Raw genomic sequence first — 132,292 nt, forward strand, 5'->3', positions numbered from 1 at the left:
TGTACTTTACATTTGACTCATTTAATCCTCATAATCCCCCCATTTTATGGATAAGGAAATCGATGCATGGTGTGACCTATCCAAGGAGACTCGGGTAGCAGTAGGAAGAGGACAGCTGAGGCAGACAGGTTGCAGAAGCAAAGTTGTGTCTGCATTATTCCATGGTCCCATGGAAACTATTGCAAACATGGTAGAGAATCAAAGGGAAATAGCAGCTCAGGAATGAATTCAATACCAGGTTCTGCATAAATTATGCGACTTAAGTGCTAGTCTTGGTTGAGGTTAATCATCACTTAGAGGAAGAAAGTAACTTGTTCAGGGTCTTAAAGTTAGGTTAACCTGGAATTTTAACTCAAGTCTGTCTGGATGGCTCTTATGCCCACACTCTCTACTCCCAGCCCAAGTGAAAAAGCTTTAAAATGTTGCATATGGTTTTGACTGTGTCACCACAAGCCAAGCAGTTAAATTCAAGGGTTGGAGATCCTGGAATGAAACCAGTAGGCAGAAAGAATGTGTCTCCTAACTTTCACAGGGAACTCTCTAAGTGGAGGCCTGTGATAAGAGAGAAAATGATTTATCCCAGATGCATCTATTAGCAGAATTATGAGACAACATTGTTCAATAAAATCCAAATAGACAATACAGTTGGTAAAGTGACACTTGTTTAACATTATTAAAAAGGGAGAAAACCATGTTTCTATAGATGTGAACTAACCCTGAAAAACATTTTTCTTTCTATAACTATTTTGTCCAGCTGGAGGGAAAAGAAATAAAAGAAAACATGAAAGCCAATAGAAGAATAATATGAGCATGAAAACCCATCATTAATCTTCTATTCAAACAGCAGTCACAGCTGTAGAATAAGTGAAAGGCTTTTTTTCTTTTTTCCTGAGACGGAGTCTTGCTTTGTCACCCAGACTAGAGTGCAGTGGCGGGATCTTGGCTCACTGCAACCTCTGCCTCCCGGATTCAAGCGATTTTCCTGCCTCAGCCTCCCGAGTATCTGGGGATACAAGCACCTGCCACCACACCCAGCTAATTTTTGTATTTTTAGTAGAGATGGGGTTTCACCATGTTAATAGCAATTCTTGGACCGGGCGCGGTGGCTCACATCTGTAATCCCAACACTTTGGCAGGCCACGGCAGGTGGATCACGAGGTCAAGAGATCAAGACCATCTGGGCCAGTATGGTGAAACCCCATCTCTACTAAAAAAAAATACAAAAATTAGCCGGATGTGGTGGCACGTGCCTGTAGTCCCAGCTACTCGGGAGGCTGAGGCAGGGGAATTGCTCGAACCTGGGAGGTAAAGGATGCAGTGAGCCAAGATCGTGCTACTGCACTCCAGTGTGGCAACAGGGCAAGAATCTGTCTAAAAAAATAAATAAATAAAAAGAAAACAATAGCAATTCTTTTCAGAGACAAAACTAAGTATATGACAATATACTCAGAAGTTAACAAGTGGTCAAATTACATCTCTGATTCAGCAAATGACCCCAGAACCACCACTTTAATGGTGTCTTAGTTTAAAAATCAAACATAACTCTTCACATATTTTGTAAAAAAGAAAGTTTAAAATGATAATTTTAGCAAAGTATCCTGTGTGTAGACATGAGTCATCTACTCTCTTAATAACTTTCATGGTATTAACTGCATGATTTTCCCTGCCTAGATTTGGTGCAGGCATATGAAGATGGAGTCAGAGCAAGGAGGGAGAAGGTGACACGAGAAGGAAAATTGGGTAGGGGATTGTGGGGAGGGCGACTGAGGCCAAGGAAAAAGAGGAAGAGCCCTGGAAGGAGGGTGGGTCCTGCTTAATTCAAATTCTCCTCTTCACCAGTAACTTTAAAATAGTTGACCACTAAGATAGCTCAAGTATGAAATAAGTCTATGCCTGAAGTGATCTTCATCTCTCAAGCTATCATCATAAATATTTATTGAATAACTTCTGTATCCTAGCCCCTGTGTGTCCTTCACTGCTTTTAAGCAATTGGGAAATCCCTTTTGGAGACCAAGTGCTTAAGAGAGATGTGATCTGAATGTTTCACTAGGTAGTTGTTTAGAGACAATGCATAAAATAGTAAGTGCCATATGGAATGATAAAAATAAATTTATTTAGAGAAAATATACCATATTTCTTTGCTAGACAAAGGTAAACGACTAACACAGCAGAGTTCAATTGTTAAAATGAGTGACCACAGATACAGGTCACTTCCACACATCCTGTGTGTACAACCAACCATTAGCACAAGTGACGAGGCAGACAAATGATTCCATTTCTTATTCATCCCACTGGCTATACCAACAGTTGCTTCATATCATGCTGAAGAAAAACCCACAGGAAAACAGGCCAAGAAATGTCCACTGCATGAGCATGAGGTCTTTTTGTTGATTTAAGGGTGATCTTTTTTTTTTTTTATTTTTTTGAGACAGGGTCTGTCTGTTACCCAGGCTGGAGTGTAATAGCACGATCACGGCTCATGGCATCCTCTGCCTCCAGGGCTCAGGTGATCCTCCCACTTCAGTTTCCCAAGTAGCTGGGACTACAGATGCCTGCCATCATACCCAGCTAATTTTTATATTTTTTGTAGAGATGAGTTTTTGCCATGTTGCGCAGGCTGGTCTCAAGTTCCTGAGCTCAAGTGGTCTGCCTGCCTAGGCCTCCCAAAGTGCTGGGATTACAGGTGTGAGTCACTGTGCCAGTCCAAGGGTGATCTTTAAATAGCTTAGTAGTTCGCCAGCTTGGACTCTCTAGATTGGTACTGCAACCAACTTCATTTCTATACAGACCATGAATTAACGAATGTCTTCAAACCAAGAATCACCTTTAAAACAAACCCTTATTTGACAATAAACACACATATTTAAATACATGGCTTTAAAGACTATTTTGCACACTCTGAAATGCGATCTTTTTCCATTCTGAGATCATGTCATAAATTAACAGACTAATAGACAATTTTATTATCACTGTTCAATTGCACTAATGCCCAGCAGTAGCCTGTGGTCTATTCTTTATCATTCAAGTTTATAAAAAGTAAAGCTGGAATTTCAGTCATGGTCAGCTGGCTAACCGTTAGTCCTCTTTCCCACTCCACAAGTAAATAAGAGAGTCATTTTGGAACTGCTGGTCCAAGTCATTTGGGGTTCCTCTGTCCAGCTGCTGGATAAGGATGCCTGAACTTTAATCATCTTTAGCAGAAGAACTTTAGTTAATAGGTATCAAGTGATCATCACTTCTTTTCCTATAACAGAAAGGGAAAGAAGAAAAGAGAAAAGACACAATAATTTAAAATCTTTGAGGAGCAGTAGGAATACTCTATATTCCAGGACCACATAGATTATGGACATGTTGAGTGAAACATGTAAGAGGAAGAAAAATTAAGACAGGCAAGGTGTTCTGATTATTTACCAACGTTCGGAATAAATAAGTAAACAAATAAAGAAGGGCAATGCCCACTGCTTGAGGTTTCAGCAGATGCTTTTGGAAACACTGTGAGGAGTCACCTGTCTCTTAAGAACTTCCATACCCCCAGGGAGGGGAACATCGCACACTGGGACTTGTTGGGGGGTGGGGGGAAAGGGGAGGGAGAGCATTAGGACAAATACCTAATGTATGCAGAGCTGAAAACCTAGATGATGGGTTGATAGGTGCAGCAAACCACCATGGCGCATGTATACCTATGTAACCTGCACATTCAGCACATGTATCCCAGAACGTTAAGTAAAATTTTAAAAAAGAAAAATATATGTCACATTTATGTTTTACTCAATAAATATATTAGTTTGCTTCTGGGAAGAAGAAAAAAAAAGAACCTCTGTGTCCCTTCGCTAACAAGGCCTTATCAATTACTAGAACAGTCAATTTCCCTCCTTCACTGCAATAGAGGAAGGTAAAGGTTAACTCTGTGTCTCTTCACCCAAGCATCTCTCTCCAAAGAACCACATCACTTTAGAACTGGAAGAGGTTTCAGAGGTCATCTGATCCATCCAAGAGGTTTAGGAGAGGTCACAGGACACACTTGGTTAATGGCAGTGTCCAAAAAGAAAACCCAGGTGTTCTGATGCTCAAGCTAGAGGCTCTGTCAAAAACTCAAAGGAGAATCAAATGTGTGCTGGTTGTTGGACTGCTTTGTTGAAGAGTGACCACAGCCATGCTCTGCAGGAAGCAGCATTGGGATAGCAGGTGTCACCTGTCATGGTCACCAGACAGAAACCAATCTTTGCAGAGCTGAATCTTTATGTTCATCTTTAGCCTCCATTCACAGCCTTCCTCAATTTTAGTCCATTCTCCTGTTCCTAGCTTTTATTTTATTTTTTAAGAGTCAGGGTCTCACTACATTGCCCATGCTGGTCTCAAAATCCTGGGTTCAAGCGATCCTTCTGCCTTGGCCTCCCAAAGTGCCGGCATTACAGCCATGAGCCACCGTAACCAGCTCCATTCCTAGCTTTTAAACACACCAAGGTACACTTAATTTTAGATGGAGTCAAAGCCATCACTTGTTCTTAAGGCCCCATTACAATCCATTTCCTTCCATCAGGGCCTAGGCCCTTCATTCACTCTGCAGGCTCCATACGAGCACCCTGGGATCTAGGCTTTGGTCTGATGATTCCACTGAAATTGCCATAGCTGACTTCACTCGGGACCATCGTTTGGCCAAACATAGTTACAGCTACCTGTCTTTATTTTTTGATATCCTCTTTTTCAAAACTTTCATCATCCTAGTTCTTTAGTTGATCTCCTTGGTGGATTCTCTTGTTCCCTCGAATTCTTTCACTCTTCATGAGGGGCAGACCCTCCGTCTCACCATGCATCTTCTCAACAACCCTCAGCATACCTTAGGGCAAACAGTCTGCTGCTGTTGCTCCTTGCGTCTCACCACTCACACCCAATCTTACCCAAACATCTTGGGGTCCACGCCTTAAATCTTTCACTTGTTCCATAGGGCTGCATGACAAAACATTTAACAACCTCCCAGGACTCTGTGTGGCACAAACCAAGGTCCAAACACCAAAGACCTATCATTTACTTTTTAGAATTCATGACTACATTTTCCAATGAAGTTTTTCCCCCTTATAGTAAAAAAGAGATTTTGAGAGACTTTCCTTATACATGGTGCCTCTTAGGAGGCAGCTGCCTATTAAGAAAATTAATTTCCTTTATCCCAGCTTTCAAAGCGACAATTTAATGCTCCGAGAAAAAAAGGTGTGATTCTGAAAACAACTCTTCTCAGATCTCATTTTCTATTTACCAGACATTCTCTGGATCTGCTCAATCATATCATTGTAAGTCCCAAGATACTGTATGAATTGATTAACAGAAAAATGCATCCTGTGGTTTTAAATAGCAATTATGTTCTCCTAGCTTCCTTCAGGAATTTGGGTTAGAGAGTCCTTCCAAAAAGAAAAAAACATGTGTAGAGTATACTTTTAGTTACAAACTGGCACCCCTGACTTCAGATGAAAGCAAACACAGGCACATTAAAAAAAATTTGTCTTCACATGACCCCATTCTAGTCCACAAATCACTATGTAATATGCTTTGTCCACTGAAGTCTAGACCGTTTCCCTACATGTCCTGACGAACAGCAGGCAAAGCACAGCGGGGCAAGGAAGAGCTACTGGTGTTTTACTGCTAAGCAAGCACTTGGACAGCCTCCTCGCAAAGAGGTTTCCTGCTCTGATCAAGAAAGGTTGCTTGTACCACATACTGTGAAAAGGGAAAACGACTCTGACATTCCCAGAGTTCCACCTCTAAAAATAAGAGCTTTGACCTCTTACTTGGTCCACTTAAGAGTTCAGCCTCTTCACTTTAAGGACATAATTTATGCCTTCTTTTAAGAGTTTCATAGTATTCCTAAGATATTCTAATCACGTCATGTAGCTTTCTACATAACCCTGTTTTAGAAGAAATAATTCATTTCTAAAGCCAATTTCAGTGGGAGGAAAGAAAAGAAAGGTGAATTATTTCCCACGATAAGCTGATCTCTGAATGTAATGGTAATCTTGGAGGGGCTCTTCCTTAAGGCAACAGAGCAACCCATCTCAGGAACATGGCGAATAAACAAGATACTGACCTCCTCCGACAGCAGATGCAGGACAGGAAGGCTGAGGACTCTTTCTGATACTCTTCTTTGCTACTGCATTCCTTCAGGAATTCCTGCAAATCCGTTTCAGGAAACCCATTCTGTTGGAATTTCTTTAGAAAGTATACAATGTTGTTACCTTATTTATAAAGCATGAGAAATTGCTCTTTTGTCAACAAACCAAGTCCACCTTTGCTAAAATAAAACTCTCCCACATTGCTAGCTCAGATCCAAGAACTGATGTTAACAATGATGAATCAATCTGTCAGTCCCAGAACACCAAGCGAGGGCCACTGTGGGAACAGAGAACAATCCAAAGAAAAACTTCAGAAAGAAAGCAGAGGAGAGCCAGGAAGAGGTTTGTCAAAAAAAAAAAAAATGGTAATGAAGGAAATAATCAAAAGTCAAATGTTTAGTCTGGGTACGATGGCTCATGCCTGTAATCCCAGCACTTTGGGAGACCAAGGAGGATCACTTGAGACCAGGAGTTTGAGACCAGCCTGGGCAAGATGGTGAGACCCCATCTCCACAAAAAATACAAAAATTATCTGGCCATGGTGGTGTGCACCTGTAGTCCCAGCTACTCTGGAGGCTGAGGCAGGAGGATCGAGTGAGCCCAGGACTTGGAGGCTATAATGAGGTAGGATCATACCACTGTCCTCTAGCCTGGGCAACAGAGCAAGACCCTCTCTCTTAAAAAAAAAAAAGTCTAAATCTTTAATGCTAACAGTAAGACTAGATAAGACCTCCCACTCCACACACACATTGGCAATGTAGACTCTGCTTGGGAAGTAATCATTATTTCCTCTACTTTTATGGAAGTTGGTCACCTAGTGGAACAGAAGACAGATTTTTTCCAAGCAGACACAAAGACTCCCTCCCTTCATGCTTAATGAGACAACTCACTTTAACACTGAGGCTTGGCCCCCACCATGCAGGGACACTGCCACATCAAAGACATGAACCTCTGTGGCAGGAGTGTGCACCTCTTCCTTCTCCATGCAAGCCCTGATGTGAGAGCCAACTACCATTCCCACCTGAACACTTACTTATCTCCCCACACGCTCAAAAGGTAATGGACTGGCTTTCTTCTGCGTTATTCTGAGAAAGCGGTTAAGCAGAAAACAGCCCTGACAAAGGCACTGGCATGGCACCCCTGGCTTTTCAGTCACTGACCCTGAAGCAGGATTTTCTAAGCATGACCATCTGCTGTGAAGAAGGAAGTGAACTTCCTTCAAGTCACAAATCAGTTAAATGGGCCCAGTTTGAAAGGATACAGAATCCATCAGGTAGCTTAAGAAAGTAGGAAGCTGAACAGTCACAAAAGCCTTAGTTTTCATAATTTAAAGGAAGCCTGCACCATGCCAGTAGCTGTATTATCCAGTGTGACTTGTAGCAATATCTGAGAGTTGTCAGGATGCCGGTCACCTCTCATCCCTGAAACTTATCACTCAATCCTAAATTCCAGGCAGCCACACTGGCAGGTGTAATCCGTCAGGGCTAAGACCAGCAGCCCGACTACCTGACTTACCCCATTCAACCCATCCTGACCCCATTTCCCTTTCCTTTCCCACCACCCCTCCAAACCGATCCACCCTGCTGTGGGTAACAGGGACAATGTCCTAAAACTCATCTCCAGTGTCTAAAAAGTTTGTCCACAAAACCTCAAAATCTGAACTGCAATATTTTAAGTTTTTAAAATGTGGTATTTTCCTATAATCTATACAGAATTTGCAGTGATTTTTTGGCTGCAAATATTGATAATTACTTACCTTAATGGTGTCATAAGAATCTGTAATAAGTGCAATAAAAAGGCTGAGAATCATATATATGAAAAGGCTGATGAAGGAATATAAATACAGACGACTGAACAGCCACACCAAGATGCTCTTCTGCTGGATTTGGGCAAAGGTTGCAAACATGTCATCACCGTTGACCAGAGAAAACAGACACTCAGCAACTGTGTTCAGATTTTCAAACTGTAGGGGGGGATAAAAATTAGTTTCTGAAATAGAGTATTCTAAAAAGCAGAGGGTATCTAGTTAGCTTGTTTTGTTAACATTGTTTTTGTCATTAGTAATAGTGGTAACTTACTTATATTAAGATGCTAGAACACCATGAGAAGTAGGAAAACATTATTCAAAAACCCCCTCTGGGCCAGGTACAGTGGTTCATGCTTATAATCCCAGCACTTTGGGAGGCCAAGGTTGGAGGATCACTTGAGCCCAGGAGTTTGCGACCAATCTGGGAAAGATTACAAGACCCCATCTCTACAAAAAATACAGAAATTATCTGGGCATGGTGGTGCGCCTGTAGTCCCAGCTATTCAGGAGGCTGGGGTGGGAGAATCTCTTGAGTCCAGGAGGTTCAGGGTGCAGTGAGCCAAGGTTCTGCCACTGCACTGCAGCCTGGGGGACAGAGCAAGACCATGTCTCTTTAAAACACACACACACACACCCCTCCATACTCTCAAAGTTAATCTCTTAACAATTCCCACAGTTTCTCCCTATGTAGTTTTTACATATCTAAAACCAGGATCTAACAAGTTTAGATCCTGGTTTTTCTCCTGATTAACATAAGCATCTTCTTATGTTTTCTACACTTTGAGAACATTTGTAGGTTTTGTTTGTTTGTTTGTTTGTGACAGAGTCTTACTCTGCCACCCAGGCTGGAAGGCAGTTGCAATCCCAGTTCACTGCAACCTCTGCCTCCAGTGTTCAAGCAATTCTCATGCCTCAGCCTCCCAAATAGATGGGATTACAGGTGCCTGCCACCAAGCCTGGCTAATTTTTTTATTTTTTGTAGAGATGGTGTTTCACCATGTTGGCCAGGCTGGTCTTGAACTCCTCAGGTGATCCGCCCACCTCAGCCTCCCAAAGTGCTTGGATTACAGGCATGAGCCACTGTGCCCAGCTGGCATTTGTTATATAACAGACCATTCCTTGAAAATGCCAACAAAACAAAACTTTCTACCACCCTAACCAGAAAAAATGAGCTTTTTTTCTAAATTGCCCTATTTCTGTCAGTGATTCCAATCTCCTGCCAAAGAAACATTTACTCTGAAATAATTAAGTCCTTAAAACTCTGTGTTGAACTGATTACTCTTCCCCATTTTCAGTCTTCTAAGGCCTGTCTGTTCCTATCACGTTTGTCCGATTCATCCTTTCTACTCTACTGTGATGTCAACACGAATTTCTGAATTATTACAGAAACTTCCAAGGAAGTCTCTTTTACTCCAATCTCTTCACCCTCCCCAGTCAAAGCTGCAATAAAACCTATACTTTAAGAAGAAGGCTTTCAGGTCATTTCTCCCTTGTGAGATTATACAAAGTTTGAATGCAAAATAAAAATCTAAACCAAGAAGGTTGTGATAAGTTCCTCCTTGTGGTCTCATTACATCTCCTCCTTGACAGTATTAACATGCTGTGCTTATCTTCTCCTCCAACACCAGGCCCATCCCTACATTTTTCCCTCATGGAATTTATTCTCCTCACCTGCTATATTCTTCTTTCTCTTCTCTGCGTCCAATTAAACCAACGTTCAAGGGTTATTTCAGAGTGTACTTCAAGACCGAGTGCCCTGGCAGCTCTAGTCCTTTCTCTGCACTCCATATCGGTAAGAATCACAGAATGAACTATGGTCTTCTAATTGTTTTTACACACACGCTCCAACTAGATACAAACACCATGCCTTACTTTCCAGCCACATGGCTGGACCAGGCAAGGTAAAGTTGGTGGCCAAGGGGGAAGGTCTACAAATGCACCCCAAACAAGGATCCCACCCATGGCTTTGCTGCATCAGCAAAAACTCTGATGAACTAAAGTCCTTCTCCAAAAAGACCTAGAAGAAATATCCAAATGAACAGATCACTTAACAATATGTAGATTATTTAACAGTAAAACAGGCGGTTGCCAGAGTAAATATTTTCTAAACCCAACACTAGCCTTAAAACATTGAAGTTAAAGCTGAAAACACTTACATTAAAGTTGGTTTCTATAGATGTCAATTACAACTCTGACAGCACCATTAATAATTCATATTTCTCAGTTTCTTTTGGAATCCAGTGAATTCCTTTCTCTAGTTTCAAGAACCTCTAAGTCCAAGCACAACTGTCCACACTTCAGGTTTCAACTGCAAATAGCTAGTTGATCAGTACATGTCACATTCGTTTCTTAATTTTCTGTTTAGTCACTTATCAGGCTACATACAATATCTGTCTCAACATTAACATTATTTTACCACCCCCTCCTCTTGTGAACATGAGAATTATTTTAACACACCAAAGAGTTAAAACAGAGACCCAGTCAATTTTAGGTGTTTGGTAACACCCTGCCATTTTGTACAAGAAGTGGCTGTGAACCAGAGTCTGTTTCAGTGGCCAAATTCATAGTAAAAGTGAGCTTAAAAATACTCAAGGTCCTAATGTGCTTCCAGTCTAGAAGGACCACATTTGTAGGGCATTCCTTTGGATCTTGAGCAATCATAAGCCCCTGGAAAGCAGGTACTACTCTCTCTCTGCTTCTTGTTCATTCAACAAACTTTCTGGGCACCTACCATGGTCTACGTGCTGTGCTGGACACTGGGAATGTAAAGAGGAACAAACCATAGTTCCTTCCCTCCAAGAACTTGGTCTGTAAAAACCTAGCAATGTTGGGTGCACAGTAGACATTTAATACATATTAAATAGGTATTTCCATAAAGAGTCCCCATAGGTTCTCTGGCCCCACAGTGAGAACCCAACCATTCATTTCACAAATGATAAGTTTGCAGTTGGGCCAGAAACCTTTCATTTCAATGAAACCATAACCTGCAATGGCTTATGTCAGAGAACAACATAAATATTGCTTTAAGAGCTGGTGCCAAGAATCTCATGCAAACTTTAGGCAAAATGTTTTAGCTGAGAGTACGTGGCTAAAACCAGAGGCCTTGGGAGGAGGAAAATGTAATGCAGAGTCTGCTGAACTTTGACCCATGGCATCAGCGAAGTCCAATAACTTTTCAAGCCTTGGTCTTCTCATTTGTAAAACGGGGACATCATAAGGCTATGATTTATTCCTCACAGAAAAAAAAAAAAAAAGTCCTCTGGAAATGTAAAAGCCACATTAGAGTAATGTTTAATAATTCAAGATGAGGTTTGGAAGAACATCAACAGTCTCTCGCCCTCTGTGCCCAGGCATTTTGAAAGGGCATTGCGCCAAAGTCCATTAGTGCCGGGAACACACATCAGCAGGATCCTTTTTGCATCTTGACTCCCTTTCCATTGAGCCCCTGAAATCAGATGCCTAACAGGAAGACAGGAAGCTGAAGTGTTATGGGACCCCAGTTATCAGTCAAATGGTTTTCCTGATGTCTCCTTTTCAGTTGTTTTGTTTTAAAGAAAGAATTAGCTTTCACAATCAAGGTTGCTGTGATTCTAAAAATCCTACAAAAATGCCCGCTTTGAATGCTTAGCTTTTCAAGGCTTCGGGTAACCTGAAAGTCCTCTGATTCAGATACTGGCAGAACCTGAACTTGCTGACAGCTTGGATTAATTTAGGGGAAAGGATGCAAGGGACAATAAAATATTCTAACTTCAGATTCAAAGAGGTAGCAATATGGGGAAGAAAAGGACAAAATTCCAAAACCAGACTGATGTTCTCTTCCCCAACTGACTTGTACAATTCAGTGAATTAACTCAGCTGTGCATTTCCCCAATATATCAGCCTGGTGAGAGATGCCATAACCTGCGAGCAACCCTATAGACATCCCTTATCCCTCCCCTCCTCCAGGGGTATAAAGGGAAAGCTGATATTAAGTGAAAGACATAAGTCTAGAGCTGCAGTGTCCATAATGGTAGTCACCAGGAATGTGTGAATAGCCAGCATCCAACAGGTAGCTAGTCCAAATTGAGATGTGCTGTGTGGACAAAATATCCACCACATCAAAAAGACTAGTATGAAGGAATGTAAAATATTTCAATATTTTATACTGAATACATGCTGAAATAATATTTTGGGTATATTAGGCTTAAAATAATAATTAAAATTAATTTCATCTGGTTTGTATTTCTTAATGTGGCTACTAGAAAATTTTACAGTATAGGCAACGTTCTCAATTGTAGCCCAAATTGTATTTTTCTTGGACAGTGCTGGCTCAGAGCATCCCAGTTTCACCTGGATCCTTTGAAAGGACAAATTGAACATATGGAAATGCAGTCAGGCTCACAAAACAAATAATCTCATTTTCCATGAGGTGACCTTGACACCATTGAGAGAATGAGACCAATTACATGGCTGTCCTCTCACGGTTGATCTCCAAGTACAAGACTGTTTCTTGTCAGACTATATGCTCTCTTGCAATGACCTGTTTTAGATAACACCAAGAAAAGCCCTACAGGGTATGGGTCAAAGCACAGGTACCGGAGTCAGGCTGACCTGGGTTTGAATCCTATCTCTGCCACTTTCTAGCTGGGTAATCTCAGGAATATTATTTAATATATGAAGGTGCCTATTCTCTGTAAAAGGACAATTGGATTTCTTCACAGAGAAGGGGAGGGAAGGGTTAACACAGCAAGGGAGATAAAGAATCTTGGGCACCATGCCTAGCAGACAGCAGTTGAGAATGGTAGCCATCTAGTAAAATTCAAGCAACCTTATCTGAGCACCTTCCAGAATAATGATGAGGTAGGGGAGACGGGGTGGGGTGCAAAAGAGATGGGACCACTTGTCCAGTGACCTTGGGGTCAGTGAATTAAAGCTGAATCCTCAGGCACAGTATTTATTCCACACAGTGCAACACTGCCCTCTAGTGACAGAGATGTGGAAAAGCTTTCAGAGCATAAAGCAAGGAAGAAAAATACATTTTTCCAGGCTCTAAGACAGTAAGTTCTCCAAATCAGAGAGATCATAACAAAGAATAATTTTTTCTTATGAGTCACCTTTAAAGCAGTGACAGAAAATTTGAAAAGCAATATTATCAAGATTTACTACCAACCCAGAGGTTGTCACTTTGTTAATTATATATTATCTCAAATAGGAAAAATAGTAATTCTCTCTAGACATATTAAATGTGACACCTAAAAAGGAGAAAGTCTGAGTGTGCCAGGTTACTCGGTGTTATTCTGGTAGGACAGCACAGAGGTTTAAGATTCATGTATAACAGTTTGTAAACCAGATTTGATCACATTTTTTGGTTAATGCAACTAACAAGGTCAAAACTTAAGGCTGAACTGGTATACAAACTTGGAAGGAATGCTTACCATTTTTAACCTCTTTTCTCCTTGCAGAGCACCTAAGTGAGGCTAACAGTACCCTGGGTTGTTGTGGGGAGTAAATAAGAAAGAGCACCGAAATACCCAGCAGAGTGTCTAACACACAAGCAGTAAGTGTTAGCTGCTGCTATTTTTGTTGTTTCTGTTGTTTCAACTGCCACAGGCCCAATGGAGGAAAAGCCATAAGATAAAATAACTCCTTTTACTTTTCTGGGTTAAAAACAAGGCTTACCTAGTTTCATTTCCTGATGCATCTACTAATCAAATGCATGATTTTATAACAAAAACATTCTAGCACAACTTTGATGTCCCTGAGATCATAATGCTAACTGAAGTTTGGTAATAGTTTAGAGTTCAGATACTGATCTTTAATAAGGCACAAAGATGATGCTATAATCAAAACCATCTGCAGAGACAAGACGTGTCACCATTTCTATCATAAACCTATTATGGTCGTTTTAGGCAGTCTCTGCCCATCTTCATTCTTCTCAATTAACTTGGACGAAAAACATAATACTTTCAATTGGAAATTTTTTATAATAATTTTCCTAATTTTCATTTTTAATATAGTGATCTCATGTCCAAACATTTCCCATTTGATGATCACCGGGTAACCATGTGACCCCTTAAACCAGTCCCAGACAAGTATAATACATGCTTTCTAGTCTTGTACAGTTCTTGTTTCAATATCCTGTAGTCACTTCTATATCCTGAAAAGGAAAAAAGGAAAAAGAAAATGGATACAAAGATACATGCTTACTGATGTCAAGGGTACGTGCTAGAGAAGACCAGGAAGCAAGTAAATGCTAGAAACCCATGTTCACAGGTCCCACGTGCCCCATGTGCAGAAGGAGGAATGTGTGCTACACACCTTGTCATGGTATGGTCCTAAGACAATCCAGCCACAGAATGTGTAACCCAGATAAATCATACCAGCACAAGCACAAAACCGAAGAACTTTTGGCAGTGAGGCCTGCATTGTTAAAATCAGCACCTGAAAAAAAGAATGAACAGAATGGGTGAAATGAAAATGTAGCTATTAGAACCCAAAGAATAAATGAGTCTCAACTGCAGTGGCACTACCCAGTGCCACATTCTTACATTATACGCCTGGAAATAACCCAGGTATCTGATGACTCCAACCCAAACCAAGAGTGTAGAGGTCCCAAGCAAAATGCTGCACAGATCATAGTTTGTGAGATTCTAAGGAATGAAAAAAGAGAGAGAGAGAAATGAGTAAAATATTTGACTCCACTTAGCTTATTAACCTTACATTAAACCAATTAATAAAAAAAGAACTATCTGCCTTCCTATAGGTGATAGTGAGAGGTTTTTTTAAAGAAAAAAAGAAAACAGATATAATTCCAAATGTGTTTCTCGTTTTCTTTTAGTATTTCAACTGGTTGAACTAATTTTTTTTCCAAATAATACACTCAAATAGAAATTACATTTAGGTTGAACTCAATTTTTTTCCAAATAATACTCTCAAATAGAAATTGCATTTATCACTGACCTAGGCATTCGAGGATATAAATTAATGGTGTTTGTTAAGTACCAAACAATACAATTCAGCCGCTTTTGAAAGAAAACTCCCACATGATTTGCTAACACAGCTCCAGCTCTCAGGAAATTCTAGGGCTCGTTGAAAAGACAAACACACAAACATGATTCTCATACAATATGCTAAATGCAGTGAAAGACACAATGCCTAGCTCATCACAGAGGGACACCACAGACACGACCCCAGAGCAAAGACGGGCCTGCAGGACAGGCTGGGAGGAAGCGCCACAGATAAGTGGACAAAGGCTGAACAAAGGTACAAAGCTGACAAGACATCCTAGAGGGGCAGAGTCAGAGCAGGGGCAGGAGCAAGAGGCAGAGCTGGATGATGATGACCCCAGAGGCCATGCTGCCAAGGGAAGCTGCTTCATCCCAAAGTAGGCCCCAAGAGGTAGAAAGGATGGTAACAGCCGGATAGACACTTTCAGAAAAGTCCCTCTGACAGCTGTGTGAATGGATCTCAGAGGTATGAAGCAGAAGATGGGAAAGCTGGTGAGGAGACTGCTGTCACAGTTGACCAGAGAAGAAAAAGCCTGAAGAAAGCCAGAGGGAGCCAGGATAGGGGAGGAGTAGGCGTGTCAGGGTTAGGAGGTATGGCTGGTGGGACCTCTGACCAACAGCAGAGAGTGGACAGGAGAACAGTGTGGTGAAGGAGGAGTTGAGGCTTAGGTAGGAGATCAAATCAACTAAGTTATACAAAGGGTCAGGCTTTAGCAGGCAGTCTGACATTCCTGCCCTCACCCCATCTGTCAGAGCACCCAATGGTCACAGATCCTCCCCACAAGCTCTTGACATGCAGGTTCAGGGAAAGGACTGGTTTATGGATAAGCTGCTCCTTTTGCAACTTAAAAAGAAAAATGAGGCCCAAATAATCAATCTTCTCAAGCTTTGTCATTATTCTGGAGCTGTTGCCAAGTTTCGTTCCATGGAACATCGGCTTCCTTACTTTTCCTTCACGAGGTACCAAGTCAGGGGAGGCCTCACTTGTGCCATTGTGAGAAAAGGGAAGACATGAGAATCAAAGTTGTCTCCAAAGGATCATATGTCTTAAGATGCTTGTGGCCGTCCAGGAGAAGATGAAGAACAGAGACTTTAAATGGGCTTCCCTCACCTTTGCTTTGATTTCCATTTTTAATATGGAGCCAATGATTGTCATTAGGTCGCTGATAATCACCAGGACATACCAGCCATTGATGAACTTCCACTGGTCAGTGTCACACACAGGCCGCTTGTACTTCTCCAGGAAGAAATTTAGAAATCTCTAAGGCAAACATTTAAAGAAGTGTTTCTTATAAACCACACTGCCTTCTGGAAGGAGAAGGCAAGTGCAAAACAGTGCTCTCACCTGTAAAAGGACATGTCATTGCCTTTCCAACTTGCCAGATCCACCTCGAAAGTGGAGGTTATAGCACACACTTTCCCCCGTAATCTGAGTAAGCATTCAATTGTCTGTGAAGTTACCTCAAATATGAAATACGTACACGGTAACTCCAGCAGGCTCTTGTCATAGCTAACATACAGTATGTTCCAAATACTTTTCATATTACCAACACATCCATTCCGATGACAACCCAATGAACCAGGTACTAGCAGGTCTATCACCCAGAGAAGGGAACTGAGGCACTGAGAGGCTAAGCCAGGATCCGTGTCCAGGCAGGCCGGCTCCAGAGTGCGTGCTCAAATATGAGCCCCATCACCTTGGCAGGGACAGGACCTTAACTTTGCATTCATAATATCAAGGAGATCGGGGAGCATGCAAGAGAGGTGGATATTTACAAAGGACATTGACAAAGGCCAGGATTAGGCAAAATCAAATGCAGACTACATCCCTGCTCCACAAATGGTACTCTGTGGACTTCCGATTTCCCCGACCCCAGTGTGCATTTGTACACATGCCACAGTCAGAATAAGATATGTGGGGAGCAGAAGTATATATTCATAAGAGCCCTGAGGGTAAAAAGGCAAAATGAAACTCAAGGGAGAATTTTAAAACTATTTGAAAAACAGAATAAAGTATTTTATGCTTCATTATAATCCATTTACCATGCCTCCCTGTCAAAATGAACTCTGATTTGAAGACAAAAGATGAAACCCACACATGCTATTACTCTGTTCTTCAGATCACTCCTGAATTGAAGAGGGCCTCGTTATTCTGGAAACATTCAAAAGCCTGAGAGTTCACCACTGTGCGTCTGTACATATCAGCTCAGTTTTAAGCAGGATAATTATCTGATGCCACCTGACATACTCAGAGCCTTTACTCACTTCCTACACCTCAGGCTGATGAATGCCTCACAGGGGGCAACTACTCAGAGGAATCTAATTTAGTCAAAAGTCTCCAGAAAAGGCAGGTGGCACAACATTGGTGGTCCACTGCTTGAGCAAACTGAGGGTGCAGGCCAAGAGGGCAGGAAGAGAATGTGAACACGCTCTTACCTTCCATAACCTTAGAGCAAGAACAATGGATCTTGTACACAGAATAAGAGATGCCAAGCAAATCACAATGACAAACGCATCAAACACCAGGACATACTGAGTGTTTTTCTGAGCTGAGGAATAAAAACAGAATTCAAATGTTAAACACACCTTACCAGAGAATAATTTCCAAACAAAATGGCAGTGTGAAAAGAAGTTCAAACAATAAATGTTTTGTCTATTGTTAAAACAAAATGGTAAATATCAGAAACAAATCACACTGTATTCATTCAGAAGTACATATATAAGGCAAAACATTCCCTGATATAAAGCTATACATTTAAAAACATGTGAGCTGGGCCAGGCGCGGTGGCTCACGCCTGTAATCCCAGCACTTTGGGAGGCCGAGGTGGGTGGATCATGAGGTCAGGAGATCGAGACCATCCTGGCTAACACAGTGAAACCTCGTCTCTACTAAAAATACAAAAAAAATTAGCCGGGCATGGTGGTGGGTGCCTGTAGTCCCAGCTACTCAAGAGGCCAAGGCAGGAGAATGGCGTGAACCTGGGAGTCAGAGTTTGCAGTGAGCTGAGATCGTACCACCGCACTCCAGCCCGGGTGACAGAGCGAGACTCCGTCTCAAAAAAAAAAAAAAAAAAAAAAGTGAGCTGCTAATAAATGCACTCAAATTGATATGTAAATATTTACTGTAGAATAGAATTCAACGGAAAGTGATCCATTTGGGCTCCATTCAAAAAAAGGCAAAACTGCTGACATACTCTGAGTTCTTTCACATAAAAGCAGAGACATCCAGTTCACCATTAATAAGAGATCAAACAAATTAAACCACCACCACTGAGAATCCCCACTTCTGCTTCTCAACCTCACTGTGCACTTTCCCAGGACATAGTGCCAATCTTATAAGCCTTCTCCATATGGAGAGAAAATTGCTTCTTGGAACAGAAGCAAGGAGGGGAGTGGATTTTTGGTTTGGAGCACACAGCAGCAAGAAGAATGTACGGGAAGGAGATGAATCTAACCTTAGTTTCTCTCACACTTCACAGTAGTGTCTCCGATCCCAGCCCGGCTCTCTCCTGCCTGCCCCCCGCCTTCTCCACCCTGCAGTCACACTGGTCTTCCTTCTCTCCTGCTCTCGCCTCAGGGACTTTGCACATGCTGATCCATCTGCCTGGAACAGCACTTCTCCACACACACAGCTCAGCTTATTTATTTTCAGCCTCAAGTTCCAAATGAAAAATCTCCCATCTCAGAAAATAATTCCTTAAATTCTCATCTCTATTAGCCCCCTCCTATATACTTTCATGGTTTTTGGTTACTATACATACCCAGAGCTCCTTTACTTTCCTCTGCACAACAAACACTGACCTTTCATTACATCTGCAAAGGCAGCACAGCACAGAGCACAGAGACAGTGTAGAATGGGCAAGAACATCATGAAAATTGGGAAAGAAAACGTGAAAATTATGCAAGTTCATATACAAAGAACCCATGAAACAGCCAAGGAAAATAACAATAGCAAACACTCACAGCGGTTACTTATTTTATGATTCAGTGTCCATCTTCCCCATCAAGTGACAGGCTCTGTAAAGCAGGGCCCACAGGTAGTTGCTATGGTTTGAATTATCTGTCTCCTCCAAAACTCGTGTTGAAATTTAATCCCCAATATGACAGGATTGAGAGGGTGGGCCTTTAAGAGGTGATTGGGTCATGAGGTCTCTGCCCTCATAAATGGATTAATCCACTCATAGATTAATGGGTTATCAAGGGAATGGCTCTGGTGGCTTCATAAGAAGAGGAAGAGAGACTTGAGCTAGTATGCTCCCCCTCCTCACCATGTGATGCCCTGCACTGCCTTGGGACTCCACTGAGACTCCCAACCAGCAAGAAGGTCCTCACCAGAAGTGGTCCTCCGACTTTAGACTTCTCAGGTTCCAGAACTGAAAGAATGCATTTCTTTTCTTTATAAATTAGCCAGTTTCAGGCATTCTGTTATAAGTAACAGAAAACAGACTAAGACAGTAGTGTTGAATACAGCACCTGTGGCTAGTATAATGCTTCAGTATACTTACAAATAAATGAAGAGAATCGAGCAGAACATAAGACCACTAAATAATCTAAGTTAGAACTTATGATGGTCTGAGTTAAGTTGGGGCAGAGCAAAAGAGGGCACAGAATCGTAAGAGATGGACAGAGTCATGGCCTGGTCTCTAACTGAAGTTGGGGAATAAGGAAGAAGGACAACCAAGAATGATTCCTGGTTCCCTGTCTTGGGTAAACCAAGGTTACTCTGGATATTCATGACAAGAGAGGACTATTCAGTGGCAGTTAAAGCCATGGGAGTGATGGCCCCTCAGAGAGACCACTGGGAAGGACAGCAGTCAGGGATGGGGAGCGACGTTTGAGAATTAGAAAAGGAGATGAGCTCAGGAATGGGATGGAGCAGAAAGGCCAGAGGAGAAGCAAATAAAACCAGGGACAGGTGACCTTCAGAGGAGAGACTGCGGTCAGAGTCCTCCACAGAAACCTCTGCAGAGACAGCGTTGAAGAGAAATGCCAGACTGTCTATGGACTTAACAATGCAAAGATGTGAGTGATACTGGCATGAGTGTCTGAGGGCAAAGCAGCTCCTACAGTGGGTGGTGAGCAGACAGCCAGCGTGGTAAATGCAACTCTCTGAGCAAATGATTTCATCTTACTAAGCTTCAGATGTGCCACCTACAAAATGGGGAGGGCAAGTGTACCCATTCCTGAGGCTGTCATGAGAACCAGGTAGAACTGTCTATGTGAAGTGCTTGTTAGAATAGTGCCCAGTGCCTAGCACTTACATTTACCTTTAGCCATTTACAGTCAAGAAAGTTATCTTGAGGTATCATCTAATGGGTAGGTAAGAAAACAACTTAGCTCTAGCATAATGCAAGATTTTTTTCCCCTTGGATCCATGGAATGGAGCAGAGGAAACATAGGCAGCTCTTGGGAAGATAAAACTGAAAATCTTATGAAATGCAAGGACAGCATCTAGTACTTTCCTTTCTGACATATAACTAGAACACAAATCTCCAAGGCAGCTTGTATTGGACCTTGTTTACAGATGGGAAAACAAGCAGGCTTAGAAACAGAAACCAGTCCTCCTAACAGAATCCAGTATAGGATTCTGTTTTTCTTTGAATTACTGAGAAGACTGGTTTGGTATGCTAAAAATATGTATTTTATGAACATCTTGGCCGGGCGTGGTGGCTCACGCCTGTAATCCCAGCGCTTTGGGAGGCCGAGGTGGGCGGGTCACAAGGTCAGGAGTTCGAGACCAGCCTGGCCAATATGATAAAACTCCATCTCTACTAAAAATACAAAAAATAGTCAGGTGTGGTGGTGTGTGCTTGTAGTCCCAGCTACTTGGGAGGCTGAGGCAGAAGAATCGCTTGAACCCAGGAGGTGGAGGTTGCAGTGAGACGAGATTGTGCCACTGCACTCCAGCCTGGGTGACAGAGCAAGACTCCATCTCAAAAAAAACCACAATCTGTATCACCCATCATTGGGGAATCCCGCCAAAGAGGAATCCCGCTAATTCCTCCCCAAGCTCCTCGTCTCCAAATTCCTGTGTTTATGAAACCAAGTTAAATGAAGACATGGCACATTTAGAAAGGGGACTTGGGAGTCACAAAAGGCAGCACGAGGTTTGTATGTGAAAAAGGACATTCACCTGCATTTGCTTCAATATGGGTAATGACAAAGGAGAGAGGAGCCTGGGGGTTAGCGTGTGGGTGTGAATGAGCCTCTGAACTTTTAGAAATAGTGTAAGTGTCCCACCAGATGTCGCCCTTGTCCTTGTCCACTTCCCCCAAAGCCAAGGCAATCTCAATCCACCAGACAGCTTCATATAGGGGAAAAAGTCCATTTCCTAAGATGGTTTCCAAACATAATTTTTTCAAGGCTTTCACATCACATCATCTTATTTTAAATTCACATTCTCCTAATGATAGAACCTGGTTTCTTAAGACACAGCTCTAGAAGAATATGTAAATCTTAAAGAGCTTTTACCCAATCGTCTAGGAGGCTTGTGTTTCTCCCCATTGGCCACAGGAGGGGGCTAGAGATACTCTCTTCTGAGCACAATCTAGGAAAACCCCTAATGTTGCAAGGAGGGCTGTAGGCAGAAGTGAAAAACTCACTGTTCTGGAAATGCATTTGACTGCCTAGTTTGGAAATTTCCATCATTTTGATCTTTATAATGATGTTCCAAATCATATATTTGACAAAGGTTAGTTTCTTTTCACAGAAAACTGCAACCTATGCTTGGACCTAATTAGAAAATATGCCCTTGATCTCTGCGTGTCTGTAAGAGAGTGGTGTATGCTGGGGAATAGTAACCACTTTTTAACAGAAACCAAAACTATAATCGGAGGCTTAAGTCAGTCGGTGAAATTATTGAAACCAAAACTTCAAATCATCAGGACATATCATACATCTGAAAAGCAGCAGGCGACAGATCAAATATAATTTAAAACAACTCTAAAACAGGAGCCACAGGTATTTTACATTTTCTTTCATTCTGATAACCTGGTCAAAAGGAAAGTCATTTAAACAAAATTTGCAAAATAAAAAGTACTGAGCATCCATCATTAACATCATCCCAATTCTTTACTGAGCAAACTGAACAGGTTCCATAGGTAGCCCATTATATTTTATTTTATTTTAATTTTTTAAATTTATTTTACTTATTTTTGAGACAAAGTCTCACTCTGTTGCCCAGGCTGGAGTGCAGTGGTGTGATCTTGGCTCACTGCAGCCTCTGCCTCTCAGGTTCAAACAATTCTCCTGCCTTAGCCTCCCAAGTAGCTAGGATTACAGGTGCGTGTGCCACCATGCCCGGCTAATTTCTGTAATTTTAGTAGAGACAGGGTTTTGTCATGTTGACCAGGCTGATCTTGAACTCCTGACATCAAGTGATCCATCTGCCTAGGCCTCCCAAAGTGCTGGGATTACAGGTGTGAGCCCCCATGCTCAGCAGTAGCCCATTTAAAACATGTGGATTAAGTGATGTTTTCCCAGCGATGACTGAGTAAATGACTCAGCATTTGCAGCGGTTGCTCTCTGGGCTCTGGAGGACCTGATCCTTCCCCACTGTCCAAGGCTCAGATCAAAGCATATCTTCTCCAAGAATCATTTCTTTTCCCACTCTGCCCCACTCAAACTTAACCTTTGTTTTTTTTCTCCTCATGCTTTTTGTATGTATACCCTTATTTCTCCCCATAACACATCACAGATTTTATTAGCATGTCAGTCTTCCTCACTCAGACATTTTCTTCCTTTTCCCATAATGCCTAGCAATTAATATGTGCCAACTCTTGTGTTCAGTACTTTGCTTTATATACTAATTCATTTAATATTCAATATCCTGAAAGGTAAGTTTAGGCTGAGTATGCCCTATCCAGAATGATTTGGGACCAAAAATATCTCAGATTTCTTTTGATTTTGGAATACTTGCCTCATACTTACAGGTTGAGCATCCCAAATCCAAAAATTCAGAATCCAAAATGCTCCAATAAGCATTTCCTTTGAGCTTTGGTCATGTCAGTGCTCAAATGTCTCAAATTTCAGAGGATTGTGATTTCAGATTTTTCCGATTTGGGATGCTCAACCTATACTATTACTCTCATTTTACACAGAAAGATACTGAGACAGACAGGTTAAGTAATCTGTCCAAGATCACAGGCACAGTAAATAGAACTGGAACTGAAACCCAGGCAATCTGGCTCCAGAGCTAAGCTCCTAACCACTCAGTCATGCTACCTCTTCTAAGAGGTGTATAGTAAACATTTGCTGAATTAAACAAAAACACAAGGCTTTGGGATATTTTTTACAGAATCTAATGCTCAAGACGTGGTTTTCTTCCTATTACCATGCAAACAAACCATTTAAATACCCAAGCCCCAAAATAAAGTGTTAAAAATCATCTATAATCCCCATGGGCAAGTATATAGCATACTTACTAGATCCAAATATGTTCAAGTCTTTACATTCTTCAATTTTGGCATCACTGTCAAAATAGATTTTGATTTTGCCACTGTGAGCTTTATTGTCAAAGATAATCTGGAGACACAAATGTATAGAGAGATTACAACATAGAAGAAAGTATAACATGTTAGATCAACTCTGCTTAAAAAAAAAAATCACTGGCATCCAAATAGTGTGCTGATCCAAGGAGAATTACACAGGCCAGCAAAATGGCTGACTAGAATTACTTGACATTCATTTCCTGCACCCCACCCCCATCACACACACACACACACACACACACACACACAGGGACCAAGATAATGAATAAACAACTATATTTTGACTGAAATCACTGAAGAAGTACACTGGAGAGCACCAGGGTAGCAGCAAAATCCTGTGGAGCATGAAAGCCCAGGACAGCAGCACAGGAAGGGGAGCAAGGCACCTGGCCTCTGCCACACTGTCTCCCCAGCCAGGATCAGCTTAGAGCCAGGGGGATCTCTTTGGACAGGAAAACGTTAGGCTAGAGACTCCAGTGGTCCTCATTACGGCCACAGAATGCCAGCAGTCATTGCTGCAGGAGAGCCCTCCAGTCCTCACAGGCTTTGAATCCGGTTTGGAGAGGTGCTGGGAGTTCATGCAGCCATGTTTCCCCAGAGTGGAAGCACACATTGTGCGCACTCTTCACTTCTGTGACCTAAGCTGCTATGGCATGACGCCATTTAGAGACCAGATCGCGAACAGAGTGTGTTCTGCCCTGGGGGCCAGTACTCATTGTCTCTCTCCATTCCTGAAGTCCTGCCATTATTCCACCATGTTTACACAGGTGCCTGCAACACCATGACCCTGGCTGCCCAGAGCCTAGACCTGATGGAACATCTGAGACCCTGACATCTGAATCCATGCAGCACCCATTCCTGCCCCTGACCCTGGGAACAGGCAGAACTGCACAGTAGGAAGCTACCAAACAGCTGGCTGGTGTGCTGTGCTTGTGCACACTTGGGCCACACAGTTGGCTATCTCTCCACACCCCACACAGGCCTGACAGCCAGTTCAGCAGTGACCTCACATCTCTAAAGAGCCTGCCTCACAGCCTACTGGCCCACCACAACCATGCACACCTGACCTGACAGCCAGCTGGGCAGCAATTGCCCCTACCCAGTTGAAGAGCCTGCCACACAGCCTGCTGCTTATTATGTATGCACATGTCCAGCCCAACAACCAATCTGGCATCCCTGCCTCCAGCAAAACTGTGCCATTGCTGTTAAAAACTCCCTCAGCCTAGGCCACTGAGCCAATCACAGACATCACTGACAAGGAGCACAACTGAACAAACTGCATGGACACCACACTACTGAGTATGCCCAGAACCAAAGCCAATGCACTATAGTCAACCAACACTCTAGGGCCCATCTACAGGAAAAAGTCTATCCCTAGGAAAGCTATTCCATAAAATTGGAAAAAGCAACTATTTCACTAGATGCACAGATAACAATGTAGGGACACAAGAAACATGAAAAGGCAAGAAAACAGGACACCCAAAGGAATATAATAATTCTCAAGTAGCAGGACCCAAAGAAAATGCCTGAAAAATTCAAAATAATGATCTTAAGAAAGCTGAGTGAGATATAAGAGAATACAAGCAATTCAATAAAACCAGGAAAATAATTTATGATTTGATTGAGAAATTCAACAGAGAGACATAGCATAAAAAAGAACCAAACAGAAATCTTGGAGCTGAATAACTCAATGAGTGAAATAAAAAAATTACAATTGAGAACTTCAACAACAGACTACATCGAGCAAAGAAAAATGAATTTCTGACCGGGTACAGTGGCCAAGCCTGTAATCCCAGCACTTTGGAAGGCCAAGGCAGGTGGATCATTTGAGGTCAGGAGTTTGAGACCAGCCTGGCCAACATGGTGAAACAGCACCTCTAATAGAAAATACAAAATTAGCTGGGTGCGGTTCCAGGTGCCTGTAATCCCAGCTAGTGGGGAGGCTGAGGCATGAGAATCACTTGAATCTAGGAGGCAGAGGTTGCAGTGAGCTGAGATCACACCACTGCACTTCAGCCTGGGCAATAGATTGAGACTCTGTCTCAAAACAAATAAATAAATAAAATAAAAATAATTTCTGAAATTGACGATGGGTCTTTTCAAATAACCCAGCTGAAAACTTCTCAAGTCTTGGGAGAGATATGAACATCCAGATCTAGGAAGCTCAAAGATCCCCAATTAGATTCACCCCAAAAAGATTCTCTCCAAGGCCCATTATAATCAATCTGTCAAAAGTCAAAGACAGAGACAATTCTAAAAGCTGCAAGTAGGCTGGGCGCAGTGGCTCATGCCTGTAATTCCAGCACTTTGGGAGGCCGAGGCAGGAAGATCACAAGGTCAGGAGATGGAGGCCATCCTGGCCAACATGGTGAAACCTCATCTCTACTAAAAATACAAAAAAATTAGCCGGGCATGGTGGCGGGTGCCTGTAGTCCCAGCTACTCGGGAGGCTGAGGCAGGAGAATGGCATGAACCTAGGAGGCAGAGTTTGCAGTGAGCAGAGATGGTGCCACTGTACTCCAGCCTGGACAGCAGATGGAGACTCTGTCTCAAAAAAAAAAAAAAAAAAAAAAACCGCTACAAGAGAAAAACATCAGGCCAGGAGAGAATGAGATGATATATTCAAAGGGTTTAAAGAAAAAAAAAAAAAACAAAAAAAAAACCTGTCGTCAAGAATACTATATCCAGCAAAGCCATCCTTCAGAAATGAAGAAGAAATAAAGCCCTCCCCAGACAAGCAAAAGCTGAGGGAATTTTCACCACTAGACCAGCCTTTCAAGAAATGCTTGAAGGAGCACTAAAACTGGAAACAAACAATAATTGTGATCATGAAAACATGTGAAAGCATAAAACTCAACAGTACAGGTAAGTTTATAATCAAATTCAGAATACCCCAGTATTGGAATGGTGCTATATAAATCTCTCAGTCCTCTAGTATGAAGGTTTTAAGTCAAAATTGTAAAAAACAAACACAAGTACAATTAGAGGCTAAGGAACTCACAATAAAGACATAAATTAAGGCAACAAAGAGAATTATACCAATGAAAATGTTCACATCACAGGATTTCTTCACAACTTTCTGTTATTAATGAAACAAATATGATTAAAAGGGCTAATATGTGAAGTTTTACTAAATACAGGATATCAGATATCTGGTTCAGAGAAATCCTAGAGCAAAACAGACAAACAGTCCTAGGAATAAAAACCAAAATTAACTAATCTTTGAAAGAACACAATGATCTCATTTATTATTCTGAATTGAATTTAAAAACATTTCCTTCAATTTAGTTCTTTGGGTATGAAATTTAGTTTTTGTTAGGCTAGAAATTATTTTTCTATTTGTTTCAAGAGCTACATATAATGGTTTCAGAAAGAACAAAGATTGCTCCAAGACTGCAGGCTGAACTTAAGATGTCCAAATGCCCTCAATCTTCTACCTTATGAAATTTAAATCAATCATTTAAATCATTTACAGTTTATAAGTGATATGTGCCAAGTACTTATTAGGGTGAACACATTAAGAAAACCAAAAAGTTCACTGGCAGAGCTTGGAGAGCGGATATGTAGATGATCAAATCCACATGCACCTGCCTGTCTCTGAACACAAGCCAAGTCTACCCAAGAAGATCACACACTCAAACCAGAGGTTTGAGAATTAAACCATACCATCTTCATTTCTATACCTGTAAGTTATAACTAAACCTTCACTAGCACTGGCACTCAAGGTCTCTGTTTCCTCCAGGAGGGCCCCTAAAATGCTTTTCTCAAAGCAGATAGAAGTCCAAAGAACAAAATAAAAATGAAAAGCCAATATTTTTAAACCCACACTTCTGACCATATCATGACAAAGTCATCAATGACCTCATCCTTGCAGACCAAACTCCATGCTCCTCTCCTGCCTTTCCCTCATCCCTGCAGATGCTCCCAGTGCTCCTCTGGCCCACCCACCCCAGAGAGCTTGCAGCTGGAGACATTCTTCCTTATCACATATCATAATCAGTAGTTACTTTTATTTCATTTACTTGTTTTTCTGTTTCCCCCACTAGGCTGTAAGCTTTCCTGAGGGCCACTGTGCCTCTAGGGCATAGCAAAATGCCTGGTGCATAGTAAGGACTCATTAAGTATTTATTGATAGTTGAATGAAACACTCTTCTGAATTGCTAAAGGACAGTATATACAACTTTCAGCTAGGCATTCAGTTTAGTCCCTTAAGGAACAGGAAAGGGAGGGAGGGAGAAAAAGAAGGAAGGAGAGAAGGACAAAGAAAGAAAGTCTATGAAAATGAGAAGGCAGCTTACTTCCCCATAAAAGTGCACCATCTCTTCTACTGTACATACATGCCCCCTCCCAAAATAAAAAGAGAAACAACTGCTACTTTGCAGACTGGTCTTCCCATCAGTGGAGCAGTTTATGCCTCGAGGTTTGAAAACATTTGCTACAACACTTGCAAAGACCTTCCTCTAAAGCTGGGAAGAGTACTATAGACATTTAAAACACCTTCATAAACAATTTTTTTTTTTTTTTTTTTTTGAGACAGAATCTTGCTCTGTTGCCCAGGCTGGAATGCAGTGGCACGATCTTGGCTCACTGCAAGTTCCGCCTCACGGGATAACGCCATTCTCCCACCTCAGCCTCCCTAGTAGCTGGGACTACAGGCGCCCACCACCACGCCCAGCTAATTTTTTTGTATTTTTAGTAGAGATGGGATTTCACCGTGTTAGCCAGGCTGGTCTCCATCTCCTGACCTCGTGATCCACCTCTCGGCCTCCCAAAGTGCTGGGATTACAGGCATGAGCCACTGCACCCGGCATAAACAATTTAAAAAATGTATTAGGAGAGTAGAAAGTCAAAGCCAATTGTTTAAGCTCTTCTTTTCAATGTAGAAACTTAGTTTTTAAAAGTTGAAAAGGGCTTGCTTCATCTTCAGAAGTAATGGTCTCTGGATCAACAATACCATAATGAGGCTGGGCATGATGGCTCATGCCTGTAATCCCAGCATTTTGGGAGGCCTAGGTGGGCAGATCACTTGAGGCCAGAAGTTCGAGACCAGCCTGGCCAATGTGGCAAAACTCTGTCCTGTCTTTACTATTAATACACATACAAAAACGTTAGCCAGGTGTGGTGGCACATGCCTGTAATCCCACCTACTCGGGAGGCTGAGGCATGAAAACTGTTTGAATCTGGAAGCCAGAGATTGTAGTGAGCTGAGATCTCGCCACTGCACTCCAGCCTGTGTGACAGAGCGAGACTATGTCTCCGGAAACAAACAAAAAAAGTACCATATTGTATCGCTACATCTGTTTTAAACACGACTGCATTTAACACATCTGTAGGCTGCTGCGTTTTATACCCTGCATCAACAAAAAGTGTAGGGAAAAATAAAAGGAAGTGGATAGTAAAACAAAGATACTTGCCGTATTCTGAAAGACATAACAGTCTGGTAACTCACGGGAATGAATTGTTTGTAGGTCAATGCCTTTAAGATGAAAGGAGATTTCAACCTGTAAGAGCCTGAATAAAATATATTGAAAGGTATAAATTGTCATAATCTTACTATACTATTATCCTTCTCCCACCCTCATCTCTTGGGGAATAACGCTTTAAAATGTATTTACCGATAAAATTCCAGTCTGAAGAATGATGAGTTCTTCCAGTCCGGAGGGTCCTTGGAAAGGTCCTGAAGGTCTAAGTGAACACAATCTAGGGCAATGAAAGAACAAGAAATGGTTGTTTCAGGCAGGAATTGGGTGCTAAAACTAGTGGGCAAAAGTGTGACAAGAAGCAGATTACTTAGGGAGTTTCAAAGTATCTCCCTAGAAAATACTTACCAATTATTCAGGAAAAATGATAGTAACCTCACAGTGGAGAACCTGGCAGGCACCACAACTTTGATCACCAAGTGATCAAAGTTACATCACAATAATGAGATAAACAGACATGTACCTCCTGATACAATGAACTGAGAAGCATGACATCACTTGTGTGGTGTTCCTGCCAAAAAATGTATAACCCCAATCTAGTCATGAAGAAACAGAAAAACCCAATGTGAGAGACATTCTACTCTTTAAATGTATCAATATCATAAAAGTTAAACAAACAAAATCCAAGAAACTTTAGACTAAAAAGACTTGACATGACAACTAAATGCCAGATGTTATCCTGAATAGGATCCTGGAGTTGAGCGCAGTTTTCATTTCATGATAAAGAACATTAGGAAAATTTATGAAATGTGAATAGGGTTTATAGATTATAGTATTGTACTAATGTTAACTCATTATTTTGAGGACTGTATAGTGGTTGTGCAGGAGAATGTTCTCTTTTTGGGGAAATGCACACTGAAGTATTTAGGGGCAAAGGAACAGCATGTCTGCACCTCCAGGAGAAATGTTTATGCATAGAAAGAATGATCAAGCAAATGTGATAAAACGTTAGTACCGGCCAGGTGCTGTGGCTCACGCCTATAATCCCAGCTCTTTGGGAGGCCAGGGTGGGCAAATCATGAGGTTAGGAGTTCGAGACTAGTCTGACCAACATGGTGAAACCCTGTCTCTCTAAACATACAGAAATTAGCTGGGCATGGTGGTGGGCGCCTGTAATCCCAGCTACTCAAGAGGCTGAGGCAGGAGAATTGCTTGAACCTGGGAGGCGGAGGTTACAGTGAGCCGAGATCACACCACTGCACTCCAGCCTGGGTGACAAGAGCAAAACTCCATCTCCAAAAAAAAAAAAAAAAAAAGTTAGTATTGGGGAAATCTGGATGAAGGGTACACAGGAAATTTTTGTGCTATTTTGTAACTTTTCTGGTAAGTCTGGCACTTTTTCAAAGTAAAAAAAATAAAGAGAAAGAAAAAGAACACAGGTTGTATTCAAGCAAAAACAAATTATGAGCTGTAAATGATAGAAGAATGATTCCAAGAACCTCACATAAAAATTAGTCTCATTATTGTGTAGGCTAACACCCTTGTTTTACAAAGCAGGAAACAAGGAGCTCTAAAGACAAGTACCTTTCAAGGCCACAGAAACCTAGTGACAGAATTGGTATGAAACCAGCATGGGTGACCCTCGCCCAGGCTGTTGCTGCCCCTTCCATGCTGACTTTGAAATGGAAAAGTCAGGGCCTTGTGCAGTCGGGGCCTTGTGCAGTGCCTGGCACCTAGTAGGTGTCCATGAATCTTGGAAAACTCACTGGCTGATTCTTTAAAAGCATTATTCCACAACTGCAACTCTTCATTTGCCTATTTATCCTTCCAACTAGAGTATAAGGTCTTTGAGATCAAGAGCACAACTTTGTTGCACCTTGCTAAACGCCCACTGCCTAGCATCTAGCTGGCACTCAAAATATGTCCTGATACACGGGATACACTTATGTTTACTGAAAATTAGATGTCCTGAGCCAAAAACAGGGCCCAGAGCTGAACAGACAACTCAATAGAGATAATATTTTTAAAAGACATTTGCAGACAGTATGTCTCCCTGTGTTTGGCAGATGGAGTATTAGTGTCAGAAAACAATTCAATGTTGGTTTTCCTGATTAGACCTTAATGAGTACAGTGAGGGCAGTTGGTCAAAAGAAACTTGTTTTTAGGGAGGAAAAGACTGATGATAGAAATAGCAAAAACATATTAGGCACTTAACTCCATACCAGACACTGTGTTGGACTTCATATATTATCTCAATTAATGCATCATCCCATTTAATCTTCAAAGCAATCTTGTGTGATAGGCACTATTACTGTCATTTCACAAATGAACAAACCAAGGTCCAGAGAGGCCAAGAAACTTCCTCAAGGTCATACAGGTAGCTACTCGCTATCCAAAAGTTAAATCTACTTGTGCTTGGTTCTAGAGCCTGAGCTCTACCAGTGCACTGAGGAGGTTGACCTCTGAGCACATATTTTAGAAGAATATCAAAGACCCAGGCTCCGTACTCAACTCATTCGTTTATTCGGTAAATATTTGCTGAAAGCCAGGCACTGTGCTAGGCACTGAAGCTAAGGCAATGAACAAGACAGACACGGTCACCATCTTCATGGAGCTCACATTCTAGTGGGGGAAAAAACAATAAGCAAAAATATATACAAGATAATTTCACAGTGTGAGAAGTACTTTGAAGATAAAGTGAACAAGAATAACTAAAAGGGTGATATGGATTGGCTGTGTCCCCAACCAAATCTCGTCTTGAGTTGTAGTTTCCATAATCCCCACATGTCGTGGGAGGGACCCAGTAGGAGGTAATTGAATCATGGGGGCAGTTACCCCCATGCTGCTATTCTTGTGATAATGGGTGAGTTCTCATGAGATCTGATGGTTTTATAAGACGCTTTCCTCACTTTGCTCTGCACTTCTCCCTCCTGCCACCATGTGAAGAAGGATGTGTTTGCTTCCCCTTCCACCATGATTGTAAGTTTCCTGAGGCCTCCCCAGCCCTGCAGAACTGTGAGTCAATTAAACCTCTTTCCTTTATAAATTACCCAGTCTAAGCTATGCATAGATCCAAATAGGAGAAAACAAAAAAAATCAAGCACTAAGGCCTCCAAGCAAGAAAGAGCCTGGCTTGCTCAACAAACAGAAAGGATGCTACAACAGAAATGTGAGGACAGGGGTCTGGAGAGGCAGGCAGGAGGTTAGTTTCTACAAGGACTTGTGGATTTTATTCTAAATGGGATGGGAAGCCACCAGTGATTTTTAAGCCTGGAAGAGGTATGACCTGATTTACCACTGCAGTTTCTGCAGGGCAGGGAAGAGGCTGGTGGAGGCAAGACCAGAAGCAGGGAGACCATCTAAGCAAGTAGTGGCTTGGATGACAATGGTGGCAGTGAAAATGGGGCAACTGACAACTTCAAGTACAAGGCTTGAATAACCAAGGTTATTACAGTATGATATGAAAATGTTGGTATCATTTTCAAAATCGGGAAGTCTAAGAAAGAAACAGCTTGGGCCACAGGGTAGGTAGGGAGATAGGGGAGGCTAAAAGTGTTCTGTTTTAGACACAGCAGTTTTGAAATTCCTATTAGGCAACACAGCGGAGTTGTCAGATAGTCAGTTGGATATATGAGGAGCGTGGAGCTCAGGGAAGTTTGGATTTGAGATGCAAATTTGGGTACACCTTTCTAGAGAAAGGGCACAACTCCCCAGAAACTGAAAGGAGTGTGTCCCGCTGCTCTGGTGAGGGTTTTAACTGTGGCCTCACCTCTGTACTCCTTTGTAACACAAGGGTGAAAAGAAGTGGAAGGAAGTTATGCAAGAAGCTTTGAAGACATGATGGCAAGAAGATGAGGGTGTTCTTTCTATCTGGCACACTTCTCCAGTAAGCATCAGCTGGACACAGGGATGGAAGAGGCTGGGGACTAATGGTGATTGAGTGGATCCAGTTGAGAAGGGAGGAGAGGCAAGCATTCTGACGGCTTTTGTAATGTGATATTGATGCACAAAGATTTCGAAGTAGGATCCAGAAGGCACTGAAGGCAGGAGGTGGTGATGGACAGTGAAGAACTGGATGAAGTCAGTAAAAAAGATGTCTATGTGAAGTCAAAGATCTTTAGTTGGAGATCACTGAACCAGTGCTTCAAACATTTAACGTGTGTGAACCACTTGGGGAGCTTGCTGCTAAGAAGCACTTTTGGATTCAGAGGCTCTAGGGCATGGCCTGAGATTCTGCATTTCTCATAAACTCCCAGCTGATGCCCATGTTGCTGGGTTTTCAGTAGGAAAGACCTACTGTCACTAAATCATTACATGACTTAGTTGCTTACCTTGACTGAGCATCAGTTTCCTCAACTGTAAAGGTCAAAATGATGATATGTAAGGTCCTCCTACCTCTAACATTCTTATTCTAAGGTGAAGTTAAAAAAAAAAAAAAAGTTAAACTGATCTGAGTAAACAACTATATTCTGAAAGAAGAAACATGTTCAAGCTCTCTGTGCCACACACTGTCCTAGGCCTTTTTCTCCTGTATTTCATTTATTCTAACATGCAACTTTTTTTACTTTTAAGCATCTCTAAAGCAGATGAGTCTTTCAAAAAAATGGTATCTTAGATTCACAGAAATTGAACAGAATTCTGTTAGTTAATTTTACACTATTTGTAAAATTTGCCTTATAAAAGTCTGTTTGGTTGTTCAAATTTTGTGTGATTTTGTAATTATAGGGTTACACTTTGTTTAAATATTCATTCAGAACTCTCTGAAGTCTGGCTGACTTTCCACTTATAGCCATTGCTGCCGAGGCCGCCAAGCACGTGGTAGCAACAAAACTGAGTTTGTTCGTTTTGTGTTGTTTTTTCAAGATAGCAAAAGCCCTAAGTAAAACATCAAACTTCAGGCAGAATAAACTGATATCTACAGTAACAGCCTCATAACTCAAATGAATATGAATCTCACAGAATACTCCAGCCAAAGAAATCATCCTTTCAGGGGGAGGGTAAATTCCTGCTGTTCCTAAAACAGCAGGAAAAATGATGAAATGGTCATAATGTCTCATGCTAAGAACATGTGGAAAAGAATATAAGACACTCAAAAATTGTATTACAGAAAATGAAACACTATATTAAAATGTTAGTTACTCAAATGTTATTTTTTTTTTTCGAGAAGGAATTTAGCTCTTGTTGCCCAGGCTGGAGTGCGATGGATGGTGCAATCTTGGCTCACTGCAGCCTCTGCCTCCTGGGTTCAAGCAATTCTCCTGCCTCAGCCTCCCAAGTAGCTGGGATTACAGGCATGTGCCACCACGCCTGGATAATTTTGTAATTTTAGTAGAGATGGGGTTTCTCCATGTTGGTCAGGCTGGTCTCGAACTCCCGACCTCAGGTAATCCGCCCGCCTTGGCCTCCCAAAGTGCTGGGATTAAGGGCGTGAGCCACTGCGCCCAGCCAAACATTTTTTTGACAGGATTCATAACAGTCCTCCCAATGAGGCTGACCTGGAAAGCTGTAGTTCTCGAGGCAGAACCAGGAGGGATATACCCATTAGCATAAATTAAGGGAAACACTAATCTTGATCTACACAATCAGCTGTGAAGCTAAATATAAGCCCGCCAGGAACGCTGGGCGTGTAGGCAAATATCTGTGTTTAGAACACTGAAGGATGATTCCCATAATAGTAAAGATAGTGCAAAATTCATAAGTAGTTAATCTGGAACAGCTTCTGCTAATTCACCTACATCAACTACAGTGCCAAATGAATGAAGTCAAACTCAATCTTATTTGTATCTGCAGGCTTCCTTCAACATATACAAGGAAAGAAGGCCTAAAATCTAGTATCACATATTTGAAGAATCTTCATTATACCTTTTGGGTATGTCAGAAGATTCTCTTTGACAAGTTATATTTAATAAGTCAAAGAATACAATTAACATATTTAAGCAATTTCTGTTAAAATAAACTCATTAATAACCAACCTCTGTCCATTTAGTTAAACATAGTCCATATTCTGAGCGCAATGAAATGAACAAGGGAAAGACTGCCCAATGGGCAGGAAATAAATCCTGCTTTCCAGCATTGCCAGTGCTATCTAGCCACTGGTATGACTTTGGTCACATTTCTTTAATCAATTTTCCAAGAAAAATCAATTGAGAAAAACAGTATATGAATCACTGGAAAACCACTGTATGGTACATCCAATTAGAGTCACATATTTTTAAAAGGACAAGGGACAGATGGCTTACTTGAAACAGAGGGTGACAGGACAAGTCCTCCTGTCACAGTTACTGGAATCACCTACAGGGAAGAGCATAGCTGACCAACCAGGTAAAAGATTAAAACAGGATTAGCCCCTGCAGGTGGACTATCAAATAGATCTCAAGTTAGCAGAAGCTTCCAGGGAGATAAGACAAGTGACAAGTGACATTTCAATGTTGCCAGCTACAGAACCAGGTAACTCTCCTCTAGATGGTCTCTGAAAGCACCGTGGGAGCCAGATACCACATGTGCTGGCTTATGGGCTGGTTCTTTCAGAGTCAAGAGCACATGACACATTTACTCACGAAGAGATTCTGAGTGGGCAGCCTATAGAAAAATTAAAACCTCTGTCTCATAGGGTATTCTCCTGTTGTGTCATCAAGGCACCTTAAGATCAGATTATAGGAAGTACGATCAAATGAACTCATCAATGTGAAACTCTAATTTTAATAAAAGTATTCTAAATTTAAACTGCTGTTAGAATCCCTACTCCTGAACTGTTAGTACTTGAGGAGCCACAACTGATTAATCTTTGCAACCCCAGCACATAAAACTGAGTGCTCTGGACATGATGACTACACACCAGAGGTTTGTTGAGTGAATAACAAAACAATAAAATAATAAAACAATATTAAAAAAACCCAAAAAGTCTTAAGCCAAACACCTCGCATTTACATACAGTATGCTCTTAAATGCTTAACAAAATAGCACAAAACAATTCGACTTGATTAGCCATTAACTTGTTGCCAAGGGATCTCCTAAGAGAGAAAATGAGTTATTAATCACAATTCACCTTTGATGAGCATTTCTGTATTTTACAAATAATAAAAACAAGTATACAAAGCATCTTTACATATATTATTTCATTTAACACATACAGACCATTTTTTCAAAAAGCCTAATCATCCCCTCCTAGGGGAAAAAACCCCAAAAACAGGACCTGTGAATATACCCCAAAACCAACTATCTTTTGAGTTGCTCCAAATAGATCCACAAATGCTGTCCCTGTCCCATGGCCACAACCCCACAGTTTCCTGAGCCAAAGCCCCTCTGCAGGCCAATGTTGGGGTGTCAGCCCCTGACAGGTTAGCTGTCACTAAAGCAATGTTGTTCCATCTGGGTTGCTAGCACATGAGGGCATTTTTGCTCTTACCACAAGACGATAAAGGCACATCATGAAATTATCACTGCATTACCGAGCTCAATGTCGTTGTCAATATTCAGTGTCTCATTAGAAGGAAACATGGTCCCTTTCTTGTAATGCTGCTTACAGACTTTTAAGCCAATTCTATTGTCTTCATTTTCTCCATAACCAAGGGTCCCCAGGGTAATGTCCTTTAGCTGATGATACTATTAAAAAATAGTCAAATAAAAACCACATATGACCTTTTAAAACTTTGATCAGAGGTTATAGCATATAGAATGTACTTTTAGTTACTTTGTATTATTTACATCATGTCCCTCAATAGAACTTCCCGATTTAAAATACTACAAAGAAATCTCAGGTTGTTCAGCAAGCCACTGCCTCACAGAACTCGAAACTAAACATGGTGATGGACGGCTCCCACCTCACTCAACCAAAGCCAAGGTCCTGCCTTATCTCTAGGACCTCATCTCCTACTCCAGTTCCTTGGCTCCCCCGCCCCGCCGCAAAGCTGCACTGGCCTCCAGGCACTTCCTGGAGCTCACACGCCTATTTTTGCCTCTGGCCTTTGCTGTTCCCTCTGCCTGGAGACCCATGTACATAGCCGCTGGGTTTACTCACTCCTTCAGCTCTCAATTCCACACCTCAATGAGGCCTTCCATCCCTAAGCCAAGGAAAATTGCAAACATACATCAAAACATCACATTGTACCCCATAACTATATACTGGGTACAATTATGCCCTGTCAAATAAAAATAAAATAAATGCAGTAAAAAATAAAGAAAGAAAGAAAATCACAAACATCTATCACCACACCCAGGCACTTCACATCTCCTTCCCTGCTTTACTCCTTAGCAGTTATTACTTTCTAACATCTACTGAGGACATGAGCCATCCACACTCCACAGCTTACATCAATGACTAACATGAACCAACATTAGCTTACCTGAGCTTACGTTAACATGGCTTTACTGTTGGCTATCTGCACTAATAGGGCTTTACTAGCTCTGTCTTCATTAATATGATTTTACTATTACTAAAAATTTTTGCCCTGGACCATAAAAGTCCCTGTATTATTTCAGGAACATCCAAAAAAACTCATTGAAATAGATATCAATTGGAAGATTTTGTCTGAAAACAACTCCAAGATTGTTTGAAACTGCCTCCCCAATCCTCACCTTGCCATGTTCATCAGTCCTAAATTATTATATCATCATCCTTACCTAATTCTAATCAAGCTCCCCTCACATTAAAGAACTCCCTCCTTACCAAAGGCAATATGGCATCTGATCAATATAGCATCTCCCTTACCACTCTAAGTAATAAGCTCAGCTTTGCTCATCAACATGTTTTTTGTGTGGTGTTCTCAGGGAGCCAGCATTTGATACTATACATTTCACTTCTTTTTGTCTAACTCTTCCTTCTAGAATCAAGCTCTATAAAGGAAGGTGTTTTGTCTGTGTTATTCACTGCTGCATCCTCAATGTCTGGAATAACACCTGCTACGTATTAGATACTTCAATATTTTTTGAATGAACGGAAAAGAACAGGAACAGTTTCTCTTTCCTAAATTATTTCTTCAAGTCTACAAATCTGCTTTCTCAGACCTGTCTACATACAACTATTTTATGTTCCATATTCTTAAGATTCAGCTAGGGTTATTAATGCTAAAACATCACAATTAAGGCCACAGAATCCCTGATTATTTGTTTGTTTATTTATTTATTTTATTATTTATTTAGGTATTTATTTCTGTAGAGATGGGGTTTCACAATGTTGCCCAGACTGGTCTCAAACTCCTGGACTCAAAGGATCAACCCACTTTAGCCTCCCAGAGTGCTGGGATTACAGGCATGAGTCACCATGCCAGGCTGGAATCTTTGATTTTATACTAAGCTTTCATCAAGCCTTCTGAGATTAAAAATCTACTCTTGCTATTTGATCTGGGGTAATTTTCCAAAAGCAGTAGGTATGAAGTGATAAATTAAAAAGATAAATCTTTTTTTAAAAGTCAAAATAGGAAACTCTTTTGTGTAGAAATGTAGCTTCAGAGGCCTGTAATCCCAGCACTTTGGGAAGCCAAGGTGGGTGGATCACGAGGTCAGGAGATCAAGACCATCCTGGCTAACACAGTGAAACCCCGTCTCTACTAAATATACAAAAAATTAGCTGGGCGTGGTGGCGGGCGCCTGTAGTCCCAGCTACTTGGGAGGCTGAGGCAGGAGAATGACGTGAACCCTGGAGGCGGAGCTTGCAGTGCACTCCAGCCTCGGCAACAGAGGGAGACTCTGTCTCAAAAAAAAAAAAAAAAGAAATGTAGCTTCAGAAATAGCAATAAACATTTTTTGGCAGACTGCAAAACTTACATTAGAATATTTTAACATATGTATAATTTTTGTTTGTTTGCTAAGACAAGGCCACGTATCAATACATTGTTAAAGTATAGGTCATTCACAACAAAACACTTGCCTGATTAATAGCAAAAAAGATGCTCTCATAGGCATCCTCCTGAGTATATACACTGCAGCTGTAGTCATCTTCATCTGTACCAGAATATCCTTTCAAAAACAAGTGCTTAAAAGCAACAGTGTTATCTTCTTTGAAAGCAACCACCAGCTGGTTACTTAAACCAAAACGAACAAGCTAAAAAATAAAATAAAATAGAAATACATGAAATATACCATTTATCAGGGGAGGCAAATGTCTTCTCACTATCATCAACAATTACCTATAAACATCAGAAAAGAATATCAATTTTTTTGGTTTATACTAATAGCATCAATGTCAAAACACAAGTCCCACAGAAGAATAACCTCATCAAGCTACACCAGCAATTCAAAGTAGCATAAAATTAGAAGAGATTACTGCTCCCAATGACTAGTGACCCTACTGGCCTTTAATTAAGAAAGAAAGAATCCAAATCAGCTAAGTCTCAATCCATTTTTCTCATACTTCAATTTCAAGTTAATTGTTTTCAAAATCGATTACTTAGTAAAGCAGTAACTCATCGTATTGATTTGAGATTTAGAAATTGGCTGGGTGCGGTGGCTCAAGCCTGTAATCCCAGCACTTTGGGAGGCCGAGGCAGGCGGATCACGAGGTCAGGAGATTGACACCATCCTGGCTAACACGGTGAAACCCTGTCTCTACTAAAAAATACAAAAAACTAGCTGGGCGAGGTGGCGGGCACCTGTAGTCCCAGCTACTCAGGAGGCTGAGCCAGGAGAATGGCTTAAACTCGGGAGGTGGAGCTTGCAGTGAGCTGAGATCCGGCCACTGCACTCCAGCTGGGGCGACAGAGTGAGACTCCGTCTCAAAAAAAAAAAAAAAAGATTTAGAAATTGTAGTATTTTTTAAAATCACAGCTATGTTTTACATATGTCTTTTAAAAGTGTTTTTTGAAAAGTAGCCTACATAAATACTTACTTCAGCTAGGAGGTAATAGTTGTCAAAAGAATTCAATTAATTCAGCTCTGTAAGAATTCTTGTATAAAATTTACACCTGAGAGTTTCCCTCACCAAATTCTACAGTATCAAAGCACATGAAAGAATAACAGAGCATGCTTTACTTGTATGATGTCAAACCCATTCACTGTCACCAAGCATCCACCTACTCCTGAAAAGTGCCCACTTATTCTCCCTTTCATTGTCATTGTATTCTGGCAGAATCTAGGCACCCAAGGGTTCTCTTCACCAGAAGTGAAAGTTTTCTTCTTGGAACCCAAAAATGGAGGAAATTAACACCAAAAGTTTACAAAAAACCTAGGAAACTACACACACAGCTACACAAATACCCCATCATGCACGCACTCCCACATGCACAAGTGTACATTCACACTCTCTCACATGCATGCACTCTTATTCGTGTCTTCTCTGTCTCTCTTACATACACACACAGGCAGTGCTGGTAGTCAAATCTCTATAAGCCCTGTCCCACACACCTCTCCCCACCTCCCTAAGTGATCTCTTCAGCTGCCTTATAAAACAATGAGACTAGAAGGTTTGCCCCAAGTCCTCACTCAACTAAGCCACCAAATTTTGGGACTGTTTTCTTCATATGTAAAATTAGCAAGTGTAACTAGATGACACTGACAGTTCTGTTATTTGTTGTCATTCCATGGTTCAATATGATACATCTAAACAATAATATACAAGACACAATTCTGAACAATTCAGATAAAACTAATGTTAATTTAGCAGGGTGAGGTGGTCTGTGGCTGTAGTCCCAGCTGCTTGGGAGGCCGAGGTGGGAGGATCACTTAAGCCCAGGAGTTCAAGGCTAGCCTTGGCAATATAGCAAGACCTGTCTCTAAAAAAATAAAATAAAATAGCTAATATTAATTTGCATATGCAAACAACATATAGGCATAAGGTTTTTTTCATGGTTTACATTTTTTAGCTTTTATATTTTGTCGTTTTAAAAAATACTAAACAATTAGGAAAAATAGTCACCATTTTCAGCAATTATTATATGCCAGGTACTGTGCTAACTGCTTTACATGCAGTGTCTCCTTTACTCCAAGTGGTCTATGAAAATGTTACTACTGTTATTCCATTTTACGTATGTGGAACCTGAGATTTAGCTTCATTAAATTGCCTAAGTCACCTAACCAGAATGGAAGCCAAGTCTAATTCCAACGTCATCTGTGTTATGCTACAAAAACAACTTCCTTCTGCTGAAAAAGTTTTTTGGGATGCTTCTTCTAACGAATTTAAGTGCTAGCTTTTCAAAATTAGGAAAGGCAACTATCACTTGAGAACGTACACAGATGCTACTGTTCAGCATTTGAGACTCACCATGTCACATTCCTCAAATGCCATGTCAAAGGATTGTACAACTGCTAAAACTCAGCTATTCTAAGGAAAACATCAGATAAGAAGTCCCACATCATCCAACTTGTGCTGAAAATTAAGCAACAGAAGGTTATAAGTTCTTCTAAGCATGTGATTTCTGTCAATGGTGCCTGTAGGAGAAGCCAGAAAAGGTCATGTTGCTCTTGAAAGGTAAAATGTAAACCAGGGAAACAACACACACGATTGCTTCAAAGTTTTATTAAAACTACTGACACATATGAAAAAACTGGTATACACACCACACATGAATGAAGTTCTTCAATCAAAGTTTGCTGAGTGCTTACTCTGAGCCAAGCTGGGATACAATGTGGAAAAGAACAACACTGCATGGTACTGAATAACAACTCTTATCTGTTGAGAACCAGGCATTGTGCTAAAATTTATTATTTGTCATTTAATTCTCAGTACCCTATGAGGGAGCTATTACACTGTGCTCTGCAAGGACAGGAATGTTTTTCCTTTTCCCCTACTATCATATACTCAGGAAATGAAATAATGCCCATCACAACGTCAAACACTGAATCAGCTGATGAATATAATCCCATTTGATACATCTGAAGTCAAGTAATTTATCCAGGTTGGAATATCCAGAAAATGTTAGAGTAAGGATCTGGACCCAGGTCTGTTTAATTCTAGAGTCTGTTTGTTCTCTCAACCTCTTGGCCCCACAACCTCTTAAACTGAAATGCTGCCAATTTAACTCTAGAGGCAGGGATATTAGACCCATTCCTCCCACAATAGTAAAGCTAAAGAAACAAACAAACAAAATAGATGTGAACTAGGGAATGAACAAATTGACCATGAAAGTGGTATATAGTTTGCTGATATCTGAAGCCACAACCTTAAACTCAAAGCTCATCAAAACTCAGCTTTGGGGATGAGAGGACTCTGTTGTAATCTCTGCTTGGAACCTCCCCTATCTGGCATCAGGAGCAAGAAATTTCCTCCATTCTATTCATAGAACAAGCCAAGATCAAAATGCATGGCCCAGCACTGGGGAAGGTTGGGATTTTCAAGTCATCTCTTAAAGGAGACAAATCCTGGGAAGGAAACTGCGAAGTCCCTTTCTTGTTATGACAGAACCAAACACTCACTGCAGAGTAAGAGTAAGGAAGATGGTATTGTCCAAATGACTGGGTTTTTTTTTTAAAGGCGTTGACAGCAAAATGCATCCTAGTCCCACTAATTAGACATTAAGATTTGCTGAGAGTATGATACAAGACAGAAAAATAATTACTTATAAGTGTAGTCTGGCAAAGATTGTAAATTTAAGACCTCATTATGAAATCAATGTAGGATAAAATATTCTGTACCAGGTAAAAACAAGATGCTGCTCTAATTATGTACAAAAGATATGGGAGAGAAAGAGTAGAACTAGCAAAAGAATGTAGACACCTCTCTCAAGATTATAAATTACTGCAGAATTCAGAGTAAGAATTAAAAAAATTGTTTTCTTTCTCATCAGCCCTCATACCCATCCCATTAGACTTGAGGATGGAGCACAAAAAAAAAAAAAAAAAAAAAAACACAGAAAAAGAGAGGGAGGGAAAAGTGAGATATTATGCAAGGAATGGTAAACAAGAAATCTGCTCCAATTAGATATCACCCAAATAGCAAAATTTGTTAGAATGATCCTATATGGAAACAAAAGTTTAATCCTTCCCAATTTTATTAGGGGAAACAGGGTATGCCTATATGAAAAGTAAACTATAGTTCCCAGAAATATTTTGTTATTTAAAGTAAAATTAGTAGGCTGGGCACAGTGGCTCATGCCTGTAATCCCAGCCCGTTGGTAGGCCAAGGCGAGAGGACTATTTGAAACCACAAGTTCAAATATAGTCTGGGTAACAAAGCAAGACCCCATCTCTACAAAAATAAAATAAAAAGCCAGGTGCAGTGGCATGTGCCTTTAGTCAGCTGTTTAAAAGGCTGAGGTGGGAAGATCTCTTGAGCTCAGGAGTTCGAGGTTGCAGTGAGCTATGATTGTGCCACTGCACTCCAGCCTGGGTGACACAGAGAGACTCCACCTTGAAAAAATAATAAAAAATAAAACCAGTCATGTAGACAGGAAGAAGTACTAAAGAAAACCACGTGCTGGATGGTCAGGCAAGGCCCAGTGGGGGAGATGGGACTTCAAATAGTACCTGAAAGGTGAGGGAGAAAAAGAATCACCCTGGACTTGGAGGAACAAACAGGATGTGGAAGAGAATCATTGGGTTGGCCTGTCTGACTGGGATTTGGGTAGGAAACAGCAGATGAAAACTTGTTGGAAAGACAAGTTGAAGGAGACTGGAACTCTTTGAATTCCAGGCTAGAGAGGTGAAATTTTCTTCTTGGGAAGTAGGGGTTTTTTTTTGTTTGTTTTCTGTTTTGTTTGTTTTTTTGAGTCGAGTCTCGCTCTGTCGCCCAGACTGGAGTGCAGTGGTGCGATCTCAGCTCACTGCAAGCTCCGCCTCCCAGGTTCATGCCATTCTCCTGCCTCAGCCTCCCCAGTAGCTGGGATTACAGGCGCCCGCCACCACGCCCAGCTAATTTTTTGTATTTTTAGTAGAAACAGGGTTTCACCGTGTTACCCAGGATGGTGTCAATCTCCTGACCTCGTGATCCGCCTGCCTCGGCCTCCCAAAATGCTGGGATTACAGGAAGTAGGGTTTTGAACAGGAGAGTGACACAATAAAGTTTCTGAACAGGAGAGTGACAAAATAAAGGCTATTCTATGAAAAATTAAGATAATATTAGCATCGAATGTATATGGATAAGAAAGGTAGGCATAAGACAAAGCTAGAAGCAGCTTAATTAACTGATCTATATTCCTACACTGCAAATTCTGAAGACAGGACCTATATCTAGAATAGATATATTATTGGTTGCCAAGACCAAAACTTCAAAACCAAGAATGAGAATGAAAATAAGCTAACAATAAGCATACACATTTAACAACGTCTTTGCATCTCAACCTTGTCGTTTCTTTGGAAGTAACTTGCTTTCCCTAAACTTGAGCTGGTACATATGGCATATCATACACTGAAAAGCCTCTTTATGAACACAGAATAAAGAAGCGACTCTAGTTATGGCAGGGACCTTCTCCCATTTCTAAAACTACATAAAGGTATTTTTAAGTATTTATTTTTATGTACCAGAAATAACATCTTTACACACCTCTACACTGATAACAGAATGATTATTTGCCAATAGAGCCACATATCCCTAATCAGTTTAAAAGGGCACGTGTTTCAAATATAGTTAACTACGGCAATGATTCCCAGCCTTGTTGGCACCAGGGACTGGTTTTGCGGAAGACAATTTTTCCAGGGACTGGAGCGGGTGGGTGGGGGTGGGGGTGGGTGGGTAATGGTTTCAGGATGATTCAAGTGCATTACACTAGTTGTGCATTTTATTTCTATTATTACTACATTGTAATATATAATGAAACAATTATGCAACTCACCATAATGTAGAATCAGTGGGGGCCCTGAGCTTGTTTTCCTGCAAGTAGAAGGTCCCATCTAGGGGTGGTGGGAAACCGTGACAGATCATGAGGCATTTGATTCTCATAAGGAGCCTGCAACCTAGATCCTTTGAATGTGCAGTTAACAATTGGGTTTGCGCTCCTATGAGAATCTAATGCCACCACTGATCTGACAGGCGGCAGAACTCAGGCAGTACTGCAAGCCATGGGGAGCAGCTATAAAAACAGATAAAGCTTTGCTCCCTTGACTACCACTCACCTCCTGCTGTGCAGCCTGGTTCCTAACAGGTCCATGGCCCAGGGATTGGGGACCCTTGACCTATAGAGAAGCCTCCCCAATACTGGTTCAGCAATACAGGCCCCAAAACTAGAGGAAAACTCTGATGGCTGTTTTGATACCGGTAATAAAGAGCTCAACAATATGAACTTGAACAAAAGGTCTAAATGCAGCTTTTGTATAATCCTGATAGTGCCTGGGATCAGTGTTTACTTAGATGGAGCACATTGATATGATACAAGGAAAACTTAGGATTCTGTAAGTCTGAAGACAAAAAAATGCAGATTTTGAAAGTATATTTGAATAAGCTGTGTTTAATAAAGAGAGTTCCAGAACACAAATGTGTGTCACTCAGACATAGAAACCCCTCACCACAGATCGACATTTATTCAGCATTTACAGAACCTGTACAGAGAGGACCTCAGGATCTCTTACTAAGATTGTCTTCTAAACAGAACTTCAAGCTACCCTCTGCTCTCCAGAGTCAACATAATTTTAGTTTTAGGAACTTGAATGTGGGCTTTTCAGAACAAAAGTCAAGTACAGAACACATGAAAAGAGTTTTGTCTTGGGGTAAGGGAAAAATCAAATGAAATAATAATATAAGTTACCTGTGTGGTGACCATGACTATCTTCAAAATCTGCAAACCCAGTTTCCACGGAATCTGGCATCTGGCTCGGTATTTTTCACAAGGGCTCATGAAGTAAAACTTCAGGTCTTCCCTTAGACATTCTTCTTTCATCTCAGAATCATGACGTGCCATTGCATTTCTGCCACAGAAGATTAATTTTAAATACCCAGGAAAGCCTCTCCTTCAGCTCCTTTTGAAGTAACTTGCTTTCCCTAAACTTGAGCTGGTACACATGGCATGTCATACAGTGAAAAGCCTCTTTATGAACACAGAATAACAAAGAACTCTAGCTATGGCAGGGACTGTCTCCCATTTCTAAAACTACATGAAAAATTATTCCAGACCCTCTACCTCCTACTTTTCCACACAGCCACCAATCTTGTTCAAAATGGCCAATCTCAGCCAGGCATGGCGGCTCACACCTGTAATCCCAGCACTTTAGGAGACTGAGGCGGGCAGATCATTTGAGGTCAGGAGTTTGAGACCAGCCTAACCAACATGGTGAAACCTCATCTCTACTAAAAATACAAAAATTAGCTGGGTGTGGTGGCGGGCCCCTGTAATCTCAGTTACTAGGGAGGTGGAGACAGAAGAATTGCTTGAACTTAGGAGGTGGAGGTTGCAGTGAGCCAAGATCACGCCACTGTACTCCAGCCTGGGTGACAGAGTGAGACTCTCTCTCAAAAAATTAAAAATTAAAAACAAAATTAAAAAAACAGCCAATCTCAAGAATTATAAAAATTGGATTTTACTTGCAAGACTCATCAATTCCTACTTCTTAACATAGAGCGTTCACCTGTCACTAGAGAAAGTATGTGTGTTTATGTTTGTGTGAGTGTGTATGTACGAATTGTATGTGAGTGGGTATATGAACAAAAACCCGACAGGACATTTTCATGATACTCCAGGTATGACATTACAGAAATTTAGTATAAACGAATGGAATTAGATTGTTATGGAAGAAGAGAATCTTTGTTCTGTAACTCTGTACTGAGAGAAGGACTATGACCCTTTTTTTGGATAAAGTATCAGTGATTCCAGAATATAAATAGCTTCACAAAGATAAATAGCATCTCTCAATTTAAGCCTACTCAGATATTTGTCACTTTACATTAATAAAAATTTGCTTTTACTATTTCAAGGACTCTGGACTCAGGAATGGGCACATGACTCAGGGTAGGCCAAAAAGAACCAATGAGAGATGGTTCACAGGACTGTTATTGCAGTCCCCAAAGTGGGGTGCAGAAAACAATCCATTGGGAGTATAAAAAATATTAGTATTTTTATTTTATTATTTACATTAAAAACTAAAAATTGAACTCCATAATTAGTATAACATAGAATATACATACAACACAGCAATATAACTTACAGCATATGTATACCATAACAAAGAATATACATTATATAACACACAAACGTAGTATCTAGTAGCATATCATATATAAAGAAATATATACATGTTGGGACTATTCTGCTCAACTTTTACTGTTAGGTACATAATCAACGAAGTTTGGAGATCATTGACTTCAAGCACAGACTGTGAGTCCGGAGTTCCTAAAATCTATCTCACCACCAAAGGAGAGCTTACCAGAGACTGCAGCTAACACAGAAGATCAGGCAGACAGACACTATGCCTAATAACAATACTTGAATTCCTGGATCTAGCTGTTCCTGAAGTAATCCATCCCAAGTCTTTCCATCTGAGTCAACAAATACCCTTTATAGCTTAAGCCAGTTTGAGTTTGACTTCTTGCCTTAGGAAGTATATTGATGGTAAGTGTAAAGAATAAATTCTAGTAAGTTATGCTAATTATTAGAGTTACTCATTTCTTGGAAAGGTTTTATAATTGTGGGTCATTTTTAAGGATCTTTTTACTGGAAATATATAAGTGACATATTTTTATACTGACTGATGATCTATGTTATCTGCCTTGACTGACAAATCTAAAAGAATCCTAAAAGGGGATGCCCATTTTAAGGCTTATTGTCAGTTGTTAATAATTTACTATTTCTAAATAGATTTTTAAATACCTTGTTTCTAGGATTAGAGGGCTAAGTTATTCAGAACTATCCTGCTGGAAAGCAAGGAAAAGAGGAAAGAAAGAGAGAAAGCAAGGAAAGAAGGAGAGAGGAAGTGAAGGGAAGGAAGGAGGGAAGGAAGGAGAGGAGAGAGGGAGGGAGGGAGGGAGGAAGGGAAGTAAGGAGAAAAAGGAGAGAGGGAGGGAGGAGAGAGAAAGTAGCGGGGGGGGAAGGAAGAAGGGAGAGAGGGGGGGGGGGAAAGAAGGAGGGAGGGAGGGAAGGAAGGAAAAAGAGAGAGGGAGGGAGGAGAGAGAAAGTAAGGGGGGGAGGAGAGAGAAAGTAAGGGAGGGAGGAGAGAGAAAGTAGGTGATGGAGGGAAGGAAGAAGGGAGAGAAGGAGAGAGGGAGGGAGGGAAGGAAGGAAAAGAAAAATCCTAGATACAATATATACTTCTTGAGGAGGGTAAAGAAGTACCTTTAAAAGACTGAAGAGTTAAGGAGAGCAAGAACTGGGTCAATCTTGGCAGATACCTACATGAGTAACAGCCAATTGCCACCATTCAAGTACACTCAGCTTCCATTCTGTGGCCTCAGGAAAGGGGAACAAGAGAGCCAAGAGACAAAGAGGTTGTTTTCTCAAAACAGTGGTGCAAAACAAGGCATTTAATCAAATACTTAACGAATACTGGCCAGGCATGGTGGCTTATGCCTGTAATCCCAGTATTTGGGAGAGCAAGGTGGGTGGATCACTGGAGTCCAGGAGTTTAAGATCAGCCTGGACAACATGGTGAAACCTCATCTCTACTAAAAATAAAAAAAATTAAAAAAAAAAAATTATAGGCCTGTGTGGTGGCACATGCCTGCAATCCCAACTACTCAGGTAGCTGAGGCATGAGAATAGCTTGAACTCAGGAGGTAGAGGTTGCAGTGAGCTAAGACTGCACCACTGCACTTCAGCCTGGGTGACAGAGCAAGACGCAGTGTCATAAATATATAAATATATATATAATAAACATATATTATTTATATAATAAATATAATAAATATATAATAAATATAAATAAAAGAATACCTTGTGGGTCATGCTCTACTGGAGACATTTTCCTGCCTTCCAGGAGCAAATGTGAATAGATAAAAGTATGATACCATGAGTTAAGGGTTATATTGGAAATATTATCTGAGTGTCCTGCAAAGAGAGAGTGCTTGATGCAGCCCAATTGCTTCAAGAGGCTTCAAATAATTCTTCTGACTGCTGGGTTCTTTTGACTGAGCGGCCACTAAGTGTTCAAGAAATGATAACTGTAAATGATGAGTTGATGGGTGCTGACAAGTTGATGGGTGCAGCACACCAACATGGCACAAGTATACATATGTAACAAACCTGCACGTTATGCACATGTACCCTAGAACTTAAAGTACAATAAAAAAAAAAGAAAAGAAAAGAAATGATAACTGATGTGAGCATTGCCCTTAGAAACTTTATTAAGAAGTCTCAGGCAAAAAGAAAAGAAAAAGGTCAAACTAGCAGATAATGACTATGAGATCACTCATTGTATTACACTATTTATGCTATCTAACATTCCATAATTGTTTCATTTGGGTATTTACAGAGCAGTTGTAATACTTTTAGCAACATGAAAGATGAAAAATGAAAAAACTAGCAGGAAAAACATTTCCCTCAAAAGTACATGAGCCAACTGGTGAAATATAGGCTAGTATTAGTCAACTGATGATAAAATGATAGACATGTAGCAGAAAAAGTTGATAATGAATAATAAAGGTGCATGATGAGATAGCTGTTTTTTTAATAAGCCTAACTTAAGTTTTAAAATAATATGTACATTTGGGAGGAAAAGATATTGAAATTTTAATTTAAAAATTCTGATATTTCAAGGAAAATATAAATGTATAAACTTTCTAAAGTTTACTTTTCTGAGGGCTCTTTATTGCCTCCCTCTTCCCCATTTGTAGGTTTGTCCTGGTAGATGAAGGGTATTAAACACACACACACACACAACACGATATCTTATTGCTGTAACAAAAATAAAATGGTATAAAAATGGTGCAAAGTGAAGAGAGAAAAAAATTTTAAAACAGAGAAAGAGAGAGACAAGACAACACAATATCATAGGAATAAAACATTATTTTATTTAACACATATTTACCCTACATACCTTGCGATGCTGAACACCTGGCTGGGTGTCTTACAGGAAGCTTAAACTACAACTACAGCTTCATAACCAAGAATTGGGTCAGCAGAGGCCGGGCGTGGTGGCTTATGCCTGTAATCCCAGCACTTTCGGAGGCCAAGGCAGGCAGATCACTTGAGGACAGGAGTTCAAGACCAGCCTGGCCAACGTGGTGAAACCCCGTCTTTACCAAAAATACAAAATTAGCTGGGCATGGTAGCACAAACCTGTAACCCCAGCTACTCACGAGGCTGAGGCACAAGAATCACTTGGAACCCAGGAGGCAGAGGTTGCAGTGAGCTGAGAATATGCCACTGGACTCCAGCCTGGGGTACAAAAACAAACAACAACAACAACAAACAAACAAAAAAACTAAGTCAGCAGACAGGAGTAATACTGCAACTTCCATCAGAAATGAAAATCACCAACAATTTAAGAAAAGCATAGAGCTGCTAACTTGTGGTAACGTAAGTCAGGAGAAGTGAAAGTAACTGTACCATAAAACCGCTTAAGGAACCGAAATCAATGAAGATCTAAATTACACTGGCCCATCAGTTACAGGGCTGTCATGCAATTGAAATTGTATGAAATAAATAAGAGCAATCACAGCTCTTATGAATTATTTATATTTCATTAAACCATAGGAAATGCATGATCTGGATTTTTACAAGCTTAATAATGGCATCACTAAAGACCAAAATATCAAAGAAAAAAAGCATAGTATTTGAAGGCATAAAAATAAGATTTGGAATAGAATAGAAAGCCACCCATACAGTTGGCTAAATAAAAGCCAGAGATGCTGGAATAGAAAATGAAAGAAAAGAAGGCTGAGACTGGTACTGTGATAAGAAAACAGGAGGAAGGCACAACAAAGCTACTGTCAGGTATTAAGAAAACCAACTCTCTCCACAGATAATCAGGACTATGAGGTTGGCATTAAGAAAACCTACTCTCTCCAGAGATAATCAGGACTGTGTGACACTGGCTAAGTTTAAGGCTATCATATGATCAAGGGCAATTTTGGCTTTATCAAAACAATGACAAAGAGTCTATGGAAGCCTGAAGTTTTGAAACAAAACAAAACCAGATACCAGTGATTCTTAACCTTATTGGGGTTATAAACCCCTATGAGAACACAACAAGGCTCTTGACCTTTGCCTCAGGAAAATGCACACACCAGTTTCAGTGATGATACTTTGTCAGCAAATAAGCTAACCAGCCCAGACTGCTATTGCCTTTGGTTTATGTGATCCTTATGCTACTTGACAAGGGGCATGAAAGTTGTTTTTATCCCCTGCTGCAGTGGTCTCCAAAGTGGGGTCCTTACACACAAGGACGTATGCAAGACCATTCACTGGTATGTGAGAAGAAAGTGTTAGGGCTTCTAATTGTGTTAACTTAGAAAATAGAGAAGTTAAGAATTCCCAAGATTTAATATATGAATTGTTACCTATCACACCTAAGGTGCCCTCACTTGGTCAGTAACATCTGATGGCACTGGCACACTGGGTCATGTCTGTAATCTAAACAGTTTGGGAGACTGAGGCAGGAGGATCACTTGAGGCCAAGAGTTCAAGACCAGCCTGGATAATATAGTGAGACTCTGTCTCTACAAAGACTTTTAAAAATCAGCCCAGTGTGGTGGTGCATGCCTACAGTCCCAGCTACTTGGGAGGCAGAGGCACTAGATTCGCTTAAGCATAGGAGTTCAAGGCTGCAGTGAGCTATGATTTTGCTGCAGCACTCCAGCCTGGACAACAGAATGAGATCCTGTCTCAAGTAAACAAAACAAAACAAAACATCAGGTGCCTGTGTTTCACCTTGGTATGTGAGGCATCTTGGGGAAACTGTCCAAGTTTCCCAAATTAGGGGGTTCATGGTGGTGCCCCCATTGATTTTCAGCATATTCCCACCAGTTATGGTTTATGTGGACCCATTTAAGCATTTTTAGAATGTATCATCTAGTTTTCGTGGAAATAACCCTTGCGAAATAGGCAAAGGACATAAAGGTTCTTGCAAAAGCCCAGGAGGTAGAGCAAGATGGCAGAAGAGAAGCCTCCACTGATCATCCCCTCACAAGAGGACATCAATTTAACAACTAGCTATGTAAGCAAAGCACTTTCATAAGAACCAAAAATCAGGTGAGCACTCGCACTACCTGCTTTTAACTTTGTATTGCTAAAAGAGGCACTGAAGAGGTAGAAAAAACAGTCCTGAATCACTGACACCACCCTTCCCCCAGCCCCAGCAGCGGCCACCTGGAGCAGAGAGTGCCTCTGCTTGCTGGGGGAGGGAAAGCACAACAATTGTGAGGCAGTAAACTTGGTGCTGTCCAGTTAGAGCAGAAAGGAAAACTGGACCAAATTCAGCTGATGCCCACCCACAGAGGGAATATTTAAACCATTCCTAGCCAGAGAGGAATCACAGGTCCTTGTGGTTGGAATTTGAGTTCCCACAAACTTCATCACTGCAGGCTAAAGTGCTCTGGGTCTCTAAGTGAATTTAAAAGGCAATTTAGGCCACAAGGACTGCAACTCTTAGGCGAGTCCTAGTGCTAAACTGGGCCCAGAGACAGTGGACTGGAGGGGCATGCAATCTACTAAACTACCAGCATGGCTAAAGGAGTGGTGACGTCACCTCTCCCCTAACCCCAGGCTGCACAACTAGTGGCTCCAAAAAGACCCCTTGCTTCTGCTTGAGGAGAGGAGAAAGAAGAGTGGGGAGGACTTTGTCTTGCATCTTGGATACTGGCTCAGCCACAGCATGATAGGGCATGGGTCAGAGTCATAAGGCCTCTGTTCCAGTCTCTAGCTCCTGGGCAACACTTCTAGGCACACCCTGGGCCAGAAGGGAATCCACTGCCTTGAAGGGAAGAACCCAGTCCCGGCAGCATTCATCACCTGCAAACTGAAGAGCCCTTGGGCACTGAATAATCAGCAGTGATACCCAGGTACTACATCTAGGGCCTTGGGTGAGCCTCTGAGACTTGCTGGCTTCAGGTTCATCTCGGCTATGGGGGGTGGAGCAACAAGTGGGCTCCTGGAGTCCCCAGTTCCAAGAGCTGACTCTTGGATGGCATTTCTGGACCTCCCCTGGACCAGAAGGGAGCCCACTGCCCTGAAGGATGAGTCCCAGGCCAGACAACCTTCATGACAAGCTGACTTAACAGACCTTGGGCCTTAAGAGAACATCAGTGGTAGTCTGGCAGTACTGTCCATGGGCCTCTGGTGGTGATGACCATGGGGAAGGGCTCCTCTGCTTTTGAAGGAGGGGAGGGAAGAGCAGGAAGAACTGCATCTTATAATTTGAGTGCCAGCTCAGGCACGATACAACAGAACACTAGGTAGACTTCTAAAGTGTTTTATTCTAGTCCCTGACTCCTGGACAGTACCTCTGGACCCAGCAGAGTCCTAGGGGCACTCAACCATCCTGGAGGGAAGAACACAGGCCTGGTTGGCTTTGCTGCCTGCTAACTAGAGAGCTCCAGAGCCTTGAGTGGACATAGGAAGTAGCCAGGGAGTAGTTACAGCCGGCCTTGGGCAAGACCCAGTGCTGTGCTGACTTCAGGCCTGACCCAGTGTAGTCACAGAGGTAGTAGCCGCAGGGGTGCTTGTGTCACTCCATCCCTAGCTTTAGATGGCTCAGGACTGAGAGAGAGACACCATTTGTTAGGGAGATAAAAAGGGTAGAGAACAAGAGTCTCTGCCTGGTAATCCAGAGAATTCTCCTAGATCTTGTTCAAGGTGGTAACTCCATGAATCTATAAGAACCACAGCATTACTAGGCCTGGGGTGCCCTCCAAAGCAGATACAACTTAGATCACAATGGCCAAGTCCTTTCAAATATCTGGAAAGCCTTCTCAAGAAGGACAGATAATAAAAGCCCAGACAGTGAAGACGACAATAAATTCCTAACTTTTCAATGCCCAGACACAGATGAACATCTACAAGTATCAAGATAATCCAGGAAAACATGGCCTCACCAAATGAATTAATAAGGCACTAAGGACATAATCTTGGAGAAACAGAGACAGGTGACCTTTCAGACAGATAATTCAAAATAGCTCTTTTGAGGAAACTCAAAGAAATTCAAGATAAGACAGAAAATTCAAAATTCTATCAGATAAATTTAACAAAGAGATTGACATAATTAAAGATAATCAAAAAGAAATTCTGGAGCTGAAAAAATGCAATTGGCATACTGAAGAATGTATCAGTCTCTTAATGGCAGAAATGATCAAGCAGAAGAAAGAATTAGCTCGAAGACAGGCTATTTAAAAATACACAGTCAGAGGAGAAAAAAATAATAAAGAATAAAAAACAGTGAAGCATGCCTACAGGATCCAAGAAATAGCCTCAAAATGGCAAATTTGGAGGTAGAGAAAGATACAGGAGTAGAAAGTTATTCAAGGGGATAATAACAAAGAACTTCCCAAGTTTAGAGAAAGATATCAATATCCAAATACAAGAAGGTTATAGAACACCAAGCAGATTTAGTCCAAAGAAGACTACTGCAAGGCATTTAATAATCAAACTCCTAAAGATCAAGGTTAAAGAATGGATCCTAAAAGCAGCAAGAGAAAAGAAACAATATACAATGAAGCATCAATACGTCTGGCAGTAGACTTTTCAGTGGAAACCTTAAAGGCCAGGAGAGAGGGGCATGACATATTGAAAGTGCTGAAGGAGAAGAACTTTTTTACTCTAGAATTGTATGTCTGGTGAAAATATTCTTTAAACATGAGGGAGAAATAAAGATTTTCCCAGAGAAGCCCTGGCGCGGTGGCTCACACCTGTAATCCCAGCACTTTGGGAGGCCGAGGCGGGCAGATCACGGTGTCAGGAGTTCGAGACCAGCCTGACCAACATAGTGAAACCCCATCTCTACTAAAAATACAAAAATTAGCCAGGCATGGTAGTGCATGCCTGTAATCCCAGCTGCTGGGGAGGCTGACGCAGGAGAATCGCTTGAACTCAGGAGGTGGAGGTTGCAGTGAGCCAAGATCGTGCCATTGCACTCCAGCCTGCGTGACAGACTGAGGCTCCATCTCAAAAAAAAAAAAAAAAAAAGATTTTACTCACTGGTATCAGAAAGTACACAGAAAAACAAAAAATATTATAACCCTGTAACTGCCTTGTATAAACTACTCTCATCCTAAGTAGAAAGACTAAATTGGCAAACCAATAAAAAATAATAACTACAACAACTTTTCAAGACACAGTACAATAAGATATAAACAACAAAAAGTTTAAAAGTTAGGGAGACGACATTAAGGCATAGAGTTTTTGTTAGTTTTTTGTTTTGTTTTGTTTTGTTTTTTGTTCTTTTTTGCTTGTTTGCTTATACAAATAAGGTTAGGTTGTTATCAGCTCAAAATAATGGTTTATAAGATAGTATGTGCAAGCCTCATGGTAACCTCAAACCAAAAAACACACAACAGATACAAAAAAAGTAAAGAGCAAGAAACTAAATCATATCACCAGAGAAAATCACCATCATTAAAGGAAGACAAGAAAGAAAGAAAGAAGACCACAAAACAATCAGAAAATCAGAAAATAAATAACAAAGTGGCAGGAGTAGGTCCTTAATTATCAATAACATTGAATGTAAATGGACTAAACTCTCCAATCAAAAGACATAGACTGGCTAAATGGATAAAAAAAAAAAAAAAAACAAAAAAAAAACACCACTAATCTGTTGCTACAAAAAATACACTTCACCTATAAAGACACACATAGACTGAAAATAAAGGGATGGAGAAAGAAACCAAAGAAGAGCAGGAGTAGCTATGCTTATATCAGACAAAACAGATTTTAAGACAAAAACTATATGAAGAGACAAAAAAGTTCACTATGTAATGAAAAGGGGTCAATTCAGCAAGAGAATATAACAATTTTAAATATATATGCACCCAACATTAGAGCACCCAGATATATAAAGAAAATATTATTAGAGCTAATGAGAGAGATCGGCCCCAATAAAATAACAGCTGGAGACTTAAAACACCCCACTTTCAGCATTAGATAGATCTTCCAAATAGAAAATTAACAAAGAAACACTGGACTTAATCTGCACTGTAGACCAAATGGATCTAATACATATTTACAGGACATTTCATCCAATGGCTACAGAATACACAGTTTTTTCCTCAGCACATGGATCATTCTCAAAGACAGACCATATATTAAGTCACAAGACAAGTCTTAAACCATTTAAAAAAAAAAACTGAAATAATTTCAAGTATCTTCTCTGACCACAACAGCATAAAATTAGAAATAACAAAAGGAATTTTGGAAACTACACAAATGTGTGGAAATTGAATAAAATGCTCCTGAATGACCAGTGGGTGAATAAAGAAATTAAGAGAGAAATTTAAAAATTTATTGAAACAAATGATAATGGAAACACAACCTACCAAAATCTATGGGATACAGCAAAAGCAGTACTAAAAGGGAATTTTATAGCTTTAGGTGCCTACATCAAAAAAAAAAAAAAAAAAAAAGGAAAAACTTCAAATAAACAATCTAATGATACATCTTATAGAACTACAAAAGGAAGAGCAAACTAAACCCAAAATTAGTAGAAACATAAATAAAGATCAGAACAGAAATAAATGAAGTTGAAATAAAGAAAATAATACAAAAGATCAATGAAACAAAAAGTTGGTTTTTTGAAAAGCTAAAAAAAAAATTGACAAAACTGTAGCCAGACTAAAAAAGAGAGAAGATCCAATAAATAAAATCAGAAATGAAAAAGGGAGACATTACAACTGATACTACAGAAATTCACATCATTATTGGATACTATGAGCAACTATATACCAATAAATTGGAAAATATAGAAAAAGTGGACACACACAACTTACCAAGATTGAACCAGGATGAAATCCAAAACCTGAATAGACCAATAACAAGTAATGAGATTGAAGCTGTAATAGGAAGTCTCCCAGCAAAGAAAAACCCAGGACCTGATGGTTTCGGTATTAGTCAGGTTCTCTAGAGGGACAGAACTAATGGAATGTATATGTGTGTGTATACACGTGTACACACACACACATTTTATATATTTATTTATTTATTTATTTATTTATTAAGTATTAACTCACACCATCACAAGATCCCACAATAAGCCATCTGCAGGTTGAGGAGCAAGGAGAGCCAGTCCGAGTTCTAAAACCGAAGAACTTGGAGTCCGATGTTTGAGGGCAGGAAGCATCCAGCACGGGAGAAAGACATAGGCTAGGAGACTAGGCCAGTCTCTCTTTTCACATTTTCTGCCTGCTTATATTCTAGCCATGCTGGCAGCTGATTAGATTGTGTCCACCCAGAATAAGGGTGGGTCTGCCTTTCCCAGCCCACAGACTCAAATGTTAATCTCCTTAACATCCTCACAGACACACCCAGGATCAATACTTTGTATCCTTCAATCCAATCAAGTTGACACTCATATTAACCATCACAGCTTCACTGTTGAATTCTACCAAACATTTAAAGAAGAACTAATACCAATCCTACTTAAACTTTTCTGAAAAATAGAAGAGGAAAAAATACTTCCAAACTCATCCTATGAGGCGAGTATAACCCTGATACTAAAACCATAAGACACATAAAAAAAATTACAGGCCAATATCTCTAATGAATATTAATACAAAGCTCCTCAACCAAAATACTAGCAAACCAAATTCAACAATACATTAGAAAGATCATTCATCATGACCAAGTGGGATTTATCCCTGGGATGCAAGGATGGTTCAACACATGAAAATCAATCAACGTGATGCATGATATTAACAGAATGAAAAATAAAAACAATATGATCATTTCAAGTGATACTGAAAAAGCATTTGATAAAACTCAACAGTGCTTCATGATAAAAACCTTTAATAAACTGGATATAGAAGGAATATACCTCAACATAATAAATACCATATACAACATACCCACAGCTAGTATCATACTGAATGGGGAAAAACTGAAAGGCTTTTTTCTCAGGTCTGGAATACAACAAGGATGCCCACTTGCACCACTGTTATTCAACATAGTAGTGGAAGTTCTAGCTAGAGCAATCAGAAAAGAGAAAGATATAAAGGGTATCCAAACTGGAAATGAAGAAGTCATATTAACCTTGTTTGTAGATGAGATGATCTTATATTTGGGAAAAAACTAGAGACTCCACTAAAAAACAATTAGAACTGATAAACAATTTTAGTAAAGTTGCAGGATACAGTATCAACATACAAAAATCAGTAGCATTTCTATGTGCAAGAGTGAACAATCTGAAAAAGAAAATTAAAAAGTAATCCCATTTACAATAACCACAAATAAAATACCTAGAAATTAACTCATCCAAAGAAGTGAAATATCTCTATAATGAAAACTATAAAACACTGATGAAAGAAATTTAAGGACATCAAAAATAGAGATATTTCATGTTCATAAATTGGAATAATCAATATTGTTAAAATGTCCAGACTCCAAAGCAATCTACAGACTCAATGCAATCCCAATCAAAATATCCATGACATCTTCATAGAAGTAGAAAAAAAAATCCTAAAATTGATATGGAACCACAAAGAACCCAGAATAGTCAAAGTTATCCTCAGCAAAAAGAACACAACTGGAGAAATCACATTATCTGACTTCAAATTATACCACATAGCTATACTAACCAAAACAGCACGGTATTACACAGATACAAAACACAAAAACAGATACACAGACCAATGAAACAGAATAGAGAACCCAGAAACAAATCCACACACCTACAGTGAACTCATTTTCAACAAAGGTGACAAGAACATAAACTGGGGAAAAGACAGTCTCTTCAATAAATAGTATTGGGGAAACTGTATATCCACATGCAAAAGAATGAAACTAAGCCCCTATCTATCACTATATACAAAAATCAAATCAAAATGGATTAAAGACTTTAAGACCTCAAACTATGAAACTACTACAAGAAAACACTGGGGAAAATCTCCAGGACAAAAATTTATTGAGCAATAGCCCACAAGCACAGGCAACCAAAGCAAACATGAATAAATGGGATCAAATCAAGTTTAAAAGCTTCTGCACAGCAAAGGAAACAATCAACAAAGTGAAAAGACAATCCATAGAAAGGGAGAAAATATTTGCAAACTGGGGATTAATAGCCAGAACATATAAGGAGTTCAAACAATTCTATAAAAAATAACCTAATAATCTGATCAAAAAATGGGCAAAAGACTTGAATAGACTTTGTATGCCTCAAAAGAAGACATACAAATTGCAAAAAGGGATATGAAAAGGTGCTCAACATCACTGATCATTAGAGAAATGCAAATCAAAACTACAATGAGATATCATCTCACCCCAGTTAAAATGGCTTGTATCCAAGAGACAGGCAATAACAAATGCTGGTGAGGATGTTGAGAAAGGGGAACTCTCATACACTGTTGGCGGGGCTGTAAATCAGTACAATCAGTATGGAGAACAGTTTGGAGGTTCCTCAAAAGACTAAAAATAGAGCTACCATATGATCTAGCAATCCCACTGCTGGGTATATGCCCAAAAGAAAGGAAATCAGTAATATCAAAGAGATATCTGCACTCTCATGTTTGTTGCAGACTAGATCACAATAGCTAAGATTTGGAAGCAATCTATATGTCCATCAGCAGATGAATAGATAAAGAAAATATGGTACAAACACACAATGGAGTATTATTCAGCCATAAAAAATGAGATCCTGTCATTTGCAACAACATCGATGGAACTGGTGATCATTATGTTAAGTGAAATAAATCAGGCACAGAAAGACAAATATTGTATGTTCTCACTTATTTGCGGGATCTAAAAATCAAAACAATTAAATTCATGGACAGAGAGAGTAGAAGGATGGTTACCAGAGGCTGGGAAGAATAGTGTGGCAGAGAGATCGGGGGTGAAGAGGCAGTAGGGATGGGTTAACAGGTACAAAGAAAAAGGAAGAATGAATAAGACCGAGTATTTGATAGCACACCAAGGTGACTATAGTCAATAATAATTGTATATTTAAAAATAATTAAATAGTATCATTGGACTGTCTGTAATACAAAGGATAAATGCTTGAGGGAATGAATACCCCCTTCTCCATGATGTGATTATAATGCATTGCATGCCTATATCAAAACATCTGATGTATCCCATAAATATTACACCTACAATGTACCCACAAAATTAAAAATAAAAGATAAAAAATTCTTGCAAAAAATTAGGTTCATTGTAAAACTAATGTAAGCCTAAATTAATATAAAAAAAATAGGAGAGCTAACACTCTAAATGTTGTAAGCCATGGGTTTAAAAAAAAAAAGATGAAAAGCATATCTGATCTGAAAAGAAGCTGGGGTGGGGGGAAGCAGATTTATCAAGAAAACTATTTAAAATATTGGTGAAATCTACTATTGCTAAATGAGGTGCATGGCTTTAAATATATAGTACCACAAGATATTTGCTAATGACACTATGAAATCATAACATAAAGTTGCTGCAGTTGGCAATTCATTTTTTTTTCTATTTTAATTTTTTAAAATAAAAAAATAGAGATGGGGTCTCACTATGTTGGCCAGGTTGGTCTTGAACTCCTGGCCTCAAGCAAGCCTCCAGCCTTGGCCTCCCAAAGCAATAGGATTACAGGCAATGAGCCACCGTGTCCAGCCTGGCAATTCATTTTTAATATCCTCATCTATTCCATCCCTTAAAATGTTAATTTTATCTGTTTCATAATATACATATGGTTTGGCATATGCTATGTAAATGAATACACATTTAAAGAGGGTAGATGTTCTTTTAACTGTTGGAAACAAGTTATAAAAAATACATGGAACTACTTCCTTATTGTTTCAGAGCCCCAACCACACCTTGGCTGTGGTTGTTCTTTGTTGTCTCAGCTGCTATTATAAACTTGTTAGCTTTAAAGAAATTGATGTTTGTTCCCCTGGCCCCAACAAACAAACAGAAAATACAGAAAATAATCCTAATAGGGATCATGTTTCTTACCAGATCTGTTTAGGTATCATATATTGGTGTAGCAGTACACAACTTTTTTTTTTTTTTTTGAGACGGAGTCTCTTTCTGTCACCTAGGCTGGAGTGCAGTGGTGCAATCTTGACTCACTGCAACCTCCACCTCATGGGTTCAAGCAATTATCCTGCCTCAGCCTCCAGAGTAGCTGGGACTACAGGTGCCTGCTACCATGCGCAGCTAATTTTTTTATTACTATTTTTTATTTTTAGTAGTGACAGGGTTTCACTATGTTGGCCAGGCTGGTCTTGAACTCCTGACTTCAGGTGATCCACCCACCCTGGCCTCTCAAAGTGTTGGGATTACAGGCGTGAGCCACTGAGCCCGGACAGAATTTTTTTTTTTTTTAAATTCACAAGTATATCTTACCAGTCTCAGGGGATGGGGCAGGGTAGGCAGGGCAAATCACTTCCCAAATCTTTCCTTCATTTTTATCCTCATCACAGTGAGTGGTAAAACCAGCCTCCTCGGTCCCCACACCAGCAACCCAAATCTGTGTGGCTTCCCATGATCTGGCCTCACCTAACTCCCCACCACCTTTATTTCCCCAAAATTTGATAATAATATAACTGTATTTTTCTTTTCTTTTTTTTTCTTTTTTTGAGATAGGATCTCACTCTGTCACCCAGGCTGGAGTGCAGTGATGCAATCATGGCTCATTGCAGCCTTAACTTCCTGAGCTCAAGCAATCCTTCTGCCTCAGCTTCCAGAGTAGCTAGGACTATAGGTGTGTACTGCCATGCTCAGCTTATTTTTTAATTTTTTGTAGAAATGGGGTCTTGCCACGTTGCCCAGGCTGGTCTCAAACTCCTGGACGCAGATGATCCTTCCCCCTGGCCTCCCAAAGTGCTGGGATTACAGGTGTGAGACACTGCCCCTGGCCTGTACATAATTTTAAATGAATTATTAATAAACCACACCTCTGATTTCTGTTCCTTAGGTGCAACTGCTTTTATCTGTCTTTTTAAAAGTCATTTACTTTTAAATTTCTTTTTTTTTTTTTTATTTTTTTGAGATGGAGTCTCGCCCTGTTGCCCAGGCTGGAGTGCAATGGCACGATCTTGGCTCACTGCAACCTCTGCCTCCCGGGTTGAAGTGATTCTCCTGCCTCAGCCTCCTGAGTAGCTGGGATTACAGGCGTACCTCCATGCTCAGCTAATTTTTGTATTTTTAGTAGAGACGGGGTTTCACCATGTTGGTCAGGCTGGTCTTGATCTCCTGAACTCGTGATCCACCCGCCTCGGCCTCCCAAAGTGCTGGGATTACAAGCGTGAGCCACCGTGCCTGGCCCTACTTTAAAATTTCTAAATAATACTTATGCCACTACTTTTTCATTTTAGATATTATCAATTTGAATCCTCCCTTGGAAAATACGGATTTAGCTCTTATATCTTCTCCCCAACATACATTTCACCTTCCTACTCATCTTCCCAACCAAGTTTTAATGCAAATTTTGGATAAATTAACATCTGATTTTATGAAGTGACTATGTAAAAACTCTTCAGAGTTGAGCTATTAACATACTGTAATGTTATATTCTTCCTCACTCGAACTATTTTCCTGGAGTTAATTGCCCTTTTCCCCATTTGTTTAGTTTTCTGTATACCAATTACAACTTTATCACCAAACTCTGGCTGAATCTGACACCACCCTTAAATATACACAAGCCAGGTACCCTGTCAATTCCTTTCTTCCATGGAGAGACACCAATGCCTACAGCCCTCATCCTTTTGCTCAAATCTACCTGGTTGCTTTCTAATCACTTTTCAAGGCCATAACTTTAGGAACTCCTTCACCACCTTCCTAAATTGGAACCCCCATCTCTTGGATCCCATGTCTGCTTCTTTCTTTACTCTCTCATTTTGTGGAGAATATCCTTCAATCCCTTCCTGGGAAAGGAAGCCTGAAAAGTAAATTGCTAGACTTCCTGTGACAGACACTACTAGTTGCCTGCCCAGTATCCATTCCTCTCTTCTTCCTGTTTTGTTGAAAGCAAGCAATATATTAATACCAAAGGATAAAATAACTCAATATGGCCAAGTGTGGTGGTTCATGCCTGCAATCTCAGCACTTTGGGAGACCGCGGTGGTGGATCACTTGAGCTCAGGAGTTCAAGAACAGCCTGGGCAACATGGCAAAACCCGTCTGTACTAAAAATACAAAAAGTTCGCTGGGCATGCTGGCTTGTGCCTGTAGTCCCAGCTACTTGGGAGGCTAAGGTGGGAGGATTGCTTGAGCCCAGGGAGGTTGAGGCTGCAGTGAGCCATGATCATACCAGTGTACTCCAGTCTGCAACAGAGCAAGACCCTGTCTCAAAAAGAAAAATTGAAATAAAATTAAAAATGTGTGACATTTTGGCAAATAGCCATCCTAGTCTATACATTCAATAACTTCTACATGGTCATATTATCAAAATGAGAAAAAAAAGTAAAGCCATCTAATGGAATGAACCCAGCACTTACCTCCTCAAGCTGACTTTGTGGTACAGATTCTCTAGAACAAACACTGGGTTCCCATTTCTATTACTTCATTAAAATGCTCAGGGTAAACCATCTCTTGCTATAGATTCTAACAAACACTTTTCAGGCTTATTGGCTCTGCAGCATTTGATACAGCTGACCACTACCTCCTTGGGACAACCTCTTCTGTCAGTTTCCAGGACACCCCCCTCCTCTTGATGTCAGAGTGCCTTGAGGCACAGTATGGATTCTTCTAGTCTCTATCCTCTATTCTAAAACTGCTTGTCCAATCCTATGACTTTAAATACTCTCTACATGATGTGGGTTTCCATATTTGCATCTCCAGCAAATCTCTCTCTTGAGCAGACTTCCTTATCCAACCTTTTTTATGAAACTCCACCCACAGGTCTAATTGGTCTCTCAAACCCACCCTCCACTTGCTCCTCCACCCATCTGCTCAAAGCAGCAATCTGTACACATTCATTCAAATGCTTCAGCTGCTGACCAAGCTGAGAATCAAATAAAGAACTCAACCCCTTTCACAACAGTTGCAAAAACAAAAACAAAAACACCACAAAATTTAAAATTAGGAATATACTTAACCAAGGAAGTGAAAGACCTCTACAAGGAAAACTACAAAACACTGCTAAAAGAAATCATATATGACACAAACAAATGGAAACACATTCCATGCTCATGGATGGGTAGAATCAATATTGTGAAAATGACCATACTGCCAAAAGCAATCTGCAAATCCAATGCAATTCCCATCAAAATACCACCATCATTCTTCACAGAACTAGGCAAAAAATCCTAAAATTCATGTGGAACCAAAAAAAGAGCCTGCATAGCCAAAGCAAGACTAAGCAAAAAGAACAAATCTGGAGGCATCACATTACCTGACTTCAAACTATACTCTAAGGCCACAGTCACCAAAACAGCATGGTACTGATATAAAAATAGGCATATAAACCAATGGAACAGAAAAGAGAACCTAGAAATAAAGCCAAATACTTAACAGCCAACTAATGTTCAATAAAGCAAACAAAACCATAAAGTGGGGAGAGGATACCCTATTAAACAAATGGTGTTGGAATAATTGGCAGACCACATGTAGAAGAATAAAACTGGTCCAGGAGTGGTGGTTCACACCTATAATCCCATCACTTTGGGAGATCAAGGTGGGTGGATCACCTGAGGTCAGAAGTTTGAGACCAGCCTGACCAACATGCAGAAACCCCGTCTCTACTACACATACAAAATTAGCCGGGCATGTTGGTGGTGCATGCCTATAATCCCAGCTACTCAGGAGGCTGAGGCAGGAGAATTACTTGAACTCAGGAGGTGGAGGTTGCAGAGAGCCAAGATAGCACCATTGCACTCCAGCCTGGGTAACATGATCAAAACTCCATCTCAAAAAAAAAAATGCTTCTGCACAGCAAAAGAAACAATAAGCAGAATAAACAGACAACCCAATGAGTGAGAGAAAATCTTCACAATCTATACATCTGACAAAGGACTAATATCCAGAATCTACAAGAACTCAAATCAGCAAGGAAAAAAAAATAATCCCATCAAAACGTGGGCTAAAGACATGAATAGACAATTCTCAAAAGAAGATATACAAATGGCAAACAAACATATGAAAAACTGTTCAACATCACTAATGATGAGGGAAATGCAGATCAAAACCACAGTGTGATACCACCTCACTCTTGCAAGAATAGCCATAATCAAAAAATCAAAAAATAGATGGTGGGGATGGGGTGAAAAGACAACACTTTTAAACTGCTGGTGGGAATGTAAACTCTTACAACCACTATGGAAAACAGTGTGGAGATTCCTCAAAGGACTAAAAGTAGAACTACTATTTGATCCAGCAATCCAACTACTGGGTATCTACCCAGAGGAAAATAAGTCATTATATGAAAAAGATACTTGTACATGCATGTTTATAGCAGCACAATTTGTAACTGCAAAAATATAAAACCAGCCCAGATGCCCATCAATAAATGAGTGGATAAAGAAAAGGTGATATGTGGATATGTGTGTGTGTGTGTGTGTGTATATACACCATTGAATGCTACTCAGCTATAAAAAGGAACAAAATAATGGCATTCACAGCAACCTGGATGGATCTGAAGACCATTATTCTAAGTGAAGTAACTCAGGAATGGAAAACCAAACATCATATGTTCTCACTTACAGGTGTGAGCTGAGCTATAAGGATGCAAAGACATAAGAATCATATACTATGGACTTTGGCAACTCAGGGGAAAGGGTTGGAATGGGGTAAAAGATAAAAGAATACACATTGGGTACAGTGAACACTGCTTGAGGGATGGGTGCACAAAAATCTCTGAAATCACCACTAAAGAACTTTTTCATGTAACCAAATGCCACCTGTTCCCCAAAAACTACTGAAATAATTTTTAAAAAATAAATGCATTGCTATTAGCATTTAAAAAAAATGCTTCAGTTGGAATCCTTAGTGTATTCAGTGGCCTAGCTGCAATCCTTAGTCCATTCTCCATCTTGGGTGCAGAGCAGAATCATCTGAGGATTTTTTTAATTTTAATTTTTGCTTTTTAAAATGGAGACAGGTTTTGCTATGTTGCCCAGGCTGGTCTTGAACTCTTGGACTCAAGTGATCCTCCCACCTCAGCCTCCCAAAGTGCTGGGATTACAGGTGTGAGCCACAGTGTCCAGCCCACCTGAGGATTTTTAAAAGATTTCAGCGCTTGCCTCTCAGTCCCAAGACATTCTGATTTAATTAGTAGGAGGAGTGAACTGGGCATCAGGATTTTTAAAGTTACTCAAGTGATTCTAATGTGTAGCAAAGTATGGGAACCACTGCTCTAAAGTATGCTTTGAGTTCCCTTTGTATTCAATTCTCACATTCAATTTATCAAGTCTTCCTTCAAAACACATCAAGGAATGGTCTCCATCTCTCTGTATGCACTGCAGCCTCCCTGGTCCAAGCACTGTCATCTCTTACCCAACTGCAATAGCCTCTCAATTCTCCACGTGGTAGCCAAAGGGGTAATTTTAAAAGCATAAGTCAGACATCACTTCTTTGCTTTAGGGGCTTTCTTTAGGGGCTTTCTCCCTCTCTCAGAGTAAAATCGAAACCTCCTACCACTGCTAAAAGACTCCTGCCCACTCCTCCCATACCCTCTTCCCCTTCCTCACTACACAATGGCTTCTTTCCTGGCTGTGGACAGTCCCCCCTCTGCACATTTCACTCACCATTTCATCCACCCTACTGCTGTTCCCCCAGTTCTTTGTGCGTCTGGTTTCTTCCTGTCACCCTTCATCTCTCAGCACAAATGACACGTCGGTAGAGAGGGCTCTCTGGCCACTCTATTAATGTGGCCTTCCCCACTGCCTCTATCATCACTTTATTTCCTTCATAATTGCAATCACAATCTTTATTGGTTTCCCCTACAACGGACTTCATGAAGGGTGGGTCTTGCTTATTACCATACAGCCCAGCATACAGCATAGTATCTAATACATAATAGGTGTTCAATGAAAATCTGTTGGAAAAAAGTAATGAATCAATAATGAGACATCAACCTTGACTACACGAACTTTTCCTTGGTTAATACCTTTTGTGATCAAATAATAATAACAACAATATTAATAACATAAAAATAATAGAAAGTCTAAAATATTAATATTAAAAAGTGAATTAAAAATATATTTAAAAGTAAGTCTTGCTTAGTCAAGATACATTAGCAAGTTGTAGGTAATTTAGTTGCCTGGTTTGCTGATGATAGAAACCTTACTTTGTTTTGCTCATTATTCTTAGTCTTTCCAAAGAATAAATTATTCAATGAGTTGTTATAATAATAATTTGCTATCCATTTTGGAAAGAGAAAGTTAAGAGTACTCTCTCAAACTGAATGCAAAAATAAAATTTAGACACATTTTAAAAATAAAATTGATAGTAGTATAAGATCAGGATTTTTAAAACAATTTAACATGCCTTTTTAAGTACAAAAAAATTTAGAAGATGTAAAAATGACTGACAGATCTTAACATAAAAATGTAAGACTTCAAAAAGTTAAAACACAAAGAGATTTGGAGAAAAATGTGCAATATATTTACACAGGAAAAGTTAACTATCTATTATGACCTGTAAAGAGCTCCAGACTATTAATAAGAAAAAGACAATCCAATATAATAGGCAATGGAGCTGAACAAGCCAGTGAACATTTAACAATAAAAACTTACTAACAATCAGGTTGGTAAAAACCTATCTTAATTTTTATTTATGAAGAATGATTTTAAAACTATTAAAAGAAATGTAAATTTTGATTGGCACTTGGGCAGTATCTATAAAAGTGACTTAAGAATCAAACTTCTGGGCTGGGCACGGTGGCTCACACCTGTAATCCCAGCACATTGGGAGGCCGACGCAGGCAGATCACAAGGTCAGGAGTTTGAGACCAATCTGGACAACATAGTGAAACCTCGTCTCTACTAAAACTAAAAAAAAAATTAGCCAGACATGGTGGTGTGCACCTGTAATCCCAGCTACTTGGGAGGCTGAGGCAGGAGAATCATGTAAACTTGCGAGGCAGAGGTTGCAGTGAGCCGAGATCATGCCATTGCACTCCAGCTTGGGCAACAGAACGAGACTCCATCTCAAAAAAAAAAAAAAAAAAAAAAAAAATCAAACTTCTATGGATTTATAATGCAAACTTTAAAACAATGAGTTAGTTACAAAAATGTTAATTGCAGCCCTATTTGTAACTTTGCACTGACTTGAAGATGTCTATGACATATTGCAATTTTCTTAAAGTTACAGAATAGATATATTGAGATCTCATTTTTCAAAAAACGTCAGCATAAGCTGGGCATGGTGGCTTAGGCCTGTAATCCCAGAGCTTTGGGAAGCTGAGGCAGGAGGATCCCTTGGGCCCAGGAGTTTGAGACCAGCTTGGGCAACAAAGGGAGACCCCCATCTCTAGAAATAATAATAATTAATAATAATAAGCTAGCCAGGAGTGCTGGCAGGCACCTGTAGTCCCAGCTACTTGGGGGGTTGAGGCAGGAGGATCACTTGAGACTTGAAGTTTGAGGCTGCAGTAAGCTGTCATTATGCCACTGCACCCCAGCCTGGGTGACAGAACAAGACCCAGGCTGGAAAAAAAAAGCCAGCATTTATATGTGCATATAGAGATTTTAAAGTCTAGAAGCACATGAACCAGCCAAAAAAGCCTCCATATTTTTATAATCTCTGTGAAGTAGTATTATAGGTAATCTTAATTTTCTTCATTAAGTTTTCCTTTTTTGTTCATTTTTGGTGATTAACGTGTGAATTCCTGAATCATTATTATGAGTTAAAATGCGCTATTTCAAAAAGAAAGAGTCTGATATGTATCAGATAGTCAAGTATTTCCCTGCTTAGTTTGTGTGTGATTGTTTGGGGTAGAGGGTGGAAGGAGTGGCAGATACGGAGACTAAAATTCAATGTTTCTACAGTAATGACTGTGTTGGCCCCAGGATGATATCGGGGGCAGTCCAACCGATGAAATACTTTAGACCATTCCTAACAACTTGCACATCATTTTTTCACTCCAATTCCTACAATGAACAAATTTTCTCATGATCTGCTAGTCTCACAAGAGAGGAAGAAAGAAAAATGTCTAGCCAACTGAGGTTTTGAGGTAGCTGAGTAGGGTAGGTCCGTGTCAATTAAATGAAGTTGAGAGGAAAAAAGGCAAAGAAGAAAACTTTGGTTCCCTTCTCAACACAGTTCTCAGAACATAAATGACATGGTCATTCTAACCCTAAGAAGCACCCTGAAAGAAGGTCGGAGGGGCTTTTCATTTTCCATTAGAACCACTCATGAAAGATGAACATGCTAACCTTTCAGGAGTTTCCCTACAGACAACCGTGCCACCAAATTCCCAAAAATCACCTCTGATCCCCACTTTGCTGCCTCTGAACACCAGGAAAGCAGAACTAGGGCTGCATATTTTTAATGTGTTTTTTCTAAACAAGCCACACTCCTTTGGAAACTTGAAGAAACAGTTCTTTGAGGAAGAGATAAAGAAAGGGAAATTCATTTCTCAGCAATAAAGGATTCCACATGCAGTTAAAACTGAGGAAGATGACTGGAATTATGACATTTCCTAACATTTTTCTTTCTCCAATATTTTCAGTTAGAGCCCAACTTAACAGAGTCATGCTGATGACTCTCCCTAAAGAAAAGAAGTTATAAAGAAATAATCATTTTTTCCTCAAAGCATTGAGGTTACCTTAATTTTGGACAAGCCCACCTCAGTGTCATGTTGGTGAATCCCTACATTCTAACTATCTCTAGCAAATTCCTGTAGTTGGCATAAGTAGTATGAATTTTTTTTTTTTTTTTTTTTGAGACAGAGTCTTGCTCTCTCACCCAGGCTGGAGTGCACTGGCATGATCTCCACTCACTGCAAGCTCCACCTCCCAGGTTCAAGTGATTCTCCTACCTCAGCCTCCCAAGTAGCTGGGACAACAGGCGAGTGCCACCACGCCCGGCTAATTTTTTTTTTTTTCCTGTATTTTCAGTAGAGACAAAGTTTCACCATATTAGCCAGGATGGTCTCGATCTCCTGACCTCGTGATCTGCCCGCCTCGGTCTCTCAAAGTGCTGGGATTACAGGCGTGAGCCACCGTGCCTGGCCGTAGTATGATATTTTTTAAGGCCACCATTTAAATTATGGGTCTTCTAGAATTACACCAAAGACTATTTTCAAGAATCTTCTGCCTCATGAGTTATCAATTATTGCCTGACAGATGTTTTAGGCTGAAACTACAGAGATGTATTCAAGGGGAGAAAACAAAACACAACCCTCAAAAGAGAAGAAAGGAAACAGCCCACCCAGCTGAGGGAAAAGGAATATGGACAACATTCCCTGGACACAGTCTCTCATACCAGGAGAAAAGGTGCTGAGGACCAAGCTCAAAACAGAGTAGAAAGCTCAGCTATAGGCAGGCGGAAAAGAGTGGGAAGAAAAAAAAATTCAGATGATTGCCAAAGCAAACAAATAAACAAACCAAAAACATGACTTTAAACATTTAATACTGAACAGAACATTGCAGTTTGATAAAATGAAGTCTGGAAATAAAATTACAGGCATACCTCAGAGATATTGAAAGTTTGGTTCCAGATCACCACAATAAAGCAAATACTGCAGTAAAGTAAAAAAAAAAAAAAAAAAAAATACTGCAAATACACACAACTTTTTTTTTGTTTCCCAGTGCATATAAAAGTTATGTTTACACTATACCATAGTCTATTAAGTCTGTAACAGCATTATGTCTAAAAACACACCTTAATTTAAAAGTACTTCATTACTAAAAAATGCTAACAATCATCTGAACCTTCAGCAAGCTGTACTCTTTTTGCTGGTGGAGGGTCTTGCCTCCTTGTTGATGGCTGCTGACTGATCAGGGTGGTGGTTGCTGAAGGTGTTTAGGCCAGTTTCTTAAAAGAAGAAGGTGGGGTGTTTAGGGCAATTTCTTAAAAGAAGACAACAATGAAGTCTGATATATCAATTAACTCTTCCTGCCACAAAACATTTCTCTGTTGCATGCAATGCTGTTTGATTGCATTTTACCCACAGTAGAACTTCTTTCAAAATTGGAGTCAGTCCTCTCAAACCCTCCTGCTGTTTTATCAACTATGTTTACGGAATATGCTAAATTATATGATGTCATTTCAACAATGTTCATAGCATCTTCACTAGGAGCAGATTCTATCTCAAGAAACCACTTTCTTTGCTCAGCCATAACAAACAACTCCTCATCCATTCTAGTTTGATCATGAGATTGCAGTAATTCAGTCACATCTTCATGCTTCTCTTCTAGTTCTCTGGGTATTTCCACCATATCTGTGGTTAGCAGATCGGTGTAAAAGTAATTGTGGTTTTTTTGCCATTAAAATACTTCCTCTATTGAAGTCTGGACCCCTTGAAAGTCATCCATGAGGCTTAAAATCAACTTCTTCCAAACTTCCTGTTAATGTTAATATTTTGACCTCTTCCCATAAATTATGAATGTTCTTAATGGCATCCAGAATGATGAATCCTCTCCAGAAGGGTTTACTTTGTCCAGATTCATCAAAGGAATAATTTTCTATGGCAACCTATAACCTTACAAAATGTAGTTCTTAAATAATAAGTCTTGAAAGTTGAAATTACTCCTTGATCCATGGGCTGCAGAATGGATGTTGTGTTAACATATCTGAAAACAATATTCATCTCCTTGTACAACTCCATCAGAACTTTTTGGTGACCAGAGATATTATCAATGAGCAGTAATATTTTGAAAGAAATCTTTTTTTCCGAGCAGTAGGTCTCAACCATGAGCTTAAAATATTCAGTAAATCATGCTGTAAACAAATGTACTGTCATCTAGGCTTTGTTGTTCCATTTACAAAGCAGAGGCAGAGTAGATTAACATAATTCTTAAGTGCCCTAGGATTTTTGGAATGGTAAATGAGCACTGGCTTCAACTTAAAAGTCACCAGCTGTACTAGTTCCTAACTAGAGAGCCATCCTGTCCTTTGCACCTTTGAAATCAGACACTGACTTGTCCTCTCTACCTAGAAAAGTCCTAGATGGCATCTCCTTCCAATAGAAGGCTGTTTTGTCTACATTGAAAATCTGTTGTTTAGAGTAGCCTCCTTCATCAATGATCTTAGTTAGATCTTCCAACTAACTTGCTGCAGCTTCTATATCAGCACTTTCTGCTTCACCTTGCACTTACGTGTTAGAGAGATGGCTTCCTTTCTTAAAGCTTATGAACCAACCTCTGCTAGCTTGAAACTTTTCTTCTGCAGCTTCATCACCTCTCTCAGCCTTCACAGAATTGAAGAGAGTTTGGGCCTTGCTCTAGATTATGCTTTAGCTTTAGCAAACGTTGGGGCTGGTTTGATCTTCTATCCAGACCACAAAAACTTTCTCCATAACAGCAATAAGGCTGTTTTGCTTCCTAATCATTTGTGTTTTCACTGGAGTGGCACTTATAATTTCCTTCAAGAATATCTCATATGCGTTCAAAACTTGGCCAAATGGCACAAAATGCCTAGCTTTTGGTCTGTCTCAGCTTTCAACATACCTTCCTTACTAAGCTTAATCATTTCTACCTTTAAAGTGAGAGACCTGTGATTGTCCCTTGCACTCAAACACTTAGAGACCACTGTAGGGTTATTAATTGGGCTAATTTCAATATTGTGGTGTCTCAGGGAATAGAGAGGTTGGGGAGAGGAAAAGAGATAAAAGAAAGGCTGGTTGGTGGAGTAGTCAGAACACATACAACATTTGTTAATTGAGTTCCCTGTCTTATATGGGCACAGTTCATGGCACCCCAAAACAATTACAGTAGTAACATCAAAGATTATTGGTCACAGATCACCATAACAGATATAATAATAATGATGAAAAAGTTTGAAATATTGAGAGAATTGCCAAAATGTGACACAGAGACACAAAGTGAGCACCTGCTGTTGGAAAAATGGCACCAATAGACTTGCTGGACAAAGGGTTACCACAAACCTTCAATTTGTTTAAAAAAAAAAAAAAGCAGTATCTGCAAAGTGCAATAAAGCAAAGCACAGTAAAACAAGGTATGCCTGCACTTTTTTCTATGAATCCCTTAACATGTGACACAAGAGCTCACTAAAGAGTGATTTAATTCTTCAGAACTGACATATGGAACTTAGACTTTAGGCCTTAAAGAAAACAGTCCAGCTTCGGGAAAGTCCACTTTTAATTTTACGGCCAGCAGAGTTTTCTTTGGCCACTATTTTTACTTTGAAAGCTACAGTCACAAGAAGCCATCTCTTTTTCCACCGGTTTTAAAATTGTCTTGTTCTAGGTTTCACTTCACTGACAGAGATCTAGACAAAGAGATCAGCTTGTGAATATAATCATTCTTGACTTTCAGTTCTGTATTTTGTGCCCCTCTGCTCAAACTACGCCTCTCAGTTCTTCTCACTTGCTTCATTAAAATATTTTACATTTATTACTCTATTTAAAAAAAAAAACACTTTTGTTATGTTCCTCCTTCACAGAAAAGAATGTGGCTACCTCAAACACTTTAATAGGATTCACTCATTTTTCATTACAGGAGGTTAAATAAAATTGGTATTATGATGGCCTCTGTATGGAAAATGTGTCGTTTTTAGAGTTCTGGCCACAGAAACTGACCTATAAAGGCCTTTCTAAAGGAGAAGGGTATGCCTGTGGAAAGTTCACAGCAAAGGGAGTTTGACTCTTCTTAAGGTATGAAGAGGAAGACAGGCTAAAGTCTCAAGAAACTTTGACTCAATAGGGGAAAGCTATCAAATTTCCCAAAACTTGTGCGATTTTAGTTAGCACATCACAGAGGTGATGAGCCGCTCCTGAGCGTGAAACCCACATCCCATTTCTGGGGAGAACTACGTAGTTGGTTCCTTCTACATAAAATATCAGAGTCTACATCCTGACACCCATAAGAAACCTCTCCCACCTCTCTCTTACTAACCTTTTCTTCCATTCTCAATTTACAATGACACACAATTTTGTTTCCCACAAGTACTGTACAACCAGAGACACACACACACACTCACACATACGTATATATTTCAGATACATACATATATATCTGTTTGGAGAGCAGGGAACGGGGGAGCCAAGGCTTGTTTGTATTCACACCCTCGGTTCAAATGTGCTGGGGTGGCTGGAGCTTTGACCACGGAGGAGGGGCCCGCTGGCAGCGCCAAGCGGCTGAACTGTGCGCCTTTTCATAAAGGCAGAGAACTGGGGTTAGCCACACTACAACCCTCCCACCTGAGGGAAAGGCCTGTTTGTTCTGGAAGGCACAGCGCAGCCTTATTTAAGTAACTGCAAGCACTTAATATAAGCATTCCCAAGGCAGTAGGCAAGCTCTAGTCTACGGAAGTAAAGCCATCGACTTCAGGAAGATTTCTCTAGTCTAGCATCCTGAAAGATGCAGCCCAGACTCCTCACCTGACGGTTAACCTGAAAACACCTGATCCTCTCTCTGGAATCCTTGCCTGGGGAAAACGATAAGGCTGATGGGCCATGCCTCCTCCTTCAAAACTTTGCAGGGCTCTCGGGATTCGTAACAGGAAAAATTGTTCACGGCAGACTCAGTTCGCCGTCGCCGGAACGCGTCCGCTGAAGTTGGAGCCCTGCTAAGCGGGATCCCCTTCTCTTACCCTTCCTGCCGGCCGCGCGGTGCGCGCAGACCCCGGCCCTAGGGCAAGCGCGGCGGTCGCTGGGTGTGGCTGGCCCTGCTCGGGCGGCTGAAAGGCTGCTCTGTGCTCTCGCTGCAGGATGCGGCACGTGGCCAGGCGCTCCCGCCCCGCCCCCAAGGGACTGCCCCGCCCCGCCCCGTCCCGCTCCGCCCCACCCCACCGCCTCCCACCAGGGACCGGAGCTTCCCTACTTGAGGTCCTGGGGCACTTGTTCCACGCGTCAGCGGACCAGCCTCCTCGCGCTCCCGGAGAAGGGGGTCGGCGACGCGGAGGCGGGGTGGGGGCCGTAGGGGATGGAGCCAAGGCGCGCGCGAGAAGAACCGAGGAAGTAAGTAGTCCCGAAAGGGGGCGGCGGTGGGGCCCCCAGGGAGGCGTGAAGCGCGCCAAGGGGCGCCCGGGGGCACTGACCTGTGGTGCGGCCCCCAGGACAGGCCCGAGAAGCGGTTCCACAGCGGCAGGTCCAGCACCTCCATGCCTGGAGGCATGGCGCAGTCCGGGAGCGGCAGGACGCCGAGCATGGGACGGCTACACCTGTCTGGGCGCGGGCCCGCGGCCCCCACGCTCTCCACCCAAGTGCCCAGCGCTGCGGTGCGGCCCGCTTTGGCTCGGGGTGTCTGCCTGAGAAGCGCCTTACAGAGGGACCCGGGCGGTGGTCGCTGAGGCAAAGTGGCCCACGCACCCCCCACACCGCCCCCGGGCGGCCGCGCCTGGCACTCCTGGCCCTGTGGGGCTCCTGCCTTTTTTCGGGGAGGGGGGAAAGGGTGGGGAGACCGGGTCTCACTTGTCGCCTGAGCTGCGATCACGGCTCACTGCAACCTTGAACTCCTGGACTCAAGAGATCCTCCTGCCTTGGTCTGCCAAAGTGCTAGGATTACAGGTTAAGCCACTATGCCTGGCCCCCTCTTTTCTTCACTCTTTTATGCATTCTTTTCTTGTTTCCACATGCATTCATTTGTCCGTTGCTTTGGTTGTTCCTGTTTTGATGCTTAGGGAAACACTGAGCGCCAAGCTGGCCGTCGGGTATTGTGGTCTCTGGGATGACAAAGACATGGCCCTTTCCCTCTAAGACGTCACATTAAACTGACAAGTTCATTCATTCTGGCTTTTCTTTAAAGTGCGCGATCACGAAAGTCTGTGACAAGGGCCATGTTTCTGAGATGTTAGAAAGTGCGATGGGCGCGAAGGAATAGGAGAAGCGAGTCGCCCTGCGCCCGCGTCGGGATGAAAGGGAGGGAGCCAGGAGGGAGCGTCAGAGTGGCCCGGCCGGCGCCGAGGGAGGGTGCACGGCCCCAGGGCTGGACTCGCAACCCCAGCGCCCTGCCGCAGCCACCGCTGCTCTTCCCTCTTTGTGCATGAAAGGAAGTCGCCTGTGGGAAACCGAACAGACAATCGGTCGCGGTTCGTGAATCTTAGAGATGAGAGTCGGCAGTACATGACCGAAAGCCATGTTCGGCTTCTAGTGATGTTGGCTTGATAGTTTGGACGTGGCCGACAGCCTCCTAGAGCTCGTACCCCTTCTTTTCACGAGGTAGCAGCAGCAAAGTCCGCAGTGCCAGGCTCTGTGAGTCTGCAAGCGTTTAAAAGATCTCCGGGTTTAGCTCAGGCAAATAATATTCTGCCAGGTAATAATTTTAATATGCTTGTCCAGGTAGAAGCAATTGGACAGACTATGTACATAAAAGCATACATAACTGACCCTCTTTTAAGTCACTTTCAAGGGGTTATTAGGCAAAAATGCCTTGGTTTTGAGCCGCTTTCATCGGAGGTGCGCAATCATCCAGCCTGTGAATAGCAACTGCACTCCAGCCTGGGCAACATAGTAAGACCCCAACCTTTTGGCACCAGGGACTGGTGATTTTTTTCCACGGAAGGTGGGGGGTTGAGGGGAGGATGTTTTCGGGATGAAACTGTTGCACCTCAGATCAGTAGGCATTAGAGTCTTAGAAGGAGCACACAACCTGCAACTTAGATCCCTCGCATGCGCAGTTCACAGTAGGGCTTCTGCCCCTTTGTGCCCCTTTGAGAACCTAATGGAAACCGCTGTTCTCTTGCTCAATGCTCACCTCCTGCAGTGCGGCTTGGTTATTAACAGGCCACAGACCTGTACCAGTCTGGAGCCCGGGTTTTGGGGACCCCTGTAGAGGGAGAAATAGTTTCAAAAAGGAGATCTGGGGATCTCAAACATTAATGTGCACATGAGTCACGAGAGCTTTTATTGAAGCAGATTGATTTAGTAGGACCTGAGGTTTTGCACTTCTAGCAAGAAGATGCTACTGCTGCTGCTCCCACTCTGTAAGTAGCCAGGTTCTCAGAAATATTTAATCTGAGTGTGTGCAGGAATTGAGGGGGGAGAAGAGTCAGTGGAAAATTACTGGAGTCAGATGACTGAAGGATTTATTATAAATATAACACATACTGAAGTTTTCAGCCATCGAATCTAATCGTTCTCAATTAGTAAATTTAATTCTCAGTAGGCATTAAGTTTTTAACTTTCAAAAAGTCACTTGTTTGTGGTAAAGATCGTGGCTCACTTTTCAGTAGGTAGTAATAGACATTGTTTTGTGCTGTGTTAATCCTTTCAACAATCTGTGTTCTGTTCTGAATATCATAGCACAAAAAGTTTTGTGCCCTGACTCAAATTTGTAATGACCAATAACCAAATAACACAAGAATCTTTTGCTCAGCAGTGTTTTATAATATGACATTTTAATTTTACAACCTAAAGGTCTTAAATTTCTCTAGCAGTTTGTCTTCATGTGGACGTTTCACTGATTTAGTGTTAAAAAGGAAATTTTTAAAAAGTAGTCTAAAGAAGTGTGAGATAGGCCGGACACAGTGGCTCGCACCTGTAATACCAGCACTTTGGGAGGCCAAGGAGGGTGGATTGCTGGAGCCCAGGAGTGCAAGACTAGAGTGGGCAACACAGCGAAACCCCGTTTCTACTAAAAATACAAAAATTAGCTTGGCATAGTGGCCCACGCCTGTGGTTCCAGCTGCTTGGGAGGCTTGCCTGAGCCTGGGAGGTCGAGGTTGCAGTGAGCCAAGATTGCGCCACTGCACTCCAGCCTGGGCAACAGAGACCCAGTCTCAGAAAGGAAAAGAAAAAAAGAAAAGAAAAGAAAATGTGAGACAGGCTAGTAGAAATGCAACAATTTTAATTTTCTAGGATGGGCAGACAAAAAATATTTATTGTGAAGAATATGGGGAAGGAGAATATAATAAAATAAGAGAAAAATGATGCTTTTTTTTTTTTTACCTACTTTCATACTTTCCAAAATGTTGCAAGTAGTGTTCTGTATGTTGTAGATATTAATTCCTTGCCAGTTTTAAACATTATAAATATTTTCTTCCAGTTGTCATCTATCTTTTTGTCCATCTGTTCTTCCCTGGATGAAAGTCCTTAATTTTGGTATAGGAAATCAAAATTAAGGATATTAATCCTTATAGCTTGTGCTTTTATGATCTTTTTAAAGAAGTTGTTCTCTACTCTTAATTCATCATTCTTCTGTATTTTCTGTAATAGTTTTATCCTTCATATCAAATTCCATTGTACTTCAACTTTGCATGTGGTGGGAGATATTAATGCACCTCGACTTTTCAACATCAAGTAAGCCAGTTTTCAGCAAGCTATCTTATAATTCAGGGTTGGCTATTTTTTTTTCTGTAAAGGTCAGATATAAATATGTAGGGTTCGTGGATTGTACTTTCTCCTTTACAACTATTTAACTATCTAGTGTAAACATAATCATACACAGTATGTAAAGAAGAGAGTGGCTGTGTTCCATGTATTATGAAATATTTATTCTTCTTTTAATTTTTTTTAAATAGACTATTTTTAGATCAGTTTTAGGCTTATTGAAAAATTTTACAGAAAGTACCAAGTTCCTATATATTCCCTGCTTCCACATACGCATAGCCTCTCCCACACTATTAAAATCCTACACCAGAGTAGTACATTTGTTATAATTGACGAATATGCATTGACAAATCATCACTCAAAGTCCATACTTTAGGGTTCACTCTTGTGTGCAGGCTGTAAGTTTTGACAAATGTATAATGACACATATCTACCACCAGAGTATCATACAGAATAGTTTCACTGCCTGCTGTGGGCTGAATGTTTGTCCCCACTTTACCATTCCCCCTCCCCCACCAAAATGTATATGTTGCAACCTAAATCCCTAATGTGATGATATTTGGGGATGGGGCGTTTAGGAGGTAATTAGGTCTTGAGGGTCGAGTCCTCATGAATGCAATTAGTGCCCTAGCACCCATATTAGAAAAGACAGGAGAGAGATGATCTCTCTTTCTCCACCATATGAGGATATAACGAGAAGATGGCTGTCTGCAAACCAGGAAGAGCACCCTCACCAGACACTAGGTGTGCTAGCGCCTTGATCTTGGATTCTGTGGCCTCTAGAACTATGAGAAATCAATTTCTGTTGTTTAAGCCGCCCCGGCTGTAGTATTCTGTAATAGCAGCCCAAACTGATGAAAACACTACCTAATCCTTTGTGCTCCATCTATCCATCCCTCCCTCCAACCCCTGGCAACCACTCATCTTTTTACTTTCACAATAGTTTTTCCTTTTCAGATAGTTGGAATCATACAGTATATAGCCTTTTCATATTGGCTTTTTTTTTCATTTAAGCATTTGGCATTTTTGCATTTAAGCTTCTTCTTTGTCTTCATGTGGCTTGATAGGTCAATTCTTTTTAGCACTGAATAATGTTCCATTGAATGAATATATCACAGTGTATTTGTTCATTCACCTACGAAAGGACATTTGGTTTTTTCCAAGTTTTGGCAATTATAAATAAAGCTGTTGTCAACATCTGTGTGCAGGTTTTTGTGTACCTTTTTTTAAATACCACGGAGTACAATAGCTGGATTGTCTGGTAAAAGTATAGCTTTGTAAGAAACTGCCTATCTTCCACAGTGGCTGTATTATTTTACATTTGCACCAGCAATGAATGAGAGTTCCTATTGCTCCACATACTTGCCAGTATTCGGAATTTTCAGTGTTACAAGTTTTGGCCATTCTAATAGGTGTGTAGTGGTATCTTGTTTTAATTTGCAATTCCCTAATGACATATGATGTTGAGTATGTTTTCATATACCTGTTTTTCATCTGTATGTCTTCTTTACTGAGGTATCTCTTCAGGTCTTTTGCTTATTTTTTAATGGGGCTGTTTATTTTCTTATTGTTGAGTTTTAAGAGTTCTTTAGGCTGGGCCTGGTGGCTCATGCCAGTAATCTCAACACCTTGGGAGGTTGAGATTGGAGGATCGCTTGAGGCCAGGAGTTCAACACCAGCCTGAGCAACAAAGAGAGATCCTGTCTCTATAAAAGAAATTTTCTTTTAATTATCTGGGTTTGGTGGTACGCACCTGTGGTCCTAGCTACTCGGGAGGCTGAGGCGGGAGGATTGCTTGAATCTAGGAGTTCAAGGCTGCAGTCCAGTCTGAGCAATAGAACAAAACCTCATCTCAACAAGAAAGATATATGAGTTTTTTATATATTTTGAATAACAATACTTTTTTTAGATATGTCTTTTGCAAGTATTTTTCTCCTTGTCTGCAGCTTGTCTTCTCTTTCTCTTGATGATATCTTTTACAGAGTAGAAGTTTTTAATTATAATGAAGACCAATTTATCAATTATTTATTTCATGGATCATGCTTTCAGTGTTGTGTTTAAAAAGTCAGGCTCCAGGAAAAAAAAATGGCAGATAGGAGGCAGGACTAACTTGCAGCTCCCACTCAAATGAACAGAACAGCATGTGGAGACTGACATCATGAGCTTTTGCTTCAAGAACTACCACAGGAACATATCAGGAACACTGAAAGGATTCACAGACCCTTTGAAAAAGTGGCTCGTGGCTGCAAACTCTGTGAGACAGCTGAAAAATGGTGAGTGCCCAAAGTGTGAATGGGGAAAGTCTACCTCCGAACACACATCCTCACTGGTGAACCTGAAAATCCAGATCATGCGAGAAGGATTTAACCTTACCTAGAACTAAAATGAATTTAGACAGCTGAGCAAAATATAAAAGTAGAAGCCGCGGTGGGAAGAGCCCTCTAGGTGCTCCCAGTCATCAGGGAAGCCATTTCTGACTATCTCACTGGGGTCCTTGGGGAGGGCTGCCAATGGAATTGGGGAAGGACCACAGGGAGAAGGAAACTTCCAGTTGAGCTTTGTAATAATTTTGACCAAGTGTGAATTTTCCTGGGCAGAATCCAGGGGAGGGAGATGGACAGAAAGTACAGATAGGACCACAGAAGCAGTGGCAGGCTGTGAGGGGTGGGGCCTGAAAGCCCTGCTGGCTTTCTCAGTGGGGAGGCTTGTAGCCTGGGGCAATTAGTGCCCTAGCACCCATATAAGAAAAGACTGGAGAAAGCATTTGAGAAAACCAGTGCACTAAACAAAACTACAACCAAGGACCCTCACAGAGTCCACTTCACTCATATACTACCTCTACTGGATCAGGTGCTGGTATCCATGGCTGAGAGACCTGAAGACAGATCACATCACAGGACTCTGCAGACACTCCCCAGTACCAGCCTGGAGCCCAAGCTCCATTAGGTGGCTAGACCCACAACAGCAAATACAATCACTGTCCAGCTCTCAGGAAGCCCCATCCCTAGAGGAAGGGGGAGAGTACTACATCAAGGGATCACCCCATGGGACAAAATAATCTGAACAGCAGCCCTTGAGCCCCAGATCTTTCTTCTGACATAGTCTACCCAAATGAGAAGGAACCAGAAAAACAATTCTGGTAATATGACAAAGCAAGGTTCTTCAACACTCTCAAAATATCACACTAGCTCACCAGCAATGGATCCAAACCAAGAAGAAATCTCTGAATTTCCAGAGAAAAAATTCAGAAGGTCAATTGTTAAGCTACTCAAGGAAGCACCAGAAAAAGGTGAAAACCAACTGAAAGAAGTTTAAACAATCATACAGAGTATGGACCAAAAAATCTCCAGAAAAAATAACACAAATAAAAAACAATTACAACTTCTGGAAATGAAAGACAGACTTAGAGAAATGCAAGCTACACTGGAAAGTTTCAACAACAGAATCAAATACATAGAAGAAGGAACTCCAGAGGTTGAAAACAAGGCTTTCAAATTCACCCAATCTGACAAAGACAAAGAAAAAAGAAATAAAAAATGAACAAAGCCTCCAAGAAGTTTGGGATTGTGTTAAACAACCAAACCCAAGAATAATTGGTGTTCCTGAGAAAGAAGAGAAATCTAAAAGTTTGGAAAACTTATTTGAGGCAGTAATTAAGGGAAACCTTCCTGGCCTTGCTAGAGATCTAGACATCCAAACACAAGAAGCTCAAAGAACACCCGAGAAATTCATCAAAAAAAGATCATCAACTAGGCACATAGTCATCAGGTTATTGAAAGTCAGGATGAAGGAAAGAATCTTAAGAGCTGTGAGGCAAAAGCATCAAGTAACCTGTAAAGGAAAACCTATTAGATTAACACCAGATTTCTCAGCAGAAACCCTACAAGTTAGAAGGGATTGGGGTCCTATCTTTAGCCTCCTCAAACAAAACAATTATCGGCCAAGAATTTTGTATCCAGCAAAACTAAGCTTCATAAATGAAGGAAACATAAAGTATTTATCAGACAAACAAATGCTGAGAGAATTAACCACTACCAAGACAGCACTACAAGAACTGCCAAAAGAAGTTCTAAATCTTAAAACAAAACCTCAGAATACACCAAAATAGAATCTCCTTAAAGCATAAATCTCAAAAGACATATATAACAATAACAATGAAAAAAAAAAAAGGTATATGGGCAACAACTAGCACGATGAATAGAATAGTACCTCACATTTCAATAATGTTGAATGTAAATGGCCTAACTGCTCCACTTAAAAGATACAGAATGGCTGAATGGATAAGAATTCACCAACCAAGTATCTGCTATCTTCAAGAGATTCACCTAACACATAAGGACTCATGTAAACTTAAGGTAAAGGGGTAGAAAGATATATCATGCAAATGGGCACCAAAAGTAAGCAGGACTAGGTATTCTTATATCAGACAAAACAGACTTTAAAGCAACAGCACTTAAAAAAGAGTGACATTATATAATGATAAAAAGTCTAGTCCAACAGGAAAATATCACAATCCTAAATATGTATGCACCTAACGCTGGAGCTCCCAAATTTATGAAACAATTACTATTGGACCTAAGAAATGAGATAGACAGCAACACAATAATAGTGTGGGACTTCAATACTCCACTGACAGCACTAGACAGGTCATTAAGACAGAAAGCCAACAAAGAAACAATGGATGTAAACTATACCCTAGAACAAATGGACTTAACAGATATTACAAAACATTCTACCCAACAATTGCAGAATATACATTTTCATCAGCATATAGAATATTCTCCAAGATAGATCATATGATAGACCACAAAACAAGTCTCAATAAATTTAAGAAAATAAAAATTATATCAAGTACCCTCTCAGACCACATTGGAATAAAATTGGAAATCAACTCCAAAAGGAACTCACAAAACCATGCAAATACATGGAAATTAAATAATCTGTGCCTGAATGATTGTTGGGTTGAAATCAAGATGGAAATTAAAAAATTATTTGAACTGAGCAATAATAGTGACACAGCCTATCAAAACCTCTGGGATATAGCAAAAGCAGTGCTAAGAGGAAAGTTCATAGCATTAAATGCCTACATTAAGAAGTCTGAAAAAGCACAAATAGACAATCTAAGGTCTCACCTCAAGGAAGTAGAGAAACAACAAACCAAACCCAAACCCAGCAGAGGAAAGGAAATAGCAAAGATCGGAGCAGAACTAAATGAAATTGAAACAAAAAAAATACAAAAGGTAAATGAAACAAAAAGCTGATTCTTTCAAAAGATAAAATTGATAGACCATTAATGAGATTAACCCAGAAAAGAAGAGAGAAGATTCAAATAAGCTCAATTAGAAATGAAATGGAAGATATTACAACTGATACCACAGAAATACAAAAGATCATTCAAGGCTACTATGAACACATTTATGTGCACAAACTAGAAAACCTAGAGGAGATGGATAAATTCCTGGAAATATACAACCCTCCTAGAAGGGCCAAGCACAGTGGCTCACGCCTGTAATCCCAGCACTTTGAGAGGCCGATGTGGGTGGATCACTTGAGGTCAGGAGTTCAAGACAAGCCTGACCAACATGGTGAAATCTCATCTCTACTAAAAATACAAAAATTAGCTGGGCATCGTGGTGTGCACCTGTAATCCTAGCTACTCAGGAGACTGAGGCAGGAGAACTGCTTGAACCCAGGAGGCAGAGGTTGCCGTGAGCCGAGATCGCGCCACTGCACTCCAGCCTGGGCAACAGAGTGAGACTCTGTCTCAAAAAAAAATATATATATATGTATATATAAATAAAATATATATGTGTGTATGTGTATATATATGCACACACATATATGTATTATACAGATACACATATACATACATATATACATACATATGCATACATATATGTATATATACATATATACGTGTGTGTGTATATACATATACATATATACACACCTACACACAAAACTATCCTAGATTAAACCAGGAAGAAATAGAAACTCCGAAAAGACCAATAACAGACAGCAAGATTGAAATGGTAAATTTAAAATTGCCAACAAAAAAAAGTCAAGGACCAGATGGATTCACTGCTGAATTCTATCAGATATTTGAAGAATTGGTATCAATCTTATTTAAAGTATTTCAAAAAATACAGAGAGGAAATCCTCCCTAATTATTCTATGAAGCCAGTATCATCCTAATACCAAAACCAAGAAAGGACATACCAAGAAAAGGAAACTACAGACCAGTATCCCTGATGAACATAGATGCAAAAATTCTCAAAATACTAACTAACTGAATACAGCAGTGTATTAGTCCATTTTCACACTGCTGATAAAGACATAACTGAGCTGGGCAATTTACAAAAGCATAAGGTTTAATGCGCTTACAATTCCATGTGGCTGGGGAAGCCTCACAATCATGGCAGAAGGCAAGGAGGAGCAAGTCATATCTTACATGGATGGCAGCAGGAAAAGAGAGAGCTTCTGTAGGGAAACTCTCCATTATAAAACCATCAGATCTAGTGAGATTTATTCACTATCATGAGAAGAGCATGGGAAAGGCCTGCCCCATGATTCAGCTATCCCCCACCGGGACCCTCCCACAACACCTGGGAATTCAAGATGAGATTTAGGTGGGGACACAGCCAAACCGTATCATTCCACCCATGATCCCTCGAAAATCTCATGTCCTCACATTTCAAAACCAGTCATGCCTTCCCAACAGTCCCCTAAAGTCTTAACTCATTTCAGCATTTATTCAAAAGTCCAAAGTCCAAAGTCTCATCTGAGACAAGGCAAGTCCCTTTCGCCTATGAGCCTGTAAAATCAAAGGCAAAGTAGATACTTCCTAGATATGGTGGGGTTACAGGCATTGGGTAAATATAGCTATTCCAAATGGGAGAAATTGGCCAAAACAAAGGGGCTACAGGCCCCATGCAGGTCCAGTGGGCAGTCAAATCTTAAAGCTCCAAAATGATCTGCTCTGACTCCATGTCTCACATCCAGGTTACACTGATGCAAGAGATCGGTTCCCATGGTCTTGGGCAGCTCTGCCCCTGTGGCTTTGCAGGGTACAGCCTCCCTCCCAGCTTCTTTCACAAGCTGGCATTGAGTGTCTGTGGCTTTTCCAGGTACATGGTGCAAGCTGTCAGTGGATCTAGCATTCTGGAGTCTGGAGGATGATGGTCCTCTTCTCACAGCTCCATTAGGAGGTGCCCCAGTAGGGACTCTGTGTGGGGGCTCGGATGCCACACTTCCCTTCCACACTGCCCTCACGGAGATTCTCCATGAGGGCCCCACCCTGGCAGCAAACTTCTACCTGGGCATCCAGGCATTTCCATACCTCCTCTGAAATCTAGACGGAAGCTCCCAAGCCTCAGTTCTTAACTTCTGTGCACCTGCAGGCTGAATATCATGTGGAAGCTGCCAAGACTTGCAGCTTCCACCCTCTGAAGCAACAGCCTGAGCTCTATGTTGGCCCGTTTAAGCCACGCTAGAGCAGCTGGGATGTAGGACACCAAGTCCCTAGACTGCACACAGCAGAGGAACCCTGGGCCCAGCCCACGAAACCACTTTTTCCCCCTAAATCTCTGGGCTTGTAATGGGAGGGGCTGCCTCAAAGGCCTCTGACTTGCCCTGGAGACATTTTCCCCATTGTCTTGGGGATTGACATTTGACTCCTTGTTACTTATTCAAATTTCTGAAGCCAGCTTGAATTTCTTCTCAGAAAATGGGACTGTCTTTTCTATTGCATTGTCAGTCTGCACATTTTCCAAACTTTTATGCTCTGTTTCCCTATAAAAACTGAATGCCTTTAACAGCACCCAGGTCACTCTTGAATGTTTTGCTGCTTAGAAATTCCTTCCACTGGATACCCTAAATAATCTCTCTCAAGTTCAAAGTTTCACAAACCGCTAGTGCAGGGGCAAAATGCCACCGGTTTATTTGCTAAAACATAACAAGAGTCACCTTTACTCCAGTTCCCAACAAGTTCCTCATCTCCCTCTGAGATCACCTCAGCCAGGATTTCATTTTCCATATTTATCAGCATTTTGGTCAAAACCATTCAACAAGTCTCTAGGGAGTTCCAAACTGTCCCATATTTTCCTGTCTTCTTCTCAGCCCCCCAAACTCTTCCAGCCTCTGCCAGTTATCCAGTTCCAAAGTTGCTTCCACATTTTCTGGTATCTGTTCATCGGTGTCCCACTCTACTAGTACCAATTTACTGTATTAGTCTGTTTTCATGCTGCTGACAAAGACATAACTAAGACTGGGCAATTTACAAAAGGAAGAGGTTTAATGGGCCAGGCATGGTGGCTCATGCCTGTAATTCCAACACTTTTGGAGGCCAAGGCAGGCAGATCACCTGAGGTTAGGAGTTTTAGACCAGCCTGGCCAACATGGTGAAATCCTGTCTTTACTAAAAAGAAAAAATACAAAAAATTAGCCAGGCATAGTGGTGGGTGCCTGTAACCCCAGCTACTTGGGAGGCTGAAGCAGGAGAATCACTTGAACCCAGGAGGCAGAGGTTGTGGTGAGCCAAGATCACTGCATTCCAGACTGGGTGACAAGAGTGAAACTCTGTCTCAAAAAAAAAAAAAAAAAAAAAAGGTTTAATGGACTTACAGTTCCATGTGGCTGGGGAAGCTTCACAATCACGGCGGAAGGCAAGGAGGAGCAAGTCCCATCTTACATGGATGGCAGCAGGCACAGAGACAGCTTGTGCAGGTAAACTTCCCCTTATAAATCTATCAGATCTCATGAGACTTACTATAACCAGAACAGCATGGAAAAGACCTGCCCCCATGATTCAACTACCCCCAACCAGGTCCCTCCCACAACACGTGGGAATTCAAGATGAGATTTGGTTGGGGACACAGCTAAACCATATCAAATAGCATATCAAAAAGTAATCCACCATAATCAAGTGGGTTTCATACCAGGGATGCAGAGATGGTTTAACATAAGCAAGTCAATAAATGTGATACACCACATAAACAGAATTAAAAACAAAAATCAAATGATCATCTCAATAGATAAAGAAAAAGCATTTGACAAAATCCAGCATCCCTTTAGGATTAAAACCTTCAGCAGAATCAGCATAGAAGGGACAAACTTTAAGGTAATAAAATCCATGTATGACAAATCCACAGCCGTTATACTGAATGGGGAAAGTTGACAGAACTGGAGCAAGACAAGGATGCCCACTTTCAACACTTCCATTCAACATAGTTCTGGAATTCCTAGCCAGAGCAATCAGACAAGAGAAAGAAATAAAAGGGCATCCAAATTGGCAAAGAGGAAGTCAAACTGTCACTGTTCACTGATGATATGATCATATACTTAGAAAACCCTGAAGACTCATCCAAAAAGCTCCTAGATCTAATAAATGAATTCATTAAAGTTTCAGGATACAAAATCAATGTGCACAAATCAGTAACACTGCTATACAACAGTGACCAAGCTGAGAATCAAATCAAGAACTCAACCCCTTTTACCAATAGCTGCAAAAAATTTTTGAAAGTTAGGAATATACTTAACCAAGGAGGTGAAAGACCTCTACAAGGAAAACTACAAAACACTGCTGAAAGAAATCACAGATGACACAAACAAATGGAAACACATCCCATGCTCATGGATGGGTAGAATCAATATTGTGAAAATGACCATACTGCCAAAAGCAATCTAAAGATTCAATGTTATTCCTGTCAAAATACCACCATCATTCTTTACAGAACTAGAAAAAAATCCTAACATTAATATGGAACCAAAAAAGATCCTACATAGCCAAAGCAAGACTAAGCAAAAAGAACAAATCTGGAAGCATCTTATTACCCAACTTCAAACTCTACTCTAAGGCTACAGTCATCTAAACTACATGATACTGATATAAAAATAGGTACATAGACTAATGGAACAGAATAGAGAACCCAGAAATAAAGCCAAATAGTTATAGCCAGCTGATCTTCAACAAAGGAAACAAAACCAGAAAGTGAGGAAAGGATACTCTGTTCAACAAATGGTGCTGGGATAATTGGCAAGCCATATGTAGAAGAATGAAACTGGATTCTCTTCTCTCACCTTATATAAAAATCAACTCAAGGTGGATCAAAGGCTTAAATCTAAGACTTGAAACCATAAAAATTATAGAAGATAACATTGGAAAAATGCTTCTAGACATAGGCTTAGGCAAAGACTTCATGACCAAGAACCCAAAACAAAAGCAACAAAAACAAAGATAAATGGATGGGACTTAAGTAAACTAAAAAGCTTCTACACAGTGAAAGAAACAATCAGCAGAGCAAACAGACAACCCACAGAGTGGGAGAAAATCTTTGCAATCTGTGCATCTGACAAAGGACTAATACCCAGACCCTATAAGAAACTCAAACAGATCAGCAAGAAAACAAATAATCCTATCAAAAATTGAGCTGAGGACATGACTAGACAATTCTCAAAAGAATTGAGAACAAATGGCCAACAAACATACGAAAAAATGCTCAACATCACAAATTATTAGGGAAATACAAATCAAAACCACAATGCGATACCAACTTACTCCTGCAAAAATGGCCATAATCAAAAAATAATAGATGTTGACGTGGATTTGGTGAAAAGGGAACACTTTTACACTGCTGGTGGGAATGTAAACTAGTACAACCACTATAGGAAAACAGTATGGGAATTCCTCTTTTTTTTACTTTTCTTTTCTGAGACAGGATTTTGCTCTGTCACCCAGGCTGCAGTGTAGTAGAGTGATCTCAGCTCACTGCAACCTCTGCCTCACAGTTTCAAGCTATTCCTCCACCTCAGCCTCCCAAGTAGCTGGAATTACAGGCACATGCCACCACGTCCAGCTAATTTTTTTTTTTTTTTTTTTTTTTTTTTGTATTTTTAGTAGAGATGGGGGTTCCACCATTTTGACAAGGCTGGTCTTGAACTCCTGACCTCAAGTGATCCACCCACCTCAGCCTCCCAAAGTGTGTGAGCCACCATGCCCAGTCCGAATTCCTTAAAGAACTAAAAGCAGATCTACCATTTGATTCAGCAATCCCATTAGTGGGTATCTAACCAGAGGAAAAGAAGTCATTATACGAAAAAGGCACTTGTACATGCATGTTTATAGCAGAACAATTCGCAATTGCAAAAATATGGAACCAGCTGAAATGCCCATCAATCAATGAGTGAATAAAAAAATGTGATCTACATACAATAGAATACTACTCGGCCATAAAAAGGAAAGAAATAATGGCATTTACAGCCACCTGGATGGCATTGGAGACCATTATTCTAAATGAAGTAACTCAGGAATGGAAAACAAAACGTCATATGTTCTCTCTTATAAGTGGGAGCTAAGCTATGAGGGCACAAAGGCATAAGAATGATACAATGGATTTGGGGACTCAGGAGGAAGGGTGGGAGGTGGTGAGGGATGAAAGACTACACATTGGGTAGAGTGTACACTGCTCGAGTGGTGGGTGCACCCAATCTCAGAAATCACCACTAAAGAAATTATCCATGTAACCAAACACTATCTGTTCCCCAAAAAGCTATTGAAATATTAAAAGGTGGAAAAAAAAGAAATATTCAAATAGTGGCTTGAATATTTTAAGAAAAAAAAAAAAAAGGTGGCCGGGCACGGTGGCTCACGCCTGTAATCCTAGCACTTTGGGAGGCTGAGGCGGGCGGATCACGAGGTCAGGAGATCGAGACCATCCTGACTAACACGGTGAAACCCCGTCTCTATTAAAAATACAAAAAAATTAGCTGGACGTGGTGGTGGGCGCCTGTAGTCCCAGCTACTCGGGAGGCTGAGGAAGGAGAATGGTGTGAACCCTGGAGGTGGAGCTTGCAGTGAGCCGAGATCGTGCCACTGCACTCCAGCCTGGGCGACAGAGCAAGACTCTGTCCCCCACACCCCCCCCCCCAAAAAAAAGAAAAGAAAAAAAAAGGTAATTGCCAAACCCAAGGTCATATAGATTTCCTCCTGTGTTATTATCTAGGAGTTTTTACTTTTCCCCTTTCATTTACATCTATAATTTATTTTGACCTAATATTTGTAAAGGGTGAAAGGTCTGTGTCTAGGTTCGTGATTTTTTACATGTGGATGTCCAGTTATTAACATACCATTTGTTAAAGAGACTATCTTCTCCATTTTATTATCTTTACTCCTTTGTGAAAGATCAGGTGACTATATTAATGTGGGTGTATTTCTGGGCTCTCTATTCTTGTTTTAAAAACAGGCTCTCACTCTGATGCCCAGGCTGGAGGCTGGAGTGCAGTGGCATGACCTCGACTCACTGCAGCCTGGAACTCCTGGGCTCAAGCAACCTTCCCATGTCAGCCTCTCAAGTAACTGGGACTACAGGCACACACCACCACACCCAGCTAATTTTTGTATTTTTTATAGAGATGAGGTTTCGCCATGTTGCCCAGACTGTTTTCAAACTCCTGGGCTCAAAGCAATCCACCCACCTTGGCATCCCAAAGTGTTAGGATTACAGGCGTGGGCCACCGCCCTGGCCCCTGGGCTCTCTATTCTGTTGCATTTATCTTATCTATTCTTTCACCAGTACCTTGATTATTGTAGTTTTTTGTTTATTTTTTTAAAATTATTTATTTATTTTATTTTATTTTTTGAGATGGAGTTTCGCTCTTGTCACCTAAACTGGAGAGCAATGGCATGATCTCAGCTCACTGCAACCTCTACCTCCCAGGTTCAAGTGATTCTTCTGCCTCACCCTCCCAAGTAGCTGGGATTACAAGTACCTGCCACCATGCCCAGCTAATTTTTTTCTATTTTTAGTAGAGACAGGGTTTCACCATGTTGGCCAGGTTGGTTTCAAACTCCTGACCTCAGGTGATCCACCCGCCTTGGCCTCCCAAAGTGCTGGGATTACAGGCGTGAGCCATTGTGCTCAGCCAATTACTGTAGTTTAATAGTAAGTCTTCACATCAGTGTTTTTGTTTGTTTGTTTTGTTTTGTTCCTCTCCTTCAAAATTGTGTTGTCTATTCTGGGTCTTTTGACTCTCCATATAAACTTTAAAATCAGTTTTTTGATATCCACAAAATAACTCCCTTGGCTCTTAATTGGGGTCGTGTTGATTTATAGATCAAGTTAGGAAGAACTGACATCTTGACAATATTGAGCCTTCTTATTCATAAACGTGAAATATCTCTCCACCTATTTAGTTCTTTGATTTCTTTCATCAGAGTTTTACAGTTTTCTTCATATAGAACTTCTACATAATGTTAGATTTATAGCCAAGTGTTTCATTTTGGGGGATACTTCTACAAATAGTATTGTGGTTTTAATTTAAAATTCTAGTTGTTCATTGCTGATATACAAGAAAGTGATTGACTTTTGTATATTAACCTTGTATCCTACAATCTTGTTATAATTACTTATTAGTTCTAGGAGATTTTTTTAATTCTCTCAGATTTCCTACATAGATAATCATGTCATCTCAAAGACAGTTTTATTTCTTCTTTCCCAATGTGAATACCTTTTATTTCCTTTTCGTATTTTATTGCATTAGCTAGAACTTCTAGTATGTTGTTGAAAAAGAGTGTTAAGAGGGGACATCCTTGCCTTGTCACTGATCTTAGCATTAAAATTTAAGTTTCTCACCATTAAGTGTGATGTTAACCGTAGTTATTTTTTGTAGATGTTCTTTATGAAGTTGAAGATGTTCCCCCTTTTTCCTAGTTTGCTGAGGGCTTTGTCATGAATGGATGTTAGATTTTTTAAAAATGCTTTTTGTGTATGTGTTGACATGATCATATGATATATTTTCTTCAGCCTGTTGATGTGATGGATTACATTAATTGAGGTTTGAATGTTGAATCAGCCTTGCTACCTAGAATAAATCCCACTTGCTTATACTATATAATTTTTTCATACATTGTTGAATTTGATTTGCTAATATTTTCGTTGAGGATTTTTGCATCTATGTTCATAAGAGATGTTGTTCTTTAGTTTTCTTATAATATCTCTCTGGTTTTGATATTATGTTAATGCTGGTCTCACAGAATGAATTAGGATGTATTCTAATTCTGTCTTCTGGAAGAAATGATACAGAATTGGTATAATTTGTTCCTTAAATGTTTAGTAGAATTCACCAGTAGAACCATCTGGGCCCAGTGCTTTCTGTTTTGGAGGGTTATTCATTATTGGTTCCATTTCTTTACTAGAGTCTTATTCATATTGTTTGTTTATTCTTGTGTTAGTTTTGTCAGTTGGCAATTGTGTCTTTGAAGGAATTGGTCCATATCATCCAGGTTTACAAATTTGCAGGCATAGATTTGTTCGTAATATTCTTTTATTATCCATTGAATGCCCGTCGGATAGGTAGTGATGCTCCCTCTTTCATGTCTAGTATTAGTCATTTGCATCTTCCCTCTGTTTTCTTAGTTAGCTTGGCTATAGGCTTACTGATTTCATGTGTCTTTTCAAAGAACCAGCTTTTGGTTTTGTTGATTTTCTCCACTGATTTCCTGTTTTCAACTTCATTAATTTCTGCTATAATTTTTATTTTTTTCTACTTCCTTTGGATTTAACTTGCTCTTTGTCCATTTTCTAAGGTAGAAGCTTAGGAGATTGATTTTTACATCTTTCTTCTTTTCTAATATATGCATTCAATGCTATAAATTTTCCTCTAGGCACTGCTTTTACTGTTTTCCACAATTCTTTACCATTTTTGTTTGAGTTTGTATTTCGTTCAAAATAATTTGTAATTTCTCAAGATTTCTTTCTTTTTTTTGAGACAAGGTCTCACTCTGTTGCCCAGGCTGGAGTGCAGTGGCACAATCATGGCTTACTGCAGCCTCGACTTCCTGGGCTCAAGTGATCCTCCTGCCTCAGCCTCTGGATATTTCTTCTTTGACCCATGTGTTATTTAGATTCTATTAGACTTTCTATGTAGATCATAATATCTGCAAATAATGAGTTTTACCTTTTTTGTTCTAATCCATACACCTATTTGTATGTATTAATTTGAAAATAGTGTGGTGGGATAAAAAAATTAAAACTCAATATGTATTAGATAATTTAAAACTTATTGAGTGAAAAAAGAAAATGGCACCTGAATTGTTTAAAAAAATGTAGCATCAGCAAAATCAATGTCTGCACAAAACTGATTTTTACAGACACAAATACTAAAATATACACATTGATATCTATAAACCCATTTTCTTGGGGTTTCTTTCTTGACTACTGTGGTTTCTCTCTTGAGTGATAGAAGACCATTCTGAATCCTGAGACTTATAAACAACTTCTTATTTGTAGCCCCAACAAAGGGATTTATCTGTTCCTGGTCAAGCTCTGGACCCTGCAGCCACCACAAACCACTTGTATCGGAATCACTTTGTGTGCCAGCTAAAAATGGCAGATTCCTGGCCTCCCCCAGGACATGATGAATAAGAATCTATGCTTAGGCTTTGATAAAGAGAAAGAGAAAGAAAAGAGAGAAAGAAAGAGGGGAGAGAGAGAGAGAACGAATATCTCTGCTGGTATTACCTGTACATTCATAATTTTAACAAGATCCCCCAGTGGGCTGGGTGTGGTGGCTCACACCTATAATTCCAGCACTTTGGGAGGCTGATGCGGGCAGATCATTTGAGGACAGGAGTTCAAGACCAGCCTGGCCAACATAGTGAAACCCTGTCTGTACTAAAAATACAAAACAAAATAGCCACGTGTGGTGGTGTGTGCTTGTAGTTTCAGCTACTCTGGAGGCTAAGGCACAAGAATCGCTTGAACCTGGGAGGCAGAGGTTGAAGTGAGGTGAGATTGCTCCACTATACTCCAGCCTCTAGCTTGAGAAACAGAGCAAGACTCTATCTAAAAAAAAAAAAAAAAAAAAAAATCCCCTTATGCTTACAACCCTGAAAATCATTATGGCAGGAGGAGGGGACAGAGAATCTGACTTCCTGAAAAAGGGAGTATCATTGACAAAAATCCAGCCCTGATTTCCTGGGCTAAGGAGACTAGAAGCCTGGAAGAAAAAAATGACTTCAATTCTATGTTCTTTCTTACCACTGCCTTGGCATTCTCTATGGTACATATATACAGGTAAGGAGAACTCTAAAATGACTGGCCCATAATTTGTCTGCCTACCGAGATCAAGCCATTGTACTGGTTTGAGGACAGTTCAAAAAAGTCAGTCAGTGCTATTTCTTTCAGTAGACAGAAGAGCTATTCTCTCATGGACATCATTACCAAAAATTAAGCCTTGGAATTTATCAGGGACTCCTGCCACAATAAGAGAGCCTGGAGAATCAGGAGAGAGATGTGAAGGCACCAAGTCACTGGCTGTGATTCTACAGAAGAAACATAATGACTTCAGAGCAAAGCAAAACTCCAGGCTGAACACTGGGTCAGTGGTTTCATGTTTCCATTGAAGTACTGTTAGTCTAAAAATCTCACAAGGTGGAAAGAAAAGGATTTATCAGATAATAAACATTATTTCAAAACTCACATAGAATTCTAGTAATTTCTAAAAATGATAGTATTATAAATATTAGAACTGTCCCCAAAATAGTCACTTAGATATTTAGATTTTTTTATTTTTTAAAGCCTCAGGTGCTTCAGAAACAACTTATACCTGTTATAAAACCTCCCATTTCAACACCTGGAGTCATTATTATGACTGTCATTATGATTAAATAATAAAATCTCAGTAAAACAAAGTTAGAAATTTAAAAATCAGTGTTTTTTAAAAAAAGTTTGCCTTGAGATCTTTACTGCATATAATTGAATTCACTTCTACTTGAATAAACAGTAAACACAATAAATATTCATGTGTTGAAAATCCATGCAGTTCTCAATTAGCAGTCTATAAGGCAGTCTATAAGGAGTAGAGACTATTTCTATATCTTTTTACAGCACACATTTCTCTTATTTTAAAATTTTAAGCATAATTGTTTTCACGTATATGTATGTGTATACATATTTGAGACAGAGTCTCACTCTGTCACCCAGGCTGGAGTGCAGTGGCATGATCACAGCTCACTGCAGTCGACTTCCTGGGCTCAAGCAATCCTCCTGCCTTAGCCTCCCAAGTAGCTGGGACTACAGGCATGCACCACCATGCCAGCTAGTTTTTTCTATTTTTTGTAGAGATGAGTCTCACTATGTTGCCTAGGCTGGTCTTGAACTCCTGGGCTCTAGCAATCCTCCTGCCTTGGCCTCTCAAAGTGCAGGGATTACAGGCATGAGCCACTGTGCCCAGCCCTGAAATATCTGTAATGTGAGTTATAGAACCTTGCCCCATGAAACCACAGCCTCTCACCCCAAAACACTTTGCTGTGAGACATAATGTGCCTATGAAAGGTATAGTACATCACTAGTTTTAACAGGCTGCTCAAGTACTAATAAAATAATCACTACTTGATCAAAAATGCATTTGGTATATGCTTTAATTTCATGCATGTATAAGATACTCTTTTTACTTTCTACTTTAACACTGAAGGAGGATAGAAAACTTGTAAATGAGTATTTAAAAACTTGATCTTCTTAAGAACTAAAAGCAGAATCAAGTAACAGTTACCTTTCATAACCAAATGCAGTCATATGCTGGATAACGATGTTTTGGTCAACGATGTACCGCATGTACAATGGTAGTCCCAGAATATTATAAAACCATATTTTTACTGTCCCTTTTCTATGTGCAGATACTTACCATTGTGTTAGAATTGCCTAATGTATTCAATACAGTAACATGTTGTACAGATTTGTACCCTAGGACCAACAGGCTATACCAAATAGCCTAGGTGTGTAGTAAGCTATACCATCTAGGTTTATGGAAGTACCTGCTATGATGTTTAATGACAAAATCACCTAACAACAGATTTCTCAGACTGTATCTCTGTCCTAAGTGACACATGGCTGTATCACATTGTTAGCTGTCACACTCTCATTCTGGTGCACTCTTATTCTTCCTTTTAAGAGAAGATTTTAAAATGCAATGATTACTGTATATATGGTAATGACCCCCAGTCTCTCAAGGATGGACGCCTGAGAGTGGTCCAAGCTAGGGTTACTGAGTTGTCCGAAGTCACAGTCAGACCAGGGATTGTTTTCCACTGATTATACAGTCCACACAATCAGAATAGCGGGAAGCAAGAGTTTCAGAGCAAAAGAGAGGCACAGAGAATACATTCTAAAGCCATGGCAAAATAAACAAGAAATAATAATAATCCAATAGCTTTCCTCATTGAAGTTATTTTTAAAAACAAGCCCAGCATAAAACTGCAAAGACATTAAATATTGCTCTTTAAAAATATAAACAGTTATTGGTGAATTATAGATCTCAATTAGCTCAAAATAACAGTCTTCAAACATACTACATCTGATCTCAGAATATCCATATAGTCTTCCAACTCTGCTACACATTATATTTTCCTCTAAAGTACAGATAAACCTGATAGCTACTTTTTACAACAGCAGAATAAAGATACTGGAGGGTCATCTTCTAATCTGTATTTTCCGGAGTTGGGTAGATCTTTGCACTCTGATATAAATGTACGAAGTTCAGTCTCTGGGAAACCATCTTGTTGGTAATGCTAAACAGAAGAATGTTAAAAGCTTTCATTAATAAGCCCCTTGAAAACAGCTTCATTCCAAATTCAAAATGGATCATTTGGCAAGGGAGGGGGTTTTCTACAGAGAGAGTATAGTTACTTCCGAGTACCTGCAAGGAGATGTAGCCTCTAGAGTCACTCAGGTTTGGCGGAGGTAAAGTGGGCCTGGGATTCTGCAGCTGCCTACCTGAGTTCTCTTTCTGGGTCCACTGAAACCCAAATGGGCACACTGAGTCTAAGTCTTAGTTGTCCTTCTAGGGAGAATTGAGTCAGCCCCATCCCAAGTCGGAGAACCTCTGTCACTACTCTGCCCTGTAGGCCTGTGACTTCTAGACCAGTGTGATGCAGGCATTTTTGAAGGAATATGGTTCAGGCCCAGTGGATCTAAATTAACAAGGTTTTCTAGCAGGCTAAGAGATGGAAATCCCTGGCCTCGCCCAGAAGACCTCAGCACAGTCTTGGACTCTCCTGAGCTGGCCCAGGTGTCTGGACAAAGGTCTGAATGCTGTAAGGGAACTTTCCAATCTGCACACCCTTTTGGAGTCAGTCTTCCAGGCAGACAAGTTTGTTTAAGGGCCTCATATTTATATCAGTTTGGGACCTAAAATTTCTAGGACATGCCATGATTAGAAAGGATCAAAAGTAACTTAGCTTGCCCATTTGGCAAGGGCCCTGAGCCCACGGAGAGAGGTTAGCATCTAAAATACGAGTTTCAGGCTTATGTCATCAAAGGTGAAAACTCATGTTACCCTTAGAGCTCTCAGATGTCACCCTCGAATAACACATAGTTCTCTGCATGCAGAGTTGGAGGCAGTGAACTTTTAGAGCACCATTTGGAAGGATCTGAAGTTACAACTACATTCTTTCCCAGTTGCCTTGGTGATCCAAAGGACACATCTGCTGAGCAGATGAGAGAGCAAGGAGGACATTTGGTCCCTGAAATCTTGTTCAGTAAGGATGAAGTCACAGCCCTGGCTTCATGAGCAAAGTATTCATCATTATCAGCTCCAAACCAAGGCGTTCTCTTTATCCCTAGGGCCAATCACATGGCTTCATGTTTCTTTACCCCTCTCATACCCAGAAAGAAAAGTCCCCAAGTGGAAGTATCTATGCCACAAACACACCTAACAATATAAGGTTATTGGAAATGGAAACATATGTGGATAATTATTCTGCCTTTCCGTATTTCAATGGGCTCAAACTGATTTTTAAAAGATCTTATATGAATGACAATAGTTTTTCAGTTCAGGACTGTATAAAGCTACATGCTAGTACTGGACCCATTAATCCTTTTGCTATTCTGGAGGCTGGGCCCTGGGCTTGTGCCCTGCAGGGCCTTCCAAAGAGCAATGGGCATAGTTACAGTACACTCCAAACAAAGGGGTCAATTTTTCTTTATGAAAATTGGATTTTTTGTGTTCCCCACAATATTTTGGCTTTCTGAAATGCCATATGTTTTATTCACTCAATATTTACTAATCCTTTTCATTCTTTATTTAGAAAATTTTTCACTCTTTACCCCCCCCCAGACTTCTAATGACCCTTATAATTCTAATAAAAGGTTAGACAGCTTGTGTGAGAAAGCATAACTACTTAGAGACTAAGACTTTCAACATTCAATTTTCCCTCTATTTCTGTTTATCAGTCTCTAAAAATAAGGTCCTTTTTTGCTATCCTGAAGAAAGTAACATTCCATCAACTTTTCTTCTGCCATTAGGTACTGAATTTTACTGCTACTCTACAAGTTATAGGACAATGCTACTAAAGGCTCTTGATAAACCTACCTTGATTGTTTCATATGTATCAGTGATCAGTGCAATGAAAAGACTTAAAATCATATATATGAAGAGGCTGATGAATGAGTAGAGGTAAATTCTACTAAACAGCCAGACCAAGTAACTTTTTTGCTGCATTTTTGCAAACGTGGCAAACATATCATCTCCATTTATCAGAGAGAAAAGGCACTCAGAGACCATGTTCAGAGAACGAAACTGGAAAAAGAAAAGAGAAAAGTTCACTTTATTCCATGTTCCTTCCCATTGGAGACCTTTGTTCATGACATCATATTAAAGATAATGGGACCAGATAACCCAAGTTACCATTTTCAAACAAATAACCTGAGGTAACCACACACATTTGCTTTGTGATGCCTATAACATATATAAGCCTACTATTTTTTTCCTGGGACAAGCAGCTTTCTCTTGGAGTAGCCTGAATCAAATGCAGGAGCTGGTCTGCACCCTCAGTGCTTTTCTGAATCAAGCCTTGCATCTGCCCTTTACCTTAAAGAGACCTTGAAATGCCTGTGCAGAGATACCCAGGTCCCAACCGTGCATGCTCATACATTTCATTTTAAAGTTTATTTCATTTAAGGGCATAATATTCCAAACTATAGTTGTAGTAACAAAATTTTCAAATATTTCAACAAGTTTCCCCCTATGCTACTTTTTAAATAAAGTCACATTTTGAGAAGGCTTATCTGAATAGACTGCTCTTGGATATATCGATGAATCAAATTGACTAAACTTGACTTCACTGGTGGTAAACGGAACTTAATTACCTGATATACTGCAAGAAGGAATTTGACACAGTTGAGCACATCAAATATTCTCTCAAGCCGGTCACACCCTATCACTTTATAAATATGGCACTAGATATATTACCTTCAACATTTTAAGCTGAATCACAAAATAAAAGGAGTTCATTGAAAAAGGATAACAAGCCACTGGCACTATGCTAACGGCTTAATAGTAATAGGAAAAAAGTTGTTTATCAGTACCTTGTCATGGTAAGGCCCCAGCACGATCCATCCACAGAAGCAGTAGCCTAAGTAAATCATAGCTGCACAGCAACAGAACCTGATGACATTGGGCAGCGCTGCCTGAAGGGTCAAAATGAGGAGCTGGGAAAGTAAGAGAGGCCATTAGAATCGCTTTGTCCTTTAGCCAAAGCAGTGCAATAACTTTGAGAGAAATACCCATAGCATGGAGATCCGTGGAATTCCTTACATTGTACTTTGCAAAGAAACCAAGGTATCGGATGACTCCAAGCCACACAAGCATGGTAGAAGTCCCAAGAAGTATGCTACAGACATCATAACTAGTTAGACTCTAAGACAAAGTGGAAAAATGTAATCAGATTATAAAGCAGAAATTCATTTGGCAATAAATATTGAGGTAACTATGAGTCAGGCACTGTTCTAGCTGCTAAAGCAGCGAACAAACAAAATTCTCTGCTGTCATAAAGCTTACATTCTAGTGGAGGGAAGAGAGAGACAATAGAAATCAGTTAATAGAAACTTTCGGGACATTTGCTGCTGATAATTGCTGAAGAGAAAATTCAGAGGAGGGGATGAGGAATGGGTCTGGGTTTGTCATTTTAAATACAGTGACCAGAGAAGGTCTCACTAAAAAGGAGGCATTTGAGAAAAGATATGAAGGGAAGGAGGGAGCAAATCAGGGAAAAATCTAGGGGAGAAGACTTCCAGGCACAGGGACTGGCAAGTGCAAAGGCCCTGAGACAGGAGGGTGCTTGGCAAGATAGTGCATCTGGCTGGAGTGAGCAATAGAAAAGGTATACAGTTATAGAGATAAGGTGGCACTCACCAAGTTTGTCTTTTCCTCTAACTCAACTGGGGAGATTTGAGAACCACAAACAGAGGTGACATGATCAGATGTTGGCTGCTGTGGTTGAGAGCAGGTTGTTGGAGGAGTGAGGAAGCTATTGCAATAATATAAATGAGAGATGGTAGCTTCGACCAGGCTGGTAATAGTGGAATTGATGAGGTGATTTTTTTTTTCTGAAACAGGGGTCTCACTGTGTCACCCAAGCTGGAGTGCAGTGTCACAACCACAGCTCAATGCAGCCTTGACTTCCCAGGCTCAATAAAGCCTCCCACCTCAGCCTCCCAAGTAGCTTGGATTACAGACACATGCCACCTTGACAGCTAATGTTTTTTATTTTTCATAGAGATGGGGTCTCACTGTGTTTCCCAGGCTGGTCTGGAACTCCTGGGCTCAAGCCATTCTCCCGCCTCAGCCTCTCAAAAGTGCTGGAATTATATGAGCCACAGTGCCTGGCCAATGAAGGTAGAACAATAGGATTTCCTCTTGGATTAGATATGGCAAAGAGGAGATTGGTGAAAGAGAGGAGTCTGTGATGAATCCATGATTTTTGGCTTGAGTAACTGATGAGAGTTACCATTAACTGAAATTAGAAAGGCTATGGGAGAAGCAGGTTTTGACTGCAGAGGTGGGGGCTTTAGATGTTCTGTTTTAGGTATGTTAAATTTGAAAGGAAAAGCATACATCCAAGTGGAGATATAGACTAGATGGTGGATATGCAAATCTGGAGTTCAGGGAAGAATTCTAAGTGGGGGTATAGATTTGGGAATCATTGGCATATAGATACTAAGCTATGGAACATGATGAGATTACCAAGACAGTGGCAGAAAGAGAAGATGTCCAAGCACTATGCCTTGAAGCATTATCACCTTAATAGGTTGGTGAGATGAGAGGGAACCAGCCAAGGCAAGTCAGAAGACCAGCCAGTGACTCAGGAGGAAAAACAGGTGATAGTCCAGTGAAAGCATGTGCTTGGCAGTGTTCAAAGCTGCTGCTAGGTCAGGATGAGGGTACATAGTTGGTTATTGGACTTATCAGCATGAGAGGACGCTGAAAAGAACACTTTCCTTGGAGTGGCAGGGCAGCCTGATTGGAACAGACATAGAAAGAATGAAATTTTGGGGGGCTGTGAGGTGGGAGAATTGCTTGAGCCCAGGAGTTTGAGGCTGCAGTGAGCTATAATCGCGCCGCTGCACTCCAGCCTGTGCAATAGAGTGAAACCCTATCTCTTTAAAAAAACGGGTGGGGGAGGGGAGGAGCAGAATCAGAAACAAGATTAACTACTTTTTAAAGATATTTTGCTAAATAAATGAGTGTAGTAAGTTAGGGGGAGGAATTAGGGTTGAGATATTATCTCTTAAGAAAAGGGGCAAAAACATGCTAATGGAATGACCTTGTAGAGAGAGGGAAACTGATGATTCCCAAGAGAAGGAAAACTAGCTGGAGCTGTGCCCGTGAATAAACAAGTGGTGATGGCCTCTAGTAGGCAGGTGGGAGGGGCTGGCCCTGAATAGTGGCCTAAATAATATACCCACAGAAAAAAAGCACAGGATATGGGCACTGATGGCAGGAGGCAGATAAATTAGGTGGGGGTTTGTGGAAATTCTGTGTTTTTTTCTATTATTTTTGTGAAATAGGAAGTAAGGTCATCAGCTTAGAATGAGGATAGAACAAGGGTATTCGAGGTTTCAGAAGAGAAGAAAACGTGATATGATCATCTGTGAGGCAGAGACAGTGAATAGTCTAGAAAAATATAGAAAGATATTTTGTTGGACACCATTTAGGGTTCACTGAAATTAATGATAATTTAGGTTGGTAAAAAATAAAGATTTGCTGCACATCTCTCCCCTTACTCCTCTTTTTTGTTGTTTTGGTTTTTTCTTTATTTGTCCCTAAAGTTAAACATCTATTCCAATAATGCATACTATAGCCACATATAGTGGCAGCTGCTAAGTGTCGACCTAAACCCATTCTCCCCTTCTTAGGCACATGCCTGGGCTGTGTTCCCTGGCTCCCTCTGCAGTTAGAATTGACTAAATTCTATCCAGTGGGATATGTACAGAAATAAAGTTGGCCACTCTTGAGCCAAGCCATCGCTCTATGGGAGAGCTTCCACCATACCGTGTTTTTGCTTCCCATAAGCTGCAACCTGTTTGAGGCAACACAGCAGTAATCATGCAGTCAGGGCAAGTCCTTAAGGGGTGGCAGAGAAACAAAATGGGAGGAGCGTGGGCGCCTGAATGACTGTGAGACGTTGAGTTACTCACCAATCTGTAAAACCCATCCTGACTATTACATAAGAGGGAAATAAGCTCCTATCTTCTCTAAGCCATTGCATTTGGGGTCTCTGCCCGGGTTTATAACCAACTCCCCAGGTGACTCAATCAGTTGCATCAAGACTAGGGAAACATAAGTTTGAGCAAGATTAGTTTGAACACTATTAGTTTTTTAATTTGACTTTTATTTTGTGGGACAGTTGATTTTTAGGCTAGGTTAGTCTTAAAATGGATAAGCTTGTAGCACATCAATGGGAAAGTAAGAAAATGGGAGCATTCTCACCTTGAATGGACGGAGGAAACAAACGCAAGCATGCACACCATAGTGCCTTGACCTCACTTTCCCCTACAGCCCCACTCATTTTTGTTAAAGATTCGAGCATTTCTTGTAAGATTTTTTTTTTTTTTTTTTTAAACTCTTACCTTAGTTACTTTGGTTGTGTATGAATTTTGGTGTGTGTAAGAATTCACAGGCCCCGCCGAAGAGTCTGAACTCAGTAGGTCTAACATGGTACATTTTTACCAGGCACCCAATGATTCTGATGCAATGGTTTGTGGATCACACTTTGAAAAACTCTGCCTAAGAGACCTCCTGACTAGATTTAAGAAAATTACCATTACCAATTTCAAGTCTACTTGATACACAGTTTGGAAAAAACAATTTATTCTGAAAATTCTCACATTCTGGAAAAATATATTACCATTAATGCAAATCTGACACTAACAATAGCATGATTAGGAAAAAAAATTACCTTAGCTTGGATTTCCATTTTTAGAATTGATCCAATGATTGTTAATATGTCACTAATAATAATCATAATGTACCATCCATTGACAAATTCCATTTGATCAGAAACAGAAACTTCCTTCTTATAATGGAGGAGGAAAAAATTGACAAACTCCTTTAGGGAAAAGAGGGGAGGCACAGTGAATGTCTCTGTCAGTGAAAATGTCAGTAGCATTCCTAGAAAGCAACATTCCCTACCTGCTGAAGCTGAAGTCCTCTAATCACAGATCTAAGGCAGAGGATTAACGAAACCAAGCAAGTCAGAATAACAAAGGCATCAAAGATCATCATGTAATGAGTGTTCTTCTGCACTGAAAGCAAAGAGGATTACATAATGCTTATGTGGTGGGACATTAATATGGTGACATCTTCTTTTTAGAATCATTTAAATAATTCAAGCATTCTTTCTGGTAAGACAACAAAGAAGCCCTGATAAATGTTCTTCCAATTAGTATTTAAAGAAGGGTAAAAGTCCTTCTTTTAAAAAATTACCACAACTGGGGCCGGGCGCGGTGGCTCATGCCTGTAATCCTAGCACTTTGGGAGGCCGAGGTGGGAGGATCACAAGGTCAGGAGATCAAGACCATCCTGGCTAACACAGTGAAACCCCGTCTCTACTAACAATACAAAAAAATTAGTCGGGCGTGGTGGCGGGTGCCTGTAGTCCCAGCTACTTGAGAGGCTGAGGCAGGAGAATGGCGTGAACCCGGGAGGCAGAGCTTGCAATGAGCCAAGAACGTGCCACTGCACTCCAGTCTGGGCGACAGAGTAAGACTCTGTCTCAAAAAAAAAAAAAAAAAAAAAAAAAAAATCACTACACAATTAAAGATCATTCCAAGATCTTTAATTATAAGCCTGTGGTCTTTTGTTCTTAATACAATTACTTCCCTGCATATATATATATATTTTTTTCCTGAGATCGGGTTTCACTCTGTTGCCCAGGCTGGAATGCAGTAGCACAATCAAGCTCACTGCAGCCTCAGCCTCCCAGGTGAGGGCAATCCTCCCACCTCAGCCTCCCTCATAGCTGGAACTATAGGTATGTGCCACCATACTGGGCTAATTTTTAAGTTTTTTTGTAGAGACAAGGTTTTACTTTGTTGCCATGGCTGGTCATGAACTCCTGGTCTCAAGTGTTCCTCTTACCTCAGCCACCCAAGTGCTAAGATTACAGACATGAGCCACCATGCCCAGGCACACCTCCCTGCATATTCTATTAAAATATACTTATCTAGGTATAAAACATTTATTATGCATTCACTATGTGCCAGACATTTTTCTAGATATTAGGATACAGTGGTGAACAAGATAGACAAGGTCCTTGATCTTCTGGAACTTCTATTCTACTACAAAGAAGTAAACAAACACATAACGAAATACTTTCAAATAGGAGTAAGTAATAGAAAGAAGATAAATCACAATAGCTTACATGTATTGAGCACATTTCTTGCCAAGCATAGCTCTAAACACTTTATATGTGTTAACCTGTTTGATCTTCACAGCAACTCCAATGAGATAAGCATGATTATCCCCACTTTGCAGGTGAGAAACCTGAAGCACAGAGAGGTCATATGATTTCCCCACAGTTGCAGGGCTAGTCAGTGGAAGAGTTGGGGGAAAATCTGTGCAGTTTGTTTCCAGTGTCCATCACTCTATATCAGTGGTTCTTAGCATTTTTTGGGAGCTTGTTAGAGATGCACATTCTCAGGTCGTACTCCAGACCCACTGAATCAGAAACTGGGTTTCTGCAAGCCCTCCAGGTGATGCTAAAGTTTGAGAATTACTGCTCTATATGAGGGAGGTTAGTGTGGGGCAATGTGGAAGCAGAGAGGTTGATTTATATTGCGTAGTAAAGGAAGGCCTCACTGAGGGAGCAGGGGGTTTTAGCTGAAACCTGAGTGGTAAGAAAGAGCCACCCTTATAGAAATTTTGGAGAATCGAAAGTGTGAAGTCCTGGCCAGCATGCGTGGAGCCAATGGAGAGAGGTGGGTAGAGGTGTCAGCCATTGTACACACTCTGCCACAGAGCTTGTCTCTATTTAACAAGTTAGACTGCTCTCTGCTGACAATAAAAGAAAGTACTTAAGACTAGTTCTGTGATGAAGCATCCCATTAATATCTGCCAAGGAGCATAATTACTACATAAATGTCTAAATTGATTTTAGAGAAACTTAAAAATTAAGAAACAAACATTTGAGAGAATGCCTAGGTACCAGATACTTGTGTATGCTCTCATTTTCCTTATTCTGGTGTTTGTGGAGAAGCATTACGAAGTATACAGATGACAAAACAGGCTTGTGTTTCAAATGTGACTCAAGAGCCTCATATATTTGAAGTCACCTATTAGTGAAAAAAATACTATGATGGCAACATTTCATTTTATGTACTCTATCTCATTATTACGTCTGAACTTGGCAAATCAATTAGTAAGAAACTTTAGAACTGTGATTATCCAAGTATAGCCTGAATAAGGCCCATTTATACATTTCTAGACCCCAGACCTACTGGCTTGCATACAGCTGGGGAAACTGCATCACAGCAGGTACCCAGGATGATTCGTCTGCTGATTAGAATCTGAGAACTCCTCATCTAGTGACCATTAAGTCCAGTACAATGTACCATTATGTTACTTATGAGGGACTAGAAAATTAGATAAATTCTTTTCAGGCAATTTCTCCAGTTCAGCTCCAAAATTCTTGACAGTATTTGGTCTACACCTGAATTCTTGTCCATATTTCTAAGAATAGATCCTTTCCTCTTTTAGTATACTTTTTTTTTTTTTTTTTTTTTTTTGAGACGGAGTCTTGCTCTGTCGCCCAGGCTGGAGTGCAGTGGCCGGATCTCAGCTCACTGCAAGCTCCGCCTCCCGGGTTCAGGCCATTCTCCTGCCTCAGCCTCCCGAGTAGCTGGGACTACAGGCACCAGCCACCTCGCCCAGCTACTTTTTTTGTATTTTTTTTTTTAGTAGAGACGGGGTTTCACCGTGTTAGCCGGGATGGTCTTGATCTCCCGACCTCGTGATCCGCCCGTCTCGGCCTCCCAAAGTGCTGGGATTACAGGCTTGAGCCACCGCGCCTGGCCTACTATACTTTTAAATGGACTGAAGACAATCGTAATATGTGGGATGCTTCAGGGTCACATCCTACCTGACTTGCCCCTGGCTTCTGAGCCTTAGTTTCTTCATCTGTAAAAATAAGGATTCTGCCTATCTTAAGGGCATTTTAAAATATTAAAATGAAGAAAATTAAGGTGTAAGTAGGTATACAGCATGCACTCAGTAAGTGTTGGTCTGGGAAGGTGTATGTAGGGTTTTGGTGGCATGGGACTGTGAGTACATTCTTGGTCAGGAGTGGGCAAGTGAGGGCACAAGGAGAGGAAGGCCATTTCAGTTATTAATGACTCACATATTGCCTGAAACATCAGTAGAGGTTTAGGGACTTGAAAATGGTCTAATCTTCTATTTGCTGTTCTACATATCCAGAGGGTGGTGTTTTAATAACCATTTTCCATTATTTAATAACCATTCTGAAAAGTAGTAATGCTCATCACTTACTTGATCCAGATACATGCCAGTCTTTACATTCTCTGATGGAAATGTCATTATCTAAACTTATTTTAATTCTTCCACTATGGGCCTTGTTGTCAAATGTTATCTGTGAAGACAGGAAAACAGTCAAAAACATACTTAAAGTTTTTGAAACCAAGAAACATCTACACATTATTTAGGAAACAATTCTTTCAAGGGGACAGGAGACCCAGATTCTCATCTCCAATCTGTTGCTAACTCCGTTCAACCATGGGAAGTTCCTTTCATTTCTCTGTGAAATGAGAAGGATGAACTAGATCTTCTACAGAGACTCTCTAGTCTCTAAAACGTTATATGTCTAGGACAGCATTTCCACTCCAAAGAACTTATATAACAAGGGCACTTCCTCTTGCTCTCCACTCTAAGTACCTCTAGATACCTTCTTCATATGAGCAAGAGCTGGTACAACTGTGCTTTCTCCCAAATTCCAGCAGGACTTCAGCTGGGGGTAGATTTTCAGTGCTGCTATAATTTTTTCTAATACAAAGGCTCATTATTTCGCTTTGAGACATTTCAAGTGGAGCTTTTTTGATTTTTATTCTGGGTCTAGATTTCTTAGTCACGTTGGCACCACATGTATTATAAACGGTTTGGTGACAGGGAGTCAGCAGTCACATCTTGCTTCAAGAATAACCACTTCAGGACACCAGGGGCCAAGGAGGACAAAGCTAGGCCAGAACACCTTCCATAGTTCTACTGTCCTCCTTATGCAAGGACAGGGAAGGCAAGGCAAGAAAATCATTCCGTTTCATTTCTGCCTCTTCCCTTTCTCTCAAGTCCTGAAGAAAAAAAGTTCTTTGAAAACTCTGTCATTTAAATAAATTGTACTGAAGCTTCTCCATATGGGGTAATCAGAAACACTTCAAATACAAGATTTCAAATGACTTTTAAAAGTTCAATCACTGTATTTCTCCTCACGAGGGATTGTAAACTTCTTTCTTTGACAAGCAACTGAGGGCATAGTCAGTGTCTGCCCATATCCCTAATGGCTGCAAGACCCAGCCTATGGCCTCATGCAAGGAGGACGCTCAGTGTTATTTGATTGAGTCAGAAATCCTTGCCACGGAGAAGCCATGCTTTTCCTACACAAAGGGGCTCTGGCTTGTACAAATAATAGGTGCTCACTAAATATCTATTGAGTAAAAAACTGGGGCTTAATGTCAATCACATCTCAGTAAGCTGAATCCCAAACAAAGAAGAAAAATAATGGATGGGATTAGAAAAGATTAGATAGCACAGAAGGAAAAATAGTGAGTTTGAAAATACAGCAACAGAAACTATCAAAAATGAAACACACTGAAAAAAACTGAAACATAAAACAAACAGATCGTTAGTGAGCTATAGGACAACTCCAAGTAATCATATACAGACGTATTTGTCTCTGAATCTCTGAAAAGGTGGGGGCGAGTGACAAAAATATTTTAAGAAATAATGCTGAATATAAAATATAATGACAACTATAAACCTACACCTACAGATCCAAGATGCTCAGTGAAACCTAAACACAGGAAACATTAAGAAAACACCACCAAAGCATTTCACAATCAAATTGTTTAAAATCAGAGATAAAGGAAAAATTTAAAAGCCAACAGATGGGAAAAAATATCCCATAGAGAAGAACAAGGATAAAGATGACAGCAGATTTCTCATCAGAAACAATGCAAGCTATAAGAACAACATCTTTAAAGTGCTGAAGAAAAAAACAGTCAACCTAGATAGAATTCTATAGCCAGGGGCACTACCTTTAGCAAAGGAAGGCTTGGAATAGAATAATGATTACCAGACGCTAGAAAGGGCACTGGGGAGGCGTGAGGGATAAATAAGGGTTAGTTAATGGGTACAAAGACACAGTGAGGGCCAGGCGTGGTGGCTTATGCCTGTAATTCCAGCACTTTGGGAGTCCGAAGCAGGTGGATCACGAAGTCAAGAGATCGAGACCATCCTGGCCAACATGGTGAAACCCCGTCTCTACTAAAAATACAAAAACTAGCTGAGTGTGGTGGTGCGTGCCTGTAGTCTCAGGTATTTGGGAGGCTGAGGCAGGAGAATCGCTTGAACCTGGGAGGCAGAGATTACAGTGAGCCGAGATCACGCCACTGCACTCCAGCCTGGCAACAGAGTGAGAATCCATCTCAAAAAAAAAAAAAAAAAGATACAGTGAGATAGAAGAAATAAGATCTAGTGTTTAGTAGCACAATATGGCAACTATAGTTAATAATTTATTTTATATTTCAATATAAATAAAGGAGTAGATTTGGAATATTCCCAACATAAAGAAGTGATAAATATTTGAGGTGGTGAATGTTGTCCCAATTGCCCTTATTTCATCATTACACACTGAATGCTTGCATCAAAATATCACCTGTACCCCATAAATACGTATTCGTAAAAGTTTTATTTAAAAGATGCTAATAAGAACTTTAAAAAGGAAGGCAAAATACTTTTTTAAACATACAAAAGCTGGAAGTGCAGACCTGCACTGTAAGAAATGTTACAGGAAGCCCTTCAGGCAGAAGGAAAATAATACCAGATGCAAACTGGGAGCTACACAGAATGAAGCACACTGGAAATGGTAGCTACATGGACAAATATAAAGATGTTTTTATTATTATTTAAATCACTTTTTAATTGACTGTTTAAAGAAAAAATAATAACATATATTGTGGGTTTATAACACATGTAGAAATACATTATATGGCCACAATAGCACAAGGGCCAAGATGGGAGAAATGGAAGTACATTGTCATAAGGTTCTTACACTGTATGCAGGGGTATAACTTGAAGGTAGACTGTAATAAGTTAAAGGTGTATACTACAAACCCCAAACATGGAAACATCCATGGTGAGGAAACTAAGTAACAAGAACCCTTGGCAGTAACCTTTAGCTGACAGCCAGCCATAGACTGCTGAGAGCCAACCACACAGAACCTAAAAACACCTATTCCTTTTGTGTTTGAAAATCTATACGAGGCACTGTTCATGGTACTGGAAATAGTACAGTGAACAAAACAAGGTGTCTGCTCTCCCAGAACTTATACAGAGGTGCAGGAGACATAATTAACAAGTAAACTTATTATTATAGCAAAATAGAGCTAGATGTATCAATGTTTCCCTTATGCACATTCAAGTGAAAACATCCTATATTTTTTATCACAGCATAATCCAAGGATATGAAACATAATCAGATAAAACAATTTTTCTCCAGATTGGAACCAAATTCAGCCTGGCCCACACTTACAGTCAGAGTAAAGTCATAACAGTCAGGGAGTTCTTGATGACGAACTGTCTGCAGATTAATGGCTTTCAGTTTAAACTGAAGCTCCACTGTTAGGAGTCTAGAAAACAGAGGCAATTTTAGTTCTGTGGCAATATATACATACAAACATAAGTTACACTCCTATCTGCTCCCCTCACCTGTGGAAGTCCAGTGTTAAGTTCAGTTTATTTTCTGCTGGTGTCCCAGTGTGGAAAGGTTCATCTGGCTCTACAAAGAAACACTCTGCCATAGAAAGGAACAAAAACATGATACAGTACTTAAAATAATAAATAAGACTGCATTTCAAAAGGCTTACATTTAAGACCAGTTATTCAGATTCTATTATTTTTCTGAATTAAAATTTTAAAAGCTAAATAAACATTGATAACACATGACTCATTTGTTTTTAAGACCTACATGGCTACAACATTTCTGGAGTGGATGGAGGCTAGACAAAGATCTGAACTCTATATTGTTAATGTTATATAAATGCTGTCTTCGTTTTTAAGCCTAAACTTTGAGTCCCTCCCCATTTTTGTTTCCTAAGCATAGAATTTGAAGCACTTGCAGTAATTACAGTAATATTTTCTAAGCAGTTTGAAGGATCTATTTTTAAAACATTATGTGCTAACAAGGTTCCTTCAATACACACCCCCCCACACACCAAAAAGGGAAGACAGCATTTTAGAAAGTTTTCACTAGTCGGTACTATTATCAGTATTACCTCTCGAAAAAAAGAATCCTAGTGGCTGTTGTTAAAAGTATTTGAATGCTTATTTTTTAACTCAATGACTTAAGCTAATATTTTAGGTATAATTGCAAATAGAACTTTGCTAAGAAGAATAAGCCATGCTATTCCATGTTCTGATTCTCATTCCTCCCCTTCAATCTGCCCCAAAAGATGCATGATAGTGAAGCAGTATTGGGGCAAGAGTTATACATCAAGAGTTTGCAAGCATAATGTTTTACAAGCATAATATCTATCTATTAATACTTCACTGGCATGTCCTGCACAAGAGATGGTGTAATACGGTAGCTAAGAGCACAAACAGCCTGGGCCAAATTTCAGCACTGCCTCTTCTAGCTCGATCTTGGGTAGACCATTTAACTCTCTGAGCCATACTTTAGCCTTCTATAAAAGGGGATAATAATAATCCTTGACTTGCTGGGTTTTCTTGAGGATTCTTGAGTTACAGTAAAGGGCTCAGAACAGTACATGCACATAATAACTCCTATATCATTCTTACTATGTCCTAATAGCACAGACCAAATCAATGTTTTCAAAGATGAAATTACTAATTTTAAATATAAATTGAGGCATTAAAAATTGAAGTTCTACGTTATAGAAGAACATCACCAGTTTCAATTTCTGGATCGATGTCAAAGGTATCATTTCCAGGGTAGATGTGTCCTCGCTTGTAGAAGTGCTGACAGATTGCCATAGCAGACTGCTCGATACCTTTGTTCTCATAAGCATGATTCCCAACGGAGACATTGTATAGCTGCAAGTACTTCAACCAAAACGAGAAACAGAAAATGGGAATGCCAGCCAGGGCAGAAGTGAAGCCATAACTCCTCTCCCTCCCCACCTCTGATACTGGCAGGTTCCCACCTCCCCCTTGAGATAGAGACATTCACCTTGACAAACAGGGTAAGTGACTTGCTGCTGTGCACTAGGAAGGCAAAGGGCTATCACAAATTAGAGTTAGTCTAGATTCAAGCCTCATTTCTGTGACAAACTTTCTGACCTTCTAGTTCCTTATCTGCAAAATTAAAGTCTGAAGCCACTTAATCTTTGCGTTTCTTTCCTCCCTTAAAGAACTATGTTTAGGAACTGACTGTGACATTCAATGTAAATACATATTTTATTTATCTTTAAATTATATCCTGTAAGGTCACAGTTCTACTTTAACACTGTAGTATAAGAAGTGGGGTACAATTATTATAGGCTAGCCAGCAGAACTTTTTTTTAAGAAAGTATTGGTTTAACCTTTATCTTTGCAAGATTATAATTTAATCACCTTTATAGCAATATTGCCTATCCTAGCAGGTCCTCTACATTTAAAAAAAAATTACTTTTACAAGTAAGAATCTTATGGTGCCTTGGAATAACTGTCATCTTAAATTCTTAATGGATATCTGCAGACATGTTTCCAAAACGAAGTGTTTTTGGAGCAATATGTCTGGTACAATTGGTCATTCTGTCATTCTTGAAATTAACAACTTTGTGTGATCGACACATCGAAAATAATTCTGCTAAAAGATATGTGTGAAGCATACTATAACAAATGAAGACAATAATTTCTAATATGGGATAGATTTTGAGTTGGACCTTGTCAAGGTCACTAATGAGCAGCATATTACCAAATCTGATGCCTAGTTCTCAGTCCTCCTGTAACTTAATATCTCCATGGTATCTGATGCAGTTGAATGCTCCTCCTACATGGAATACTTTCTTTACTTGACTTCTGGGACACTGATTGTTTGTTCTTGGTCTCCGTTGCTGAATCCTCCCACTGCTGACCTCTATATTTTGGCGTATCTTTGGATTCAGGCCATGACCTCTATCCACATTCTCTCCACAACTGACTTCAACCAGTCCCATGTTTCAAATACCACTTCTATGCTGACAGCTTCCAAATTTGCATCTCCAGCTCTGACCTTTCCACTGAATACCACACATGGATGGCAATCTGCCTACATGATGCCTATGATGTCTAAGAGGAATCTCTAGTAAATGTGCACACAGAAACACCTGCTTCTTCCACAGTAATTCCCTTCTCAATAAATTATTCTGTAAATCAGTCAGTTGTTCAGGCCAAAACTTAGGAAAGATCCTTTTGTCAATTCCTCTTATACTGTACTTCCAGTCCATCTGAAAGTCATACATGACTTTCAAATTATCTCCACACAAGAATCACTTAAAAATCTGAGCCTCCTCACCACAAATAGGACTGTCTCTCATCACCTTCACTGATACGGCCTTAGTCCAAACCACCATCCTCTCTCCCCTGGACAAATTAAGCCTCTGCCTCTCCAATCTTCCCTCTCACCTTAGTCTAGTCTCCATCTAGAACTCATAGGATTGCTATAAGGAATGAATGAATTCATGCATGTACAGCCCTTAGAACAGTGATATCCAAAATACACCTGCTCAAGACTCTTGTTTTTGCTGTTCTTCCTATCTGAAAGGTTCTTCCTTGAGATAGACACAGGCTGCATGCCCTCTCTTTAGTCTGCTGTCTGTTTACATGTCACCTTGTCGAAGAGACCTTCTCCAACCACCTCCAGCTATTCACTTTGCTGGCTTTATTTTATATTTCACAATACTTATTACAAACTGACAGAAGATGCTCTTACATAGTTATTTATTGCCTGGCTCTTCCAATGAGAATATTACCTCCTTGACTTTATTTGTTCACTGCAGTACCCCTGCACACAAAAAAAGTGCCTGATACATAATAGATACTATTTTTTGTTTGTTTTTGTTTTTGAGACGGAGTCTCACTCTGTCACCCAGGCTGGAGTGCAGAGGCATAATCTCAGCTCACTGCAATCTCTGCCTCCCAGGTTCAACCGATTCTCCTGCCTCAACCTCCTGAGTAGCTGGGGTTACAGGTGCGTGCTACCACGCCCGGCTAATTTTTTTGTACTTTTTAGTAGAGACAGGGTTTCACCGTGTTAGTCAGGATGGTCTCGATTTCCTGGCCTCGTGATCTACCCACCTCGACCTCCCAAAGTGCTGGGATTATAGACGTGAGCCATTGTGCCCAGCCAATAGATACTATCTAATAAATATTTGAGTGAATACATGTTAGATTTTGCTTATGTATGTTATCATTGTCTCTCCCCTATCAAAAGCCCTTCCATGGCTTCCTGTCTCTCAGAATAAAATTCAGAGCTCCTTCACATGTCCTGAGAGACCTGGCCCCCAGCTCCTCTGGCCCTAACTCTGCCCCCTCATACTTGCCTCCCTTGCATTTTCTCAAACATACCAAACGCTTTCCAGCTTCAGGGCCTTTGCTGTTGCCACACGTTCAGCTTGAAATATTCTCCCCAAGATTTCAAGTCTTCAGAAAGGCCTTTTCTGACCACTCTGAGACTACTGTTATTGCCTTATGCTGGTTTATTTTTCTTCATAGCACTCATCATTACCCTAAACCAAAAGATTTTAGTTAAACTTGTTTAAAATCTATCTCCCCCATTAGAATGCAAGTTCCACAGGACAGGGAATTTATCAATCCACTGCTCTAACACCAGCCCTGCAGGCACACAGTAGGTGCTCAAATATTTGTCAAGTGAATGGTGAGGTGAAAAATTACAATAATGCGATGGAGCTCTTCATTACTAGAGCTAATCTGTGCACAGTGAGTTGGTAAACAGGATAAGATAGATGATTATGGCACCAAGCTTTCTGTTAGCATTAGGATTGGGAAAGTGAGCCAGAATCTACAGTAATAGAAGCAAGCTTCCTAAGCTAGTAAACAACATTACGTTTGGCATATGGGGTAAAGTAGAATAATGCTAGAGATACTCAGTTTTGAGATTTTTGTTTTCCATTTAAGGTACCCAGTAGACCAGTGTGCCTAGAACATATGATGTGTAGTGGGAGGTAAATCGGGAAAGGCAAGCAGGGGTCACGAAGCGCAGTCATAGCTGCGATGGGGCCCTACAACGCTCCCAGAGTCCAGGCGTAATTGTGGGGCAGTCCCCACAGGAATCCCCTAAATGGCTGAAACTCCTGACCACAGAATCTTATGTCTTAAACCTTTCAAGGTCTTGAACTGTGAAAGGTCTGAGGCCCATGGCTGCAGGTACCTGTTAACATTATACCTATATACACCACAGTTACATTATATAATATATATATTAACTACATATGCTATAGCCAGACTTCCTTGAGCTCTTCATATGGCTCTTTGTGTAGGTCTGAGCATCTGGCAAGAACTGGGTAATCTAGGGAAGCAGCAGGGCTGTGTCCAGCTAGAGGGCAGCTCTAGAGCCCAAGACAGAGGGTTATGGGACAGAAATGTAGTATGAGATGATGGTTGGAACTAACGATGGTGAGACAGCACAGAGCAGCCAAGTGCCTGAGGTCTTGGTGGAGCTTTAACTAGACTGGGCATCCGTCCCTCCTGGTCTCTGCAGTTCTGCCTTGAGAGAAGAAGTTTTCAGTCAGATCCATGGGTCCCAGGTCAGCCTTTGGGGGATAATATAAAAACACGTTCAATGTCCTTAGCTAAATGCTGTGGCACCAAAAGCAAGAGGTGGTAGGGCAGGGGGGTAGGAAAGAAAGGAAGCCATCCAGAAACAGGAAGTTATAAACTATGTTTGAGCTGCAAGAATAAACGATTCCAGGAAGACCCTGAGGCCTTTCAACCTAAGCCAGAAGACCTGAAAGGAGAAACAGCCTAGGGAGTGGGTGGGAGGAGACTGTGATGGGCAGTTCTGAAGTGCTTGTGGGGTAGGTGTCTGGCAGTGTGGGCAACTACTTGGGAGTCCCTTCATCATAGTGATGGCTGAGGCTGGGTAGTGGAGGTCGTTTCTGCAGGAAAAGGACCAAGCTTTGAGGACTGCTCAAATTTAAGAGGCAGATGAAAGAAAAAGAACCAATAAAGCTGACCCCAAAATTATTGAAGAAATAAGAGGAAAGCCAGGAGACAGCCTAAAAAGAAAATAAGTAGGTCTCTCACATTCAAATATAGAAGCGTATATAATAAACAGCAGTGCTGTTATAATCAGAGTATTGGATCAGAATGAGCCCTGGAGATTATCCAGTAGGATGACATCTTGGGGATAAACCCTTGGGGATAGCTAATAGTTATGGATATGCTTCTAAGAATTGAGATGCCACTGCCCTATTTGTCAGTTCCTCTCAGTAACAATCACCTCAACTATTAAGGAAACTCTTTCTTTACAGAAAACAAAGATCCTTCCCGTTTTAAAAATAATTTATATTTTGGCCAGGTGCGGTGGCTCATGCCTGTAATCCCTGCACTTTGGGAGGCCAAGGCGGGCAGATCACTTGAGATCAGGAGTTCGAGACCAGCCTGGCCAACATGGTGAAACCTTGCCTCTACTAAAAATACAAAAAAAATTAGCTGGGCATGGTGATGGGAGCCTGTAATCCCAGCTACTCATGAGGCTGAGGTGGGAGAATCGCTTGAGCCCAGGAGGCAGAGGTTGCAGTGAGCCGAGATTGCGCCACTGCACTCCAGCCTGGGTGACAGAGTGAGACCCTGTCTCAAAAATAAAAAATAAAATAAAAAATAGAAAATATTCACATTTTTTTCTATTCATTTCTCAGAAGCATGAAAGAGAACTGTACTCACACTCAAAACCCTACTTATTCATAAAAATTTTGATCAAGACACTTTTTATCTTCAGTTAAAAGTACATACTGCTGCTTAGAAAAACAGTAAATCACCTTAGAAAACAGTAGGGAATCAATAGTAGGGAGTCATACATGGAATGTATGTGTCCCTCCAAAGTTCTTATGTTGGAAATTAAACCCCAATATGATAGTCTTAAGAGGTGAAGAATTTAGGAGGCCAACAATCATGAATAGGACTACTGGCCTTATAAAAGGCTGGGAGAAATTAGCCAGGCCCTTTTGTCCTTCTGCGTTCCACCATGTAAGAACACAGCAAGAAGGTGCAAGCCCTTACCAGACACCAAACCTGCCAGCAGCTTGATCTTGGACTTCCCCAGCTCCAGAATTATTAGGCAGAAATTTCTGTTGTTTGTCTGTTATCTAGTCTCAGGTATTTTGTTGTAGCAGAAGGAACAGACCAAGACAACTAGAATAAAGCAGGTACATGCATTTCCAGAAGGAATGTGGAAATCTGAAAAGCAGAATGGCCTAAGTGCCAAATACTACATCTTGAAGACTGAGTCTAGGTTTACAAATAAAGGTTAAGATGATTTATAAGGAATTTAATGTACTTTGGGAGGCTGAGGTGGGAGGATCACTTGAGGCCAGGAGTTTGAGCAACCTGGGCAACATAGGGAGACCCTGTCTCTACAAAAAAAAAAAAAAAAATTTTTTTTTTTTAATTAGCTAGGTATAGTGGTGCATGCCTGTGGCCTCAAGCTGCTTGAGAGGCTAAGGTGGGAAGATCACTTGTGCCCAGGAGGTTGAATCTGCAGAGAGCTGTGACTGCACCACTGCACTGCAGCCTGGGTGACAAAGTGAGATCCTGTCTCAATAAAAAAAATTTAATGAACTGTTTACCTCTTGCCTCTATCCTGCTCCCCGCCACCCCCTCCAAAAACACCAAACTACCAGTTTAGATCAGACTAGCTTTAGAGAAACTTAATATACTTAAAATTCTAAAAACTGAGTATCTCCATCATTATGCCTTTTCCCCCCTATAAGTTGTAGGACATAGTTCTGTTTAACAGTTTATGTAACTTATTTCTATTACTTTAGATTTCTGGCTCATTTTCCCAACCCCAGTGCTAACAGAAAGACTTCATGCTATAAATATGTATTTTATCCTAGCAGTTTACATCTTACTGTGCATAGATTGTCTCTAGAAAATGAATAGCCATGATTACACTATAATAATTTTCTGAAGAATTATAATAATTTTGAAATGTGTTCTGCAAACTAACCCTGTCTGGGAATGCTGACTTCAAGGATGCTTTCAATGACACCTAAAAATTTAAAAATTTGGGGTCTTGAAAAGTATTATTTATGGCAAAAATATATATTACAAACTCAGAATAAAATACAGTATTCATCTACATGATAAACAAGCTTGTTTTTTGTTTGACAGTTAGTCAATGTCACAACATCATTGTCATGTATGGCATAAAGGCCTTACTTACTTTCGAGTGAATTTTTAGGTCTTGGTTGCTGTACAAACTCTGAAAAGTTAATATTCTCATTATTTGTTAAGGGGCCCTGAAAGTATACTTTCAGCTCTGAGGACTTAATGACTACTTACACCCAGGGTCATAGTTACTAATTTTAATCTTTGAGACTCCCATGCCAAGCCCTAACTCTGATTCTTTTAATTAAATCTTTAAAGTTTCTGCCTTTCTGTTACTAAACAAAAGCTTTTCTCAACTTCTGGTTTTATAAAAATTTGTTGACAGTATTTTTTAAAAATTAAAAATAATTTTGTATGTGTCATTTCTAAGCAGAAATGTTCACCCTTCTCCACTTGAATGTCAGTTTCTATTACATACATTGCCACCATTTTTCCAGTCTGTTCTTTTTCCCAAGTAAATAAGGCACACACTTGATTTACCTGGTTCACTGCGAAGATTATCTGATCATACACATCACTTTGTGTGTACACTGCATATGTGTCATCCATTCGGTCCATATATCCTTTTAGGAAAAGGTGTTTGAATGCTATAGTATTCTCTTCCTTGAAAGCTACCACCATCTGGTTACTTAGCCCAAATAAGACCAGCTTAAAAGAAAAAAAAGAAAAGGTAAGAGGGTGGCAAATATGGGCAGAAAAAGCAGAGCAGAAGGTACAGGGGCTTGAACAACAAATAGAAGAGTTTAAAATGAATTCTCTGGGACATCAAGAAGGTTTTGCAGCAGGTGGATAGTAATTTAAGAAAGTACAAGTCCTATGACCACACTATATTCCTAGGTCTAATCACCAAAACCATGACAGTAAGACCAAAAATAGAAAATACCTTTTCAACTCATGTTTAAAGTATATTAACATAATGTGTCCTTAATAGTCATGCAGGATTGACCTAAGTGTTTTAAATGAAACTCAGTTGTTCACACACACAAAAAGTTTCACTGCACTGTTGACATGTTAACCTAAGGCCTTTCAATTATACCTAAAAGCTTACAATATAGCCGGGCGCAGTGGCTCATACCTGTAATCCAAACACTTTGGGAGGCAGAGGCAGGTGGATTACTTGAGGTCAGGAGTTCAAGACCAGCCTGACCAACATGGTGAAACCCCATCTCTACTACAAATAAAAACAGTTAGCCGGGCATGGTGGCACATGCCTGTAACCCCAGCTACTCAGGAGGCTGAGGCAGAAGAATCGCTTGAACCGGGAAGGCAGAGGTTGCTATGAGCTGAGATTGCGCCATTGCACTCCAGCCTAGGCAGCAAGAGTGAAACTACGTGTCAAAAAAAAAAAAAGCTTACCATACTCTAAGTCTCTCTTTCGTCTTCTCTTCCCTCTCACCCAAACCTCTATCTCTCTCTCTCTCATACACACTTCCACACACAGGCACACACATGCACACACACCCCCCACATGCTGTACATGCTGTAAATTGAGAAACTACACTCTTACTTAAATCCCAGAGTGAGGCAGAGTATATTTTATATGGAAGGCAGGAACAGTGTTGACCACCTATGTGCCATACACTATTCCGGGAACTTTCCTCATACTAATCCTGCCGTATATTCCTAATACACCAATTTTAGAGGTGAGGCCTAGAGAAGTTACATAATTTTTTCAAGTCACATAACTAGCCAGTTGATACAGTCAAAATTGAAACCCATGTCTGACAGACTAAATCTAGGTTCTATCCACCCTGTCATGCTACACAAAGTAATTCAGGGTTTCATCAGAAAAAAACAGAGCAGACAATCTTTTCCCCTCTCCCTTCCACATATGATATATGGTCTGCACCCCACACATATCATCACTCTGCACCTAACTCTCATTTCTGCAGAGCTTCTTTAATTATCCTCAATAAGACTATATCTTGATATTCTGGGGATTTTGCATCTGTTGAAGCTGATGACCAAACAGCCCCAAAGAATGCTCAAAGATATTCTTACCAGTCATTCAAATACAATTATGGCAAAAATACAAATACAATTATGGCAAAAAATATATATTACAAACTCAGAATAAAATACAGCATTCACCTATATGAAAAACAAGCTTGTTTTTTGTTTGGCAGTTAGTCAATGTCACAGTAAAATCATTGTCATGTATGACATAAAGGCCTTACTTTCAAGTGAATTTTTAGGTCTTGGTTGCTGCACAAACTCTGAAAAGTTAATATTCTCATTATTTGTTAAGGAGCCCTGAAAGTATACTTTCAGCTCTGAGAACTTAATGACTACTTACACCCAGGGTCATAGTTATTAATTTTAATCTTTCATCATAGTGATGGCTGAGGCTGGGTAATGGAGCCACCACACCTGACTCTCATGTGTCAGCAGTGAGCTAGGGACTGAGGATACAATGAGAAGACATTGGTCCCTGCCCTCAAAGGTTTAGTGGCAGACAGGAATAACAATGGCTGAGAGAAAACTGCTGTCATTCAGAGTAAGCCAGGCAGTGGGAAAAGAGAAATAGGATGTCCACCATTGTAAACATCTTTCTTTTGCTGCTGCAGACACAAAATCTCAAATTTAACCGAAGGACCACCTCCTTTTCCCTGAGAGAATCTGTCACCATTTGCTCACCTCATTTGCCCAATTACAAAGCTGTCTTTATCTACTATTTGTTTGATTGCTCTGATATAAATTAAGGAAACATCACAATTAAGAAACCCTCAGTTCCTTTTAAAAACTTACCTAAACCTTTTACATGCTTATTACTAGCAGCTTTAGTATCTTAAACCATTGGCCAGTTTTCCTTTGATCACCCTAGTAAACATAGGAAGGTTAGATGAGCTCCCTAAGAATTAAAAATTAAGAATTAAGAATTACGAACATAAATCTTAGAGAAAATCTTAGAGAAAATAAATCTTAGAGAAAATAAATCTGAGTTTGAATATCAGTTCTACTCTTCTAGTTTCCTGACTATGACAGGGTCCTTTTCCTTACCAAGCCCCTCATCGTTCTCCTCTGTGAAATGAGGATACCACTACCTACCCTCCAACTTGTTTTAAGAATTGAGTATGGGCCGGGCACAGTGGCTCACCCTGTAATCCCAGCACTTTGGGAGGCCTAGGTGGATGGATCACCTGAGGTCAGGAGTTCAAGAGCAGCCTGGCCAACATGGTGAAACCCCGTCTCTACTAAAAATACAAAAGTTAGCCAGGCGTGGTGGCATGCGCCTGTAATCCCAGCTATTCAAGAGGTTGAGGCAGGAGAATCGCTTGAACCCAGGAGGCAGAGGTTGCAGTGAGCTGAGATGGTGCCACTGTACTCTAGCCTGGGCCACACAGTGGGACTCCATCTCAGAAAAAAAAGAATTGAACATGATGACACCTATAAAATATTTAGCCTGGTACACAGCAAACACTCAAGTGGTACCTATTATTATTCTAAGTAGAAAATATTCATGTTCAATTGTTACAGGCTTTTCCCTTTTATAAGAAACAATAGACATAAACTTTTCACTATTGTGACACACCATATTATCACTCAGAAGTTAAGAATTTCAATTTCAACTTGCCAAATATTTGGCTGAGGACTGAACATCCATTTTCAGTGTGTATAATAGAGAGAATGCCTGCCTTCAAAGTCTTGACATTGCCACTGACGAGCCATGTGATTTTTTTTTTTTTTTTTTTTTTTTGAGACAGGGTCTCACTCTGTCACCCAGGCTGGAGCACAGTGGTGTGATCACTACACCTGGCTAATTTTTGTATTTTTTGTAGAAACGGGTTTTCACCACGTTACCCAGGCTGGTCTGGAACTCCTTAGCTTAAGCAATCCACCCACCTCAGCATCCCACAGTGCTGCAATTATAGGCATGAGCCACCCTGCCTGGCCAAGCCATGTGACTTTAAAAGAGCTCTATGAATGTCAGCTTCCTCTTCTGTAAAATGAGCCAGTAGGAGTGTTAGAATTAAATGAAATAATGTACTGGAACAGGGTAGTCACCAAATGTTTGTTTCCCTTGATAAACATCTAGCATTAGAAACAAGCAAGAATTCTACCAACTTCATATGATTGTAGAAATTGCTTTGGTTCCCTAACAATCATAAGCATTTGTTCTCAATAAGCAGTTAAAATTAGTAATGTCCTGTTTTTTTAATCTCTCCTTCAATACCAATTGTTTATTTACTTAAGCATTTTTCACCAACTTAGGAAGAGTAAGTAATAATAAAAATAAACCTATCACATTGACTTTTCTCATTAAAATCTGCTTTTATTTTGCCCTTTGCTTTTAGCAAGAGATAATTACTCTCACCAACGGGAAAACATATTTTCGTAAGAGTAAATCACAACCAGTATATATTAAGAATCACAAAATATGGTTCCTCCTTCCCCCATAAAAATATTAAAAGAAGCCAAGGAAATAAGATTTAAAAGCTCCCTTTGAACTAAAAAGAGGTCCTGTGTTTCTCTAGCTCCTGCCACTCCTCTTCTCTTAGTTAACTTCACATTCTTCCATTGCACGGGTCTCATGATCACAGGGTTGTAAGAACCTAAGAATTTGCCTGTAGCAAGAGCCCTTTAAGTTTCTGAAGAGAGAAATTCCCAGGAAACTAACTAGGAAGGAAAAGAAAGTCCTAATATTGGACAACACTAGTTTCCATGGCTTATTTAGAAACCAGCTGAACCTCTTCATTGGAAGCCAAATATTAGTTTTCCTTTGCTGAAAACTAATTAGATTATGTGACTAAAATTATAACCAAGGGAAAGATGAGAAGAAAAAACTAAGAAAAAAGAAGCCAAACTCTTTCACAAATGTTGAAGACAGAAGGGTCTAAGATTGTATGTTTTCTTATCTGTTACTGTTCTACATTATGCATGTAGTTAAAAGTTATATATATTAAAAAAACAAAAACACTGTCCATAGTTCTCTTTGTTATTAAAAGAGGCTTTCACCAAACCCATGATCTGAGATACTTACCTGGATAGTCACCATTGCAATTTTTAGAATTTGTATGGCAAGTTTCCATGGTTTTCTACCTCGAGCCCAGAACTTCTCACAGGGATTCATGAAAAAAAATTTGAGTTTTCGCCTCATCTGGTCTTCTAATAGAAGCTCCTCAGATGGAGATGTATGCTGGTTAAAATTGCAGCGATTTTCCTCTTCATGAGAGCTGCAGCTACTTATAACTACCTCAGGATTTGCCATCTCTAGAGGAAAAAAAAAACAACAACCAACATTTCCATTTAGTGAGTAAAGACACAAGTCCATATTCTTTGATACTGCAGGAAGAAGCCCAAATAGAAGTTCTGGTTTCAAATAAGCACCACTGCTCTAAACTGCATTTTAGATGTTTACAGAATCAGTTCTAATGTAAGACATTACTTTTTTATTTGTTTTAATTACAAAGTGAATTTTCACATAGTTCAAAGTTACCAAATTCAAGGGCTGCTCCCAACAGTAAAAGATTATATGTACATATATATAGGATGTATATGTTTTCTGCCTCAGTATAGTTAGAGCAGGATCAGAGACCGGAGGACCACGGGGAAGGACTTCAGAGGGTACGTGGGCCTTGAAGTTATATGAAAACTTTCATATATGTGGCTGTGGACACTTTTTCCTGGGAAGTAACTAAAACTTTCACAGATTATCAAAAAATGTTTAAAACCACTGAGTTAAAGATAGCAGGGTGTAGTGTAAAGAACCAAGATTCAGTTTGGTTTCTAATCCTGGTTCTATAACTTGACATTTCTGCAATCTCAAGGAAATCATTTAGCCCTTCTGAGCCTCAGTTTCCTCTCCAGCAAAATGGGAATAACAACACCTACCCTTCTATGATTGTAGCCAGAATTAAATAGTTATGACTGTAGTGACCATTATATAAAACAGCAAAGCCTTTGCATAGGGTCTAGCGCTAAGCAGACTCACCTGCCTAACACCCACAGCAGACAGAGCGGCTTCCTAGAAAGGTTCTTTAAGGGGCAGTATGTGCCTCAGGAAACATAACTGTTGTACAAAGGGGAAAGTAGGCCCTCAATTTAAGCCTAATTCCCAGTCTGTGGCATCACTTGTAAGGACTTTTTAATTGAAGGCCTTATATTTATAGCATATTTTCAAAGTACTTCATATCTATTTGGGGAGGCCGGTGCGTTTGAAAAGGGCTGGGTTGGGCTGGTTTTATTGTCTTCAGAATCAGCTTTTTCAAAGTGACGGAGAAGTCACTCTAGAGACTGGGATGGATCTTGGATTTTCCCTCAGACTAAGACTGATATTATACTATGGAAACCTGTTCAAAGTAAAATACCCCAAATCATGAGTAGGGTTCTTCCATACAGAAAAGAAAGGAGGCTTTATTTGACATTTTAATAATAACTTGTACTCAGCAATGAAGGAGGAAAATTGCAACCTGCATTCATACAATTTCTTACAAGTCACTGGTTAGATACCATACTGCTTTCCAAGTCTAGAACCCCACTTTTGATTCCAATTCAAGCATTCTTAGCAAGCCCAACATCTCCGAACAATAGATACTGGCTATAAAGAATAGCCATGAGGAAGGTTTTTAAACTCTCGATTAATGAAGAGATTAATAAGGTTACTGCTGGATGAATAAACCATAAAACATATTTACTGTATGGCATATGCAGTACCTTCAAAATGAAATAATTATGATATAACTCATTAAAGTGTGGCTTGTGTGTGTGTGTTAAAATGCCCGTCAAAGCATAAATGCAGTAATTCTTAGGTAAAGGCATAAAGGAAAGAAAATTATTAATAAATTAGGATTTTCACTCAACAGTTTTACTTCCTTCAAAAAGGCAGGTTTTTTGGGGTTTTTTAAATACTTTAAGTTCTAGGGTACATGTGCACAACGTGCAGGTTTGTTACATATGTATACATGTGCCATGTTAGTGTGCTGCACCCATTAACTCGTCATTTACATTAGGTATATCTCCTAATGCTATCCCTCCCCGCTCCCCACAATAGGTCCCGGTGTGTGATGTTCCCCTTCCTGTGTCCAAGTGTTCAATTTCCACCTATGAGTGAGAACATGCAGTGTTTGGTTTTCTGTTCTTGCAATAGTTTGCTGAGAATGATGGTTTCCAGCTGCATCCCTGTCCCTACAAAGGGCATGAACTCATCCTTTTTTATGGCTGCATAGAATTTCATGGTGTATATGTGCCACATTTTCTTAATCCAGTCTGTCACTGATGGACATTTGGGCTGACTCCAAGTCTTTGCTATTGTGAATAGTGCTGCAATAAACGTATGTGTGCATGTGTCTTTATAGCAGCATGACTTATAATCTTTTGGGTATATCCCCAGTAATGGGATGGCTGGGTCAAATGGTATTTCTAGTTCTAGATCCTTGAGGAATCGCCACACTGTTTTCCACAATGGTTGAACTAGTTTACAGTCCCACCAACAGTGTAAAAGTGTCCCTATTTCTCCACATCCTCTCCAGCACCTGTTGTGTCCTGACTTTTTAATGATTGCCATTCTAACTGGTGTGAGATGGTATCTCATTGTGGTTTTGATTTGCATTTCTCTGATGGCGAGTAATGATAAGCATTTTTTCGTGAAGGCAGGATATTTTAACCAGCATTTAAGGAGACTTTATCTATAGGACTTAAAACACAGATGATTTCATGTTCACCAAAGCTCGCATATGAACACCAACATAATGATGAAGCTGTTAATAATCAAGCATGTTGGTGAATTGTATACTGACACTAAGCCCTTTCCACTTTGATACAGGGAAAATTAAATTTTAAACAAACTAGCCACACACCATGTAACAGTAACCCACGGGAACAAAGAGAAAACAAGCCAGCCAGCATCTATTCAGCACATCACAAGGAGTTGTCCCGGAAGACATTTCATTCACCAGGACCGGCTGCTGACCTTGGAAACGGTAGATTTACCCAGTCTGAAAAGCACTTCCGAGGGTGCACTTTTAAAAACTGCAAACTGTCGGAAACCCCAGCAGCTGAAGGAGATATTCGCAGCCAGCCACCTTTGACATTCACCCGGAGCACCGGCTCGGGAGGCAAGGTGGGCGAAGGGCCCCAGCAGGAGAGGCTACCCGACGAAGGGGCCATCCGGAGAGGCCACCGAAGTAGTATCTATCAGGCATGCTCTTAGAAGGAGCAAACGGACACACACAGGTTACCTATTCCTGGCGGTCAGAGGCTTGATTGGAGTAAGCTGTAGAAAATTGGAGAAAGCCCGGGACTGTACAAATAGGAAAGGCCTCGCAGTTGGCGACAAAGTTACGCAACCTCGTTTTTTCAGAAGCGCTTTCCCACTTCATCAGACACAAAACTTTGGTCTCACCAGTCTTTCTCTTTTTTTCTTTTTTTAAACAAACAAACAAGGGTTGACACTTATGTCGGGTAATCTGTGCGAGAAAGAGCCGGAGGGTTGCAGCGATGTCCCAGAGCGGTCGCTGCCATCCCCTGGCACTGCCCTTGAGCTCAGACGGCCGCAGTCCGGCTGGCGGCTGCTTTCAGCCAGCGCAGCGACCCGGGCTTGAGCCCCCACTTCCAGCCGCCCCCACCTCTAACAGGGGGACAGTCCGCCTTGAGAGGGGCCGGCCGAGCCGCCTCAAGGCCATCTGGAGTCCCGGCCGGTATCAAAGCCTTCCAGCGCAGGGGCTCCGGGCAGAGGTGGCTTCCAGCCTTCTGAGCCCTGGCCACAGGTGGGCGGCGGCCTGGAGGGGGACTGAAGAGCAGAGCACCCCCACCCGCCCAGCCCCGGGCAGGCCTGGCAGGCACGCACCTCCACTGACCTGCGGGCGGTGTGGGGGCGGCGCGGAACAGCTGCATCTCGCGCCCAGCTCCAGCCCGCCTGCCCTCCATGGCGCCGACTGCCCGGCCCGACCCGGCCCTCCCGCGGCGTCCCCGACGGCTTGCTGCCTCCCGGCCTCCCGGGCCCCTCCCTGTGCGCTGCGGGCGCCGTTCCCGCGACACTCGACGCCCCAGGGCGGCGCCCGGCGGGCTCACCTGGGGGACAGCGCGGAGCGGCCGCAGCTCCGGTGTCCGCGGCAAGAGCGTAGGGAGAGTCAGCGAGCGGCTCCAGCAACCTCGAGCCCCGCTCCGCCCAGGGTCAGAAGGGAGGAGAGCGCCCCGTCCGCCGCCCGGGCATCCTCCCGCCCCCGCCGCTTTAACTCGTGACCCTACTCCCGGCTCCGGTTCCCGCCGCGCCCTGTCGCGGGGGCCGCCTTTCAAGAGCACAGGTGGGACGCAGGAGGCCGTCCGGAGGAAGCCGGCGTTGTGCCCGTTCTCTGCCACCCCCACCCTATCACTCCCTTGATTTTCTCCCTGAGCAACCCGTTCCGCCCTGCTCAGGTTTGCCCGCTTTGCTCAGGAGCTGCCGGGGGGGCCACCCGCTCCCGGCAGAGGCCCCTCAGGTGGTTGCCCGGCTCCGCGGGTGCGGGATCTATAGCTCCTAGCGCTGGTGAGTATGAGGCACCGCTGCAGCCTCCCATTGTGATGTTTGCATACAAAGTGAAATCTTGAATGTCTTAGAGTTTCAAGCCTGAACCTTGTTCCCTCCCTGGGTCTTCTAGTTTCAGACAAGTGCCGTGAAATGAGTGGACAGTCGACTAGACTCCTCTGTAGATTGGGGGCTGGGGCAGAAAGAGCCCTGGGAAGCTTTTCCAAGAAATGTAAATAGAAATACCTAAAGTGGACTTTGAACCGTAATCTTTTTCTTCATAAATTATCCTTAAATATTAAACCTAATACCCCTTATCAGGATTGGATCAGAAACTTTGGTTAATTTTAATTATAATTACTTTGGATTCGTTCTGATTTTTAATTTTTACTTATTTATTTTTTTGGCCACGGGTAAGTTGGTAAAGGTCACTGAATTTCCCTACTAGGGTATTCCTGAAATTAGGTCGATACCTGGCAAACCTTTTATAAAACCTGTTTTCAAATCCTAAACCAGTATGCATGGATTACTAATAAATTTTTGCAACAGGGTACAAGAATTTTATGCTGTTGATTAACCTGGATCCCACATACCGTGAACAAGGTAGATCCCGCATACCGTGAACAAGAACAGAAAGGATATAATTGGCACAATTCTCAAGTGCAATTTGGGAAATACAATGTAATCTTTAATGCCCATATGCCTACACACGATGTAACGCTATCTCCTTACTTGACGGTAAGAGTTTGAAATGCTTGATTGTTCAGGAACAATCTGAACTTTGTAGAGGTTCACAGTCATAAATGATGGCCCTTGCTTAACCCTCGTTTTAGCTGAGTTATAAGGACCGGTGAATAGAAAAAGCCAGGGTTTGAACTCAGGCAGATGAGGGCCCAAATAACCTTCTGTGCCACTTATTGGTCTCTAGGGAGTTACTTACCTTCTCTCAACCCCTTTTCCTTTTATGTGCAATCTGTAAGGTTAGCCGAGAGAAAGAACGAGAGAGAGAGTGAGAGTGAGTAAGAGAGAGAGAGAGAGAGACAGAGAGAGACAGACAAGTTCAGGCAAGCCTTTATTCAACCTCCCGGCTGCTCCATTACAGAGAGAGGCAGCCCTGAGCTTACAAAATGAGGGGTTTATATGGGGGAGAGAGACCCTGAGATTGTTTGTTGGTTTACTCTGCCACATATCACCTCGTGACGTTTATGGTACCGGAGGGTGTAGGTAAAATTTGTTTATGCTTCCCACGACCTCCCACTGTGCGGTCCAGATGGTTTGTAATTGGGTTTGCCTTAGAGCAGCAAGGCCTGATAGGTAAAAGTCTGCTGGCTTCACCGCGGTGCCTAGATAAGGGCTTAGAAATGTAAAAAGGTTTGGGGGAAGGGGAAGGGTGACACGGAGAGGTTTGAGGGGGTGGGGGTGGGGGTGTTGGCAGTACCAAGAAGCTTTTTTGGGGCAGCTTGTCCCTAACACAATCTAGCTAATAAAAGGAATGGTGATTTTCAATTAATATGATACATATAAAGCACCCATTACTGTATCAAGCATATGTGATGTGCTTATAAATGCTGACTCCCCCTTTTTATTGGAAGACTTAATGAAAATATCAACCATGTTCATAAATTACAAGAATCAATATTATTAAAATGTCAGTTTTCACCAAGTTCATTTATAGATTCAACCCAATCTCAATGAAAATTCTAGCAAACTGTTTTGTAGAAATTGACAACTTGATTCTAAAATTCTTATGGAAGCAAATGCAAAGAATCAAGAATAAACAAAGCAATTTTTTAAAAGAAAGATAAAACTGGAGGATTTATCCTACCTATATCTATAAAGCTATTTAAGCTAGACAACTTGGTACTGATGAAGAGAGACATATAGACTACACATAGGCAATGGAACAAAATAGAATCTGGAAATAGATTCACACATATATGGTCAATTGATTTCTGACAAAGATGTTAAAACAATGTAAAGGAGAATATTAAACGTTAACAATCAACATAATGATTTTACTGGCTTAAAGGAATATATTGACACCAAGTCAAAAGAAAGACAGGAAAGCTGACATGAAAGGTTTACATAAACATTCCTGGAAAGCAGGAGAGGAGTGCATAAAAGAGAAGCAGTTAAGGTCTTATCAGTCAATCTTGCTTTTAACTTTTACAATGTTGTGTGTGTTTCTGGACTTGTCAGTGAGTCGTTCTTGTAGATAAACATCAATACATTTATACTCATAGAATATATTGTGTTAATCCAATTAATGGTATTGCAAGAAATAAGTGTTGGAAGCAAACAAGTCCCTACATTGCTAATTTCAACATATGATTCTTTTTTTTTTTTTTTTTTTTTTTAAACAAGGTCTAGCTGTGTTGCCCAGGCTGGAGTGCAGTTGCTCGATCTCAGCTCACTGCAACCTCTGCCTCCCGGGCTCAAGTGATTCTCCTGCCTCAGCCTCCCGAGTAGCTGGGATTTCAGGCACATGCCACCACGCTCAGCTAATTTTTGTATTTTTAGTAGAGATGCGGTTTCACCATGTTGGCCAGGCTGATCTTGAACTCATGACCTCAGGTGATCCGCCCACCTTGGCCTCCCAAAGTGCTGGGATTATAGGCATGAACCACCACACCTGGCCTCAACATATGATTCTGTGTGATGCTCTTGATGTTGCTAGAATATCCAAATGGTATATTACTATTATAACACATTTTGGTGGACAACCGACTACGTACACAACACCTCTCATAAGATTATAGCAGAGTTGAAAAATTCCTGTCGCCTAGTGATGTGGTAATGTCACCGCAATAACGTTGTAGAGCAATGCGTTATCTACCTATTCGTGGGGATGCTGGTGTAAATAAACTCCTACTGCACTGCCAGTCTATAAGAGTGTAGCACATATAGTTGTGTGCAGTACATAATACTTGACAATGATAATAAACAACCATGTGATTGGCTTACATATTTACTATACTATTATCATTATTTTAGAGTGTACTTCTACTTGAAAAAAAAAAAAGCCAGCTGTCAAATAGCCTCAGGATGTATTCCAGAAGAAGATGGTGTTATCGTAGATGACAGTTCCATGCCTGTTATTACCCCTGGACATCTTCCAGTGAGATAAGATGCAGAGGTAGAAGACAGTGATATTGTTAATCCTGACCTTGTGTAAGCCTATGCTAATGTGTGTGTTTTTGTCTTATTTTTTAACAAAAAAAATAGTTTTGAAAAATAGAAAAAAGCTTGTAGAATAAGGATATAAATATTTTTGTATAGCTGTACAATGTGTTCGTGTTTTAAGCTGTGTTATTACAAAGGAGAGTTTAATCATTTTAAAAGTTTGACCGGGCACTGTGGCTTACGCCTGTAATCCCAGCACTTTGGGAGGCCAAGGTGGGTGGATCACAAGGTCAGGAGTTTGAGACCAGCCTGGCCAATATGGTGAAACCCTGTCTCTACTAAAAATACAAAAATTAGCCGGGCTTGGTGGCGGGCGCCTGTAGACCCAGCTACTCAGGAGGCTGAGGCAGGAGAATCACTTGAACCCGAGAGGCGGAGGTTGCAGTGAGCTGAGATTACACCACTGTACTCCAGCCCGGGTGACAGAGGGAGATCCCTCTCAAAAAAAAAAAAGTAAAATAAATAAATAAAAGTTCATACCATTTCCATTGTGCAATGAAAAATAAATAAATGAATAAATAATTTAAATTTTTAGGCCAGGAGAGGTGGCTCATGGCTGTTTATCCCAGCACTTGAGAGGCCAAGGCGGGAGGCCTGCTTGAGTCCAGGAGATTGAGACCAGCCTGAGCAACACTGGGAGACCTCATCTCTACAAAAATTTTTAAAAATTAGCCAGGGATAATGGCATGTTCCTGTAGTCCCAGCTACTCCAGAGACTGAAATGGGAGAATCACTGAGTCCAGGAGGTGGAGGCTGCAGTGAGCCATGATTATGCCACTGCATTCTAGCCTGGGCAACAGAGCAAGACCCTGTCTCAAAAATAAATAAAAGTTTATGAAATAAAAAACTTACAGTAAGCTAACATTGACTTATTATTAAAGGAAGAAAAATGTTTGAAATAAATTTAGTGTGGTCTATGTGTTTATAATTTAAGGTAGTATACAATAATGACCTAGGCCTTCACATTCACTCACTGCTTACCTACCGACTTACCCAGAGCAACTTCCACTTCTGCAAGTTTCATTCATGGTAAGTCCCCTATACAGGTGTACCATTTTTAATCTTTTTTTTTTTTTTTTTTTTTTTGAGATGGAGTCTCGTTCTGTTGCCCAGGCTGGTGTGCAGTGGTGTGATCTCGGCTCACTGCACACCCCGCCTCCCAGGTTCATGCCATTCTCCTGCCTCAGCCTCCCGAGTAGCTGAGACTACAGGCGCCCACCACCAAGCCTGGCTCACTGCACGCTCTGCCTCCCGGGTTCATGCCATTCTCCTGCCTCAGCCTCCCAAGTAGCTAGGACTACAGGCGCCGGCCACCAAGACTGACTAATTTTTTGTATTTTTAGTAGAGACGGGGTTTCACCATGTTAACCAGGATGGTTTCGATCTCCTGACTTTGCAATCCGCCTGCCTCGGCCTCCCAAAGTGCTGGGATTACAGGCATGAGCCACCGCGCCCAGCCCCCATTTTTAATCTTTTATATCATATTTTGACTGCATGTTTTATTTTTTTCTATGTTTAGATATGCTAACATGCTAACATACACAAATACTAAACACTGTGTTCCAGATGCCTACAGTATTCAGTAAAGTAGCATGCTGTTCAGGTTTGTAGCCTGGGAATAATAGGCTACGCTACATAGCCTAGGTGTATAGAAAGCTATCCCATCTAGGTTTGTGTAAGTACACTCTATGATGTTCATACAATGACAAAATTACCTAACAATGCATTTGTTAGGATGTATCCCTATCA

General features: G+C 40.6%; 2 protein-coding genes across 6 annotated transcripts; both read right to left on the reverse strand.

Annotated features, from left to right (window-relative positions):
- Positions 1-2,091: 2,091 nt before the first annotated feature.
- MCOLN2 (mucolipin 2) lies at positions 2,092-74,472 on the reverse strand. Of its 3 annotated transcripts, XM_025402325.1 has the most exons (15): positions 74,146-74,472; positions 49,869-49,967; positions 45,411-45,570; positions 38,669-38,842; positions 36,252-36,405; positions 28,999-29,083; positions 28,798-28,894; positions 23,318-23,417; positions 17,331-17,443; positions 16,006-16,155; positions 14,436-14,537; positions 14,206-14,328; positions 7,858-8,064; positions 6,077-6,198; positions 2,092-3,244 (listed from the first exon to the last, which is right to left on the reverse strand). In XM_025402325.1, exons 3-15 carry the CDS (start codon positions 45,561-45,563, stop codon positions 3,208-3,210), a joined length of 1,617 nt encoding a protein of 538 aa, XP_025258110.1. In that variant the 5' UTR covers positions 45,564-45,570; positions 49,869-49,967; positions 74,146-74,472; the 3' UTR covers positions 2,092-3,207. The 3 variants fall into 3 exon arrangements, with proteins under 3 accessions (XP_025258110.1, XP_025258100.1, XP_025258118.1); XM_025402315.1 differs by lacking the exon at positions 49,869-49,967; XM_025402333.1 differs by lacking the exons at positions 2,092-3,244; positions 6,077-6,198; positions 7,858-8,064; positions 49,869-49,967 and adding an exon at positions 13,911-14,044 and having other exon boundaries at positions 74,146-74,462.
- A 20,959-nt stretch (positions 74,473-95,431) lies between these two features.
- MCOLN3 (mucolipin 3) lies at positions 95,432-127,072 on the reverse strand. Of its 3 annotated transcripts, XM_025397873.1 has the most exons (14): positions 126,928-127,017; positions 125,715-126,130; positions 122,900-123,129; positions 118,399-118,566; positions 111,498-111,651; positions 110,299-110,383; positions 110,123-110,219; positions 106,852-106,951; positions 103,498-103,610; positions 103,265-103,414; positions 99,622-99,723; positions 99,393-99,515; positions 98,398-98,604; positions 95,432-96,595 (listed from the first exon to the last, which is right to left on the reverse strand). In XM_025397873.1, the coding sequence occupies exons 2-14, from the start codon at positions 125,761-125,763 to the stop codon at positions 96,461-96,463; spliced, it is 1,713 nt and encodes a 570-aa protein (XP_025253658.1). In that variant the 5' UTR covers positions 125,764-126,130; positions 126,928-127,017; the 3' UTR covers positions 95,432-96,460. The 3 variants fall into 3 exon arrangements, with proteins under 3 accessions (XP_025253658.1, XP_025253666.1, XP_025253674.1); XM_025397881.1 differs by lacking the exon at positions 125,715-126,130 and having other exon boundaries at positions 126,928-127,072; XM_025397889.1 differs by lacking the exons at positions 118,399-118,566; positions 125,715-126,130 and having other exon boundaries at positions 126,928-127,072.
- Positions 127,073-132,292: the final 5,220 nt, after the last annotated feature.

The sequence above is a fragment of the Theropithecus gelada genome, chromosome 1 (genome assembly GCF_003255815.1).
Source record: "Theropithecus gelada isolate Dixy chromosome 1, Tgel_1.0, whole genome shotgun sequence".
NCBI classification, from domain to species: Eukaryota; Metazoa; Chordata; class Mammalia; order Primates; family Cercopithecidae; genus Theropithecus; species Theropithecus gelada.

Coding starts and splice junctions, on each gene's coding strand:
- MCOLN2 (XM_025402315.1), bottom strand. CDS start 74,222: ATGGCCCATCAGCCTTATCGTTTTCCCCAGGCAAGGATTCCAGAGAGA. Junction 17,444..23,317: donor CTTGAACATATTTGGATCTA/GTAAGTATGCTA, acceptor TTTATTCCTCAG/CTCAGAAAAACACTCAGTAT. Junction 16,156..17,330: donor TTGCTCTAAGGTTATGGAAG/GTAAGAGCGTGT, acceptor TGTTTGCCTTAG/AGATTTCTAAATTTCTTCCT.
- MCOLN3 (XM_025397873.1), bottom strand. CDS start 125,763: ATGCTGGCTGGCTTGTTTTCTCTTTGTTCCCGTGGGTTACTGTTACAT. Junction 111,652..118,398: donor TAATCTTCGCAGTGAACCAG/GTAAATCAAGTG, acceptor TTTTGGTTGAAG/TACTTGCAGCTATACAATGT. Junction 103,611..106,851: donor CTGGCATGTATCTGGATCAA/GTAAGTGATGAG, acceptor CTTTGCTTTCAG/TGCAGAAGAACACTCATTAC.